The sequence below is a fragment of the Papilio xuthus genome, unplaced genomic scaffold (assembly GCF_000836235.2).
Source record: "Papilio xuthus unplaced genomic scaffold, Pxut_1.1 DF827542.1, whole genome shotgun sequence".
NCBI classification, from domain to species: domain Eukaryota; kingdom Metazoa; phylum Arthropoda; class Insecta; order Lepidoptera; family Papilionidae; genus Papilio; species Papilio xuthus.
The window spans coordinates 2,662,211-2,778,481 of record NW_013531107.1 but is presented as its reverse complement, the minus strand read 5'-3'; the positions used below and the strand labels follow the sequence as shown (position 1 = coordinate 2,778,481).

The following is a 116,271-nucleotide window of genomic DNA, read 5'->3' as shown; positions in this document are numbered from 1 at the left end:
GGTATATGTAGCATGTAATATGTCTTACATCTTTCACCCTTATAATTTAAGCCTGACATTAACGTGGGTTTAAGAGATAAGGAGGCTTTGCCCCTCGGGCTGATATTTAAAGCGCGGTAGGTAGTTATAAACTATTTGTGACGTAACTTCTTATAGTACAAAGAACATTTTAGTGGTAAATATTACATTTCGGCGACTTATTAATTAGTAAAAACTGTTTTCTATTTCTTTCCCTTAATTAATTGAATATTAATAGTAAATACAGCTATATTTTTTATATAATATTAACGAACTAAATTTGCGATTTTATTTAAAACAAACAAATTATACGATTGAGATGTAAGCTTTCCTTAAATTACTGGAGGTAGCTTACTATAAGCCCCATAGTGAACAAAATAGTTCTATTATGAAGCCTATGATTAACAGAATATTACTGTTTTACTTCTAAAGCAAATCTATTTTCTTAGTACTTATAACTTGTCTCTAATTCAGAGATTTTCTATTTATTTTTCTTGTTCTACCTTGTACTTGTGATACTACCCGTTTCACAATTTTACTGGTTTTATTGAATCCTCTGCAACTTTTCTTTTTTACTTGTTGACCCTCAACTTTATTTGCCGCCATCCTAACTCCCGCCGCATATTTCGTGGACCCCAAGGGGTACGCTTTGGGAATCACTGCCCTAATTGGATGAGCAAGTATTTCAAAAATACCGAAGTTTTAGAGGTAGACAGAGTTTATAGAATCCCATTTAGCACGATCGTACTGGCGGATAGTGATACATGTGAGGCAATACGGTAGCTCGGCGCAATGGACCAACAAATTATCGTCGTCCCGGGAACACGTAATATCTGTACGAACGTCCGCATCCAATGTGATCTCTCACTGATATAAATCTATTTTACGTAGTTCTATCAAAATATTTTCTGTCATTCATAGCTTTTATCCCTTCTTCCGGATACAATAAGTTGACGAGTGTTGCATTTCTTCAAATAAGAGCCGACCTTCTTAATATTACTTTGACACACGTCTTAATAATTTACTTAACCCTTAGTAGCCTGATTTACATACGAAAGTGATTTATTTTTAATATTACTGTGTTTGCTTGATAAAATAAAACAATAATGAAATTTGTTTTTTTTTTTTTAATTTCGTTGGAAAGAATATAATGCAACAGTAAAATAGGTACAGCCAACCTATAAAAAAACTAATAGTAATGTGAACATTCGGTTTAAAAGATTGGTATCAAAATTGAAACTCTAGGCTAATAAGGGTTAATCAAAGTAATCTAATAGGAATACTTAATATTTGATTTCTATGTGCTAATAATTCGAACAAATTAAAGTTTTGAATTTACAATAATTCACATAGAGTTGAACCTAGGTAAGATGTCTACGTATAAAACCACCGTCGTAATTTTCAAATTAGTAAAAACGAATCAAAAATGTACGAATATGAAATTCAGAGAACTTACTGAACCAGAAGCATACGGAGTTCAAAGAACATTCGTAACTGGATTTACTAACGAATCTTTGCCAACTCTCTCCCTCGCTACCGCTGCTACGCCGCGACCGAGGTTCTGATAAAATCACATATATCTTATGTTATTTTTTTTTATAAATTTATGCTTTCACAGATTTACTATGCCTTAAAAAGATATTACAGAAATTAATGTTTAATCCATTCACGTATATTATTAAGTTGAACTTATAGTTCTTATCATATTTTTATACGAGCAGGCCTACGACTAAATCCGCGAAATTATAAAGAACTAGTATTAATATAGGTAGTGTAATATTTTTAATCAGTTTAGTAGTTTCGGTACCTATTCAATGCAAACAAAGTTGTGTTTCATCTTTCTATTCATAAAATGCGCCTTATATTTTATTAATAACGAGTCTGTTGTATAAATCTTACGTCTTACTAATATTATAAATACGAATGTTTAGATGGATGGATTTTGTTTTGAAGGTATCACCAGAACGGCTGATGGGAACTCGATTAAATTTAGCATACGTTTAGAACATAGCCTGGAAGAATATATAGGCGACTTATTATGTTTGTTTTAATTCCTCGGGGACGGAGTCGCTGGAGACAGCTAATAAGAAATAAAAGAAACTGTGAAAATTCTTAAATTCTTAGAGTGTTTATAACATATTTATAAAACAAAGGTCGTCTGGAGAATAACACTCAAAAGAATATGAAAGCCGTTAGTAAAATTGTTATACCTAATTAATTAAAATTACCTCCCACGCATTTAAATAATTAACAGGTACCTTTGTGAAAATTTTAAATTAAAATTTTAGTCCGTTAATCAATTATGAAAAGTGTAATCTGCTTATTAGATAATGTTATCAACGAAACCAGCCATAAAAGAGAGATAGTAATATTCTGAACGTAGAAAGTCTAAAATAAATGTTTGAAAGTACCTATAAATATTTTTAAGAAAATTTATGAAATTGATTTAAGTAAACGAAAATACAAAAGATAAAAATAAACAGAAAAGCTCGCACTTTTAGATTGTATCAAAGAATACCAAAATTATTTTATAATTATTGTTAAGATAGTACAAATAACAATGAATTGTTAATTAACAAAGTTTAGGCAGTAAATAAAGTTTGCTTTACACAATAATTTTAACAAACTACCCTTCGCTTTTATTATAACTTGAAATTTTTGCTATCTCAGTAAACGTTGAATTAAACGGAAATTTATTTTTAAAGAGTCTAATTTAATTGAAGGGAAAAATTTAATTATAAAAAAAAGAACGAAGTCTTATTTCTTCAAATTAATGTTTGTTATTTTGTTAAAATCTGGTATAGATGTAGAACACTGTTTGAGAGTACATGGGCCACTAAGTTTATTTTTAATTTCGCACCGCCGGAGTCGTGGGTAAAAGCTGGTAGATTTATGAATTTTATTACAACTAGACATACAACAAAAGCAATACCACTGACGTATTTATAAATCATTTACAGCCGTATAAAGTCGTTTTTATGATATGATTATTCATAACAAATCGCCTAAGTCATAGTAATAATGGGCCTTTGGACAAAAAAAGAAAAGCTTAAAAAGTCTATGCACACCTTCACGAATTTAACCTTATAATTCGTTCCAATTTTTATTAAGCAATTTCAATTAAAATTATAAAAAATTCGGTAGGTCTCGCATAATAATTAATGAAAATTCAAACGAAACTCTCTATCTATTTCAATAGGGGATCAGACCGTCTATTCACATTAACAATGTAAAGTAGGGAGCCTGTAAATCATATTTAATGCTGACATTTCACACTTATAGAAAATTTATCGACACTAATATGTAATGAATATTCTAGTATCGGAATCTCTCTATAAAGTATAAACTATAGTGTGAAAAAGATAACCTTACATTTAGGTAAAAGTCACTGCTAAAAAAATACATTGTAACATGTCTGATGCCCTGGTAACGTCAAATTAAATAAAAGTAAAAGTGACTGTTTACTTTGAATATAACCATAATCTTATCTTTATTTCACTTAGTAATTCTTACAAAGTATTAAAAGGATACAAAATACAGCAAAGCGCTGTTAATAATCAGGACATTTTGTAATTAATAAAAAACTATTCCGAGAATTCGCATGGACGCAGTAATTAAGCGCGTCCCACTGTTCTGTGTCGTTGCTCGCTATGATTATTGTTTCCGCCAGAGATCCAAAACGGGCGTGAAAAATGTAAATTAAAAAAGCATGGTTCATTATTTTCTGAAAACACAAAAGGCCGTGTAACGTTGCTTTCCTATTTATGCTACGTTGTAGGACAGTTCATTTTTGGGTACACGTGAAAATTAATTTTGCCACGGACTGCGTATATCAAAGAATTTACTTTGTTAAGTGCTGAAACAATTACTGCTTTTATATTTAAATAGACCTCGTACTAATGGTGCTATTTAAAAACCGAAAAGGTACCTGATCTCAGAAATGGACAAGTGTAACAAGCAACGTACTTTTGAAATAATACCTTTTTCAGAAAACATCGATCTGCGATAAAATTAGATATTACTTCGTCTTTAAATATATATAGCCGAATTCAATGGAAATAAGAAATTACTATAAACCTATCTAAACACTTTTACCTTTATAACGATGTAATCACAGACTTATTACAAACAGACACGTTTGTATCATCAATTCAAACACTGAAACATTTCAAAATAAATCCATAGACAATAAATAACATTGTCAGCCAGTGAAATGTGTAAAATTTCTCATTTCCATACATTGACCATAGCAGCAAACATTCATAGTACTTTACTGACATGCAGATTTTCATTAATTAAAGGCATGAAGTGGCAAACAATTTGGTCGATGCTGCCGGCCATCAAAGTCAGACATCGCATGAAGGAAACTCAATTAAAACTGTTTCATTGCTATTATTGGTTTTAAAACTCAGTCGGCTATTGTGTACCAGCGTCGCCTCGCGCGGGTCAGCGCAGTAACAATTCGTTAAGCCGAATCAATAGCTTCGTGTGCGTTGACGATAAATGCAACCTTTTACAGAACGCTATTATGAACGTCGGGTCTGCTTTTTTCTTTTTTTTTAACTTTCAGAAGCGATGAGGAATGGCGTCTGGAATTTTAAAGTTCAAAATACTCGCCAGTATACCGAAACTGTTTTGGCAAGTTGGTATAATCTCGTTAGATCAATTATTTCATTAGCATATAGTATAATTTACATTATTACTGAGAAGAAATTGACGCTGCGGTGCTATTTCTCTAGGACTGTTTTTTTTTTCAGTAAAATATTTTTTTACATAGGCGAAATACATATTTTCGCTGTCGGTTCAAACTACACAATTGAACTTTGAGTGATTAGAGGTAAATAACTGACATTTAAAATCATTTAGCTAATGGTTAGTTGAACAGTATCTTAGTATTAGCAGTATTTAAATGTAGTTTTCTCTCCTTAAACCTACATTAACGGGCTTACTTAGTAACTCCGGTATGATAAATGTATATTTCAAGTTTCTTATGTAATACAAGTCTATTGCTTTATGTCATACTAGTTAAATTCCTACAGGCGCTTTATACAACAAAACAAACAGCTCGACTATGTGATTAATAGTAATCCTTTGTCACTAAACCCCACTAAATTTAGATGTTTGAATAATATTATCTGGTACTTGGAACGAGAACGAGTGTACTTGTAAATTTCGTAATGTAATGTAAAATGTAACATTGGTATTATAATATTAATATGTGAAGGGAAAATTTCTTACCCTTTTTTAATGAAATTACGTGAAATTTGACACAGTTAATGTGGAGAAGTGCATAAAACTATTTTAAAAAATTTCTTTGGTTATGTATTATTACGGAATTTCGAACAATGTTTGAACATTTGTTATTTTTATTGTATGTATTGGTTGATACATAATCAATTCACATATCATCCTAAAAGAAACACAGTGGTGTTTTTTATCTATATATGTTCAATGCGTACGTTTTTCGTGTATTATATTTCAATTGAGTTCAAGCACCGTTCCGATTATTTGGAAAAATATTTAGATGTGGGTGTGTTTCTGAGTACGTTACTATTAGACCTTCTAAGAAGTTAGCCTCATAAATATCTCTGGGATCGGTCGAAGGAACTTTACCCTAAATATTAGGTTTCTTTTGTTAAAAGAAATATACCACACGATAATCTTTGGAAATATGAATACTAAAGTAAGCCTTAAATATGACAGTTTTGTTGTATGAAACATGAATTTATAATTCAATATGAAATCGTAATAATTTTTCGAAACAATCGAAATATTTATTGGTTGAAATAATTCAATTACATTTTGAACCGCGTATTTAATATTCGGAACACTTTCAATATTAATTAGCAGATATGGAACAGCTAACTGTGCACAATAATTATAATAAAAATATAAAGCTTGTTAACTATACAAAATTTTTGTTTATTTTAATATATGTCTCATGTAAGTAGAACTACGAAAATTAACAGTTTACTTGACTAGATTATTAATATTTAGCTTATCATCTTCTGAACAGTGTTACAGGCTGTGATATAGATGGCAAATAAAATGTAATCTCCAAAATTTTGCACAATGTACAATCAACGGCTATCAATATTTATCTTCCTCAAATTGAAAGAGAGTGAAGAGATACATTAAAACAAAGTTCAGTAATATTTAACATTAATTTAATTTTTACTACATTTATAAACAAAAAATTGATTAATTACTCTATGCTTAAACTAATTATAATCTTTGTACAATTCATACTATCTTCTCGGATGAACCTTCAGACAATAATTCCTGCTCCGCTGCTGCTTTAGAGGCTTGTATTCGCGGTCTAACGTATCTAAAGTATTTGTACACATGGTCCCCGAGGATTACAGATCCATACAATGTAATTCCTACGCAAACTAGAACTGCACCTCTATGTAATTTGTCATATAACAAATTTTTGGCGTATTTCTTCATTTTCCTGAAAATGTGAATTGAAAGTAAGTAACATATTTAAATGAAATAGAAACACTTTAATATTTAATCTAATACTGTAAGAATTAATACAGTGAACATCGTTTTACTATATACAAAACCGATAAAGATCTTCGCACGAAGCTCAACCTGTATCGCGAAGACATAGCTCACAGAATTTGTAAAAACTGCAATGAATTGAACTTAACATTGTACTTACTCTTTTATTTTATGAAATTATATAGAATGGTAAAAAATGGAAAACCACTAATGTTTGGTTATAGTGACATTGACAATGATAGAACTTTTGACAAATGACGAATGTAGTTTTGTTCGGAAACAAGCACACATAATGCAATTTTAAAATAAAAAAAGAATTTTATTCTTCATCGTTTTCAGCTTTATCTTTTTTATAATTTACTTATTTCCTCAAAAAATTTAATGATTCTCTATTATATTTAAAAAAAATCAAAAACTTATTTTGCCATATTTAGAAAATTTACAGCAAAGAGTATATAATTTATGATCTACAGTAAATGTCAAAATTTGTTAAACTTTGTCATTGTTAATAATTATAACCTTAACATATGTATAACAAGTTTTCAAAAATAATATAATTTTTCTACTCTAATTAAGTATGAATTGTTCTACAATTATAAGAAATGCGTATATTACTAGACTTTTATCTAATAGGACATTTTGTTCCAAAGTGCCTGTAGTTCCGGTAAAACCATTAGAAAGAAAAAATAACAAACAATTTAAAGTTGATACAAACACTATAGCACTTCTGGAAAGACTTTCTTTGGTTAAATGTGATACCGTTGAGGGTGTGGAAGTATTAGAAGATTCCATAACATTTGCCGACAAAATTCTTCATATAAATACTGACAATATAGAACCACTTTATTCAGTGCTCGAAAATGAGTAAGTACTTCTAACTATTTTAGATATTAATATATCGCTTGAGTGAATCGTAATTGTTGTAATTTTTTGTTCGTGATGTTTATATTCTATTAATGTTATAGGAATTTAAGTCTTCGTTCTGATGAAATAACACAAGGCAACTGTCAAAAGGATATACTCAAGAATGCAAGTTTAACAGAAGATGATTATTTTGTTGCACCACCAGGAAACATACCTTTGCATGAAGTTAATGATCAATATCAATCAATAAATAAAAATGAGAACTGAGTTAATAAAAGTTATTAATTTAAATAATTTCTTTAACATAGTTAAATCAAACAATAAAAGTATTACATATACTTACAAAGAAGCTAGTATAATACTATTACATAATATAAGAACAAGATGGTTACAGTTTATATATACAAAAACTAGTCAACATTTTCCTGTATATTTAAATGAACCTAAAGCCAAGACGGTTATAAAAAATCAACCCTGCGGTTTTATTCATCAAATTATGCCTCAATTCAACCAAGAACATGTTATTGAGTATAACCGTGACAATTTGAATACAAAAACTACATCAGAGTTATGTTTTAATATGACAGTACCAATACAAGATGTAATGCAATATTTTACGCAATGGCAGAGGTATAGAAAATATTGGTGGAGCTCTGTTAGTATATTGCTAGACTCATTATTAATAAATCAGATTATCTCTCTATAACACAGCTAAGATTAATGTTTACAATTGTTCTAATACCTCTCTTCTAAGCCCATTTTTTTCTTCATTTAAATGTGAAGTGAATGTGTGTGTGTGCTACTTCATAATGTTATTTTCAAATATTTCTATTATATTATTTAAGTCTAAATAAAGTAAGACTGAATATGTGCTTGCATCACTCTTTTTATTTCAATGTGGGTTATTATTAGAATATATTTTATGTACACTTATGAAATTGAAATATTCTTTCAGATAACTACAACACCAAGTCTATTTTCTATAAGTGATATAAAACATAAGGAGAATAATGCCAATGTTAATATATTAGCAAATTTTAATTGGGGTCCTAAAATTGTTGAAGCTGTCTCAATGAATACTGTAAGTAACACACAATTTGTTGCCTTTATTAATGCTGACTACGCCTCCATTCACACGGAATGAACAAAATACTTAATTAGTTGCATATGTTCTTCAACACTATGTTCTACATCTATACCGAATTTCAGCGAAATTCAAGCAGCAGTTCTGCAGGTACTTTCTAACAATCATCCATCCATTATCATGCCTACATCCAAACATTCAAATTTACAATATTAGTAATATTTATTAACTTTATTTATAAAATATTTATGGATTTTACTTTATTTATAGGATACTGAATTCTCTTATTTATCTTGTAAAATGTCATATGACGATGCACTATTCACAATTTTACTTGATGGATTAAACAACAGTACCAAAGAGAAATATTTAAGACTTCACAATAAAATGGCTCCGTACAAAATTGCATTAGCTATAGATTACAATGGTAAGTAAAGTTTTTTTTTTTAACAATTGTAACATTTTGACCCAGATTATGTCTGCAATAAATTTAATCACACCATAATTATATTGTCTAGCAAACTTACTAAAATAGGTCATATCCATGAACTTAATTAATTGCACATGTGTTTAAATGAGTAATCAGGAGCCATATCAATTGCAGATTGTAAACATTTTGATACTCTTAAAGAGCTTGCTGCACTAATCATGCATAAATTGGAGACAAACAATTTATCAACAATATGTCCAAATGTTGAACTGCCATTGGAGTCACAGGTAATTATCCTACAGAAGGTGGCAAATAAGCAAATAGTTCTTATTCTGATAATAGGCTGTCTCCCAAGACTTTGCGCGGTAATAAAAAAAAATTGTAGCCTATGTTTTTTTCTGGACTATGTTCTACATCTATGCCAAATATCAGTGAGATCCAAGCAGCGGTTCTGGGGATACCTCCAAACATCCATCTAAACATTCGCATTTATAATATTAGTAAGATAGGCACCAGCAATAGCATTGCAAAGAATTCCACTTAAAGCAAACAGGAGAAATGTTCCTTTCTTCTTGTCACTTGGAAAAAGAATCATTTAAATTAGACTGAATTGTGATTCCTTATAAAATACAGCTCCGACAAATTGAAGAAAAAAAATATTCGAATTCTGTCTTATATTTTGCAGCTTCGAGAAAATTTTAAGATTGGTGTGACATATACAGCGATAATAAGTGAAAATACACTTTCAAATGGTATTTTTCATTTATTGAATAGCAGTACTATGCTTAAGGTAATGTATATTTAAATAAATTCCAGCTCGATACCTTCACACATTCCTGAGAAACAGGATCTTGACAGACAACAAAGTGAACCTATAAGGGTTCCTTTTGAGAAACAGAACCCTAAAACACTTTTATCCTAGTCAACAGAACTCCTGATAATCTTTTTAGTTTTCAACTTAACTTTTTTTGCAGGAACAAATACATTTGGCAGATTTTGAAACTTATGCCACATTGCTGTGTGGTAAATAAAAGAACTTACTCTGCACGTTCAGTATTATATTAAAAATGTAGAATTACAGTTTGATAAAAAAGTTGTTGAAGTAAAATGTTTTTTAATTATCCTTATCTATTGCTCCATTGACTTTAAAGTTCACTATGTGTTAATCATTATCATCAGGAATTCAACTGGGATGTCTGAATAATGGATACCATTACTTCCAGATTTAATTTATTAAAGAATACTTATTGTAAGAAGTTACATTAAAATCTTAATTATGAAAAAAAAAATATTGATCTATATATCAAATACAAACAATTTACAAAAGATTACGAATTTCATTGCTACATTACTGTCACTGAAATCTTTAGTCATATTTATCTTAACTTGTAACACAATTATGTCCAAAATAATCGAATATTGCTGTTTTTGTACGACTCATTTGATGCTAATCGTCTCAAATATTGACTACAACAGGCAGCATTGAAATGGCTTCAGAATAATGCTACGCATTGTCAGTTTCATATTTGTTTACATAAAACTGAAATGCCACAAGAATATGGCATGTCCACAAAGTCTCGTGGTCATGCCAAATATATTACAACTATGCTAATTTTGGTTTTTTTACCTACAAAAAGAAATGCCTAAAAAAATCATGTTTAATACATTTAAACATGATTTTTTCTCGAAAAAAATATATCAATCAGATATTTATAACTAATATAATTCATGTAAATAACCAAATTAATGCATGCCGACTATAAAACTTTTTATGATATTTTAATATATTTTCCTTAAGTATCATTAAAACAAATGGGTATTTAATGAATTGTCAAATTTAACCACAAACAACTGTTTTTAATAATGCAATCACAAATTACCCACACAATAGTTGTACAGCTAAGATCTTAGGTTTTATTCTCGATTTAACATACATCAAATTAAAACATTGGATCTGTCGACTTGCATCTAGGCTGGCAACTGAAGCTTCTTTCCTTTTAATACTGAAAACAAAAATTATACTTTTATATTTAATGTGACAACAAAAGACATACTAATATACCAGTTTGTTCTGTCTTAAAATATTGAAGCATAGAAAATGAAATATGGTTAAACAGTGGCAGTCCAATAAGTTGCAACAATCTCCCTTCTTGCACTCTCTCTCAAATAAAATTAACAAGCAGTTGGATCACAGCTGTCTGTCAAAGTGCCACGAAATCCTTGTCCGACTGTAGTGTCTTTGTCTTTAGTTTATTTTTTATAATTGTTTTCATGTTTCACAATACAATGTAATAAATGTTATCTATGATATTAATTTTTGATGTTAATGTAATCAAAAGATTGTTTTTTGTTATTTTTGATACATAACAATTTATAAATTAAAAAAATGTAGCGTTTAAATGTGAAACATTATTTCCATTAGATTTTATTATGCATAATGATATAGCTGTTGTCATAATAAAAAATAGCAAAGCATATAAGTATTTATTGATTAGATAAAAAATGTAAATGAACTGCTTACTATCTGTAATGTAAATTGTATGTAAAAATATTAGTTTTTAATTCAAGCAACTTTTTTTGTTTTTATCTATTTATTATAATTAACCTTAAGTTATGATGTGATATGATGTATATATTTTCTTTTTAATTCTAGGGGGTCTAGTATGAACATTCCCAATACAGAATTTATAATGTGATATATCAGAATATTACCTTTTGTAATGTACAAGTAGAAGAAATCACAGTATAGAACTGTCTGTATGACTCCTGCTACAATAGCAATCAGTTCATAGTGGTCCTCAACGATGTAGCGGTAAATCTGCAAATTGTTTTTAGATATTGTTTTAATTTGTTTACTATTTCTTTTATTTCGTCATTAGTATATTTAATATGTTCAGTAAAACTGCTTACCCAGTTCAAGAGATAAAGCCCTCTGTAAGAGCCAAGCGCGAAAAGATAGTGAGATGTAATACTTTCAGCCTCTCCTGTTTTTGATACCAAAAATAATTGTGGCAAAATCGCAACAGACTCCAAGTAAATAGAAAATGTCCACAAAACCTGTAAAATGAGTAAAATAAAATTTACGATCATGTAAACGAACCGTATCTTTACGTCAATTACATGTACATTAGGCACACCACTATCAACGTAATATAGTTATACCAACCTCAAGTACTGTAAATTCTCGGTTGATCAGCAATGCAAGAATAACAGAGGGTATAAGCAAGAATTCAATCCTGAATGTATCGTGATTGTGGTCATAGGTAGCTTTAAATTTCACATACATCAAATAAACCGTAGCGTAAGAAGCCACGATGAAAACTATTTTCATTATAGTGTTATAGGCAGACACGAACGTCGTTAACAAATCCAGATATCGCGATGTATAAACTATAGCAAATAATATTTGCGATTTTCCCGATATTCCTGAAAAATACACACAGAAACATAATCACAATCATTCCCCTCATAAAACACAAACGTAGGAGCATGCCGGTTTGTAGATAATCACCTGCACAAGATCTCGTTTTCCATATTTTTAATAACAATATTATAATGGCTAGAAGGTGGGATAAATCAGCGAGTAAGCGGAAAATATTCATGATTTACTATTTTATGGAAAACTTATGTTAAATGCCGCGTATACTAAACGCCTATAACAATCTTTTCATTCAACCAAAAATGACGTGGCTGAATGACACAGAAATTAAATGTTTCCAGTTTATAAAATTAATTTATAAATGTCTATGATTCTATGATGATCCTATTTTTACAAAATAAAACAATATTTCTAATGATCGATAATATGCTATTATAATGGGAAGGCTTTATTGAAGATTAAGATAAACGAGTAATTAAAATATTTCCAGTAAAATAAAAATAGACAACAGCTCTTGTCCTTATTTTTCGAAAAAAAGATTTTTGTCAGCTGATTGATGTTATGACAGTGACATTTAATTTCATTGGATGTATGCAGTGAAGTTAAATGTAGATTTGAATAAATGTAATTTTTTGAGAAGTTAGTGATACTTATTTGCAATGAACAAATAACAAATTTTTGCGATGGTTAATATATTAAAACTTATTAATCGTCTTAGAATAAATTATAATAAAGGATCCAGATATAATAGGTTATAATTGTAAATTGAAAATTATTAAATTTATCACATAAAATGCAACAGACAAATTTCAAAATGTATTATTTTCAGTATACATCGAATGAGCAGCACTGACAGTGGCAATAATAAACTAGACCGCAGAAAAATCAGAAACTTCAGTATTGTTGCTCATGTTGATCATGGCAAAAGTACATTAGCTGATAGATTGTTAGAAATAACTGGTGTAATTAAACCAAGCAATGAAAATGCACAAGTTTTGGATCAGCTACAGGTATAAGGACACTTACAACATTTATGTCTTTCATCTAAATATTGTAAAGTTATCTTAAATTATTTTATTTCCAGGTTGAAAAAGAAAGAGGAATCACAGTCAAAGCTGTCACCGCATCTCTAAACTATACATACAACAATGAATCCTATCTCTTAAATCTTATTGATACTCCTGGCCATGTTGATTTTTCAAATGAGGTAAAATTCAAATATTATTTTATCAAATACAAATAATACAATAAACATACTAATAATAGTTTTTGTAAAATAACAATCTTTAAAAAATTCTTAAAACCTAATATATTTGAAGTTTAAAATATTAGTGTTTATAATTTCCAGGTTGTCAGGAGTGTATCGGCATGTCAAGGTGTAGTTCTGTTAGTTGATGCCAATGAAGGTATACAAGCTCAGACTGTTGCAGTACATTCATTGGCCAAAAGGAACAATTTAACTATAATACCAACCTTAAATAAAGTTGATTTACCAAGAGCTGACCCTGATAAAGTCAAATCACAGTTAAATTCTCTCTTTAATATTGACCCTAGTTTAGTTTTAAGTGTTTCTGCAAAAAAAGGTTGGGGTGTTAAAGAGTTATTAGAAGCTATAATTACCCGAATACCTCCTCCAGATGTGGATCCAAATGCCCATTTTAAAGCACATATTATTGATACATGGCATGATAAATATAGAGGTGTGTTATGTTTGGCGTATATTCACGCTGGCAGTGTGGAAATGGGACAAGCAGTGAAATGGCAATCAAGTACGAAACAGCATGCAGTGAAGTATCTGGCTATGTTAAGACCAACTGAAGAACCAATTAGTAAAGCTATTGCAGGACAAGTTGTAATGGTAGGTAAGTAAATAAATATAATTATCTTTTAAAATCATAGTACAGTGTCATTCAAATTTATAGCAGCTTGAAATGAATAGTCAGTATGAGATAAAATCTAAAAAAAACAAAGCTTGCATCTTATGTTAATCATAACAACTTAAAAGTTGTAAACCGTATTTTTATATAGCACCTAAATCTTCACAGATCTATACTTAATATTAAAGTTGATATTCCCGTTTTTTTGTGAAAAAAATATTAATTAATAATTTTTAAAACAAATTTTCAGGTCTTGGTACAAAAGGCGGAGGTAGCGTGGGAGACCATCTACTATCAGTTGAAGTACAGGAAAGTACATCAAGCAGTCCATTACAAGCAATCAAACATATGGTATATGCTGGTATATTTCCCTCTGACCAATCGCAACATGTATTTCTCAGCGATGCTATCAAAAAGTTGGCTTTGAATGACTCTGCCGTCAGTGTAAACGTTGATTCAAGGTACACGTTATTTTTATAATGAAAAATTACTATTTATTCATCTTTAATTTTTTTATGTTTATATTTAGTGTTTATATTTTATTATTAAAAAACATTATTTGTAGCTTATGTGTTCTACTACACTATGTTCTAAATATATGTCAAATTTCATTAAGATCTGTTTAGCCGTTCTGGAGATACCTTTCAAACAAACATCCATACATCTAAACATACGTATTTATAATATTAGTAAAAATAACTGTTTTTTAATGGTCCTAGAGATCATGGAACATTTACTTGTTTTATTTTAGTCCAGCCTTAGGTCAAGGTTGGCGAGTAGGTTTTCTAGGACTACTGCATCTTGATGTCTTCACACAGCGGCTGCTGCAAGAACACAAAGCTGAGGCAATCCTCACTGCACCTTCTGTACCATATAAAATTAAGTATGAACATTTTTAATTACAAAATAGCATCTAAGTTAAAGATAAATTTTGCCTATTTACATACATATTGATGTAAAAGTTCACACAAAGCAATGCTGTGTAAAGATAATAACTTCAAATTGCTGGAAATGGTAAATAAAGGAATAATAAATTAATGGTGTCTTTTCTTAAATTTGGTGAACTTTTACAAATTTATTTTCATGATTACAGGCTAAAAGGCGCAAGAATCATCAAACAGTACAAAACTGATGAGATCATTATAACAAATCCATTACAATTACCGGAACCGCAACACATTGAAGAATATTATGAGCCTTTGGTTATAGGTATGTTGTGCAATTTTCTTTTCAATACCTATATTTTTACAAAATATTACTGCTTAAAATCTACTAATATTTCTTGGACCATTCCAACTAAGGTCTATGCTTGTGCTAGGCCATGGTTTACAACAATAGTCGAATGGCTGGATTCGAACCCCCGTTCTCGTGATCGGAATTCCGCACCCTTAACCATTAGACTATTGGCGCTTTAAAACTATGTTTTTATAATAAGGTAAAATATTTAATTCTCTATTCTTAAGCTGCTTTATTTATTTCTAGGCACAATAATAACTCCAGTGGAGTACATAGGCGCGGTGACAACGCTCTGTATGGACAGACGTGGTGTGCCTCTGCCCTCAAAGGCACTGGATGATCAAATGACATTGATGCAATTTGTACTGCCTTTATCCGAAGTTGTGATTGACTTCCATGATACATTGAAGAGTATTACATCAGGTTTTGCTAGCTTCGACTATCAAGATCATGGATTCCATGCAAGTGCGTTAGTTAGGGTGAGTTCTATTTTTTTGGACTTCAAAAAGGTTTTTATATAAACCTTTTCAAATATCTTGCTAGCTCAATGTCAGCTGCGTCGTGCGATCCCTCTCCGCGCGACTCTACGCCCTGTTACTGAGAAAATTGTGTTCTGCGCAGCGAATTGTACGAAGTTCAGAGTTGTCAAGTTATCTGACAACCACAATACCTTAATTCTATGTTTTTTTTGCTTTCGACATAGGTCTTGTTCATAATCATGATTATAATAAAAATTAGTACTTCATAAAAAAAAATACTGAAATCTAAAAATACTTTTCTATACTTATTAAAATTTTATATTTTATCACAGTTGGATATTCTTCTAAATGGCACTTTAGTAGAGGAATTGTCAAGTATTGTCCACACATCCCGCCTTCAGTATAGCGCCAGAAGATTGACTGAGAAACTAAAGGAAATGATACCACGGCAGATGGTGCAGGTAAGTTTTATCGTAACTTTATGTTTTTGTTTACAATGATGTATATAAAATGAGTATATAACTTCATTTTTCAGATCGCAATCCAAGCAATCGCTTCAGGGAAAGTTTACGCTCGAGAGACAATTAAAGCATACCGAAAAGATGTCACCGCTAAACTGGTAAAGTTTATAATTTTCATAACAATAATATCATATTAGAATCGCTAAAGTTCATATTTATTAGCAAATATATTCGTTTACCTGTTTAAATATCCGTTAGTTACTAGTTGTTAATTAACTTACCGTCGGTTTCTGAGACTAAAATCTCAATTTAATCATATTGTTAACCCTTTTTTGGCAAAGATAATGACTGGGATGACGATATTATTTATACCAAGGTCTCAAAAACCAACCAGTAACATTGTTTGTATTCTTCAGAGATATATTGAGTACATTTATCTTTATATAACAGTATGGTGGCGACGTGACTCGTAGGAAGAAGCTTCTCAAACAACAGGCTGAAGGGAAAAAGAAAATGCGAAGTGTTGCCAATATAAAAGTGCCGCGAAATACTTTTATTGATGTATTAAAGAGATAAATATATGTCTGTAGTTTTACTTATTCGAAAATAAAACTTTACCAATACTTCTCATTTAAGGAAAACATGAAATTTTAAATTGCATTAAAAAATTACATACGAGTGAACTCTGTTAGTGATTTTTTTTTATCTCATAAGGTGGCAAACGAGCGAGCGGCCACCTGAAATCGCTGATATAGCGAAGTGACCGTTGCCCCTAGTCATACGCAATTGCATATGCGTTGCCTATCTTTAATCGACGGAGGAGAGGATGCACAGAAAGAAAATATATTCCCTTTCCATGCATTCTCTTATCCGGAAAGTCCACTTCCACTTCCCATCCTTTCCTTATAAGAAAAAAGGTACGAAGGGAAAGAGAACTAAATTAGGCCTCCGGGACGCACACTCGTCAGACGAAACGCGGAATTGCTTCCACTTCACGCCTGTCTTCTGTGTGGTCGTGGTATTTATTTACCACGATCTTAATGTAGGTTTCTATTGTCGAAATGTATTAAAACAAATTGTTGCCTCGCTCATTCTCTTTGAATGGACTGCGAAAATTTGTTTAGTAAAAGTGTTTCGGCTGTAGAAACTCGCAGTAAGAAGATAAGTCATACGAATTACACGCAGATAAGATATAAGAATAAACAAAACTTTCATATGAAATAAAAACAATAAAGTATTTAATCATTACAGATTATATGAAAAGTTGAATGCATGGTTATAAAATATTTGAAGCAATATAGATATCTATTACTTATAGACAGCTTATATTAAACAATAGGATATGTGTAAATAGTGAAATATAAATGGAATAATGCACGTTGCAAAATTATCATAGTCGCCATATTTTATCTATGTAAGAGAACACAAAAAAGTTTGGTATGTGTTACAAAGTTTTTAACAAAATTTGTTTTGTTTTACAAATACAAATGTACATGTATGTTTATAAAAAATCAATTATAAATTGGTTTCTACTGAGAAAATATTTCAATAAAAACATATTATCATGTCTCAAGTTCTCTTGGAAAAAAATTAGAAAACATATGCTTTTGAATGGGCACTTCCGGAAGTGAATACACACGGATACATAGTCAAAGTTTTCGTAAATATTTGATAAATAAAAGATGTCAGAAGTCAACCAGCACTGGGCTAGACTGAGGTGAACTCCGATCCCCTTGGTGACATATGACCCAACTATTATGATTGATTGACTTCTTTTGGAACATTAATCAGGAATTACAAATCTGTTGTAGATTTTTATACCATTAAAACTATAATTCTCTTTTACAAAACAAAATCTCGACAGAATATCAAATTATATTTAAAAAAAAAATATTAAAATTCCTTGCCTTTTTTACATGTTACTTGTTTCTTTCATACTAAGTAAATAGGCATATTTTGAAATACAAAATTCTACAATAAAACTGAATTTTTTTAACAACCAAATTAATTTCTCTAATTTGATATTTGTAGATGAGATATAATTTCTTAAATAAATTTAATTACATTTTCTTTCAGAATAACAATCATTATATTTTTTTTTCTACAAAAGAATAGTAATATTTTTTTATATAAAGAGCATTATTAAATTTCTTCTAATACGTAAGTCTACAACTGTTTTGGAAAATTGAACAATAATAAAATAGTAACAGCTGTACCTACAATTTTTAAGTCGCTAGACTAATATTAAACTCAATAGTTAAGATTTTATTAGAAAAATGCGTATCAGAATTTTTAAACGAATACGTACTGAGAATCTACGTATCTATTAGTATAATACCAAATTTTTTAACTATACAAACACTATAAAATATCTCTGATCGTATTAACCAATCAACAATTATATACAAAATGTATGAAATATAACAAAACATATGATTTCATATAACAAGCTAATATGTCGAGGAATTATTTTTAAGCACTTTAAGATTTTTTTTTTGGTGAACAAAGTGTGCAAATATTTAGGTAAGCATTTTAAATTAAAACATTTCTCAATTATTTTATCAAACTATGCCATTTTCTTCTTAAAAACAAAGCCAATAATAATATATTAATAATTTTCAAATATTTTACTTCTCAGTCAATTTATGTTAAAACATAACTTTCACAAAATTTGTTTCTAAACCAAATTCCATATATTGAATTTTTATTTAATTCACGCAGGTCGCTATAATGATGTCATTATGAATTGATTTATCTTTGGTACATAAAAAGAATATGAATGATATATAATTCTGAACATTAATAGAAAATAAACATTGATAAGAAATGTGTATACAAATAATTAAACAAAAAAGAAAATAAAGTCACATACCTAAATCTATTTTGTGATTGAAGCTTTGATATCTAACAAGTTTTCATATTAAATGGACCACTTTTAATAGCCTAGATTCTAGACCTTAGAATCTAGATGTGTAATATGGTCAAAAAGGCCATATAAGATTGTATTACAAATAAAAAAGCATTAAATTTTTATTTGAATATTTGTGATAAACAATAAGTGGAGCAAGTGATGTGAAAGTTAACATTTGACCATTTGTATCAAAATAGAAATTAGTTACAAAATTCTCAAGTGATTATATAACCACCATATTTCAATATTAACCGCTATACAAAATTATAAATCATTATCACATTTATCTGTCCTCAGAAGTTTCCAGAAATTGGGCATAGACATCTCTGTTGCATTCACCCTTTTCATTGAATTTGTATTTGTAGTATGATCCATCAGCACAAATTACTGTAATAAATATTTTTACTACACATAATTTGTACACACTCACAATATCACAATAATAGTATATTCACTAATAGAAATTGCAACAATTGTAATAAAAACAAACATATAAAGAAAGAGACACAATGGAAAAAGTCTTTGGTATGTCAAGATTGCACAGAAATACAAATACCTCTAATTCACAGCTAAATACTGTGTGCCATTGAGTTTCATTGATAAGAATTATACTAATAGTTATAAATAATATAACTTACCAATAATAGAACTCTTGTCAACCCCAAAAGCACAAATACAAGGCGGGCCATTTGGTATTGTAAATTTGCAGAAACTCCAATTGCTTGAGAAGTATTTTGGCAAGAAATTAACAGTTGCCAAAGTTGATTGTTTATTTAATTTGTCCTCTTCCAAACTGAATATATGCACAGTGCCATGATCAGATGTTACACAAAGATTTGTACTTGAATGATTGAAATTGATACAATATATTGTTGCCTGCAAAAGAAAACATGACAAATTATATTTCTAAACTGTTTGTTCACAACACTCCAAATGTAGTATGGAAATCTTAACCCATTCCATGTTATCAATAGCAAAAAACATAGAACAGAATGTGATGACACTTTGCTATACCTGATTTGGAAGATAACATTGCATTATATTTCATTAGATGTCTTGTATTGGAGTTAAAAATTGGAAATTCTTATAATGAAATATTAAGTTACAACATTATATATTACCTGATGTGCACCTCGCCTTAGCTCTGCTAATTTCTGTCCGCTGCTTGTATCAAATACTCTAATGAGAGTGCCCTTTGTGGATGCTGTGGCCAATCTTGTCCCACCCACATTCAGTGCTAAGCAGCTAAGTGGAGCTTCATGGGCACTTATAAGATGACCTTCTGGAGTATCACTTGATCCTGCTTGGTTACTTAACTCTACAAGCTGTTGGTAAAACATTCAACATTTTTAAAGATTTGCCACTTGAGGCTGTTAAGTATTAAGTTTGTAGAAACATGACCATGTGTTGGACATGGACATTTACAGTTGTATTTAGTATCTTACTACTTAATTGATAGCAAAAATACCATGAAGATTGATAGCCATATTAAAAATGTAGGCTAATCACAGTAAAGTAAAAAATCAACTTAATAAACCATTTAAATGTATACCTGAACATGTCCAGTTTTTCTGCTAGGGTAAGCAAGCAAAGCATTATTACTGTTCGGACATACAACACACAGTCCACGGGAATTCTGACATGTTTCAAAAACATGAAGCAGTAGTGGTTGTGCAGTAAAAGTATACACCTTTATCAAGTTCTCTGGAAAAATAAAATCAAATAATAATACAGTAAAATGTGTCGTAATTAAGAAAACTTTTTAAAGTTACTTTCTTACCTAACACCACAACTATCCTATCTCTTCTTAATTTAACTGCCTTAACAGGACTGTTGAAATCAAGCGATATCGCGGAATCTTTCTTTAAATCGTCCCATATTATAACTCTGTTCGGGGGATATAATGGGGTTTTACCTCCGCCGACAAGAGCCATATAGTTACACCGATATAGCATTTCTACGTAAGATAAGCCACCTTCCGCAAAATTCTGGCGTTCTTTCTCCTTAAGTGGGTCACTGTTAAACACTCTAAAGCCATTCTCCGTTCCACAAGCGAAGCAACCTGAAGAAATTACAAAACGAACAATTGGCGAAATAACATTAACTTGCAACATGATAGCGCTTGGCCTCTTTAACTTATTACTAGCTATACCTTGATCCTGATTAAATCCCACGTATAACAACCCATTAGAAAACATGTTATCGTCCGACAAATTCATTTTAAAACGAAATCTCAAAAAAATTTAATCAAACAACAATGGACTTTTAGTAATCATCCATGACCCTACTTTGCGGCTGTTTGACACAAAACTCACAAAAATAATGTTGACAACTCTGTTGACATTTATTTTCACCAACAATTATTGGCACAGATGAAACGTCAAATAATTCGGGAACTTGTGTATAATTGTTTGTGGCTGCCTTTTATTTTTTATCTGTTTTTAATGTCAATGTCATCGATTCAATTGTCAGTTTGTCAGCAGTTGTCAGAAGAAGTGTTGAAAATTAAAAAATAAATCGAAAATAAACAAGTTTTGTTCAAGTAAACTACCTGAAATTTCATAATGCTCAAACCCAAAGCTTTGACACAAGTGCTTAGTCAAGCAAATACAGGAGGAGTAGAAAATACACTGTAAAACATTTAATAAAATTCTAATTGGTTTCTGAAATGTTTGCATTGTCTTCATTATCCTGTATTTGTAGGTTGCTGAACCATCAGGGAGCTCTTCTGGCTTATTCAGGATATAATGATAAAGATGCCAGGGTCACAGCTGCAATTGCTAGCAATGTTTGGTCAGCATACGAAAAGCAAGGCAGGAATGTTTTTAAAGAAGATAAACTGCATCTCATTTTAGTTGATTGTCAAAATGGTAAAATTGCAATTACACAAGTAGCAAATTTATTGTTATGTTTGTATGCAAAAGATGCCGTAGGTTTTGGTATATTGAAAGAAAAAATAAATGCCATTGCACAATATCTGGAAGGACCTCTTAAGCAAGTAGCAAGTTCTTAACCTTCTAAAATCTATTTTATGTAAACTATAATGTTAGTTATAATGTAAATAAGAAAATTTTGTACATGATTGTCAAATTTATGATTGTTTTATAAATTCAATTTTACAATTAAGTTTTAACCATAAGCCTCATATGTGTATTTAATAAAATTGATAACATGAATACTATTGTTTTTTTTAACTCTTAGCTTTAGTATATTGAACCATTTCATTTTATGCCAGAAACACAAATTATGATTGATAGTGAGTTATTCTAATACATGGCTATTCTCAATTATACAGCTAGTGCTGTACACATTAAATTATTTTATGTGATAGATAAGTACTGTTTACTAGGTCACAGAAACTAAAAATGTTAATAAAAAGAAGTATATTTATTTTAACACAGTACAGTGAGTACATAAAATAATGACTACTTCATTTTCTTTTGTTTAATTAAATAATTCCTAAATGCTACTTGTTTTTCTTTAAAGGACCTTTTAACTTTGCCTTTAGCTTTATGCTTAACCATTTGATAAGCTTTTGTCTTTCTCTTTTCTCTATTAGTTTTGGAGCAGTTGGCATTCTTCCTTCTGTCTTTGTAACCATATTTATCTCTTTCTTCTCTTCCTTTGTGAACAGATTCTAGTCTGGCATTTTTGTCATGTTTCCTTTTTTTATGAATGTTTTCGATAGCTGATAACTGTACAAGTTCTGTTGATTCCTCTGGTTCTTCAACAGCACTTTTATTTCTTTTAACACCACTCACACATTTCTTTATTTGAGCAGCTTCAATGCGTTTGAAATCTTCGTCAGTAAAAATTGTATCCATTGCAATATTTCTTGCGGTTTCAATTTTTTCACTAATATCTTGCTTGGTATCTTTTCTCTTAGCTTTCAATATTTTTCTGTCTTCAGTACTATCGTTAATGTTACCTTTAGAATTCTGTTCATTATTTACTGAATCATCATTAACACTGCCATCTTCTCCATCTGTAGAATTACTTTTAGTTTCATCTCCATCATCACTACCATCTTCATCACTATCTGAAATATCTATCTCGGAATCTGATGAAGCAATATCAACCCATTCATCATCTGAATCTCCTCCTTTCTTTTTGGGCTTCTTTTTATTTTCAACGGGTTTTACTTCTTTCTTCTCTAATAAGACCTCTGAACCTGGTATGTAACTTTTAATGTCCATTTCACCATACTGTTTGGATTTTAGTTCTGCAAGTGCTTCTGTTGGTCTTCCTCTATCTTTCTTGTGGAGCAAATTTGGCATATTCTGCCGGTATAGTTGAATTAATGACCTAGCAGCCATCATAACAGATTTTTCTTTGTACATTTTATATTGTACTAAATCTCTGAGTAGATCTTCTCCAACTGCAAGTGGGCACCTGGCACATATTTCACGAACTGCATTTAAACCTACTGCCATGACATCAGTAGAGTTTCTTTCAGTTATAAAATTATTTGCAATTGCTTTCATCACTGGTTCTAAGACTTCAGGAGGCACAAGTTCATGTGAAGCTTGGGCAGCAAACTGCAAGATCCTCGTTACTTCTCTTTGGTGAGGCATTATAAGTCGAGCAATAAATGGATAATAATTGAACAAAAACAAGTTATGCAAGCCTATTAACCTGGAAATAACATCTAGTGACATTAGTTTCACTTCAAACCTTTCATTAGATGACTCCAGTTGTTTAAATAATTTTTCGGCAAAACCTTGTGGGTTATTTATAAGATGTAATGCTGAAAAGTTGAATATTGGAGCTTTTTCCTTCTTCCTTTTCATTTTCTTTGCAATTTTTTTAACTTTATCAACCATTTTCTCCCTTTTCCTTGTCTTCTTATTGAATTTGTTGGATATCATTGTATCTCGAGGATCAATTTCATCTTCACTGTCTGAATTTTCTTGTTTCTCTTCTTCATCTCTACTTAAGAAAAATTTCAAAGAAGCAACCATGACTTTAGTTATTTTCGAGAAACATCCAATATCAGCAATTATATTCACTGTTTTATGGTCATTCCAGATGTTTTTATGATACAATTCAATTAATATATCTACAGCTAATTTAGCAGTCTTAGCATTAGAGTCCCAAAGCATAGAAAATATAAAATTTTGCAGTGTTGAATTTAGTTTCATGTCCTTATGTTTCATATTCATGTTCTTTATGTCTGTGATGATATGAGTTTTCAGATATTCTCTAAGATTTTTGTCTTGGCATTTTATTAATGTAAAAAACAGCTCAAGCAAATCATACGCTGTAACAAAGTTTTTGTTTCTCAACAATATCAAGCATTTACACAATGATAATCGCATATCACTGTGTAAAATAGTATTATGGGTTTTCAAAATATCTACTATCTTCTGGGGAAAAGTTTTCATATCATTTAAATAACATTGTGTAACTTGCGCTAAAAACATGGCCTGCTCATCAAGTTTCTTGTTGTATTGTGTGGGATTGAGATTGAATATTTCCAACGTAGTTTCAAAATGAGCAAGTTGCTGACGAAATTCATCTTTGTAGGATTCCGGATCTCTTTTGATTAGATTTTGTAGCTGAGTCAAATTGTTTGGTAACTGATTGTTATGTCGCACCATTTTTATGCCATAAATCCGTATAGGCTTTTAGATACCTTCTTGTTATTTAAAGAAATAAATGTTTTTAGCAGCACGTGAAAAAAACATAACCTCAATTTAGTTTTCACGCCACTTTGTTGACGTTGACATAAGCATGACAATATGATGTCAAAATGTTTTTTTTAAATAATTTATGGTTCTTGATTCTTGTGTTTCAAAATACAGTCAAAACATACATCTAAAATACATTTTTAGATGAATTCAAATTAAGCTTCATTAACATATAAATAACTGGGTTAAGGGCATGTAAATAATGATATTGTACATTTTTATTTTATAATTTATACAAAAGTCTCTTACTTCGAAATATATCTTACATTCATTCTTTTTCAACTCTTAAATTACTTCTTCAATACTTTGTTCTGGTGAATCTGTAGATTCAGTGTCCTCTTGTGGTTTTTGTTGCAATAATTTGAGTTTTTGTTCCAACCCTAAAAATATTGATTTTTAATCGTAAACATAAATTATTTATAATTTTCTTGTTTGATTTAGGTACATGGAGAATTGATTCAAAAATTAACGTAATCGTACTATTCCTAACAAACCCAACTTACGTTCAACATCATGGTGATTTGGAGCGTGTTGTATTAATAATTTGAGTATTTTTTCTTCTGACAGCAATCCGGGTCGTCCACTTATCGCGTGGATAAGCTGCTGGCCACTGGCAACTCCTTGGAAGATATATGCAAATAAATATAATTGATTATTTACAGTACATATATTTCAGACTATATAGACTAGATAGGTATTAGTTAATAAAAGATAACTGGCTTTTTAAATATAATATGAAACATAATTTATATGGTTATTTTAATTTACCTGCATTAATATCTCCCGCTTCTAATAGCTTTTTCACCTCAATAAAGCGCTTCAAAAATGAGCTTTGCTCCTGCAGGGCCAATGTTTGTGATCCTAAAAGTAAATTTACAATTGTAATTTTTTGATAATAAATGTGGTAAAGTAGTAGTATAAAAAATAACTATTCTTATTAATACGTTTTTTCATTAATTTCTAAGTTACCTATTTCAGCATCTGACGACTTAGCGATGCAGCGAGAAGCTTCTTTTAGAGCTTCCAGTGCTTTTTCATAGTTCTATAAAATTAATATTTTATGATTATGTGTAACATGAAGAAATTTTGCTAAAATAATGATATTCTATTCTTACATCATAATCTTCTATCTCCATCTGCGCGCACTCTGCGTAAAAAGCGGCGAGTTTGGCATATGCCTTGGCGCGTGTGTAGAAGTGCAGCACGTGGCGAGTGAGGTCGGGGCGCGCGCGCCACGCTGCTCGCCGCCGCAGGAAATCGGCCGCCATCAGCTGCGCCACTCGGTCGCGCGACGCTGCCGCAAACGTCGCGATACGATCCGCGTCGCCCGACCGCAGCAGCCAGCGCATCGCACCTGCCTTACAGTTTAAAATACCATTGAGAACCTCACGCCCGTGATCTATGAGGGTAGACAGAAATAACTGTCTTCTATTTTTTACATTTCTGGCAATCGCACTCTCTCTCGATATACATAACTGAATTGATTGCCACTAATTTAGATTTTCCTCAGCTTTAGTCAGTTTTTTAAGAACAAATGATCAAATCTTCTCTTTTTTTTAAATCAAAATTAGTACTAGTGAGATTAGAAAAACCATTATTGGTTGCCCTCTTCTGTTTAAAAAATAATGTACCTTATCCCCGGCATGTGCGAGTCGTTTAGCAGCCTGGTGGTAGAGTCCGCGTGCGCCGAGCACGTCAGCCAGCCGCCGCAGCAGCGCCACGCGCCCGTCAGTACCGGCCGGCGCCGCTAGACGCTCGCTCAACTCCTCCGACAACGGGGCGCTGGAATCTTCTACTATGTCCAACGCCTCTTCATACTGTTACATATTTATTATTCACCCACCAGCCAGAGCTTCGCTCGGATAGACGAAGAAAATGTAGCCTAAATTAATCGCCGAAAGCTACTTTTTTCAGTACTTTTTCAGTCTACAGCAGCAGCAAACAATCAAATCTTTTCTTTTCGTAGTATAGGATTCGTATAAGTAGTTCATTAGTATAGATTTAATATGAGAATTTTTTTGTTGTAAAATATTAGCAGATTTTTTTGTAAATTTACTATTATTTCTTTTACCATTTCAACTAAGCTCTATGCTAGGATATGGTTTTACGACAATAGTCGAATGGATTCGAACCCCCGACCTCGTAATCGGAAATCCGTACGGATTGACCATTAGGCTATTGACCCTTAGAATTCCACAGTTAGTGACTTCTAAGTAATCATCAAATAACGGCAGAAAACTACAATTGGAATCTATGCAGACATTAGAACGTTTAATATTAATTAAATGATAAAACATCACCTTGCCAGCAGTAGCGAGCAGTGCAGCGGCATGTGAATGGTGGTTAGTAGTACGTAGATGAGCGGCTAACGTTTGGGCCAATTCGGGGTCGACGCGTTCTCCGAGCGTCTCTACAGCTGTCACCAGCGCGTTAGTGTCGCCGCAGCTCAACGCGAGCTTTAATGCCATGTGCGGTTTGCCTGAAAAAAAATTATCAAATATCACATTTTAATTCTGAAAAATACCTGTAAAGCAATGAAAATATGTATTTAATTAAACATAGACATCATTAGTCCTATGTCTTCTTCCCGATAGTGGTCTACATCTATACCAATTTTCATCCAGATTCATGCTGGAGTTACAATCCAACAAATATCCAAACATACGCATTTAAAATATTAAAGTATGATTAAGGTTAACAATTAATATTAGACATTTTTACTGTAGTACACATTTTATAATCTTACCTGCTTTTTGATACAAGGCGATAGCTTGATCGTTTTGGCCCGCGTTTTCTAGTATGGATGCAGCATATACAGAGTGCCTCGTAGATACAGATCCCGCCCTGTACACCAAATTCCAAGCGTTCGCTTCCGCTGCTACTCGGATTGCCGACGATATCACTCCACATTTTATATACATCTATAATATTAAAGTATTTAAAACAAAATTAGTAGACATATTAAATATAAGTAATTTAAACATTTAATAATCTGTTAAATATTGATGAAAAAGTACCTTAACAGCAGCATCAGGTTCCTTACTATTCATCTCTAAGTATCGCGCCATTTGATAGAGCGAAGAAGAATTTTTCTGACATAATTTTTCCGCTTCTTCAATTCTATCCATGTTGCAGAGTAATCTTGTTTGTTCTCCAAAGTCGTTGGCGCGGGCGTAAGCTTCCAAAGCCCCGTCTACATCCCCAATACTCTCAAGATAATGACCCCACCAAGTTATAAGTTTTGGATCATTAGAACTACGTACATATTGCTCAAGTACGGACGCCTGTCCTTGAGCAATTAACATTCTCGGAACATGAGGAACTAGAGTTCCTGCACTTTCGAACAATTTTAAAGCAGGTCCAGTTTCTCCATTAGCCCATAAGACTTTGGCCAATTTATGTTGTGCGCTTTTTACAAGAAGTACATTCTCACTATTATTATCACCATTTATAATTTCATTGAGTCCGCCCTCTTTAGCGGACTTCAATCGTGTTATAAGATCTGGTCTTTGAGATTCTTTAAATAGCTCTTCGGCCTCCTCGATCATTCCTAGATTAACAGCCAAAACTCCTACTTTACAAGTGTCGTCCATGCTATCGTTGTTCATGGCTTGTCGCAGCATCAAAGCACCTTTAATGTTGCCCATCTTACTCAAACATATTGCACCAACATCTGCACGTTTAAGTGAAACACAAACCTTGGCCAGGCTATCCCATATTAAAGCACTTTTACTACCAGTCGATATATTCGTTCCAACCACAACGGCTTTCTCTAGATTACCCGTCGTCATGTAATAAAGAAAATTAAGAACATTTCGATGTTTACTTTGATCCTGATCATCCTCATCGAATCCTTGAATAAGTATTTTCTTAATGTTTTGTTGCGTTAGTATAACAACAAATGGCGTATAGATAGAACAAAGTACGAAATCGGATAAATAATATTCTTCTGATGATGAACACCAATTCTTATATTCGTAAAGTTGACCTTCTTGACAAAAGAACAAGTGAATGCTATCAACATCTGCAGACCTCATGTGGACTCCGACAAGTCTTGGATCGTTGTTATCCCACAATATAGTTATGGGAACGCATTGATATGGGGGAACTGAGTTCTTTGATATTAAAGTATTTGTAATTACGTCATTAGCTACATCCCACAGATAGAGTCTAGGATCAGGTGCTAAACCGGAGTTTGCGATACTTAGACAAATATATTGTCCTGATGAATTCACAGATGCTCTCATGATTTCACCAAAATCTTCCATCATTTGATAACAATTTTTCGGAGGATAAGGCGTTTTAAGTCCTTTCTTTGTTATTTCAGCGAGTTTTAAAGTACCATCCATAGAAGATATAACAATAAATTTGTTTGTATTTGTGATTCCAATGGGCTCACCTTCAGTTTCAGAGCTCGGTAGGACACCTAACTTAGTGCCAGTCATGTTGTAAGTTTCGACATGTGGATTGACAACACCAACAAGTATATCATTGTACATTATAAGGACATCTGTTTTCCATGAAAATGTACGTAAGAGGGAAAATTTTAACTCATTTTCTTTATTTGACATCCATATCTGTAAAACAAGCAAAAATAACATTAGTATTTTTAAAGTGTACTAAGAAATAATCTTTATATGTATAATACTTCTGTGAGTGTGTATGTCACTGAACTTCTCTCAAATGACTGGACCGATTTTGATGAAATTTTTTGTGTGTGTTCAAAGGGATCTGGGAATGGTTTAGATTCACAATTTTGTCCGCTGGACAATGTTTTTTTAATTAATTTTTAATTTATTAGTAGTTGTTGATTTTGGAATGTTTTACATTGGATCCGACAGACGGCGCTACCATCGTAGTGTCAAATTTTAAATAATATTCGAATTTTCAAATTAAAGACGTGTAGACAGGACAACGTCTGTCGGGTCCGCTAGTTATAGATGTAAAACAATGACAAAAATGACAAAATGTAGAACATTTTCCCTTTTATAAGAACTATGGGAACAAAATTATAGGTATTGTGTATTGGTGTTGAACTTGATAGAATGGTTGATTGGAATTACTATGGGAACTTGCATAGGTTAATAAAAAAATATGTTAAAAAAAATTGTATTCATTTACCTGAACTTCATTTCCATCTCCTAGTGCAACATAATTTTCTTTAAATGCAAGTGCCTTGATCGTAATTGTTGAATTAATAGTTGATGTAGCATTTTGTTTATCTATAACAGCCACTTCATTGGCTGATTTTTGCACCATCTGAATGTTATGTGAGAATCCCCAACACACATGTTGCTCACGGAGTATGAATGCATTTGTTATACAATTAACATGCAACAATGGATTCATCAAACCTTCTGAACCCCAACTTACTTCCTTTACCGTTCCTTTCACTGATGTGCTACTTATAAGCTTCCAAGTGTTTCTTGGATCTCGTCTCCAGAGGTACAAGTAACCTTGGGAGGTTCCACAACATAATGTATCACTCAAGTTACAATAACTTATGCTTGTGAATACATCCCCTTGAACTGTTTCTTCATTTTCATTTGGCAGTACATCATTATCTCCATTTTCACTGTCCCAAATTCTTATCAAGTTATCCCCAGTTATAACGGCAACGCAAAAGTTTCCTGCCAGGACTATACATTGACCATTTCTAGCTGTCATTCTAACATGAGTATCTGTAGTCAGGGAACCATCATTTGATGTAATAAATCTTGTTAAGCTTAATGCTCCAGCTGACTCCCATGCAATGAGAAGATACATGCTACCAATAATGTCCATGAATACAACATTACCTGGTGCATTAAGAACCTCCGAGCAAGCACCTGCATGATCAATATACAATATAATACCATTGTCTTGAGCAGCATAACATGCATGATTATCAGGCTGAACTCCTTCCCTCACCCTAGCTGTTGTCCGTGGTCTCCAAGCGGCCAATGCATCTAATGCATTCTCATCACCAGCAACCGCTGCTCTAGCTAAACCCCTAATTGATGATTCTGTATTGGAATGAGGAGAACAAAATCGGATGTGGGTTATGACATCTCCAAGTTGGTGATGAAATGCAGTTAATGGTGCACCAGACCCAGACTGCCATCCAGAGAGGGAACCTGCAGCATCAGATGCAATCAACCGTCCGCCACCGGGACTAAAATTGACTGTAGTTAAAGCAGTATTATGGGGCGCTTCTAGCCGCGCCCAAGAATATTCAAGCCATATGTATAGTTCTCCCCCATCCCAACCAACAACTAAAAGTTTCCTTATCGGATGCCATGCTAATGCTGTTACTTGATTAGATAAAAGTGTTGGCCAGTCGCAACCTTCTAAAGCATTTCCCTGTAAAAGAAACGAATTAGATATTCAGTTAGAGATTATTAATATATCGAAATATATGATGGTAAAGATTGAAGAGCATACATACATTTTCGTGAAATATAGTCACAAATCCACCTTTTTCTTGATTATATGAACCAACTGCTAATAGTGGAAGTGAAGGGTGCCATGAACCAATTGTTGAAACAACGTTTCCATCAGCAAATTTTAACTTTGTATCAATGTACAAAGTCATATCGTATATATACGAAAACGGCGTAAATTAACTAAATTACAAAGTTATAACGATTACCAAATCAGATAACGTTTAGTTCCTACAAATTCATTAAAAAGTTTTGAATTTTCCATTTATTTTTTAAAGGTGGTGTTTACGTCTTGTTTGCTTGTTACTATGGTAACGAGATCAAGATTTGTACAAAGAATATAAAGTGATAGATCGTTATTAATAACTTATATCATGATACTACTTATGTATCATTATAATTATTTTATGACAGTTTTCAAATTACCATTAGCAATTTATATAGATTTTGATTTAAGTCAGTTAAATTATTTTTGTCGGTCAAATATTTGCCTAAAATCTCTGCTCAACTGAACTGACATACTATCGGTCACCTCTGTATGTGCTTTTTAGTTTGCTGTCAACTTCAAACTATTAATTGTCAAACTTACACCCAGATTTTGGGCATAGTGCCTTGTTTTTCTTGAATTTTTTAATAGGACACAATTTTTTCCATCTTTTAAACTTATTTCAGGTATTTTCTTTCAAGCAATTTTTGCATTAATAGTGTTAAATATTTGCATTTACTAAATAATTCATCAATATAAGATGTGGTATCTAAGTTCTTCAAGTGATCCTAGAATTATTTACATTTTACCAGATAAAGAAATTGTTGTTGGGAGAAGTGTTGATACTGAATGTTGTAATTTCGCCATACCAGATGACTCTTCTATTAGTAGGAAGCATGCATCTTTGTCAGTTTCCGGTTATGACTTGATTTTGCAAGATTTAGGCTCTAAGTATGGGACCTTTATAAATAACTTTACAGAAAAGTTAGAGAGTGGAACAAAACACAAAATAAACATTGGAGATAATATTAAATTTGGAAAGTTAAGTAGTGAATGGAAAACACATTTCATAAATTTGACATCATGTACTTCAACATTAAAAGGAGAATGTGTTAAAAAGTTAAAAGAGAATCTTAATAAGTTGGGAGGTACATTGAAGAATGACTGGGATAGTTCTTGTGGATATTTAACAATGCCTGCTATCACTTTAACCATAAAAGTGGTTCTTGCATTAGTACAAGGATCATATATAGTCAATACTGAATTTTGGAATAAATGTGTGGAAGCAACTGCTAAGTTGATTACATTACCTGATCCAAAAAACTATATGCCACAAATTATTGAGTCCATACTTAACAAAGAAACAGTTTCCTTTTTACCTGATGAGAAGAGAAAAACATTGTTTGCCGGCAAAACATTTATTTTTTTCTCAAGGAGACAACTTGATATGTATAAAAATGTTCTTATAAATAGTTCAGCATCTGCTCTTTTATTAAGTGAAACAAAATTGACAAAGTCAATGCTCTGTGAAGGAAACAAAATTGTTATACAATATAACCTAATATCAACAAGTCAAGAATCACAAGTTCAGCGTAATCAAATTAATGACCTTGTAAACTATTTAAAAAGTAAAGGTAAAAGGGTTATAGCAGATGCAGAAATAGGTTTGGCAATTTTATATTGTTCTTCAAGTAAATATTGTAATCCAGACTTCAATTTCCCAACTGAAGTGATTAAGAAGACATCCAGTGAAAGTGTTACACCCGCAAATATATTGGCTCATGAATCAGAAGACCCTCTACCTTCTGGTTGCAAACAGGAAAAAGTAGTAATAGATGAAAGTTTAAATTCTAAAATAGATATTTCCACAAGTAATGATGATTTTAGTATTTCCAAAAGAAAAAGAGTTGAAGAGGATATGGATATGGCAAATCCTAATAAGAAAGTGGCCATTGATAAAGATACAAAACATAGTGAAACATCTAATTCAGCAAAGAGAACGTATGAAGACAGCGATGGTATGGATTCAAATCCAGTGAAGAAAATAGCTATAGAAACTCTTAATGAAGATAATGACTTTTTTAATTTCACTGCATCAACATCAACTCGAATTGAATCTAGTGAAAGTAAAAAATTAAATTTAATGAAGCCATTAAAGAGGAAACAAGATTTTGTAGATGATGAAGATGACAATTTATTTAATTTTGTTGAAGACAATCCTAAACCTACAAAAATCTTAAGAGATACATTGGAAACTGAAAGGACTATTTGGAGTAAGCACAATAACTTAAAGGAGGAAAATAATATTAACTCTGTTTGTGAAAAATTTGAAATATCTGCTTTAAGAGGTATTAAACTAGATGAGTTAATGCAGAGTAATTTAAAAATGGAATATAAAGCAAAGGTAAAGTCCGAAGATGATAGTGGTTTAGATGAAAAGCTTAATAATCTTGATTTAGGATCAACTACCATAATTTTGAGATCAGACTTAATTGTGAAGAAAGAGCCTGTACAACTGAATTCTGATGAGATCAAAGTTAAAAATTTCAAGAAGTTTAAAAAGGTATGGCCAATCAAGATGCAGATTAGTATTATATCAAAATCATCTGCAGCATCTCATGATGGATCTGATAAAAATAACATATTAAGCAATATTGCCCTGTAAAATAAATGTGTATGTTGTTTCTAAAATATGTATGATTGTATTTTATATTATGTTAAAATAATTATTGTTGATTTTATAATGACAATAAAAACTTAATGAGAAAAAAGGATTTTTATTTTTCATAGTTAATAGTTCACAATAGTTTAATCTTCTTCACTGATTTCAGCTTCAGAATTACCTTCTTCACTCTCATTTTCATCTTCCATTCTGTCTTCATCTTCTATATTATTTTCCTCTTTATTAATTCTAAAAGTAAAACATTATCTAACAATTTTTTTAAAAAAAAAAGCAAATAAAAAGACCCCTTACAAAATTCCTTATGTTGATGCACAACTTAGACATCCACAAAACTAAATTTGTAGCCTGTCTTTAATGCACAGAAAATGTATTACCTTTTCTTATTCTTTCCTACAAATCTAATTCCCCTTCCCATCCCTTTACAAAAGAAGGGTGAAAAGTGACCTTTTAAGAATTAAGTTTTTTTCACTCACCTATCTCCTTTTTTGGGTTTCTTTACATGCACAGTACCGTCAGGTTCTACTCTAACTGTGCTGCCTGGAATAGTACTTAGCTCATCTTCCACAGTAGTAAAGTGCTTGGGTTTCTTATGTGCTAGCTTAGGAATTCCAACAGTATTTATTGATCCTGTTCAAAAAATATATAACATTAACAAAGAATCTTTATCACAATAAAGGTCTTAAAACTTTAACATAATGAAAATAATGGTCAATAATACAAATATATACTAATATTAGCTATCACCCGCAACTATGAGCGGAGTTAAAAATACTTAATTAGTAGCCTATGTGTTCTTCTAGGTTATGTTCTATCTATGCCAAATTTCTATGCAGCCTTTTTAATATACATTAAACAAACATCAGTCCATCAATCTAAACATACACATTTATAATATTAGTAAGGTGTTAATCAGTGTAGTACTTACTTAGTGTAAGATACAAAGGCAATGACAATGATAATGGCAGTTTTAGAGATATAGCCCTTATATTGGCCTCTCCACCTGGATATCTGTCTTTCAACTGACTTATTAATGACAGAATATTCTCTTTCAAATCATTTTGTGCCATGCTTGTATGACCAACTAAAATAGTTGAAGTGTGACCTTCGTTCAAACGAAGCATTGTAGTCCTCAATCCTACGGTAACATCTTTTTTGATATTCCCTTTCTCATTCACTTTGACTGGTATCAACATATTGTGCTTTTTGAAAAACATTTTGCCCAACAAATGTGAGGCATGATTTAACACCCTTGTGTCAACCATAATGAAGTCATGTTGTGTTAATAGTCTCCGTTTTAATTCAAATTGATCATATTCCACCTTCAATTGCCTTAAAGGCAAAACCGTTTTGACCTTAAAAAAATTAATAAACAGTATTCTTTTTAAAATTGATGTTAAAAATAAGACATAGAGTAAGCCTACAGTTTGTAAAGAAAATGCTTACCTCAGTTACTCCTGCTTCCTGAAGAATATCTTTCCAATGATCTATTGTTGGTTCATGATCAATTCTCTTTCCTTTTTTTAAATCGGGAGTAATAAGACAAATTTCTCTAGTAGATGCAGCTGTACTGTGTGGCAGCACACTACAAAATTAAAATAAAATTAACAATATAGATGTTATGTGTACAACTTTCACAGGGGAAGCATCATTGAAATATTACTTACAACTTGACATTTCCTCTACTGCGAGGTATTTTAATACAACGTATTTCTGCAAAAATGGAGGTTTCAGTACCGAAAATTGTATTTTTTTTGTTATGGTGTATGGTTAGTTTTTGTAGAGCATTGAGGCAGGAATTAACAAGATCTTCCTTAACTGCTTTTGATGGCATCACATATTTAACTTTCTTTGCCTTTACCACTTCTTCTGTGTCTTTAGGTACTTTATGATCACCAATATTGTCCAAAATCTTCTTATCTTCTTTTACATTAATTTTTTCTTCAGCATTTTTATGTAGTTTACCTAAACTTCCATTCTCCTTTACCTTGGTTATTTTCTTAGCATTTACCTTTACTTTACGTAACTTATTAACACTAACATCTTCAGAAATCTTATTATTTTTCTTTGCTTTAATAATTTCTTTGGAGTCTTTTTGTAGTTTCTCTACATTTACATTTTTCAAAATATTGGTAATTTTCTTTTTCGCATTAACATTGCTTATCTTTTTATTCGGTTTGAGTTTAATACTTTTCTCTTTGCGTTTTTCTAAATTAGGTTTGACGGAAACCATGGTATAAGGAAATATTTTTAATAAAACAATTAACCCTTGTTTACTCGTTAGTTTTAAAATATTTTAGGTTATAAGTAAGGTTAAGACATGACACATGAGCACATGACATTTGTCGAATTGACAGCAACACACGTGCTCGGCCGGCTTAGTGCTTCCAAGACTGTTAAAGTCAAAATAAAATCGATTTATTGAAAATGAAAATTTGATTTTGCTTGCTTTTTTTCATTTACATCATTTAATAAAATTTATTCAGATGAGTAATAAATATCTATATCTACTGTAATAAGGGGTATAAAAAAGTAGTAGAATATTTATGTGCGTAAAGGCCAGGCATAGTATGATCATAGTTAACAGTAGCAATTACAGAGGTGCGATATTGTATTGCTTTAGACTTTTGGCAGCGGTCCAGCCGCCTCTCGTCGGCATCTAACGTGTAATCGAGTGCGATCTTTCGGTAGGCTGATTATTCTTTTTCTAATAATGCCTAAACTTCAATCGAGGGGGAGGGGCACATAGAAAAAGAATATTTCACCTTTTTATGTCTCTTCCGACAAATTCACTTCCCCTTCCCAACCTTTCCCTATAAGAGCAGGGTGGAAAGGGAAAGAGGACGGCACGCAGACGAAACGCGAAGTTGCTTCCACTTAACGCCTGCCTTCTATGTGGTCGTGGTATTGCACCAGGCGAGCCGACCAATTCGTGCAATACATGTTGTGCTGGCATCTACCACTGTTAAAATGTGTAGACAGATTAAATGGCTACAGTCAAAATTTATGTTCGAAATAATCACGTAATATAAAATCAGAGATGCAAGCAGCAACAATTTATAGTCGACTTCTTCTTTTATTCAACAGATTACACCGGCCTCTGTATTGCTCGATGAACAAGAACAAAATATATTATTAAAGACGCGGTAATCATTCTATCCCGGTAACTTACGTGAGAATTAACCCGACAAACTTACTACCTACGTGTTGGTGTAAGATCTTCATGCACATAGTTTTAATTATGAGTTTTAAATATAGCTGCAGTGCTTATTTTTTGTAATGAACACGTTGATAGCAATCACTCTAGGTATGCTTTATGTATCTTTTTTTTGGTTCAAAATGTCGGAATAAATATTTCTTTTCAGTATTAAATAAAACCATAAATTCTCTAACCAAGTGGACGCCTGTTACTTTATTTAATTTACTGTTTGCACAAACGAAAGCAGTAAAAAACTAAACAAATTGCACTACTTCGATGCAGCTTCCAAGCCGAGCTATCTTCTAAATAATTACATTATCTACTTTATATCTTTAACCGTAACAATCAAAACTTTTTTTTAGATTATTTATTTTCCTATTCACTATACATAATGGCATTATGGACTACGCTTTGGTTATTTATCCTAATCATTGAATTGCGGAATTGGAAAAAAAATTGTTACTCTTATTTACTTCTATGTATACTAAGCCTATGTCACAGTTTTGCTACATTTTATTTAATTATTTGTAAAATATTACATTCATGTCTGATAAAATTACAAAGTTATAGATATGGCCGTGTTCGTTTGTTAACACAAATATTTGGACGTGATTAGGATCAGGATTTAGATTTAGCTTACTTATAACATTATATAATAAAATCCCAGTATATACATAGTAAACAGTTATTATGAATATTTAATCTTCAATTGCATATTTTGCCACCTCGTCGAATCGCATTACTATCGCAGCGGGTACAATAAGCTACGCTCCAATGAGTGCAGAATAATTATTCTCTTTGTCGCCTTATGACCTACTGCATTTTAAAAATATGAATCATTTGATCCTAAGCGTAGATTTAGCAAATTAATTCTACAAATATTTCTTAGTGACCAATTAAAAACCTTGAGAGCGACAGTATGTTACTCAAGGTGGGTTTTCATTGATAACCATATTCAATGACAATTTGAAACTACAATGAGATAATATTGCTGATCAAAAACGCGATATTTTTATTGCTAATAGAGTAGATATGGAGTCAGCAGGTTTATATAATCATAAGTAAATCTTTAAAAATCGTAAAAACAATAATATTTTTTAACGGGAATTTTGTTGTCAAAAACCTATCGTAAGTCAGACAATATAATGTGTCTACCATAAGTATGTTGGCAACAAGTTCTAGAAGTCAAAATTGTAAAGGAAAACACCAAATGCAAGGGAGTGTTTTGGAATTATTTTGTCAACAGTCTATTATGTCACCCTGTATAAAACAAACTGAGAGGCACCTTTTACATCAATGAGTAAGAGAAAAGATTTTATGAAAAAACGTAATGAAAAAACGATTTTACGAATCGTAATTCCTAACGATATAAAGTTAAGTGCAAATTCAAACTGCGATGTAAAACCAAGCAGCTATCGGGTACATAAAGTTTTCAACGATTCCATGTTAAATAAATGTATAAGAAAGTTTACACACAGTAACAAGGCTTAGACGGATTTCGTTTGTGATTCTCTGAAAAGTTGTAACACTAAAACCATTTTAGCCAACGGGGACTTTCGCATTTTGTTTTATGTCGCCTAGAGGATACACCTGTCTGTGAAATATGTATACCAGAGGAGTCGTGGTCGAATATTGAACCTACATTTTATGCATTAAATTTATTACTTACTTGCAAGTTTACGATTCAATTTGATTAATAATAAAGGAAAGTACCAATGTACATACATAATTGTCTACCAAACGAAATTTTTGTTCTCTGTATAAATAATGCAGATAATAAATATTTACTCACCGTACGTAATAAGTGTAATATAACATAAAGTCATCTCTTTATACAGGTGACCTGGTACACTTCAGTGAAACTACACGAGTCGTTTGACATCACACCATGAATAAAACAGACAAGGTGAGAGATATTGTGTTTCTGTCTTACTAAAACTGTCATCTTATAATGTAAAGGTGTAATTAAATATTATTTTATGTGGCTCTCGATATACCTGCAAACAATTATCGAAAATGACTAAAGCATAACTTAACTGATATATAAACACGGCTAAACACTCACGTATATTCGTCCGGTGGCGGCACCGACTAGTTTTGAGCCCATCGGGGGCCCTTCACCAGGATGAGTGGTATTATTTCACGGACGCGGCCCGTCGATCACTGAGCGCCCAGTGTGTATGTGCCCAGTGTGTGTGTGTATAATGTCTCACGAAAGTTTGAATATTTTAAAGCATAACTATTTAGTTTTTGGCGTATTTTCTTTATGGAAGTAGAAATCATTGCGAGTTATTTATTCTATTTAAACTGGAGTCTGTCATTCTTTATTTATTTTAAACGAGATACAAGATATAACAATGTCATTTCATCTGAAGAAACAAGTACCTAAATCTCCGGTAGCCACGTTACAACGTTTTGCGCCGTAATCCAAACAATGGTCCTCATGCAAAATGCAAACGTTAACCCGTCCGACTCGAATTACCTACTCGAAGAACGGAACTGCGGTCTCTTCTAGTCACTAAGTAAACATTCTAACTTACGAATATATTTCCAACACTGTATTTGTTACATCATTATTACATTTACAAATCGGTTTTTCATATGGACATATAAAACATCTATCATCATTTTTTGTCTTTTGACAAAGCAGAAAATATATAATATTTAATTAAAAAATGTTCTTTGTTTAATTTTTATACGCTATAATTACTAATTATGTATCGTTAAACTTTTTAAATCTGTAGTAATACAGTTCTAAAAGATTAACGAATCTTAGTTCTAAAGCTCATGAATTTAGGTTAGTTTTTATACAAAATTAATTAGCTAAAAAATCTAGTACAACCGACCAGTTAATACTTAAAACTTTCTTTAAGGCCGTATTTTTTATACAAATTGTAGAAGCGGCAAGTGGCAACGACGCCGAAGGATTCTCTCGTTTAAATATTTACATTCCAACAATAAGAGAAAACAAGGCTACGCCGGTTTCTCGGCGCTGAGAAATGTGTACGTCTTAAGGTAATGAGGAGTGCCATGTTCTATTATACTTTTTGTTTGTTGAACAGAGAAATGTCAATATCGCGTGCCTTCATAGATTACCTTAGCCTGACATAATGAAGGGAAAAGAACAATAGACGTTGTATTCATTGACCCAGAGGCTTGGTTTAGTGACATCAGTGATGACATATTTTATATAAGACTTTTTAAACTTTCGTATCTTTCTCATCCTGCTGAAATACTCACAGTAGATTCGAAATATAATTTAGTAAGGAATAGATGTATATTTATATAAATATAACTTATAAATAGAGTGTTTCATCCAAGAACTTGAAGTCTATCGATCATTTTGTACTGTTAAATTACCCCAACCTGTGTTCCTGGAGGCCATTTATCTCTTTACTTTTGTGTTCCAGATTGTGTATCTAATTTTTAAATATCAACTGAGGATACCAATAATTTTTTAATGAAAATAACATTTAAGATAATAGTTCGTTTTGATTCTTTCACAAAATAAAAACAGGTTATAAAGTCTTAAGCTGTGCTTGTTATCTCGTTTCATATTTACCATTTTTACTTAGGTATCTACTACATATTTGTCGTATTAATCCAGAGTTAATTCGACGTATTTATGCATTTACGAAGGGACCCGACGTGTAAAGGGTCAACAAGAAGTGCTGCGGTATAAATTCTCGTCTAAGCTTCTTTGAAGGCGTCTCTACGTAACCTTGATAAATGTATACAATAGGCTTATTTTTTAACACAAAACATTTCAGTAAAAATTAAAACGAAACTTTATTGTTAACCTTAAATATTGTTATTTTTATTACACTTACGTTAAACTTCATGAAGATTGCAAGTAGCGTTTTGTTTGAAATTACTTATATAGACATTTTCTACTTTGTTTTCAGAAACAAGAACTGTTATTTATACAACAATAAAAACATAACAGTAATTTATATTACGGAGAAAACGGTTCATTAATTGATACTGTGGACAAACTTTTCAAATAAAAGGTCAGGGAATATTTGTTATGTTGGCAATGTGCCGAATAAAAACTCCTGTCACGTAGTTTCTCGTAGTAAGTAGTTACTGACTACGTTGCAACGTTAATGAGAAGGCTCGTTGACTCCCGACGTCTTCATAACTGTTTAAACAGAACGCTTACGCCCTCAACATTTCATTTGGATGTTTCTCAGTTATTAGATGCGCATATTTTTTCCACTCAAATTGCTATAATAAAGAAACTGTTTTATGTAGATTCAAATGCGTTGGTGTCATTAAGGTCAAATGGGAATTTCTCATCAATTTTACTTAACTTGATGGTAACAAATGAAGCTTGAATTTCTGCACAAATTACGTGAAATATCAAAGTTCACTTTTGTTAGTATGGTAAGGATATACAAGGGCGAAGGTTATTTTAGGATGTTATAAGGGCGTCACCACGTAATGATTAGATTAGGTCGAGTGGTGGGGTGCTTGTAGTTTTTTTTTCTTCGAAGGAAAATGATTAAGTTATGGTTAAATTTTTAAATGAAACCATGTTTTTGTAAATATTACCATGAGTATGTATAAAATTGAGATAAGGTCAGTTGAAAATACCCCGTAAAATTTTTTCGCGCTGGTAATTTTCCATCCACGGGTATCTGAGAGACGGGGAGCTTAAACTTCGTAGACGATTCAACTCAAAAAAAGTAAAACTCGGCAAAGCCTACAAATTACCGCCTTGCCGTACTTGAATTGCCTGTTTATCGACGTTGCGAAACTCCGCCACCAAAGAATTGTAGAAAGGAAAAATATCGTTAATTCAAACATTTTTGGCTTTCCGCCAGACAGGAATATCAACATGCCGAATCTTAAGGAGATTTATGTTTTTCATTGCTTTATCGGCCTATATGTTTCTCTGTTTCTCGCTTAAAATATATATTTGAAAATTATAACGAACGATTAAGCAAGCTATGATGATATATCGGTTTGATAAAACTGTTAAGGTCCACCTTCATATTGTTTAAAAATATGAACTAGCTTTTTATAAACGTTATATGGTGGAAATAATGTTATTGGCAATCAAATGCTGTTTACAAACTTGATAATAGAGTTAGTACACATTAGTTAGTTTTGAACATAGGTAGCAATAATTAAGGACCGGGTTGAGTTTAATTACGTTATCTTGCAATGGAAAAAAATATATAATCTAGTTAACAACAGTGAGCGAAGCTAGCCCTATAGTATCGCTCAGCAAGTATTACTATTTCAGATTTTTGTCTTAGCTTAATAATGTATTTCTTCTTTTTTTAAATAAAATTGAAGATATTATTAATCAGAATTTTAGTGTATTCCTAACACTATGTTATTATTTTATATATTACTAGCTGTCGCCCGCGACTCCGTTCGCGCGGGTTTAAAAATAGATGTTGGCCGATTCTCAGACCTACTCAATATTCTCACAAAATTTCATGAGAATCGGACAAGCCGTTTCGGGGGAGTATGGGAACGAAAATTGTGACACGAGAATTTTATATTTAATGACATTGTAGAAAGATTTGTGAGTTCTTTTAAGGCATCGCTTTTTCCTAATATCATTATTAATCATGGTGGTATATAGATTTCAAACGAAACTACACTAGTACTTTAGTTATATAAACATTATACAGTTTGTAAATGAGGTTGAACATAATTTACACGATTATTATGCCATATCACTAAATCCGTTTGTGTTGCGGTCAATTCACGCTCATAATTAATTAATAGATTCAAATATATTATATTATTTGAATTTTCATAGACAATACAAGGGAAGCATATTGAAGAATATATTTGTATTTTGTCAACTAATCATTTGAGAAAAATATATTTAAAATAAGTACGTTTAAAACTTAAGTTGTCTTATTTACAAGTATTTAAATACTTTACTATGAGTTATTATTAGTATTTACAGTAATTAGATAATAAAATATTTTATACAAAAAAACATTTAAAAGTTCTAAAAAATATATTAAAAAAGAAAAGACAGCGAATAATTTAGAAAATCTTGGATAAGTAGTGTTTTCAATCATCTTAAGGAGAGCGAAGCATGGATTATAAGTAGATCAATTTATTTTAACTCCCAAACTGAGTTCTTCGTTTAAAATTTATTATAACGTTTATTGAAAACGTTCTCAGTCGGTGAATACTGCAGCGGGCAGTGTGAAAGCGCCGCTATGAATCAAATAGCAGATAACAAATGGCACAACTTGGCATGCGCTACACTGATGAGTCGCCCTTACAACTCTATTGAATAATAAATTTAACAAATCTGCGATCATTTTGATTTTCAACCGAGAAAATATATTTGATATTCTTTTTGGAACAAAGAAAACGACAGATGCGATTCAATTACAAGCTATGAAAAGATTCACTAAAGATTAAGTTTTTATTAAAGTCATTTATCTTTCAAAAACTGGTAATGTACTAATTCCAATATTATTAAATATTTTTTGGTAAAGTATTTCTTAAAAATTTTTGAATTACAGCACTTAGGTAATCTGCAATTAATTTAACAAAGTTATATGCCATGTTTAAAAAAACACCCTCTACGTGAAATGCCACTTGTGACGTACACAGTTAAATTATATATGCAATGCACATAAAGTCGAAGACTACCGCAAATAAACGTTATTACCAGAAGTTTTGTTTTCAATTTGTCGCAATAAAGTACTCTGTGGAGAACAGGTGAACTTATATATTAGTTTTACTTTGCTAGAGAGAGTAATGATCAAAGTTCCGACCCTATAAAAAGACCAACTCTGACAACGGACGGATATAGCCCCCAGATACGGTACACTTTTATAGACTTGCTATCCCAGATTACACTTCAGCCGCATAGGGGTGACAGCACGAAAAGGTGTTTAATATGAAAATAGATAGTGATATTTTTATCCTAATATTAGCCTACGGGTGATCGATACTGGCTCTGACCTTTGACTAAAATAGAACTTATGTTAAGTAAAATAAGATTATGACATTTTATGAATGAATTTTCTCATTATGTAGGTGAAACAGTTATGGACACATTCAAATAACGATGTAAGTTATTTTTATTTACGATACTCTACATATTTTAAAATACGTTTAGGTTACAATGGAATTGACGTATACATAGAAACCTATATACATTCGTGCAATAAACATTACCCTTTGAGTCAGCCGGGTTTTATACGTTTGCATAAAAAACATGGTATTTCGTTGAGAGCTTTCTGTTTTAAATCGATATATAATTGAATGTTTTTTGCTATAAAATAAACAAAAGGTCATTTAATTCTCCTTCTTTTGTTTAGTCCCTTGTTTTTTCAATAACCAGATAAGATTTTTGATGAAACCCTAAGATTTTTGTATGTGATGATTAGATTTAGTGGTCGTGACCTATATTATCTACCTCAATTGTAAAACTGGCGTAAGAAGTAAATATCACTTCACGCCCTTATTCCGTGTTCTCTAGTCGCTTTTTATTTAATGAATAACTAAAATACAATTCAGCAATATTATAAATGCTAATGGCCACTTTTTTGGATACTCCTAATTTGAATAAACAAAGAAAATGGCGGGTGTTTATAACTAGTGCGGCGTTCCGTTGAAGCAGCCGACTCGAGAGTCTCCACTGAAAAGAACTCGGTGAATAAATAATGTGCACATTTCCGTAGCCAACGGATATGGCAGCCAACGCAGTTGTTTTATGTGAAATAGCTGATATTATAAATACTGATGAAACTTATACATTGTTAAACTATTCGCTTAACTATATAGTTACATTTTTAATTTAATACTTATTATTTCTAATACTGGTTAATCTTACACACAATTCTATAGTTTTTATCTATTACTTAATGTAATCTTGATCAGGTAATTTTTTCGAAGTCGACGGAATAATCTTAAGACGTGCTCTTTTTTATAAGATTTCATAAAAGGAAAACTTTTTTTATGAATTTAGTACAGGTATTTAAGTATCATTACATTTTTCTGTATTGTAATTGCTGTAATTTCATAGTTTTTTTTTTACATCATAAGGTGGCAAACGAGAGAGCGGCCACCTGAAATCGCTGAAATAGCGAAGTAACCGTTGCCCATAGACATACGCAATTGCATATGCGTTGCCTACCTTTAATTGACGGAGGAGGGGATGCACAGAAAGAAAATATTTTCCCTTCCCATGCATCCTTTCATCCAGAAAGTCCACTTTCCATCCTTTCCTTATAAGAAAAAGGGTAGGAAGGGAAGGAGAACTAAATTAGGCCTCCGGGACGCACACTCATCAGACGAAACTCGGAATTACTTCCACTTCACGCCTGTCTTCTATATAGTAATATAACTAAATATTTACTTGAAATCATATTTTCAATGTTTCGACAACTTTTGTTGAAGGATATTGTGTAATTTTGTAAAACTAGGGTTATAGTTTGCTGGTATTTGTTTACCCCAAGTGAATGTATTCGTGTACAGAGGCTGTCGCCCGGCGGTATACGGCACGGCCTACATCTCCATGGAAATAGTTTGCTTTAAAAAACTTCCTTTTATAAGTTCACTCTTGAATATTTTCATTAGCCTCGCAGCAAACCCGTCAGTATACAAGCCACGGAAGAAATGAATAAAATATTTTTTCCCCATGATTATTATTTATTACATTTATTTGAATTATTCGTGACAATTATTTTATTACAATTATTATTTCACTAAATATTATATTGAGCGTACATGTTCTCTCAATTCCTAAATCAGACAAGCTAGCCAGGCTCTCGACAATACGTGCTTGCCGAAGCTGATACCTCCGTAGTTTACAATACACATAAAAATGCTTAAATTAAATTACAATTATGTTTTCAAAATTATTTCTAAATACAAATGCAAACTCAGTGACTCACTTAAGCTTATGTCCATTTATGTCTAAAGATTTATTTAAATACAACATAGATAATATAAGCAAAATACTAAATGTAGAGTTTACCTTCACAGAGGTTTGATAAAACCATAAACAAATGGTGACGTCATATCTACTTTACCAAGTGTGTTGCAAACTAGTAGGCGCTTTGATTAAATTAAAAAATGGGCTTTATAACTATTATCTACGGGTTATCTAATATCTAAAAATATTATAAATTACTTAAAAGTATTGACTATTCAGTCGGTTTCCTTAAACTCTAGAATGGGTAACTCTATGTATGTAACTTATACAAACACGTGCATTAATATTATCATATTGGTATGATATTTACATGCATTTTGGTATACTAAATATGCGACCATATTGTGTAACTCCTTTGTATTTAATACAAAAACTTTGATATTTAATACTTATTATTTTTCTTAGTACAAAATAACCGTGTGCGAATTAAAAAAAAACTTTAGAACTTTGAAACATCAAACATTAACCACCTATAAACTTTTAATAAGATTTTCAAAATTAGAGTAACTATATTAAATTTAGAAAGGTTAGATTAAATTTCCTAGTTCTGAGTTTTTTATATAAATAATACGTATAGAATATATAAAGTCATAAAAAATTAAAAGAAGAAGTATGCAACAAACTTCATTACAAGTATTATTTAGTATGGAAATATCATAAATACTACGAGGCATAATATTTCGTCGGTGACCAGAGAAGCGAAAAATGGAAAAATGTATCCTTTAATTTGATTTGAGGTTTGTGTCACAGATCAATTTATATTTTCACGTTTGTGGTGTAAGAAATTTCTGATATTTTTTTGTACTCTGTACTAGCGATAACAAAAGTAAAAAAAAAACTGAAACCATTACTAAAATACGAGCTTTAAATTAAAACTATAATTTTTTATCTGTATAATTATTTAATTTTTGTATGAATTTAATATTGATATTCATTTAGAATATTGGTTTACGAAGTTACAATTAACATTGGTTAAGATTAATTTGAAAATTTACCAAGTTTAAAGACACAATCCTCTTTGTATTTTAAATTGGGTAATGACAGGAATAGGCTGATGGCTTTTATAAATCATTATAAATGATGTTGATGGACAAAAAACTCATATTTAAAGTTTTTTTAATATGTGATCCAATCAACATAATATCCAATTGTTTTTTAACGGTTTGATGTAGTTTGTTAATTGTTTATGATTAGAGCAAATCACATTGGAATATCCTAGAGCACCTTGTTTAGAACAGTATAGTACAATATATATTTTATATTTAAAAAACCTACTATATAATAATGTGTATTACATGATATTAAATAAATAAGCGAAGTTTGTATACCATAAAGATATGACCTTGAATTAAAATAAATTTCATCAAATTAAATCTTTCGTAGGTGTAGAAAATTACGTAGTTTGAATACACCAACTTTATCAAATAGTCCTTACAAACACAGTTTACACACAGACAGTAATAATATTATACACATTTAGACTATTAAAAAAGCTTCAAACACATTTCGCGACCTAAACATATTTACTGAATACAAACATCTAAACGATTTTCAAGTTTATTAAAGTTACAAAATGCATAAATACACTTTACACGCTACATTAACTCTGTTATGTATTAACTGTGCAATCCAATAACTTTACAAACTCGATACACTACGCAGTTAACAACTTTGTGCACTCTTTGTGACTCTATTATATTGTTTACTGTAGTCTCAATCAAATGGTTAGATTAGATTCATTTTCAAACATAATTAACATGTTAGCTAATTTTAAAGAAATAAACATATGAAAATAAATTCATCAATTTAAGGTAGGAAAATTACATTTGAATCAATACAATTTTGTGCTTTCTGTTTCCATGATACATTAAAATACTGTACAATACGCGTGTGACATTTGTCGTACTCAAATCTATATATTTACTTGTGTAATTAACTTACAAACTCCCAAAAAATGTATCAAAATTCTACATTTAGTCATGTTACCGTATCGTTGTCTCACAATCTTGAACTCTAGCCTATGTCCGTGAAATTTTTATTATATTCCAATTGACGCAATGTGAAAGACTTTGGTCCTAACTAACTTTCCTCTATTTCAAAACGCTGCGTCCTTTATTCAAAATAAAATTATTAAAACGTAAGCTGGGTTCTTTACAAAAATACAAAAACAATCGGTTATGTATTTCGCCGTCGAAGAAACCGTTTTTTTAAACCTATTGTTAATTACGTCCCTCTCAAAGTCTATAGAACGGTAAAGGCACGGTCATGATGTGTATTGCACTTATCATATCGGTTAACGTGTCCACAAAGACAGAGAGAAGAAATTTCTTCTAAAGGGTTACAAAACACACTCTAAACTACAATGTCGAGTCGAGGAAAGCGTTTAAAGGCACATACTTTTAGAAACAATAGTGAAGTGGCGCTAAAGTCGTAGCGCACCACGTGATAGGTGAGGTTAGATGAGTCGAAGTTAGAGCGACCGCTAGAAGCGTTGCCTACGATGATAGAACCAATTACACTGACGTCCCCGGCCGCGGAGGCGCCGTCTTAATAATTCTTATACCGAGTTTTAAATCACACACTTTAGACGTTTTCACACATCAAAATACATAGAAATCGAAGCTCTTATTATGTAAAGTTACTTGCACCTTGTCGCCGTTTTAGATCAGACACTAACACGCATTTGTTTATTTAGTCTCACTCGCTGTCGCAAACACCGTTGACCATTGGGTGCGTTCCGTTAGTCTTTTCGTGGAGGCGACAGGAGGAGGGCTGGGGTGAGAAAAGACGCTGCTGCGTGTCGCAGGGCAGCGCAAGGCAGGCGCCGCGGCAAAGATGGCTCGCGGCGTGCAGAAAAGTGGGCGCGCGGGGCGGCGGCGGCGGCGGTGGGGTCGCGGGCAGTGCCGCGGCGGGCGGGCGCTAGACGTGCGTGCAAGCGCCCGCCGCCACGGGTCAGCCGGCCAGAGCGTCCTCCGGCTCGGGCGACCAACAGTTGTCGGACAGCCAGCATCCCACCACCACCGTTACGAACCCGATCAGTAGCGCCAGCACTATATACACCTCCGCGTTGCCTAAATCATCATTTATTAAACAATCAACATATTTTATATTGGTATAAACATGTTAGATCATGTATTGCCCGTTGCGCAAAGCTGCTCAAGCCATTGTGGTAAGTTTTTGTGTAGTATTAGTTTTGACTTTGTCTACGCTGTGTGCTACTAACCATTGGGTCATTCCATAAGTTTCTAAAATGTACTTAAAGAGCGTAAAACTTTAAGAATTCAGTATTCAATCTGATAATTTACAATTTATATGTCAAAATAATAATGTTATGTTAATATTAGAAATGAAGTTTAAGAGTACATAAGGTCTGTAATGTCCTGTCTAGGAGTGCGATACTCAACGCGTTACAACCTGAACATTCAAATTCGATTAACCTTAGAATATTCTACGTATATTTACTTCTGAAGCAATTTCAGCGTTGGATATGAGACCTGACTGTATAAAGTTAATGGCTCCAATGTAATGGCAAGCCGCATGTAAGAAGTTGTTAATAGCTCTCTGATGCGTTCAACCAAGCGTCGCTTTATCATCAAAGCTCTACTCTGATAGTAAGTCATACTTTAATTATATCAGGAGAAGACTTTAATATCCGTATTAAACTTAGGAGATAGTTTTTTTATGTTTCAAATGACAGTTCATTACAGCACTGTACTATTATTTTAACATATTTACTATAATATGTATATTAACAAGTAACTGTTAACAAATGTACTTTCTATCAAGCTTCATTTGATTACAAATTTAATCTCTTTTTCATTAATTCAAAGCAGAAACAAATAGTGTTTTGTTTGTAGTTCCAACCATTTTTAGAATACAGAAATCGAAGTAATTAATTTAATATTAAAATAACTATTACAATTACTTCTGCGTTAAATTAGTTTAATAATCAGTGTTGGAATACAAAAGACGTGGCGAAAAGTCAATTAGCTGTTGACATCGTTCAAAGCAAATGTGCACGTGGTTCACTTTGTCCCAAAGGAGCCTTTGAGTTGTTAGTAAAGCTTATATCCTGGTAATTTACGTTATAATAATTTTAATACGCGTCGTATCATATGGTATCTTGTGGCCATTAAAGGAAGGAAACTAGAGCTTTTTAGAGACATAACATGCAATTAGAAATATGGCCTCAAGCAAAGTCTTTAAATTGCTCGTTAAAATTTTATTTGGTTCAAAACTGTAATCTAAATCCACTTTAGGTTTAGACCCCATAAATATTTAGATGATAATCATGTTAAAGGTGGTATATAGAATTTATTTATTCCATTTTCGAATACAGATGATTAATAATTTGTCGAATGAATAAAGGGGAACAAGGGCGCGGTATGTATTATGTTAATTCCTTACCGAGCTGTTTCCGTATCCCGAGCGGTTGTCGGCTGCGCCACAGCGAATTGATGAGCGTCGGGTCGCCACGGGTCCGCCAGTCGCGATACCCACGCCCTCTGGAATACTGACTGAATCTGTGTACAAACATGCTAATGAGTCTACTGCCGGATACTAACTAAACTGTGTCACTGAATACCATGATCACCGTACTTTGCCTTTGATAGAAGTATCGGATTAACATACTTTGAAATTCCTATTTCAGTACAAAGCTTATTAAGGCTTTTAAGTTCAAATTTTGACCTTTACAAATTAATTTCAGTATTTGAAAGACATTTTAAACTTTTAAAAAATCAAATTCCATAGTCTAACTTCTGAATTTGATCTTAAAAGTTCGATAGCGTTTTTCAAATGGGTGAATTTGGTTTGTAAATGATCGAATTTGAATTAAAAACCCATATTCTTGAACGCTGAAGCTCACAAACCTTACATAGTATACTGGGTCGAAGCTAATAAGCGAAATTGAATTGTTAGCTCATTCCGTCCTCAGGACATTTCAAAACTCGTGCATGGCGCCTACTCCTACAAGAGGTGTTACATGCGAATGCAAATTTACTAGTGATGCTTCCACGATATATCGATAAAATGCACGCACCGCGGAGTACAAGTCAAATTACATACATATTTAATAAACAAATTATCATTCAAAATTACCATATCATTATTACTACATATGCAATAAGTATGCAATAAATGGACAAAGGAAAGGGAGTTTGTTCAATATAGATAATAATTTAAAACAATTCAATTTCGCAAACATATTTATACATTGATATATTATTTTAACAGCGCATATAACCAGTATTAGGATTACAATGGTATTGCTTTTCTCCATCCAGAAATACTTACACAATAGCTTTCTGCGGTTATAAAATATTTATTTAATTTGTTTCAGATATACAGAAAAATCGATAAATTACAAAATCCGTTGTGTAATGTAGGTTATACTTACATCTCTTAACTATGTGTTTGATACGTGCAAGTAACATCGGTTTCATGCAGCAGTTCTATGCCTACTTTATTACTTTACCGATCGGTAATACACGACGGTTTAGCAAATACGATGTCTGCGTTCGATACCTAAAATATTTATAAAAAATAGGCTTTTTACTGCATACTGATCGTTTATATAACAAGTTACTTACGTAATCTCGACGCACCCGTTTTGTTGCGGATCGTAAAATATGAAATACATAATATGTCTTAGTAATACATATGTTAAAAGGAAATAATAGCAATTAAATGAACACAAAATAACATGTCACAGACTAAAAAATTAACAGTAAGATTTTTTTTTAAATGCAAATTTAAACTTAAGGGTAACTTTGCCAATGTCTCAAAAGGACGTAAACATGTATGTGTTTGTGGAAACAGGAGTTTTTGGATGTAGTGCAAGGTCATAAGGAAACTTTTAATGCATTATTAAATTAAGACTTTTGATTGTCTAATTTTATAAAGTCCAAAATTTCTTTGTTTATAATGTTAGGGAGAAAAACCTACACTGTGCCGGTGTACTGGTATAACACTAGCCTTGCTAAAATGTCGACGTTTATGTCCCCTCACTATTCATTCTGACACTGGACTTTGTATCGAAAGCACGTCGTTCGCGCCAAATGATTCTAACTAGTACTGTCTAAAAGTAAAAACTGATCGTTACTGTCATGGACATTTGCATTGAGATTTCTCATATCCTTCTATTTATCCGTTTTCTTCAAACAAAATATATTATGCAACTGAATAATTTTGACATTAACTTTTGAATATACACCTTTAATGCTGACAATTTATGTTATTACCATAAACAAATTGTCAAACATACATACATTTTTTCTTCAAATAGATAATAAAGTAATATCAAACCTTAAAGGTGAATTTACTGACTTTTACTAGTTGTAAATAAAATGTATTGTGTATGTTTAAATATCGCAATTTCGTATTTATGCCTTGTATTGGACTGTAGATGTAATGATGAGTGGGCAACATAAGTTATGACGTATCGAGTCGCATTTGTCTACAACACACATTAGGAAGGAAGCCAAACACATTTATATCATGTAGTTTGCCACGTGCTCAGTGAAATACAGATTCGAACAACGGAAGAGGAAATCGATAATAGGTATGCGTCGAATGGGATTTCAATACTGTAATTGGATAGTGATTGGATTGGATTATCCTTAGAATGCCGGAAATGCTGAGTGAAATACTAATGCAGAAAAAAATAGCTAAATAAATAAATTATTAATTTGATATTTTAGATTTTATTTTAGTTTTATTAGTAACTATTTAAGATGTTTAATTTAATGATTAGTTTATTTGCGGCATTTTAAAGACAGTATTAGCAGTAGAGACAAGACAGAGGCGGTTGTAGAGTAGGTACTGTAAGGTCCGTACTTGCGGACGCCGCCGATGCCAGCTGGCGGGGGCGGCGCGGTGGAGTGCGGGACCCCCGGCGGCACCTGCGCGCCGCCCTGCACGCCGCCCTGCACACTGCCTTGCGGCGCGCATACACAACACCCTGTAACCATAAACAACTTCTAACACTCTAAATCAAACATTTTGAAGTGATTAGTATCTAAGAGAGATACCACACAATCAGCGCAGAAACGGAGCACCACTTCCAGTTTACATACAAAAAAAAAAAGGATTTTGGAAACACTCTTTATGTAAATACAAATCAATTTCAATGAGAATAATTCTTGTCTTATCTTTGAAGTATCTTGGTTTCTTTTGATTGAAATAGTGGGAATGAAATAAATGTGTACTTAACATTTACATATGCTTAAGCATACATTTATATTCATTGCTTAAATTAATAGGTTGTGTTACAAAGGCTGACAGAAACGTTTGAAAAGTATCTTTTGATACAAGACGCTCCGTAAATATTCGATGCGGGCTTACATTGAAGTTGATACGTATTTTACGATGTTTCTTTAACGACTACAGTGTAAGGCTATTATTGATTTTGACTTCTTTATAGTTCTGTATAAGTTAATTTATTAAAAGTGTACATGAATTGATGGTTCTTTTAATATGAGGGCACTAAAAATTAAACTTCTCACTTGTAAACTCAAATTAACAGTAGAATAAGAATAAATTAGTGTCTTGTAGCAAAAACTTATTGGGGAAAGATCTAAGTTCGGAGAATTCTATGAGACGAAATCAGAAATGAAAGAAAATATACAATTATTAAAACATATAAATCAAAACGAAATATAGATTAAATAACCTAAATTAAAAATGCTCCAAAATGCTGTCCACTTTGCAGCTTCTAACGATAATGAGAAAATAATTTTATAAAACATAAAACTCAATTGGCTTTTATGTTTTATAAAATTATGCTTGTGTTCTGCAATCACAGAAACCAATGATTGGCATTAATGCTGGTAACATTGGAGCGTTGTAATCATATTCATCTGATTGGGGTATAAAAAAAAGAAATGACGCGTGACATAACAAACCCAAGGTATTACTGTTTCATTATCAAACATAGATAAAACTTTTTCTATGCTTTTGCAATCTTATGAATAGTCTTACTTTAACAGTAATGGAATACTGAAATGCATACAAAACGCTGTAAGGATTGACGTTCTTGATAGTAAAATGAATTCCTATGACTGCTATTGTTCCCGTTATAAAGTAGGTTTCAGCGAACGTCTGTCTCATCCATTATGACTTACTATTAAATTGTTTTATTAATTCCATGACCTATATTTGATTCAATCATAGACCGTGTTAATATTCAATCGCAAATTAGTCGGTTATACGTTCCTGGGGTTTAAAGACTATTGTATAAGTAGTTTGTTAAGTCATCAAAAATTGATCATTCAAATCAGTTTTGGAGTCAACTTGTTCTACACGATCGCGTAGTCTATATATCATACCATCGTCTATTTTCCCTTAAATTATAAGAAAATCAAAAGGTGGGTCATTTCTTTAACTATAATCTGTAAACATTTATCAAATTGGAGTATGTATGTAAAATCGAAAAAATCGGTCTGTTCAGAAAGCCCCTTTTCTTCTGACTAATCACCAAAACTTTGAGTTTTAACGGGACTTTGACGAGAAGGAAGCTGATGCTTTCGAGTAAATATTGAAGACTTTTTCTAATTCTGCGCTGACCAAGGAGCGACTAATAGTACCATATGTAATTACAAGTCCTTAATTGCTACAATTTTGATTAAAAATGTAAGTTAAATATCCTTATGTTACGCTCATAATGCCAGTGAACTCGTGTGTAAATAGATTTAGAGAGTCCCTGAGGATAACATATGAGGACGTTAAGAGCTTGCATTATAATTATATTTAATTCTGTAGTAACGCGTAGCTATCATACATTACGCAGATAGTTATAATGCCCATAGCGGTTATATGCAAGCTGGGAACAGCTTTTGAATTCTTAATAAATCTTGGAAGAGCCGAAATTGTATAACGTGCCCAAACTAACCTCCGTTTGGCTTCGATTAGATATTCATATTGTTTGATCAACGTTTCTCTCGCCTTAGTGGGATGTCGAATATTGCAAGGCATCATTTCGAACTAAACTGTATCAAATTGCAATGTAGTGTCAATCTGAATTTATAGCAACCTGAAGTAAAATTTAGAAATGGGTTTATTTCTCAATACCAGAAAAATACGACTTTGAATATTAAAATATGTGTCGGTAATTCTTAAATAAAATATGTACGAGATATGTACAAAAAGGCTACTGATACTGTAAATTCATTAATTTTAATTTTTAACTAAAAAGATGGAAAAATTCAAGATATTGTTAAATTAGAGAGTTAGTTTAGGTTCAAGAAAAGATCTCACAAAAGGGAAGATCAACTTGAGTTTCTAAAGTTTTGTTTTTACTTTAACTTGTGATGCCACATAAAAGTCCACCTCAATTCTGCATAACTTTTAGCGTTGAGAATTTAAATGCGTGTCGTTAAAAAGGAACGAAGTCATTTGAATACAGTAAATTGCTGAAATACGGTAATGCATTCTCTCTCCCTCGGCGAATAAAGGCTGAGAATTTTATCGCATTGATAACTCACAAAAAGCAACGCCAGTGCAGAGCAGCAAACATCAGTGAATGAATTTGAGAGTCACTGCAGAATACAAAAGACTTGGCACTGCTTTACTTGTGGCCAATTCCATTGGTTTTTTGTTACCATTTCTACATATCTGTCAATGTGCGATTAAAAACTTTTATTGGTTTTCAGCAAAACTACTGACATATTTTTTTCTTTATACTATATCAATTTGTGTTTTTTATATTTCACATGTACATATAAAGGTGGCAATATTCTTGTTACCTCAAGCTTAGCGTGTTTGCCGATTACGGCACGCATTTCCAGAGAAGATTGACTTTTAAAATTTTTCAACACAAACTCAGTCTAACACTTATATTAGTCAAAGTTTTCGCAACGTTTATTTCTACAAGACAACTCGCTTAAGCAAAATATATGATCATCGCAGTATGGTCATCTTTCTATTACATATTTAAATTGTACTCTCCGGTTTAAATAATAGACTTTGTTAAACAAAGCATGTCCTCACTAGAATTGAGTTGATTGAATATTTACATAATCAATAAACGTCTATCCCGTCCTTTCTCCAGTACAGGAGCAAGCAAAACACATAGGTCGGTTCTTAGCAACTAAATAAGTGCCCTAGGTGGTCATAATGAACAGGCCAACATCTGGAGTTATAAGATGACCTAACATATGATGTCATGGTGTTCTGGTCGTACCTGCGAGTGCTGCGAGAGCTGCCAACGAAAGGAGGGCCGAGCGGCTCGGCGCCATGTCAGCAGGGCATACCGCGCGCTGCGGCCCGCGTCATCGCCGCGCCATGCCCGCCGCCGCCAGCACGCTCAGCACACCCTCACCCTAGCCTAGCCTGCAACAATACAGTATTTTAAAATATAAAACTTAGCTGCGCCTTAACTTACTAATTTGCTTCACAGACCGACGAATACTTCGTAATCAATTTATTATATTTCCATAAACCTTTTTAAAATTTTAAATGTACGATATGTTTGAGATAGATCTTCAGATAACTTATATACAAAACTTATTAGAATTGGACGTTAAAGTTTGCCTTCAAAGAACAAGGAAATTAATTTAACATGGGGTCGTGTTTCTGAAACAGCAAACACTAAATTCCGTTTTAATTATAACGAGTTTCCTTGTTTGAATGCAAATTTAATTTCGTTTGTCGAGTTGTAAAGAAATCTATACTTTTAACATATCCACTAACAAAATATATATAATTCTAAATATTTTTTTATATACAAGTTTCAATTTGATTTGATGATTTGCAAAATATGGTCTTTTACATTTATAAACCCGGGATATTATTTTATGAGTATTCCGTTGCTCATTTTTATGGTGCAAAAACAAGTGCTCATTAAAAACAAGAAAGGTTTTTTCATTACCTATAAATGCGAGTGCTAAAATGTGAATTTACTATCTGATTCATTCGAACATTTTACGAAGTTATCAATTTATTTTATAACAAATCAACAGGCAGGTTAAATAAAGCGATATTTATTCGCTTCCAGTTAATTTGTCAGTTGTGATCGATGGCCGCTATCTAATAAATTTGTCGAGGTGTTGGTTGAACGCTCTATTGCCTATCGTGGTTGGTTTCACTGACAAGGGTCATGCCCGTAACACGCGTCAAATGGCCATTCCAAAGTTTACCTATCTGTGATTCTATTCCAAATAGTGAGATAGTTGTACATTCATTTTATTCGTGTTTGCATATTCAAGGACATGAAAGTTTTTTTTTATTGAACTGTTATGTGTAATTTGTTACGATATTTTTCCGTTTTTGTGCCAAGATTCTTATTTAAAAATATCTTACTTAACGTGACCTAAGTTATATAAAATGTTTATCGTCTGTCTCGAGATTGGTAAAGATTCCTTATTTAGTGGGAGAAAAAGTACCAAAATGTTTTCATTATCCTAATTTTATTAACGGTTTTATATTTTTACGTCTTAGGAAACAAATTACCAACATTCTTTAGTTCTCGAATCTATCTGAAGAAGAGTTAGGTATAAATCTAGTAGTATGGACAGTTTATTAATGGGTTTTCAGAATAAAAAATAGTCCAAAAAACCCGCATAAAATTCCAAAGTTTAAACGAATATCTGTAGAAAAGTACGTTTCTCATTTAATTTGATCTCAAATTGAATGTTTAATTAGGATCATTAGCGTGGGATACGATGCGACTCTTCGTCCGTATTTAGAGAACTTTCACGATTTTTTATTAAAGCAAATAAAAAAAAGATTGGCAGAGTAATACGAGACAGATAGATTTTATTTTAATGGTTTCTGTATGAATGTCGTTCTATAAAAATCTGTGCTCATTTTTAAAAAGCAAAGCTTTAATAATCCTTAACCTACTTGTGATACAGATTTTTATTTAAAAGCATCAAATTAAAAAAAAAAGATTTAATTTATCATGGAAATTTTAATTTAACATTTTTAATCTATAATATGATAAGATATAATATAAATATAGATACATAAAATTTTATCATCCAAACATTTGTCATATAGAAGCTATTTTAATTTATTGTGATATATTTTTTTTATCGCATAATACCTTTTTACATTGGAAGGGTTATATTTTACCTTCCTATTAGTTGACTGGTTTTTATAATTGAAAATGCCCGTTTCATTGTAGCTTTCTTTAAGCAAGAAGCATCTTAATTCAGACAATCAGGTTTGACAATTTCTTATATTAAATACACACAACACTTTTTTCACATAAATATTTTCATACTTCTGGGTCAGATTTGAACATTACAATTTGAAGCGGTTACTTGTTATTCGAGAGATAAGGAACGTCGCGTTAGATCATGTAATAAAAGCAGGGAGCTATGAGAGACGGGGAGCGAGGTACACAATACGTGACACGCACTTGCGACCTCATAACCATCGCCTTCAATTTATGGATGACGTTTTTCTCGCGTTCTATGTAAAGAATAGAAGCTTCTATTACACTTTGCTTTTATGACAAGTGTTAAAATAACGATACTCGACATATTGTAGTTTTATTTTTATTGTAGAGATTTGAAATTAAAATAAAAGTATGTGGTAAGAAGTGGAGAAAAATTGACGCGAGATTTAATATGCTTATAATAATATTTGTTCAGTAAAATTTTGTCATGTAATTCAAATTAATTTCGAAATTTAATTGATTATTTATAATTAGTTAATAGCCCTGACCGCTGGTTGCTTTAGTCATTGGATTCCGTAGCCGGTGATGCTCTATTTTTAATATAAAAGATTTTATTATTCTGTTTTCATTTAAAATGTACTATATTTAAAATAAAAAGAATAAATGAATATATGTAGTCATTACGAGTTATGTATTAACATCAAAAAGATAATCAATTTAGTTAATATAATAGTTAAATTAGCATTTCTTTATCAAAAACCAATAGTATAGTGTTACATTGTCTTGAACTTTCAGATTTAGCGAGACATTGCAAATTGAACGCCAAACTTGCTTATTACGTAGTTCAGAGTTCAGTGAAGTTTGATAACAAAAACAAATCCCGAAAGATATAAAATAATAGATAAAAAGTGTAATGGAGTACTGACGATATTCTTGGAACAAAATATTTTTTATAACTTTATTAATTTTGCTCTATTGAATAATAACTTTAGCAATAGATGAACATAGTGAAGTTTAATGTATTGATAGTTTTTATGTAAGTATATAAGAATTAAAAAAAAAACTTAATAAGTACCCTATTTGTTCTTCCAAACGATGTCCTACATCTATGCCAAATTTCAGCGAGTTCCATGCAGCCGTTCCGGAGATACCTTCAAACAAACATCCATCCATCTAATATTAATAAGAAGTATAGATATATTGAGAGCAAAATTCAGTAATTAATTTTGCGTAAAACAAAGTTCATCGAATAAAGGAGCTAATATTTGAGGGTGGTTTATGGTCAAAGTCTTGTAGAGCACAAAAGCTAAGTCGAAAGTGCGTTGAGATCGATAAATCTCGTGGTATACAAATGTCTTGAAATAGGGATCAGACATCTCGACTAGGATATTATCCTATTGCAACTAAGATATGTTTTCTTTCCTTTTGTCATTATACTATACGTTTATTAATTACGGGACATCCTGTGTACTCTGTTATTCTATGCGAATTACTTATAATTTTTTTTTACAATTTATGAACATTAATTGTAAGAAAATCTACAACATCAAGCTACTGGCAAAGGAATTTTATATATATGTTCGATAATGATTTATAATTAAATCATGAATTTCCGATGGACCCTTATTTCTGCAAGGATAATTTATTCCATGCTGACCATTATCGAACAAGGCGTAAGCCAAGTTAATACCCTCCTTACAATTAGTACAGTAAATTGATAATAGAATATAAATTGTATTTTGTAAGGGTTTAAAATATATTTAGGATATTTTAATTTTTAAAGAATTATCATATTTCATTTTAATTGCTAGTCTACGCTTTATTAAAAAAAATAGATCTTTTGAATTGTCTATGGTTCTGTAAACATAAATAAAGATTAATTTTCTATGTTTATGTTCTCGCAGCGTTTCTAACATTATGATAATATTTTTATAGTTATATTCTAAGTACCAACTGTAAGGAAAATACGAACACTTATCGTAATTTATGTAGATGGGAGTGCCTCTTACAATAATAGAGCCTCGTAATACGATATAAATTCCAATAATATCTATAAATCAGCCTTAAGAAACGGATCTGTTAAATTGTTATACTTCATACAATATTTATAATAGTAGCGGTCATCATTATTACACAAGATTTTGATATCTCTTTTAATCGTAACCAATGGTTTGTAACTAGAAATCAGACTTCAAGCTACACGTATAATAATACAACAATAATATGATACAGGGCTAAAATCATTTAGTTTTCTTGAAACATGGTTGTACCATGCATATATCTGAGAAGAATTTCAAAGATATATCTGAAGTCAACCAATCACCAATGGTCCAGTGTGGTTGACTATGGCCTAGTCACACCTATTAGGGTAGGCTCCGATCCCCTTGGTAGAGGCATATAGGTATAGTGAGCTGATGATGGTTATACCAAGACGTAGATAGTATCGTAGTTTTTTTTTGAGTAATATGACTAAGCAATAGGGAAAGAATCAACGTATTATATTATTTAAAATATCACAAAGTAGAATAATGTTGTATTTACATGACGCCATTACGAGTGAGTCAGCGCAAAAGGTTTTGTCTGTGAGTTTTCACAAGTGTTCTGATGTGGAATATACGAAAAAGAAAAATGGCTCGGAGAAAATGTTAAACAAAAATGTAGAATATCAGATGTATAACAATGCTGTCTGGCGGATGTTCTGTTTTGTTATAGAATTCTTGCTTTTATATCATCTCGATTGGTTTTGATTTCAAAGATTGATTCCCGACGCGAAGTTCAATTTGTACTCTATAAATTATAATATATTAGGGTTTTCCTTCTAGGAATTTTAATAAAGAAAATAGCGTCCCTATGTACTTATCAAATAAATAAATAATACAAATTTAGTATTTATAATTATTTTATACAAATTTATGAACTCTATTAATTAAATGTATCGACAAAAACGTTAGACACGTAATGTTCATTAGTGGTAGGAATACGTTAAGTTTATTTTATCTTTTAAAATAGTGTTGGTAGGATTTGTGCTATATTAAAAAATTAATTAACACTTCTTGTTGGCTGTAAGCTCTTTCATTTTTAACTGGGACTATTAAATCTATATCAACACCAGTAATCATACCTGTGGCAGTTTTTTACAAAGGCTCTGAAAAAAAAAATACTGTACAAAATGTTTTGCCCACGTCAACACATTTTTTCCATTTTTGCCGATAATTGTGTTTAAGAAAAAGCATTGTATTAAATTTAAAAGGAAAAAAGATATTGCAAAAATCAAAATTAGGCATTTTATTACATCTTATTTCATATACTTACAGAATAAGAAGAGGGGGCGGTATTTTAAATCCCAAAAACATATAGAACAACCATTTTTAGTATTTGTAGCTAAAACCGATTCGTTACAAGTACACTTGATCAACTGTTTGCAATTATATTTTGCATTTCGCAGAGAAGCCGAGAGCTGCACGGCTATTTGCTAAACAAACACGAAATTAAAGTTTCATGCCGAAGCCGGGCGTTACTGGCGGAGGCGGAGCGGCGAAGCGCGCAGGCGACGGGCGTCGGCGCCACCTGTCGCTGAGACGGGCGGGGCAAGGACTACGCGTCCGTCGTCGACGGCAGCTTGCTAGTGACTGCGGGCGCTGGGGCTGAGCCGGCCCGGGCACGTGGGCCGCCGGGCGCCGGCCGCCGCCCAGGTGCACCTGTACCCGAGTGGGAGCTTCCCTGCCCCCTGCACACCCGCAAAATACCCGAGATCGTCCTGCGTCCTCCCCTTGCGCCCCTCGCGCCGCCGCCCCCTGCCAGCTGCCAGCGCCCCGCGGCCACCCGTCCGCCGTCCCGCGCGTTTCACTCCAGCCAGCGTTCGTTGCCGCCGACGCACACTTCTTCCTCTTTGCACACTTTTGCGTCCCGTCTGCCAACTTCTTATATTATACTCAAAAGCCACTGGTATATTATATTATTCCCTTCAGGTGTAAATCAAAGCAATTATTAATGCAATGTAAAAATGAATGTTCAAGACTGAAAATGTAAACTTTAAAATGGAGAATGATTTTGAATAATGTAAACATATGCACGTAATGAGCGTGCAGCACGGCTGGGTGTTTGTGGGCGGTGCTTACCATATGTATGTATGTCGCGCATAATCGTAAAAGCGGAGTAACTGCTACAACAACTTGAAATATTTTAGTGCTACGAGTGCTACTAAATTTGCTACGGCTACGATAATTCTTATAATTGCATATTTAATTTATGACATATATAGAAACCATATAAAACAGTTAGATGTACATTTATATTGTTTAATTCTGAGTTGTTGTAAGTATGTAATTGTATTTTTTAGAAGTATCTATAGTAGTTTAATGTAACATATTTATTTTTATTTTATTTAAAGAGATAATTATTTCATTTGCATTTCTCTGTGAAGTAGGCATGGCTACAAGGCGGTGGTGACGGTTAAAATTAAGCCGAAACATTAAGGTTTATAAAACATCGAACGATAACCCCACGTGAGTGGAATAAGGCCAGGGAGAAGATGAACTTTGACATTAGATTGTACTTTAAATTAACAACACATTAATATTACTGAATTAGTACTTCGATTTATTTTTGGGGTAAATTTTCCCCCTATAAATATTGAATGCTTAAGTTGTTTTCGAATCACGCTTTGAATAAAAATTACTTAAGCGGCGAACAAAGCGCGAGGAAGCGGCGAAAGCGTCCCACGCTCGCAGTTTTCGTTGTGAGACGTACGCCCAAGAAAACATTAGCTAAAGCCCGGGGCTGTATGAAATTAGCTGCTTAATGGGAAAATCCCCTCGCGGCTGCTCGCTGTTGGTCAAATATGAAAGAGATGTATGTTCAACATTTATTATTTTGATATTGAGTTTTTGTTTAATATGTTTTTAAAAGTAATTTTTGTAATAAAATTTTCCCGGAATATGAGACGAACGAACAAGACATTTAAAGGATATGGAATATTCAATATAAAACAAACGGTATACTCTGTTAGTAAAAATGGTTTGATAATTAAGGGAAAGAACAGAAGGAGGGGATGGGAAGAGTATTGATCTTCCGGACACCCCAATCAGCAGTCGTAACGCAAAAGTTCAAATACTTTTACCTCACGTAGGATGCAATGCCTGTTGCAACTATGTACCGTTCAACTTTAACATGAAAATGTAAAAGAATGATTACATTCGTTTGTTGATTTAATAAGGGATATAAGAAAAACAGTTGAAAATATGAATAATTCAAAACACATGGGGATAGTTTAAGAATGTTTTAAATCAGTTCAGAGGTTTTGGAGCCTGTCTAATGAAAATAAACAAAGAAACAAACAAATCTTTTGTCTCTATGATATTAGTATACATACATACATACTATATATATAGTATAGGTAAATATTAAAGTTTTTTGAATCATCTCAATATTGCAAGGAAAGTTTTCGATTGTTTGTTTATTGCGCATTATAAAACGCTCAACAATCCAGCTTATGTTGGACTTATTTGTTGAATTTTATGTGACCTGACTTCAAACGCGACTGTACGATTATGCCAGCTCATTTTATAAACCAAGAGGACACTATGAGATTGAGATGTCCTGCATGGACAAAATATAAAAATCTTTAAGACTAGTAATTCGACTTTTAAGCTAATGTTGGCAATAAAAGGCCATCAGGGATTAACCTGAGCTTTTTTTTTTATTCACGTTCCTAACCAAGCAAAGACAAAACTGTTTCCTAGTAAGAAAATAAGTAACTAACTAATGTAACATTTAAAAACATTAAAAATACTTAACACAAACATATTTTGTCTCTACGTATTTTAGTACATCGGGACCAATAAATTTCGACCGTAAAACCATATGCAAGGTAGACAGAACCTTGCTTCTAGTCATTGCGAGCGTTGGGTAAATTAAATTTATGAAAAGGAGCAACATAAATCGAATATTAAATGCGAAAGTCTATTTTGCCTCATAAATAAATCGAATCGCTCTATTCAAAGCAGTTTGTAGAATGGATTATTTTAAAAATGGAATAGTGTAACAAAGCAGTGTGCATTTATTATTAAACTAAATCCGCTCTGGGGTTATTGGTTGTGCGAGTCAGCGTTCATCCGGGTTTGACCTACGACCGATATACTGTGCTATAAAACTTATCGTCTGAAGATGCCTTTATAATAAATTGCTTTATTTATTCTTTGACAACAGTAAACAAGAAACGTATCTGCTTTCTAATCTAATTCGATTCACAGTTTTGGTGATTGTATGTTTTAGTTCTGTCAAACAAATAAATACAGGTACAGAAATATGACGTCTTTATTCCGAAAGATAAAAAAAAAATTGTTGTGATAAAACTGATCATTGTTCAAGAACAATTAAAATTATTTATTACACCTTCAATGGAGAACCAGAAATAAGAATAAAAACAAAAAAAACCGGATTGTTGAAGTTATCAGTTTAAAAATAACCGACGTTGAATTGTATTTCTACAGCCGACTGTCCTTCTCAGTCTACAATATGAATTTTAATTAATTAAAACTTTCGAACAAAATTAAAATTTTAATATGAATGAAATTTTATTAATACCTATATTCAATGACCTAGTTTGATCACTCGAGCACGTGAAGCATGCAAGAGGAATTAAAGTCATTCAAATTGAAATTATAGATTATCAGAAATATACTTTGACAGTGATTGAGAATCGCAGCCACATAGACTGTTTAATTAAGTTATGCGCTTGATTAAAAAAATATTCTCTCGTAAATTAGGGATTGGTTAAAATCATTAATTAGTTTTATAACTTAAACCCACATATTTTATTGTCTAACTTTTATAGTACTTATAATTTAAATAAATAAATATATATGTTAGTATAAAAACTCTTTAAAGCAAACGTCAACGTTTATGTTTATAGCATAAAACAAGCTTTATTTGTTTAAACCCAAACGCCTATGCCTACGTTAGTTCGCAAGTCGTTGATGAGAAGCGGGTCATGATGTTTGATAACTGATTTAAAAGTTTTATTAATTTGTTATTAAAGTTAGTTATTATTTTTTTTAATACGTATTTTTCATTATATTTTGCGTTTTTTATATTTTAATACCGTTATTTCTAAATATAATGATTATAATTGCTTTTTTACTATTTGGAAAAACCATACATCTGACATAATTTTATTCTGTGAAGTGATAAACGATATAATTTGTCGGCGTAGCAATTTCGTAGCATTTGTAGCAGTAAGAATATTTCTAGTTAGTCCTCCTAAAAACCTAGGCAAAACCCATTGTTATGCTTATTTTTAAAGCATTAAATGAAACTGGATGGAGGAGGATTTGGATTATTTCCATTTGGATATTTATATATTATAATATTCAACAAAGATCACTAACGTAGCCCTAATAAAGGTCGTAGCAATTGTAGGACTAACGTATTTGACTTTGAAGAAAGGTCCGTTTAAAACATTTTGTTGTATTTATTATAACAAGGAGGATAAGAGAGCTTGGTTAGAATTGTTTTGGCAGTAGAAAATAACGGTAACAATGAAAAGAAGAAGTTTTACAAAAAGCAAGAAGCGTTTGTTGCTACAATTGCTACCTACATACGACTAACACCATTTACTAAATCACAGAAAAGACTGTTTTCTTAAATTTAACATCATTAGAGGGATATTTATAAATGTTGGAAATAACTAAATTTTATTATTGTTGTGCTACGAGTCTTACGAATTTGCTATGCCTATGACAAAAAATATTAATTTTGACACCAAATACACACAATATGTCTGTAGTTTAAACCGTCAGTTTTAATTTATTACAGAATCCTCGTTTTAGATTATTTGATACAAAGTAGAACATGTAAATGGCAATCTATTTCTCCTGAACATTTAATTTATTTGAGATAGGATTGCGTGGATTCATTTTAAAATGTTTCTTTGCATGTTCACATACGAAACGATGAGTTGATATTAGAATAAACGGTACTATACAAATGTGAAATAAATTAAAATTCGACATAATATACTTTTATCCAATCAGTGTTTCATTTATACAAGAAAAATGTCATGATATGTGAATTTCCAGTTCTACAACTTTACACTTAAAAACCCTGGGGGTTTTAAATTAATGAATACATCTGATCTACAGCTAAAATGAATAGGTTTAATTATAGAGTTGACGCGAGTGACGAGCTTTCACATTGAAAGCTCTTTCATTTCTGACAAGCGCAAATATCCTCTATTTATAATAGAAATAGTTGGACATTTTATCAGTCATATAATACATAGTCGCGTTCAAAATCATATAACGTAAAAGAACACCTTTCATCAAATAAAGAAACTACTCACCAGAAGTATTGCTTACACTTTATACTATGACTAGCTGTCGCCCGCGACTCCGTTCGCACGGGATTAAAAAAAAAGAACTGTTGGTCGCAGCGTAATGTTATATAGCCTAAAGACTTCTTCCATAAATGGTCTATGTAACAAAACGTATTTTTCAAATCGGAACAGAAGTTCCTGAGATTAGCGCGTTTAAAGAAACAAAGAAACTTTTCCGCTTTATAATATTTGTATAGATTTTGAAGAATTTCAAAATCTTGGATAATTTTTGAACTGGCATGTCTTTTGTCATCAGAAATTTAGACTGTTTGATTTTGTGGTTAAAAAAAATTACGTGTGACTAAAAAGGAAGTAGGTCGCATTTCTAGTTTTAAGTAAAATGCGGTTTATTGGAAGTATCGCGGCGTCTATCAGATGGCGTATAAGAAAACCCGACGCTGTGACGGGCTTTTCTCAGTATCCAATCTCTTTGGTGTCGCAATTTTATGTTTTGTTCTTTGTACTCGTTAAGCTGGTAACCGTCCAATTAGCTAGATAAATAGAAAAAATAACAGAAGAACTTTGTAAATAACAAAAGAGAAAACGGATTCGATAGAAAATATTACGAATACTATATTGTAAGTTGTTTTTACCTATCTTATGAAACTAAGTCGTTACTTTTAAACCTAACGAGTTGGCCAGAATGACTATTAAGACAAAACTTCAGGATCCAATCTTTTAATAAAATAAGTAACTTAAAGTTTTAAATGTAATATTGGATCTTACTAAGTAAACCTGTAAATAGATAGATGTTTCAAAACATACAGACGTATTTACACCTTTGCTATAAAGAAATAAGGTAGGTTTTCACTTGCGCAGTTCGACTATATCGACCTTTACTAGCTTTATTAAATTTGCTTATGGTTTATGTCGTAATAAACATGAAATTTAAATTCCATTTATTAAATATGAAGGTATTAATCTTCCTTATTCGATCAACACATAATGTAAAGATATAAAATACATGTTATGTAATTTATATGTTATGTATATTGTTACAATAATCTCCATCAAATACCGAAAGCGTGTCCTTCGAGAAGTAAAAGGTTAAGTACAAGATAGATTTTATTTAGCACAACTCTTTCGATACGTTATAAACTTACATAATCCCTTTTTAGTTATTAAGACAGTTATTATCAATACAATTATCACATAAATATTACTAATATTACATACGCGAATGTTTGTATGGATGAATGTTTGTTACATGGTATCTCCAGAACGGCAGCATTGATCTCGCTGAAATTTGGCATAGATGTAGAACGTAATCTCAAAGAACACATAGCCTACTTATTAACTTTTTATAACTCCGTGCGAACGGAGTCGCGGGCAATAGCTAGTAAATTTCTTTTAATATTTAATATTATTAACTAGTTGTTTCAAAGAAAAAAAGAAAACTTTTGGAACGGTTTTCTTATAAGTTTGTGAAGTATATTTAAAGTGTTCTCAAAAAACTGACTGCACGTAAGATGTGAACAACACTCGTGAGTGCTCGGTTACGTCGAGGAGAATCTTTGAAGATCACTTGCCTGCGAGACGCCGCACACAACTCAATTCTTTACAGTGTTTTAATACACTTATATTAAACTTTGAAAATAAATTATATTAAATATACAAATAAATAATATTGAAACTAAATGATTTTACTTACCTTGTATCATCATCAGCTTACTATAAGTTCTCAATGAGGGGCACGAAACTATTTTATGGGTGACTAGGCCATAATCAATCACGCTGTCCTAGTGCGGGTTGGTTGACTTCACACATTTGAATCTCTTCCCAGATATTTGCAGGTAAAAAAAAGGTTGCATCACGATTTTCTTAACACGTTTTTTTATACATTCAATTAAAAAGTTTCTATTTTAAGAAACCTTAAAGATATTTGTTATTATTAATTTAAGAAAATATTGATAAAAATAAACAATTTTTTAATTTTCATATCTGTGCTTATATTGATCGTTTCCATAACATGGGTTCGTTATCATTTAGCATTAATTTATATGACGTATGTACGTAAATTGAATGACGTACTCGCTCATTACCAATGCTAATGACCGTTCTCGTTAGAGAGTTTTCGATTTATGGATAGCAGTGGGCTAGGAAATAAAGTTTGCACTTTGAAAAAAATCCTGGCTTAACTTTAAAATTCTATTTACTGTTTAACATATTTTTTTTGAATCAGAAAGTTAAAACTTGAACTTATATTACTATGAAATCAATAAAATTACGAGTTATTAAAATATTTAAAGTCAAAGTTCACAGAATACGAGGACAAATTTTACAAAGAGAACGGCAATCTTCATCGTATCACAAACTATTTATTTTGACTCAAATTTTCGTATAAAACACATAGCCTAAATATTGAAAAATTAAAAATCCAAGGTAGTTAACCTTTGCTATTTTTTAATTGTTTGCTACTTTTGGTGCAATTTTAATAATTTCAATAAAAGCAATATTTTTGACAATAAAATATATTTTCAAAGCTCAATAAGGTCTTATACACGGCACTAAAATTGTCATCAATTTGTAGACTCAACTTCCGTCCCAATATTCGTTGTGTGAGTAGCGTGCCGTACACCAATCGATTTCGCTACACGAAAAAACGTTTTGTATCTCTCACGAGCGCTTTGTGAAATTTCCTATTTACCTTTATTGCAATTTTTGTGAGTGCAGTAACTGAACCGCCAACTGTGTTATAAAATAGGAATTCGTTCACATTTTATCAAGTTATCTGGACCAATAAAGTTAGCTTGAAATTTGTTACTTTTAATTGATGTCGATGATTTAATCGTTTTAATAAAATACATCTTCAAATTCTCTTTACATTGCTTCGTCACTTTCTTTCCCTTTGACTCTTTCTCTTTTTATCTGTCTCTGACACTAAATCTCAGTGGTTTGTTTTGCAATAAATAAGTATTTGTAAAAACTGTAAATCAGACATGAAAAATATATCAGTAAGTTGTAACCATGTATTATGTTCTCCAGAGATATCCGACCGATATATAATACGTCAAATACTTTCGCGTCTTACGAATGTATAAAAGGAATATCTTAAGATCAAAAGAACAAACATTTCTTTTCTTTTTTTAAACATATGTACTAAATACAAACGTTTCCTCTTGAGGGAACTAGTTTGTCTCAGTAGTCTATTTGAAGTACATCTTCAGAAGGGAAGTACTCGTACATGTTTTGTATTCCAAATTTTTAATATTAACTTTAGATGCCATCATCAACCTGCCCTTAATCCTACGGAGGGTCGTCACAGTATGTACTACTCCTCCTTACTTAAGTAAACTAACGTTTGGTGCCATATCTACGCATATAAGTTACATTCCGTTTCACATATGTCTTCTGTGTATTAATATTACACCGATCTATCTAGCCTTTTCGTACAAAAGATGTCATGCAAGGTCTACTAACTAGTCAAATATTTTTCTAAATGAACGTTAACGTATGAAATTAAATTTTAGGAAAAATCTAGTTGCAATATTAAAATGGATTAATTAATCCGTATATTTTAGTAATGGCTCTCACGAAACACTCGCGGTGGCGTCAGTGCGGCAAAATACGTTTGGTGCACGACGCATGCAGTCATTAGTATAACTAAAAAATACGTTAAACGTTTTAATATTTATGCGAATGTACGCTACACTTACATAAATATGTAAATGGGATCGCAAAAATAATGTATTATAAATCTACACGAATATTATAAATACATGAAGATTTATTATCTGTATGTTTGTAATACATAAACTCAAATATTACTACGACATTGTTTACGTAGATGTATAGATGTAGAAAAAAAATAGGCTAATTTAGTTCAAAAACAACTGTATATCAAAAACAAGATAAATACAACTTATTTTTCGAATTGATTTGAAGTAATAGCAGTACATAAATAAGATTTCAAACCCAAGAAAAGTAAAATGGAACTTTGCTAGATCTAAATTTATTTTGACACAACCTCGTTATTAATACAGTTTGGACTCGCCCTTTTCTCGTATCGTTGAAAATAAAAGATAATATTGTAAAAGGAATAAAAAGGATAACGATGGGGTGGATTTAGTGATATTTATATTTTGAAAGGTAAGTTTACAATACAATATTTTAAAATATCTCATAAAGAAATCGATCAAAGATTGTGGTTATATATGTATAATATATCATACTAAGATTATAAATGCGATTGTTTGGACGGATGGTTGGATGGATGTTTGTTTGAAGTTTAATAACGGCTGAACTGTTCTCAATGAGATTGGGTATACATATAGAACATAGTATGGAAGATCACATTGGCTTCTTATGTTTTTTAATTCTTACTATGATTTTTTTAATCCCGCGCGGACGGAGTCGCGGCCGACATCTATAAGTTTTAAAAGCTTAGCAGGAATTCAATGGTGTTAAAGTAAATAAAATTTATAATCTTATGAATCTTCGTAAATAATACTATGAAAATATAATACGATTGTCATTGTGGTTTAAATACAAGAAGTGAACGTCTGTTACTACAATACTCCAGTTTTACCTTTATTGTAACATTTTTTACCTTTATTCTCAATACAATGGTATAAGGGGGATAGAAAAAAATATGAAAAGAATACAGAAGTAGAAATTAAGCATCGCTACAGACTATAATTGCTCACATGAGTGCACAGAGGACAATGCGCCACATAAAATTGCTTCGTGATCGCATTTTTAAAATGAATTTTAACATTATACATTGCGTTATCTGGTACACTTTTAATACGTGTACATAAAATTGTTAAACAATACGCTTACATTTAATTTTTATATTTACGAAATAGTTGTTGAAAAATTATTTTTGATTTAAGATTTTTTTTTAAATTTCATTTGGAAATTATATGAATAATACTTTTTCATAATTTAATGATTAAAACTCTTATAGTAGATAATTGAGTGGTCAATATCCTAATGGTAAAGTGTAAGGATTTCCGATCACGATGTCGGGGGTTCGAATCCCGCCATACGACTGTTACCGTATACCATGCCCTAGCAAAAGCGTAGAACTTAGTTGGAATAGTAAAAGAAAAATTAGTAAATTAACAAAAATCTACTAATATTTATTTCATTTAAAAAAAAACTGAACAAAGTAACACCGCAATATAGAAAATCCCGTAAAGAAGACAATATAAAAAACTTGTGGCGACTTTGAAGAAAAATCTCTCAAAGAATTCTAGTAGTTCCGTAGCAAAAGAACACTTCTGAAACTGTAGGTTATATAGTGGACTGGAAAATAAAAGGTTACACTTATAAATTGTCTTTGTCTTTTATGAATATAAAAACTAAAATCTTTGTGGCTTTTACTATTATTTTGTCAATATGTTTAACCGATATCCATAGACACTTCGAAACGTAAACTTTTTTGTAAGTGTATAAAATTATTATACTAAGATTATGTTTTTTATTTTTAATTCCCTATAAAATTATAACTTTTTGAAATAAAAGTTTTCGTTACACAACAAATCTAAATAAATTTAACAAAACCAATTTAATTAAAACAGCTTAGAAGTTGCTATTTTTATGTAATGATAACATCGCTCAGTATTAAACTGATTCGTGTCATGTGATAATGAAGGGTGTACATTTTAATTTAAAGGATTATCTTGGCTTTTAGTAACGTCCCTTTAGAAACAGTTCGTTATGGTAATGAGAAACATGAAAGAGGATCACTAATGACAGATATACGGAGTCTAACGCATGAGAAATGAAATTACGCTCGCGTGCATTTTTCGAGGATGTTTTAAAACCTTACTTTGTACTTTTTACTTTAATGTGATTAAATTATTAAGAACAAACATATGAGAATCATCTTATTTTATGTATATGTTAAGAACAAAATGAATACCTTATGAGGTGATATTACTATACATCCCTACTCAGAGGCTCGGAGCCTACCCTTAAAGTCAGCGGTTAGTAGATTTGACTATAGTCGCTGACCCAGTGGGGTTTAGTTGACGTAACTTTGAACTTCTTTTCAAATATGTGCAAGTTATGTCATTATGTTTTCCTCCATCGTAAGAAAGTAAAAAACACATTGGTACAGGGCGGGATTCGAACCCAGAACCTGCAGATTACAAGTCAAGTACTTAACTCCAGAGCCATCAAGCTCAGACGATATTACGACAGATATAATTGTAATATTTTGCTCAGACATTGTAAAGCCGACTTGTGATATTTTGTAATATCATTTGCACGTGTCCTTGTTGTTTCGCGTTTCCAGATTAACGGATATAATAACGTAGACTGCAAACAAATGTTAATGTGTATAAAATGTGGTAGTAATATTCAAAGCTCTGGTATTATAACGGTCTAGCGCGCAGCGAGTGGCCCGGCCTGAGACCTCAATGTTATGAGCGGATTAATTAAAGAGTTAACTAAAGCATGCTGTAGGAAAAAATGTTATGAGATATAAAAATTTCGCCGCAATTCAAACTGACAGACTGTTGTGGTTAATTGCGGTGAAAAATTTTATAGGAACTTTAGGACTTAAAGCTTTAATGAATAAGTTGTGATGCGTGTTTTCATACAATTTATATACTACTACTAGCCAATTATAACGTGGTGCCTTCTTCTGTGAACGTCAACATCTCTAAAGTAATCGAGCAGTATAGGTACATTGTCAGTCCTTAAGCAAAGAGTACTCTTTAAACAATATTACGCTGTTTAGTCATTTTATTGTTCACAAAGAACCGAATAATATGCCGCATTTTAGATCTGTATTTCATTTATGTTGTTTCTGTGGTTTCGTAGCATCAAATTCGAATCCATGAAAAGGATGTGTATAAATAAAATTCAATGTTATGCGCACACATTCCACAACCCAATTAGCATCACGAGTTTCGTACTAGACAACTTTTAACAACCTCGTCATTTATTTGACGTTCTTCGTATCTGTTACCAAAAACTCCCTTTAAAACATAGATGACGATATGTTTTATACAGGGATTACAGTTCAGAAACCTACCGAATATTTGAATTTTAAAACTCTACTGCTACTTAACTAAATGACATACGACAGTGGATCTTTCGTCTGTTATTTCTTATGTACTCTTAGCCTCATTCATAGATATTAATCGTAATTTAAAAAGAAGTTTGGTTTAAATTTCTCACACCAAGACTACCACTTTGGGATTACTGAATTTCTCTGTTCTAATTATACTTCTAATTGCTATTTAGTTGTAGCTTATTACTATGTTCGTTTGGTAATTGCATTAATTCAAAAGATGTTAAACTAACTGTTAAATCTATATATAAAAGAAAGTCGTGTTAGTTACACTCTTTAGAACTCAAAAACGGCTTTACCAATATGGCTGAAAATTGGAGAGGGGGTAGCTTAGAGCCAGGAGACGGACATAGGATACTATTTATTCTTTTTTCTCGAATTTATGCCTTGAAGAACTGCTTTTTATTTAACTTACTAATATTATAAATGCGAATGTTTAGATGGATGTGATGTGGATAGATGGATGGGTGGGCTGGCTACACTAATTAAGTTTTTTATATATCCACGCGGACGGAGTCGCGGTGACAGGTAGTATTTTATTAAATTAAAAACTGAACGATTAATGACAGTAACTTAATATTATATTTTATTATGATTCCTTTGTAAAGTGCAATTTTGATTACTTTAATACATATTAAAATGTGTGTATTTTCGTATAATTTATCCCGGCGCCGCTGGCACGTCCCCAAAATTAATGGACTGTAGATCCACGGCATTTATATTCCAATTAATACGCACGAGGAAGGATCAATTTGCATTTGCACTATGAACTACATAAGATTTTCACTTGAAGAGATATGCAAAATTAATTAAAACATCGCTGATTATTTCAACTTGTTTAAAAGAAAGTAATATTCAATTGTTTTCTTTCAACTTAAAGATCCCTTTGGGCATTGTTTAATTATATTCCGTTTCTCAGATCGAATACAAAACCGCGATTAATTCATGTCATTATTATTCGTTGAAATTTGTTTTTTTTTTACATTTACCTTTACATTTACATTGAAAATACGATGAATAAATAAATATTTCCTAACCATATATCTCGACACTTATAATTAATATAAATTATTTGTGTACATTGATATCATCAATCGTACGTTATTTCAGTTTATTTATAGTGCTCCTTGCAATGGTTTAACGTGTACGATTCAGTCCGACGGGAAATCATTCTTTGTTGATTAAAATTCGCAAAACCAATTATTACTTTGTTATAATCGACCTATATTTCTACACGAACGCCTCGCCCCGGATTACAGTTACATAACAGAAAAAACCCCTATTTTTCCTGCCGTGTTGTCGCACCGACATTTTAATTATGTTCTAATAGTTAATATTTCAACGAAATCAATCGTCACGCTATTTAAAAAGTAAAACTAGCCAAAAATAAAAATGGATGGCTTTTTCCTTAAAAGGTATACTTGTTTTTGAAGAGTATTAATTTAGTAAGTCTTAGAGTGTGTTACATTATCAATTTATGGTTAACTTCTTTATAATTTTATAATATGAAAATAACTAAGTATAAAAATAAATTGTAAGCGCCTAGCTAAGTTGCGGTGGCAATGCTGTCGCAGCTGTTTCCCTTGTTTACTCTACTCACAATTTACATTTGAGCTTTATTTACAATTCGAAATTTTGTATGTGTTAACTTTCAAATGTATTATGATTTCTACAATTTTGTACTTTCCACTAATATGCACATCCTTTGACCTGTTTCCTCATAAAGTAATCGGTATAAAAATGCGAAAGGAATATAGAAATTCAATATGGGTTTTGATGCGCGAATGTTTATTTATTTGGTTCTACAACTTTTACCACAAATTAATAAATATTAATTAGGTAGTTTTGATATAAGTAACGAGCATTTGTTAAATCTGTATCTACACAATTATACGCGTAAACAAGATAAGAGAAATCCAGGACGCTGCGTTCAAAGAAAGTTTCTGAATGGCTTTGTGTATGTAATGCATTCTTTCTTTTCAAAAGAAAACAAAGTATAAGGACCTTCTAACAAAGAAAAGTATAAAAGTAACTAACTTCAAGTTTTAATTATTCTTAACGTCGTGTCAATGCACCTTGAGGGCGTCATTAGATAAAGCAAGTTTACTTCATACGGGCAAGTAGCGTGAAGTATTTTTGTTCACAGAATGACAGCAATTTGTGACAAGTTTTTTTTTAATAATTTCTTTTTTATAATTGTTATTTAAAATATCAAAGATTCTATTTTTTTAATACTAGCAGATTATTTGTTAGTTTACTAATATTTCCTGTACCATTCCTTCTAAGTTCTAGGCTAGTGATAGGATATGGTTTACGACAATAATCGAACGGCGATTAGAACCCATGACTACGTGACCGAAAACCCTTTAACCATTAGGCTATTGACGCTTCTCTGGTAATAGTATAGATATCGTAATATGGGGTGAATAGATACAAAATTATTTCAGACTTTCGTGGCGCAAATTCTGTGACATTATTAAACACCTATGCAATGTCACAGAATTTGCGTTACATAATGTATACCACATACATTATGTATACTTATCGCTTGTTTGAGTTAACAGATTTAATGAAATTCCACAACAAGTTATGTATAAGAATATTTACTGTTTTAGCAGCTTCGATTGGAGATAATACGAAGTATATTACTTAGTTCACATCTTATCTTACTAATATTATAAATGTGAATGTTGGATTGATGGATGGACATTTGTTTGAAGGTATCTCCAGAACGATTGTATAGATCTCGCTGAAATTTGGCATAGCTATAGAACACAGTCTGGAGGAACTCATACGATACTAATAAAGTTCTTTTTTAACACCACGCGGACGGATTCGCGGGCGACAGCTTTTTTCAGAGAAATATTTTTAATCATTTTACATTATAATTTTCGTTAACTTTTTTTTTAATAAAGATTTTTTTTTTCATTTCAAATATATTTTTAATCGTTTGTGATAAAAATGTTATGATGGATGTGAAACGCTACGAATCGCAGCCACGTTCAGGAATACATACTAAGCAAGCGATGTACGTGACAATTCTTATAAGATCCAGTAAAGTCGGTTAATATGTTGCTATTACGTTTCAATGTTTAGTAGAGATTTAATTTTATTTTTAAATGTCTCTAAAGAGGATTTTTAACTGATAGCTATTGTTTTTATTACGTTTGAATTTCACACAATAATTCAGAAACATATAACTAGCGAATAACATTTTTTAATATTATATTGTACTTTGTAATTTTGATTTGATAAATGCATTTTTGAGAATTGAGAGAGAGAGAGAGAGTATTATTTATAATAAAAATATATCCAAACTAAGAACAATCCACAAAGACAAGTGTATCGAAAGGAATGTCGCATCAGAATTCTTGTTGTTTGTTCCACGCTCTTCACGACATCCGGAAATTGAATAAGGCTTTCAGTAGAAGTTAATCCGTTCCTTTTCTTGTGGTAAATCCGGTTATTACTTTCCACGAATGTTCGTGAGCGAACTTTTTATTTTTTCTATATATTTTCATGAAAAAAATATAAGTTAGTGTAAATCTACTTTAAAATTACGAAATTGCACTTTAGTTCTTTACTAAACCCACTTTAAAAATATTATTGTTTATTAAGACTGAGTTTATTGGTTAATTTTTAGCATTCGACTTAAAATGCAGCTTAATACTTATAAAAATATAAAAATTTAAAGGCTATATTATATTATACTAATGCATTTTCTTGCCTTATTTTAAACAATACAAAATTTCAAAGGACTTTATCCAATTCCCTGAATGAAGATTAAAGAGAAAAAACTTAATTTGAACTCTATGGTTAAGCTATTTTCTAGTAAGCCACATTCCAACGTGGTCCAAACAACTCCTTTCCTTTATTTATTATATGAACTGGGTTACACAATAAATATTTTTATTTATTTGCCACAATAGGTACTCCAGTGCCGTAGCTTCGTATTTTTCTAGATGTAGACTGCGATTTAAAAGTCCCGACAGAGCGTAATGGAGTGCCTGCTGGAAGTTTAAAATGTTGAATTATTTCCAATTTGCCCAAACAGTAGTTTTACTAGTTACGTTATAACTAATCTGTGTCATTTTTATTGTTATTATGGTTTTTATACTAATAATAATACAAAGGTTGTCAACGTAATAGTAGGTAAAGATTTTTTATTAAATAATTATCACTATTTAAAAACTAATAAAACATTTATATTGAAGCATCTCTGCTGATTTCTAGTTCATTAGGATACTAGCTGTCGCCCGCGATTCCGTCTGCGCAGAAATAAAAAAAACTTAATAAGAAGCCTATGTGTTTTTCCGGACTATGTTGTGCATCTATGCCGTTCCTTAGATACCTTCCAACAAACATTCATCCGTCCACCTTAACTTTCATTTATAATATTACTTATTAAATATGATCAACCATGCATAAATTAATTACAATAATAATTACATTAAACAACAAAAATTAATTAACGTTATACGTAACACTCTTAGATCTTTGCTAATTGCTTGTATAAGCTTCACAGTATAGCTCTAATTAATTCGAAATTGGTTTACGCTGTAGTAGGTCAACTTGAATGCGTAGACATAATACGGTATTCATTGCGAACAAATTGTGTGTCAGAATGGCGGAACAATGTTCTGTGTAGTCATGGGCGGGGAGATAGTGGCTATTGCATGAAATTCGTGCAGTTAGTAAAGGCGAACTGTGACCCAATTAACTGCATACATTGCATACATGCCATGATACTCCTTCCATTCCTAACGTTAAATATCATCAACGTATTCGCTACTGAAACACACTTTCTTATCCCTATTGACACAGTTAGTGATTCAAAATCATAGTTACTAATCGTCAGTTTCTGAGACCATATTTTTCTGTCTGTTTTATCAAAGACAATTAGAAGGATGACGATATGTTTTAAATAGGCATTTTGGTCTCAGAAACCAATGTAAATAATGTCGGTGACAATTGTATATTTAGATATTGCATTATGTTTGTTTTGTGAATATATTTATTTACAGTTAATGAAACATTTCAATCCTTACTTTCAATGTTCTTACGTTAAAATATAAACATCGTACGAAATAGACCTTTAAATTGTTAAAACAGTGTAAATTTTAAGTAAATGTATGTCAGGCAGCCGGTTGAATTGATTTTTTTTTATTAACAAGTTGTATACAAAAATCTCCAATAACAGCACGTAGCTAGCATTGTTTATAGCTTTTTATACTTACATTATTAAACAAAAGTTTTTTTTCGCAACTCATCTTCAAATTTAAGGCTGGAAGTAGTTTTTTGTGTGCGCAGCACTAAGTAAAATCGAGCCGTCGAGACGCTTTTGTTTTCTTTCATAGCAGAAGCACTTAGCCGGGGTTTAAATTTCACCTTAATGTTTTTTCCTTATACATGTGTTGATTTTATACAAAGTTTTAACACGATGTTCCGTTTTAACACGTTTCTGCATTAATTAAATTTCGTTGCATTCCTTGTATACCAAGTTTAATAAGATTATTGTAAATTATTTCAGTTTTTCCCCTGTCCATCTTTTTATAAGTATTTTATGAATAAAATGAAAATATTAATTTTACCGATTCTATCGAAACCATCAGTCAACGTAAATATATTTCACAAGCTTTCAATAAAATAAGAAAATGTAAGCTCGGAAATTTTAATAAAGATTGAAGTGGTTTAAAATGCTGAAAGATAAAATCAATATCTTTTAGCAACCAGAAGCTTTTATAGTTCTATATTGCATAGCGAAATATAACGTTTAAAATAAGCTTTATAAATTAACATTGAGACATCCGTAGAAGGTCCCTTCAATAATCGGAAATACAGTAACTTTCGTACCACAAGCTTTTCAAATTTAAATGGTAATAACGTGTATTTAATTAAAATAAATTGCTGTGGTGTTATTAAGTATTACCTTAGAAATTTTATAATACACTAAGAATAGTTAAGACCCCGAAGATTCCCAGACCCCCAAACTAGCAGCCCGGAGGCCTCCAAATCATTACACTGTATCTGCGCCTGTAGCCTCTAGTTATACATAAAATCTGTCGTATTGAGCTTAATTACATGGTAATTAAATCACACGATCATGTTTGTTGCTTAGATAGTAATCTTTGTGATAGAGTACAAGTAATACGAGTTTGACATCAAAACCTTTATAAAACATATCGTTATCCCTGTCATTCTCTTTGACAAAAACAGAGATAACAATATATTTTAATTGGCGATTTCTTTATTTTAACATTTCCTGTATAAACGAGTTAAAACTTATTTTAAAATATTTTTCATTAACGTTTTTGCGACCAGTGTTTTAATTTATTACGAAAATGTGCAATTCGAACAAAGAGTCCGAAAAATATTAAAAACCAGCCAAGTAAATTCGGGCTTTAATATTCATTTTTGGTGCTGACTTAAAATGTATAAAACCATAGAGTTTTTGTGCCTTTTGTAGTGATTTAAATATAAAAACATTTAAATGTATTGCTAGTTATAGAGCGGACATTACGATAAAATATTTTAATCACGATTGCAAGTAATCGTCTGTACTGAAATCTGCTACAAGTGTCAGATCAGACCACTTATACACTACCAACTAGTACTGCTTATTGGGGACAGTCATGGTACTTTAAATATATTTATTTTTTCAAAGTAATTTTGATAAAGTATAATAAAATTATGCTTATAAATAGATGTTATAATTAAAATACTTGAGACGATTGGTTTTAGCAAATATTTTCAAGCATAAAAGCCTTGGGTTTGAGTACAATGTTAAGGTCTAGATAAATAAAATTTTATAAAATCCCTCAGTTACAGTTGAACTCTTTAATAGCTGTTAAAACTCTTACATTTCATGCTCATAACAAATGCTCAAGTTAGAAAACAAATCTCTGCTCGTATAATATACACAAACTTTACAAAACCGCTAACTGTTCGTCTAAATCAATTGGACGCGAGCCAAACCAACTGGACACGCTGAGGTTTCACACGGTTTAATTAAATTAAACATGAAGCACTCCCTGTGTAACAGATAAAAAATTCTTTCAAAATTAAACCATGACAGAGTTCGAATCTTACTAATAATATTAATGCCAATGTTTAAATGGATGTTTGTTTGAAGGTAGCAGAACGGCATAAATCTTGTTGAAATTTGGCATAGATGTAGAACATATTCTGGAAGAACACAGGCTACTTATTAAGTTATCTTTTAATTCCGCGAGGACCGTCGCGGGCGACAGCTAGTATAATGTAAAGTGGAATCACTGTAAAACATGTGTTAAACAATTTTAGATTTTATTGCATTTAAAAAGACAGTTAATAATATTTGATTTTAAAAATAATTTACTACGTGAATTTTTTCAACATAATATGCAAGTACTAAACTGGTAACAATTCGTAACTGATTACAACTAACAATAAACTCGGCCTTCAATCTTAAATAAACAATGTATCAAGATGGAAATATAACAAAGATAAAACACATCTAATTTTGTTTTCTTGACTTGAATATTTGATTGGCGTAAAACAAATCTCCCGTCTTAGTAACGCGTGTTAAATAAAAGCTTACAAATGTTTTTGAAGCAACGATATTGGTTTCCTTTACGACAAGACGACAACAACCGGATTTGTCCAACGATCTGGAATAAATCCTTTACGTAAAATCTTTCCTTTCCCGCTCACCCTTTTTCTGTCTATCTATAATCCAAAGTTGTAAATTTTTCGTAAGTATGAAACATTGTTTTTGGCTTTATTCGTAACTTATAAGCCTGAAGAAACACAAATAGTTAATACCGTTTTGAAATAATATTATCTTAGAATTGTTTATACAAATAATAGGCTCTCTTTCTCCCATTTTACCTATCAAAAGTTATAATCTAGATTCTAGACCATGCTACATTTCATTATGTATACTTGTTAAATTATGTGACTGCACTACATTACAAATACACATTAAATTATACATAATGCAATTTTCACAAGTATTCTACATGTAAAGCCATTGTTGTATCTTTGAACTTGAATAAAAGATGTCACTTATTAAAATTCAGTGTACAGTGTGAACCTGGAGACATTTCGTTCAACGTTTTATGGGATTAGGTCTCCAGCTTGCGCCAAACGAGTTTGGTTGTGTTCTAGGCTGCACGTGTTAGTGGGAAGACTCTTAGTTGTATAAAACATCACTTCTAACTTAATTTTCCTTAGCTTAAGAGTTTGCATTCTAAGCGGAATTTTAATGACATCGGAAGTTTATCTTAACACTGCATTCTGTAACAAAATTTTGCTTAAGTATTACGACTTAAACTAAAATGGGCGTTATCTATTAAAAGAATGATATCTTGCAATTTTATATCATTTGATTCGAATTTAATCGATCTTACGTTTGGAATAACAATCAGAAAACTTGCTAGCCTTAGCCTTCAGATCGATTTTAAAGTTTGATTATAAGTTTCTGACGTTAATGTTTTTATCTCATTATTTTTTTAATGTTTAATTTAATTAAAAATGTAGATTAATTACCTCATTAAGATCAAACGATAATGAGTAATGCACGATTTAAAAATGATGTTGAAATGCACCCCGCTCTGCACTTTCTAATTAAGGTCTTGTTAATCTCGTCGTGTTAATGATGAACGTCGAATTGAATAGTGAGGTTGAACATGGGGAGGTTACGTATTGAATACACGGTAGTATGCGGTGGAAAAACTTTTTGCAGCGATAAAAAATAAGCGCTCGTTTCCCTGACTAGGGTTGACGTAGACATAGACTTTACTGTTTGAGCGACATCTGCGTGGACGCTATATGGCTTGCGTTCCCTACGTAACCTACGCGTCGTATTAAAAAAGATAGCATTGCAAATCGTTTACTAGTATCGGTTATTTGACTGAGAAACATCCGAATTTTATGTGAAATTTTTTCTCAGAACAAATCTTTTAAAGCTGTAGGACTTTACTAAAATTATTCCTGTCGTCTTGGAACGTCCTTTGCCATCTTTCAAAATTATTGTTTATGTTTACTTATTTTAAACAAATAAATATTACTTTACTTTATTTAAAAAAAATAAATTAAGTACTGGCTTGTAGATTACAGAGCTTATTTTAATATACTTATATTTTTTACAGATTGCAATTAAATTTAACTCGTTATTCCTAACTAAAATTTAAAATCCAAAGATAAAATGTGTCTTTCATTTCAAAAGATCAACTTTTGCACATTTAACTTTGTTAAAAACGGCAGTCTTGTTTTAATTTTCTTTAGCGTCGTATTTTCATTTCATTTGTAGAATATTTAAATGCCCATCGTAACTTCTAGGCGCCTTTCTGATTTAACTAAATCCTTCTGTTATGTGTGTATAGTTTTATTTTTTGTACTCAAAATAAAGAAAACTCATTCAAACATGGTTTGAGTACCATGCTATATTTCTTTTGTACGAAAACACAAAAGCGGCGAATAATAAAATTATATCGTCAACTACATTTTTTAAATCTTTTTTTAAACATGCATTTTGGCTTGTTGGTACACGAGCAAAAACTATTTTCATAAACTCGTGTTTGTTATGAAATAGCACAGAATTTACGAAATATTTTGCATAAACATTTTTATACGAATCAAATATACATTCCTGGCAGATGTGCGGAGAGTGCTATTGCTCGGTTTTTGAATCATTCTGAATGAATCTTTTCCAACGAAGTGTACTTGTTTTATTGATATTGGGGAGTTGATATACTTTACGTAAATTTTGCTTTTTTTATTATTAGAAGGGTAAAAACCAAACATTCAATAAATTGTTTTACTTTAGTCTGTTAATATGTATGTGCGTTCTATTGTGTCCGACTGTAGCCTATACAGTTTGGTCATTTCAATATCTTGAGATGTTAATTGATTCGTATTTTAGGTTACTTTATTTTTAGAGTTCCGTACCTCGAAAGGAAAAAACGGAAGCCTTAAAGGATCACTTTGTTGTCTGTCCGCCTATCTGTCAAGACTCTTTTTTAACTTGATTTACATTTTTACCTTTATTATAAATTTTATTTTTAGGCACTTTTCAATTAAATTGATTATTTTAAAACTATGCATTTTATCAACTAAACAAGAATAAAAAGTATTCCTTCAGTGTAAAAGCTTTGATTGAAGCCATTGTTACAAACATCGGCTTTCGGCTTTCATTATATCGCGGTGTGAAACGATAAAAAACAACGGTTGCAATGCTTTATGTTTATTTAAAAGCTGTACACTTGACCAGTTTTTAATTTTCAGTTTTTTCACTCTTTGCTTACTGTTGCGTATATATTTTTAATTAATTTTCAAATAGATAAAGCTTTTGTTTACTTTCAATTTCGAACGAATTTGAAGATTATTAATATAAAGTAATAGACAAATACTGTTCCGAAGCTCTTTTATAGTCAATAAAACTGTTCGCTTTGTAACCATAAACAATATTTTTCTTTGCGGAAGAATTAAGCAATTTTATTCGACTCGAAGATTAAATGTCTGTGATTATTTTCCGTCTGTTTTTCCCCTCAATCAAAATGTCAATGTCACAAATAATTATAGCAGTTGATGATTTATAACCTGTAAACCTAACCTAGCCTGACCAAAGCACAAAAATGGCCCTTTATAATGATAATTCCCTCAGTGTTGTTTACAATACAATATATTTCGAAAATTGACTATGGATTTTATTTACATGAAAAGCTCGATCTTTAAGTATATATCATACCACATATAAAATACCATACCATACCAAATATAAAATGAATAATTTTATCATTATTTTAATAGTTTTCTGAATGTCATATGTTTATGTCATCTTCAAAGTAAAACGTCATGTTTGTGAGAAACGGATGAAATCTTCAACAAAGGTGTCATGTCTCCGCTCTACAAAGTATTTCACAGTTGAAAATGTACGTGCGCTTGAAATTACATCCGGAAATCCAATATAAAAGTGTAGTGAAAGTTAATTTCTTGTTTCTCCGTAAGAAATCTTGTTTCACAAAATCGTAATAGGTTACAAATAAATTTTAAGTTACAAAATTAAGTGCCTATCTATAAATATAAGCGACATTTCCGAAATCATATTTTTGTTTCAGTTCTTCTTATTCCAAAAGGAAGGAAAGGGATGGCAATACATTTTAAGAATAAGTAAAACTTTAATTTGTTCTCTTAATTTAAGAGCAATAAAGTGGACAGTTATGAAAAGTTATAATATTTTAATTATTCAAATACGTATTGTAAAAACATCAATCGTGCTTGTACTACGTATACGATGTTCAGTGATTTTTTACATGTAGTCAATATCTAAATCTAGTGATTTTTTTTCTTTGAATGTCTCACATTACGTAAACGGCTTTGGTTAAGCGTTCTGCCGATAACGTGACTACATTTTTCTACTCTTTGGTTTGAAAAATATATCTTGAAGATATCAGAGTTCAGGATAAAAGTGGAAAAAATCTAATCTCGTATTTTATAAGCTAAAACAGTGTAAATTATAAAAGTGGTTTTTATATTTGTTTGCATTATCAATGGTAAAAACAGAACTCGGTTTGGTCTTTTATATTTAATATGTTCGGTTAGTTAATTCGATAAACTGAGAATACTTCTAAATAGTAACACCGATCAGTTAAGGATGAATTTTAAAAATAGATTTCACTTGTTACTCTAGTACCGACTTGAATTCTATAGTTCGTAGAGGATGCGCCAATTCCGTAGCATCTGCGGGCGATTTCTATCGATGTCACAATTTTCAAGAACTTTCCAAGAACTACTTTCAGGAATTTTAAAAACGTATTCTTATGTTTATTTAAATATTATTTATATTTGGAATGTTTTTATGATTTAAGTTAAGTATCTGTATGTAATATAAAAAAAAATTAATTCCGCGAACCTGATGGCTTTTCACAATACAAAAAACTTGTTTAGATTTTTTATTTCAATGTACCAATATATCAAGAAAAATTCGACGATAACCGTAAACCTAATATGCACCGAACTCCCCATTCTTCCTCCTTTTCTTAAACTACCCCTATATTTAAATAACCAATAAAAAATGGACCGTATTTCAACAATAAAAAATAAATATGATAAATAACTGATCAAACAAATGTAATTACTCTCAGAAATTTTAATAAGATTTCACTAATATTTATATAGATAGTGTATTTTGTATAAATTTTTATTTTTTATATGAAATGTAATATATTAAGAATAAGGTTAATAAATGAATAAGTGCAAATAATAAGAATATAATAAATACGATGAGATGCTTTGCTTTATGTAACTTTATACAAAATGTCAGTTGAAACTTAATATTCCTACGCTTTCGAGCTTCCTATTTCCGGAACGCTACTTTAATGTCATATTTATGCTTTGACTTGTTACTTTGTAAGTAGCATCAGAAATAATAGTTTTGAATCCTTTTGTTGTCGCACTTATAAGAACTAAAGTTGTAATAGAATAAATGATATACAAATCTAAAAGATAAACTATTACTTATGCAGTAGATTTTGTTTTAAAAATTTTAAAAGCAAAAAGAATATAAACAATTGACCTTCTTTTATTCATTCACATGTCTTTGTTTACAAAACTTGATTGTATATGCTTTGAGAGAAGTCTAATAAAAATTGTATGTAGAATACTTATTCCTTGTAGATGAATAATTGTGTCAAGTTGTTTTACGAGCGAATGAATCTCAATCCATCCAAAACTTTATTGTTCCATTTTCATTTCCATTGTGTCATATCGATTTGTATTCAATTTGAATTGAAAATCAAATTTAGAGTGTTCATTTCAAACAATGCAATCAACTGTCTTAATTGGGATAACTAGTGAGCATCATTCAATTATTTTCATAATTAAGTTAATTAACAACGCACAAGTAATGTTCAAAAATCTTATTTAACTCTTGACATTGTATCGTTATACGAATACGTTTTGTTACTTTGGTACATTTTGCGGTTGTACCGACATAATGTCACTAAATATTTCTATTGCAAACAATTTTAATACTATTATCAATTGTTTTTTTTTCTAAAACTAATAAATAAAAGGGTAAACACTTACTTATTTATCCGCCGTCGCCACCAACTAGTTTCGAGCCCATCGGGGGCTCTTTGTCAGGGTGAGTGGCACTAGTATTGTTTCGCGGACGCGGCCCGTCGGTTACTGCGCGCCTGCGCTGCGCGAAGGGGTGGGGGGACACAGGGTGCGCTGGCGTCGTCGACGAGGTTGATTCCGAAACGTCACTTTATCATTATACGTCAAGTTTATATTATAATTTCGTCTAAATATTACTTTATGATAATGACTTACGTAAGTTTAAATAATTTGTTTTTTTTTATTATATTTCAGCCATAAAAAATACTCAAATGACTTATTAAGCCTAAAAAGTAACGAAGTTTTGTAGGACCAATTTGAAAAATTGTAGTTTATGTACTTAGGCTACAAATATATTATAATATACTTAAAAATTACAGCAAGCGGAAAAATGAAATTTACATTTTCCGTTTTAGAAAGAACTTATCTTGTTCCATTACCGCCGGCATTAGCTCAGTTGGTGACTGATGAATTAGGTCTTTGGAACGTCGCTCAAGGAATATCAGTGACACTATCAATTGTCAACGGAACTGAGATCTATATTCAAGTTTAGTCAACGACATTCAATGTGTACTTACTCGAATAGCGAATGCGAAGTACACACAGAGTGGGTTCATGTGGACACAGCAAATACAACAGTATTCAAGTTTTTAAATGTTGATTTTTGTAGTTTATTTATTCTCATTTTAGTGTACTCATGATAATTGTCATTAATTATTTAAATAAGTAGGTCTACATATTAAATATCATTGTGTCTTGTCTACGTTTTTTTAAAACGCATTAAAATCTTCAAATTATAAAATGCATTGCCATGTATCTGTTCATACCGCAACGCTTTTTAATAGCGCGTTTCGAACATAGGGCGAAGGAAAAAAGAGTGATTTTAAAGTGTTCATCAATCGAAAGCCGCCAAAAATGTGTACTCGTAAATGCGGCGTTAGTAAAGCGCCCGTGCGAATGCGCTCTTAATATTTATTGTAATGAAAAAACATACCCAATAACAAAATATCTTTAAGAAAATAATTAATCTAAATACCAAATAAATTGGTTGTACCGTTTGATCCTAACTCCGTCGACATTAAGCCATTAAAACTTGCAGATAGTCTAGAGACCTAAATATATCATTACCTTAGTTGTTATAAAGTGTACTTACTACAATGAGAATAATAAAGCAAATATGAAAGGGTTCTTGAAAGAAACGAGCTTCAACTTTCCACCCTAATTATCTTGTCATCATTTCTTACATTTTATAGATAGATTTCTTTCCTTTGCTTCTTAGATGAAATTTTATAATTTAATTACAAAGATATAATCCAAATCAAAATTATAAGAAATATCCCTAAACACATTTTTTAAATACATTCGACAACTTACTGTTGTCCCTGGATATGACTTAAAATGCCAATCGTTTCTTTTTCTTTTAAATTCAGGGACATTTATTTCCAGCAAATTGGATGTATTCCAACGATTTAAAGTTCCAGTGGCTAGTCAGTAAACTCCGTTGGGGCTTTTAAATTTCCATCTGTGACTTAAGAATGCAATCGAGAAGAACTGAATTTTGTATTGAATTAAATAAATAAAATGCTCAAGAGGTACCTACTATATTTTTTATTGTACAATAAAAACGTACGTCATTGAAAAGCTGATTACAATATGTTTGAATATGAGATTTCACACAAATAAAAAACTTATCTGCTACTAATCAAATGAATAACTACTTCTATAATAATTTGGATGGATGGATGTTTATTTGAGGTATCTCCGGAACGGCTGCATGTATCTCGCTGAAATTTGGCATAGTTTGGAAGAACACATAGGATACTAATAAAATTCTTTTTTAACACCGCGCGGACGGAGTCGCGTGCTAGTTTTAAATAAAAACCTTTTATTTTTAACTTTTGTGTGTATATAGAAACTCTGCAACTTTAGTAGGACTACGTTTGACGAGTAGCTAATTAGTTTGGTGGCGGCTTAGTTGTCTGTGTATTAAAAATCTTGTAAATAAACCTATCATTCAAATAAATCATTTTAAGTAGATAACTCATTACTTATCTACTAGGAGAATATACTGAATATTAGACCAACCATTGTTAGTTCCCCATATTCTCCCAATATATTTTTATTTAATAGGGACAACATATCATCGTTTTATAGTAACTTACAATAAATCCTACAACTTATGGATTATTCTTCATATGACTCCTTATTCCTAATAATGTTGGTTGTCAATTAGTCGGTCTAAAAGCAAATATCGATTATCTTTTGGTATTAAGATGAAAGTTGTAGGTTAAGTTCTAACAAGTTTGGCCGAACCAATGGATCCGGCCGAAACTTCCCAACAAAAGCTCTTGACTTGAAAGCTGCGAACATCCATTAGCAATCCCTTCGTGGATAATCTCAAACATTTAAGTGGCTATTTCATTGCGAACTAGCGACTTTTATCAGCTTCTCGTGAGGAGACTAACGTCGTCTTTCTACTGCAAACAGCATTTTATTTCGAATAAAATTTAAGAAAACTTAATAAAAATCTTTTTTTTTTTGGTAAAACATCAATCCAAAATCCTTCCAAGAATTTTAGAATCGCTTACAGACAGATGAGAAAAAAGACATTTGTTCCGTTTGCATGGTTAATCGATATCCTCCCATATTCCTGTATGGATTCCTATTATTGTTAATATTAGATAAATCAGCGATTAATACGAATTCCGTATGCTTACCGGGAACTCATATTTTGGTCACAATAGATATAAATCTAGCTAGATCTAGAACATATTTCTACCAAACAGTTACAAAGAGCCTGCGTTCCAACAATGTGTTCACATCACAAAGTATTTAACTATGTCATGAAACTGAACCGCGTTTCATGTTGCCATCGCCTTGCCGCAAACAGTCTGGATTAAAAAAAAAAACGAAACATTTTTGTCTAGATTTTACATGGGTAAAATTAATGTGATTTTTTTTTCGTCGTAATGTAAAATGTAACGAGTGTAAAAAATGTTTTCTGTTGAGAAGTAGTGTCTGAAAACTACTTACTTATAGAATTTCCATTTATTTGTAGAATTTCTGGATGAGAATTACGGCTGTGTAACTTCATAAAGATTATTTTAAGTAATGCTTGAACATTTTATACTTAATTTGTTTTTAAACCCAAAAACAATTTATGACCTTTTAATTTATGTACGATTTTTAAAACTAAAATAGATTATGGATAAATTAAAATAGCAATAGTAATTCCATATATTATATGTCAATATATCGGAGTATCACAAATATGTTGATAAAATTAAGACCAATATGAAATCATTACTATCATCATTTTGGACGCCACGCGCGGACCACAGCGCAACAAATATTTTTAAATAAAGGTATAGATCGTGACCAACCATTGAATGAACAACAACTCATTATCCTCAATTACGTTTAAACTGTTTGGTAAATTGGGCATGCACATGCAGGTTAATTACGTGGTAACACACATAAAACATACAGATAATAACCTCCTTCTTTTTGAAGTCGGCTAAAAAAAAGAAAAAGAAAGAATAATCTATTTTAAAATGAGTAATTTTTGTACAATTATTTCGATTGAAGTGGTACTGTATTGTAACACTGTTCCAATCCACCGAAGATGTTAAAGCGGGCTCTATCACTGTTGTGTTATAGTTTTATTATTTAAATAAAAATATATATATCCGATATTATATGGAAAAAGATTAAACTTTAATATTACAAGTTATAAGTTAGTAAGGGACTTCCGATTTGTAAGTCGCAGCTCTATTACGAGGAAGCCTGTGGAAGTTAAGTTTAAGTTAAATTAGTTTCACAGCTTCGCATGCAACATCTTCAGAATCTTAACTCTTATTTAGTAGCCTCTGTTACTTGTCTTTAATTAAATGCGTAAAGACATAAAAACAACTAAAAACATGTTATCAGCAACATGCAAAGAAAACAATGTTTAGAGTATTCGTGACAGAAAGTAAATATGTAACGATAATATACGTATATACGTAAAAGGCCATAAATTACCATTAAAAAGTTACTCGATCCATACGTCCCACATGATAGTATTAAATTTCTTACGCAGTCATCGAATTATTTAAAATATATCTATTGGGTATTACTTACTCGAAAATGATACGTAGACAAATAAAGATAACGTTATATGCTTGAAAATATTTATGATTATCATTGCAAGTATCTTAAATAAACATATAAAGATTTATGTTGACGGAACGTTTCGTAAGATATTACACTTTGCTAAATGTAAATCCAACTGCGACCCTTTACGCCAAGAAGATTCTTGTCAGTAATAAACGATTCTACTAAACTTTTCAAATAAATTTCAAACCAGCAAAAACTGAACTCAAGTTCTGCATATAACATTTGAATATAAATTTAACTTTATTGAGTGTTAAAACAATATTTTTACCAAACAAATGACGTTTTTTAAAAGATCATTTAATAATTATTTTCTTTTCATTACAAAAGATCCGTTATTATTTTTTAACTAAACACCTAATTAAAAATACATTGTTGTCAATCTTTTTTTACAAAGCGAATAAGTAAAATATTATCTTGGCAATTACAATCTTCTTACTATTACAAATATCTAATGCGAATGTTTGAGTGTATGGGTGGATGGATAAATATTTGTTAGAAAATATCTAGAACGGCTGCATGAATCTCACTGAAATTTTCATAGATGTAGAACATAATCTGTGAAATGAGCTACTAATTAGGTCTTTTTCAAAATTCCGCGCGGTCGGATGACAGCTAGTTTAAATCTAAAATTAAATATTTTGTAATTTTGAAGACTCGTAAACTGTCAAATTAACACAATCAAATGACAGATAAAGTAACAGAGTAAATAACTGCACAGATTGCGTGCATTTTGGACAGCGGTAAAGTTTTGTCCGAGCTCTGCGAGTAATGCATTGCTTGGATTTTGTCCAAGCGTTGTTAGCAACCAATTACGTTGTCTGTTGTTTTTGTTTTGTTCACAATTCTGCTGTAGCTGCTAAAATTATTGCGTCATATACCGAAAGGGATTTTGATTAGTTTGGACAAATTACTTGAAAGTACAGAGACAAAACAAAAGAACGTTTAAACGAATTTTCCTTTTAATTATATTAGATTTTCAACTAATAGGTACAAAATGAGTTGAAACCAGGTTAATACCTACCGGTGCAAAACAAATAATGTCAAGTAAAAAGAATATTCGTATGCTATCCATAATTTCAATATGTTTTCAAACCACGACTATTTAACTAAATTAAATTTAATCAGTTCCAACACATAAAGTAGATACAACTAAAATAACTTCTACTGAATGGCACAAGCTTCAACGGAGTTGTTGTCTAATAAATTGATTATACGTACGACATACTATGTACCTAAGTATAATGTTTTCTTTGTTATTAACTAGCTGTCGCCAGCGACTCTGTCCGCGCGGAATTAAAAAAAAATCTTAATAAGTAACCTATGTGTTCTTCCAGACTATGTTCTGTAAGTATGTCAAATATCATCGAGATTCGTGAAGTCGTTCTGAAGATATCTTCATATAAACATCTATCTATCCATCCATCTAAACATTCGCAGATATAATATTAGTGTGATGAAAATAAATGAAATAATGTTGAAAACTATATAATAATGAACCTTTCTTATAAAAACTTTAAATATAATTATACTTAATGTTTTTCGATCAAATTTAAAATAATAATAATCTTTATATGTAAATACTTAAAGATATGAAAGTGTGAATACAATGGTATCTATTGTGTTACGAATACACTGCATATAAATCAAAAAATAAAGTTATTGTAGTTCTATGAAAAGATTCGACGACTCGAAACCATCAATGCAACGCTGTAGGATAAAGCTACGGACTAAAACAATAACCCTTTACTTTAACGTAGTCGTAACAACACGAAACTGACGGATATTTCCTACAACAAAAGGAAATATTATTTAATTAAAAGAATAGAGATGTACAGTTATTAAGGCGTATTTTAAGCTTACCAAAGGAAACACAATGGTATTCAAGCTTATTCAGATTGATATTAGATAGAAAATCGTACAAAGTTTAGAAATAATAACAAATCATTTGTTGTAAGTGCATTTTCTAAATGATTTTCAGTTTGTTGTGAAGTCAGCAAGAAATGCTCGTTGTGCTATAGCCAAGCTTGCTCTACTTCCATCCCAATGAACATTCGAGTCACATATATTTTTTATCCTCTTATCCATCATAACTTTGGAAATTAGAGAATAACAGAATACTACACTTTCTAATTTCAGAATCATAGAAATAAAAAAAGAGTGTAAATTGTAGTAATGAATTTCGTATGTGATTTGATTGTTTTTTTTTTGTTTCAAGAGTTTCATAATTACCAGATAGCAAATCGCTTATATAGGTAATCGATTTGCTAAACTTTATCGTATAGACGATATACCTAGATTGGGAAAATTACAAAGAATTACCCAGTATCACAATAAAATTACAATTTACAACTCGCCAACTATAACTGCTTGTTTTAGTAGCGACACTGGCGCCATCACTGACTTAATAAAAATAGCTTTAGTAAGATTGTGAGATTGTGTATTGAAAATGTAAAAAAGTTACTATTCTAATGAAAATCATACTAACATATAGTTCGCCAATGTAATGCTAATTTTAGTTTTTTTTTGTTTAAGAACGAAAAGTATGTGACCTAACTTTCACTGACTTTTGGCTGAACGTCATCTGTTCTCTGGCCTTTTCTCTTATGTACTTTCATATTTACGAAATTTTTGACATTTCGTAAGTCATTGTTAAATTAGTAAGAATTTGAAAAGATTATATTACCCTGAATGATACAATTGAAATGACTTTACAAGTGGGACAGACTGTAGTGTAGGCATAAGTCATAAATTACATATGTAATGCGGCTGCAGTAAGCCAAAATAGTCGAAAAATATAACAATGGCCACACGAGGTGAAAGAGGTGTTAGCAGAGTTCTAGAAAAGTTACAAGCATCAGTAAATGCAGGTCAATATTATGAAGCACATCAGATGTACAGAACTTTGTACTTCAGGTAAACTTTAAAAACTTAACCTACATCATACGAATGTCAGTATCTTGAATATGATCAATATTTTTATTATATTTCAGGTATTTAACTCAGAAGAAATATGAACATCTGTTTAAATTGCTGTACGAAGGATCACTTTTACTTCTGCAGCGCGATCAACAGGGCAGTGGCGCGGATTTAGCTATTCTACTAATAGATGTTCTAAATAAATCTGAAACAAAGCCTAGTGAAGAGTGGATTGAAAAGATAGCAAAATTATTTGAATTAATGCATTCGGCTATCCCAGAAAGAGATACATACTTAACAAATGCTGTTAAATGGTCTATGGATAGTAGCAAGAAAGGACATCCTCTACTGCACCAGGTAATTTTAATTCACTACTAATTAACAACATGTTCAAATATAAACAAATATTATAAGTGTCTTAATTGTATTAAATAATTGTTTTACACTGTCATTTAATTATTGTTATGTTTACTGAGATAATTTATAGAACCATTAAGGTGTTACCTGCTACGGTCATGGAGTAAAGTTTTTTCAAAGTACAATTTCTGATTACAGAAAATTGCAGAAGTGTACTGGAAAGAGAAAAGATATCCTTCAGCGCATAAACATTTCTTACATTCAAGTAATGGAACGGTATATGCTAATATGTTGATAGAATTACAATCAACAAGAGGACTTAAGTCAGAAATTGATCTGTTTATAGCACAAACAGTGTTGCAATTTCTTTGCTTAAAAAACATCCAAATGGCAAGAGAAACCTTCAAAAAATATACCAGTTTACATCCTAGTATAAGAAATGATGTAGGTCCGCCATACTCATTTCCTTTACTAAACTTTTTGTGGTTTTTACTACAGTCAATTGAACAGTAAGTATTCAACAATATTATAATCCTTTTTAATATCTCTTATTATAAAGTTGGTGTAAACAGTTCAATTTTTACTTCAAATTATTTTGCTACAGTGAAAATCTTCAAATGACTACAACAAAAATCTAATAATTTCATAAAAATGCTTGAATTAGAATAAACTATGCATTAATTTCTATTCTATGTAAGTAATGTGTTTAATGTCATTTAAATACAATTTTTTTTTTGCAGGAAAAACACAGTTCAATTTCAAATCTTAAGAAAATGCTATGACATAAGTTTAAAAAGAGATTCCAATTATTCTGATTATTTGGAGAACATAGGACGAGTCTGGTTTGGTATAGACAATCGAAAGAACAATAATAATCAAAACTCAATGTTTGGTGGACTACTAAAGTCAATTATTGGAGATCTTGACAGTTCTGATGATGAAGGTGAGAATCAATCTTCTAAGCCGACAGCTCCAGAATTGGATTAAAATTAAGTCAAGATTTTAGCTTTCGGTGTTGTCCATTAAATTAAACTGCAAGTAAACTGTAAAAATAGTGTATTACTGAAACACTTTTTTATTATAAATATACATCGACGAAAATTCGACTAACATATTTTTTAACGTATATTAGTCATGTTGTTAAATAAATGAAATGCATAGTGGCAACATTTGCTAAAGTCAACTATGGTTGCCGAGAGGCTTGCTTTCTTTTGTGATCCTTTATGAAAGATATTTTCAGGCCTGAATTATATGTTGTCATATTGTAATACTTTTCTCATTTTTTCATTTCAAAAGTTCATAAACATCTTGAAATATTTTCTAGTTAGGATTGTCAGAGTAACATTTTGAATGTGTGAAATTTGTCGCAATGAAATCAATACTTGTTTCGTAACAATGTTCATTGGATGGAAGGCACATCCATTTTTTGTAAGATATTGGTGGTAATATAACAGTAGTACAAATTTCTGTTAACACATTCAATGCCACTTTGATTTTTTCATACTAAAGTGAACTCAACAAGTGCCACTGAATGTGTTAAATAAATAACTTAAATGTGTATTATTATTTATATATTATCTATATATATATCATGTGTTCACAATTAACGCTATTCTAGTTTTGTACATAAAAATAATTCATGGAATAATTACATTATGATGTACATTTTTGTTAAGAATAGAAGTAATTTGGTTAAACATTTGTCTAATTTATATAAGAGAATTGAAATGACTATATGTCTTCAACACAGTCAATTGCTTGTTAATAATGTATTATTTTTAATGGAATTAAATGGTTTTTAGGGTTTATTAGCTTTGAAGATATTAAATATATTTGGATGAATTATTAAATTATAATTTTGTTTATGTAGTTCTAAATGTCACCTATCTGTCTATCAACATTTTTATATACATCTATGCTAAATTTGTGTATAAATGTAACAATTTTTGTGAAAATAATAAAAATATCAAATGTAACTTAAATTATCTAACTTTTTTTATTCCTAGAAGCTATTATCCAAGTACTATCCGAATGATTCAAAAATATTTTGAGTTATGTACTTTTCATACTTTTTGGTTACTAGCTGTTGCCCGCGACTCCGTCCGCGCGTAATTAAAATAAAAACCTATTAAGAAGCCTGTGTTCTACATCTATGCTAAATTTCAGTGAGTTAAGCAATTTCAAAGATACCTTCTAACCAACATTCATACTTCTAAACATACGCATTTATAATGTTAGTACGATTGTGTAAGCAATTTGTCTCATTAGTCACTTTAATTTAAGGGGCCTTTCTGCCTTTTTCGGTTTATAAATCCCACTGGCTTATGCATATGAAAAGTGTTTAATAATAGACAACATGGTTGGCATTTGGAGTTCAGATGTTTTGTTAATCTGTTTGGGAAATAAAATACCAATAATCTTTAATTTTTTTTATTAAATTAGTTAAAATAACATTAATAAATTGAAGCAATTTTTCACCTAATCAACTTCATCCTTATCCCCAGCTCTATCTTTCCCACAATTTTATTTATTTAAATGCTCTTTGAATGCTTAGTTTGAAAAATGTTATATTTAAAAATCACAAATCATCTACAATTAAAGAAGTAATTTCCCGTGAAAATTTTGATATAGTTACTTTACTCTTTTTAAGAGATAATTTCAATTTTCTTTCCTTTAAATCTAATGCTTGTTTTACAATAAACCTGTTAAATTCATGTACATGTGGATGTTCTAAAAATTCTTCTATATCCATCCATTTACAATCTTTGATTTCATCATCAGACTTTGTGATAACATCAGATGTAGCTTTGAGTGATACAACTATGTATATATCAGAGTTACCAAACATCATTTTATGTGTGTGTCTCAAAGTTACCATGGATTCGAAAACTGCATCAATACCAGTTTCTTCTTTTACCTCTCTAACAGCAGTATCTTTGATATCTTCCCCTGAAATATATCACAAGTTTCAATCATCTATTTTTTATGTTAAATAATCTCGTTCTTGACTACAATTCCATGGGAATTTTTTTTTCTATCCAATTTTTTTTTTGTATGAAAGTATATACAGAATAAGGCATAAATATTTCTTTTACTAAACCATCAAGATATTTAATTAACTTTTTAAAATATGTTAAAAACTTTTTTCATGTTTCATGTATATCTGTACAATAATTCTAATACAGTTTTATTAATCCACTACACATTTTATGTTATTTGACAATGTTTCAATATACCTTTTTCTACATATCCACCAGGCAGCTTCCAATGTGGATAGTCATAAAGTTGTTCCATAACAACTAATATTTGATTGTTATTATTAAACACTAAGCCGCCCACACCAATACTTGTGTGACATATTGGTGGCAAATTTGATGTGCTGTCTTTTGGTAACCATTTGAACAATGTTACAAAACTCTCCCCTGAATGATGAAAATTAAAACCTTCCTGGAAATTAAAACATTAGCCTTCTTTTTAATACATCAAGTTACATACATGAACATGGTGGTCAATACAATATTTGTCTGTTAGTAATTTTACAAAAGTTTTGAGATGAAGTGTGAAACCCATCCAAAGAATGTCATTATTGATCACAAATAATGAATGATATAATACTATTTTTTTTAATCGAAATAAATTCTCACATTTGCTAGTATTGGAATCCAAGCTGCATCCTTTATATTAATTTTGAACCATATGCATCTTCTTCCTTCACTATCCCATTTCTGCAATGATTCTAAACAGAAATTAAAAATTATTTTACTCTGGTAGCCTTGAAACATAAATACTGACTGGACAGATTTAATATTCCAGGAAGGAAATTTCCGATTATAAAAATATTTATACAACTTACCTGTTAGTTTACTTTGAAAATCAGTAATGTCACATTGTTCCTTTTGAGAATCAACAGTTATGCCATTGTATCTATCTAAAACACCTTCAAAAGTTTTTGAAGCCATCTTCTGCAGTCAGCCAACAATTTTACGGGCTCTTTTTTAAAATATTGAAGCAACAATATAAATATACTACAATAGTAATGTTTTGTCAAAAGTCAAGGTTCATTGGTTATGTACGCAGTTATTTTACTTATCGCAATAATTATTTTATGTTACACAATTATTTTGGATGTCGTAATTCCATAAAACATTTAGGAGTTTAAGGAAAATTTTTACAAGTATCTTAAAAGGTTAAGTCTACCGAACGTTGAAAAAATTGCACATATTTAATTACGTTTTAGCACATGTATGTTACGTATAACATTGAAATTGATCTATCTCATTTTAACAAACTTTACTATCATTTTGATTTGGTAATTTTATCAAGTTCACGTACGGATACTGTGATCTGTCAGATGTCAAATGATATGTCAACAAATTCTGTTCAGCACGGAGCTGGCGTTGAACGTCAGCTGTCTGAAACTGTCAGTCTACAGTCTATATAACAACATATACTTATCAGTACTCATGGTCCAGTGATGATCCATAAAAACATTCTACTCATTCGACTTTTGCGATTCCAGCACACTCTAAGCTCTGTCTTATAAACCATAGCTACTCTTCTAAGCTTTTTTTTTATTGTTAAGGCTTGTATTTCCAGTCTTGAAAGCCCTTTAAGTGCAATACTGACATCTTTACCTGTCTTTATTGAAATCAGTGAATATTTATCGGACCCCAGAGTTTATGGAGAGAAAAGCTATGTGTCCAAAACCCAAAACGAAACGAATAATCTTCAAAATTGAAATGTCAAAAAATATCAAAATGACAGTTTTGTTCTTCTGTTTATAATATCTTTATAATGTTATATATTCTGTTTCGCTTTTATTTATTATAACTTTACTTTTTTATGTTGATATCACATACGAAATAATTATTGTACAGTTAAAGTGATGTAGTTTTAGTTTATTCAACATGCCTGTAAATAAACTACTATGTAAATTGTCCTTTACATATAGAGATGTGATAAGAAAATCTCTCATACCATTTAGGTAATATCTAGAAACGATCATCATGAGATGTTTTTATTTTTTTAATTACATTTTTAAGAATAATTTACTCAATAATGATTCATTTTATTTTCAGAAAATTTAGTAACCATAGCAAACTTCAAACAGGATATCTTTTTGTAGGTAAAACAGATAGGTTTAATGGAATAACAGTAAATACTGCATTAGAAAATTGTGAAAGAACAAACTTAACAAAAAATCTTGAAGGTAAAAAAACTTAAACAACAATTTATTTGGTATTTTAATGGTAAACAACTTTATTTAATAAAATGATTCCAGCTTCTATACAGAAATGGTCTTCAGAGGGAAAGAGATGCATTTGGTTTAAAGTTAACATAAAAGATTCCTTCTATGTTCCAGTACTAGCAGAGGTAAGTGAATGTTTTTATGTTAATAAAGTTTAAAAATTATACTTATATTTTATATATCTTTGTTATTTTTAACCAAGATTTGGTGTCCATAGAAAGGATTTAATTTCCATCATGCCAGAGATGACTTTGTGATGATGTACAAATGGCTACCCATAGACTCTGCACCTAATCTACCTCCGGCGTGTCACACCAATTTGGGAGTGGGTGCTTTGGTGTTTAACAGCAGGAATCAGCTTTTGGCCATATCAGAAAAACACTATGAATACCCTCATTGGAAGCTTCCAGGTGGCTATGTGGAACAAGGTGAGTATTTTCTATTATAAAGATTGAGCAACATATTATTGTTTTGAAACTTAACGGAATGGTCATAACTATATTTGCGCTAACTATATCACTATGTTACCTCAGTTTTATTTGAGGTTAAGCATAAACTGTAATTCCTAACTGTTATAAATGTGAATATTTGGATGGATGTTTGTAAAACAGCTGCATGGATCTCACTGAAATTTGGCATAAATGTAGAACATAGAAAGTATTATACTAATTACGTTTTTTTATATTTTAACACAGCTAATATTAAAATATCACAGCATTTTATGTCACAATGTTATCTAAAACAGTTGACTTTCAATATGGCCGCCATGTATGAAATTTGATGTTCTTCTGTTTACATAATTCAATTTTTTATTGTTCATTTGTTTACAGGTGAAGATATAAAAGATGCAGCAGTTAGAGAAGTAAAAGAGGAGACGGGAGTTGACTGCACATTTGTCTCCTTGCTCACATTTCGACACCAGCATAATATGATGTACAATAACTCTGATATATACATGCTACTTATGATGAAAGCACTCACAGAAGACATAGTTTTATCGCACAGAGAAGTCAAAGAGTGTAAATGGATGTTTATAGATGAATATTTAAATCATCCGCATGTCCACCAATTCAATCGTATTATTGTAGAAAAAGCGAATGAATATAGAAAGAAAAATTTGAGGTTGGATTTAGAAAGGAAAACTGTAAAATGGTCGCAATACACAAGGGAGATGACATATTTGACTATAAATGATTATGATTATAAATAAATATATTTCTTTAAATAAAACTAAGTACAATTATGTTTTGTTTTTATACAATTGTTAAATGAAATATATTTTGTATGTTATGTTTTTAATGTCTTTTTATTTTGAAATTAAGAACTCTTGTTTCACTGAATTTTTGTGAGTTATGGGTATAAATATGCATGTTTTTGATACATATATTATATATGAGACACTTCCTGCCATCTTTTAACGGAAATAAACTTAGATGAAAGGTAGCACACATGTTCAGAAATTACTTCGCCAGATTTTCGCAGTTCCAGATGGCGATTCATAAAATGGATTATACGAGTGCAGTTCTAATCATATTTTCCCAAAAGTACACGTATATTATGGCTCTTTTCTATGTTTCCTACTTTCAAAAAATATCTTGCCTATTAAACATTCAAATTATTTAGAACCAGACCTAATAGGGTCCACAAAGTTGTAAAATTATTCAAAGAATTGATTGTTTTATGAGATATAAAGAACGATACATCAAATTAAAAGATGTTTTATCATGTAGGTACGTAGTCTAACACGATAACTAATTAAACCGGAAATACCATCATAGGGTTTAATAATAAAAGAGCTAATTAATCAAAATCATTTAAATATATTGAAATAAAATTAAATTACTAATAACGACAAAATCTACGTTGAAATACTATCGACGAGAACCAAGAAAAACGGACATTACATAATGGCAAATGAGCAATACCAATGGTACTGCAGATGCGTTGCCGCCCTTTAAAATAAATTCGCCCTTCTTGAAGAATCCTGTGTAAGTTTCTGATCTATGGAATAAAAAAATTAATGAAAGAAATTAAAGAGCCCAAAAAACCGTTAAAAGTATGAATTGTTTTGCGATATTGCAAAGTGTCAATAGAGGGATTTAAGGTTAATATTTACAATTTTATGAGAAAAATACAGAGATTTCGGTAGACGTAGATTTGATACAAAGTTGTTGCGCTTGAGTATTGCATGTTAACTGCAATGTTCTATCACGCCACAGGCAACGGAAGTTCCTATTTACGAGCAAAAATTAAAGTAGTAATATAAATTCTATGCACCAATAACATTTTAATAGATATCACCATTTCTTTGTCATACTATAACGAAACACATTAAATATTATATATTTTAAAAAGAATAACAGTTATTCATTAATGTTTTAAACTGGTTTTTGGTGTTACATATTGTAATTAATGTATTACAAAACTAGTTGTTGCAATCATGTTCCCAATTTAACATTTTTATTCATCTTATGTGACGTTTTACAAAAAAAAACTTGCGAAACTTGTTTCCACTTGGACACCATGCATGTTGTGTTGTCGTTTTTGATCTTCGAATCTTTCTGAAACACAAAGTTAATAGTTTAATAATAAATGTAAACACAAAACACCTAAAGACTAGAAGACGTGAGACTAGACGGATCGAATTACTAAAAGGATTTTAGAAAGGCACGCCTTTAGAATTTCTCTTTTATATGACAACACAATAGAGGATACAATAAACTAAAGTTGGATGACTCCTGATATTATTAGATATTTAAACAAAGTTCTTATCATTTGAACAAAAGTATTAAAGTGAAACAATACTCACCTCTGCTTGAGGTTCTCGGTTATTAAGTGTTACGTACAATGAGAAACTTAGAAACAACAGCTTTAAAGTTACGGCCACTGACACCACTATTATAAACGCATACGTCATTATGACTATATTAAAATCGTCTTGTAATTTTAAAAGTTTTTCACGAACACTTTTACCACACTATCAGTTGAATGCAAGAACTACACTAGTTCGACTTACAGTAACAGCCTAACTGGCTGTGTTGTTTTTTTTTATCGAAACAGACTTCTCGGCCACCGAAAGCAATACAATGTGTTAGAACGGACACGTCTCAAATTTCAGACTTAAAGATTACTTTTTACACTGATTTTGAATCTTGCGTCGCATCATATACCTAAAATAACTTTGAATATTATCTAATAGATAATACGGAACACGATAAAAATATTATAGTATCATCTTTACTAATATTATAAAGTGGAAAAATTTGATTATTTGCTTGGATTGAATAGGCTTCGAAATTACTGAACCGATTTAAAAATTCTTTCACTAGTGGGAACTATCCTATTTTTTAATAGTTTTTTTTAAATTCCGTACGGACAAAGTCGCTGACAATTGCTAGTAAAATGTAATAATAAATGTAAATGTAGTCTTAAATTAAAATTCATAGAATTTTTTTTGAGAATTTTTGGATGAGGTTCATAGGCAAGAGGATGTTGGAAAATAAAGCGAAAGTGAATATGCTAGAACATAGACCAACAAGTTTCTCTCTCTCAAAATCTATGTTTGCGGAGGTCAACTGGAGGATAGTGGCTTTGTTTTTCAATACCAATGAAGAATCTTAGGAGTCTACGTCTTGCAGTTGTCTCCGTAAACATCGTTTTGATGACAATTGTGATAATGACGTAGTTATATTAAAGTCAAATAGATGATATTAACTCTGCAGGTTTGGTATTAATTCGGAACTGTACGCTGTTAGAAAACTATTATCTTCAACCACATGTCTGCCACGGTCCAAATTGTGACATAGTTTGTGCCACCATACGTCGTTTATTTTTATTGACATTTTTATACTACGTATAAAATCTGTACTATATGTACTTAGTCACGATATCATCTTATCATTTTTTATCGAATCACAGCGATATAATGTATGTTAATATAACTATTGTTAGTGATGAATGTAAGCAAAGTTACTCATAATTTTTTTTCAACAATATGAACATTAGTAAGTCAAAAAAGTGTGTTGTCCTTAACTTTATTCGATCGTTAAAATTGTTCGTTTATTTTAATTTTGCCGTGTCTTGTACTTTCTTAATTCTTGCCTTGTTAGTGAATTCGATTGCGTTCAACAGCGCCGGCGGCCGCGGCCCCGTAATGACATTCGTTCATTGTCTGCAAGGCGACTTGTGTATGCCACATTAAAGCAGTTTCCCCGTCACTAAATATTAGAACAAGTGATCACTACTTCGTTATTTATTTACCTCGACGGTTTACATCATTAAAGATTTCAAACCGAAAATAATAATTTATTAAGATTACGGAGAAAATTTGCTTTGAACTAACTCTGTAGCTGGTGGCTAAACCAAATTCCTGGTCTATAACTTTAAAATGATAATCAAACGCACAACCACTAAACCGATGTAGAGTCCCTTTATCCATTGGTTTAGGGGACCAAAATCTCTATATAAAACATATCGACAGAAAAGACAGATAACAGTATGTTTTAAACGGGTATTTTGGTCTCCAAAACTCACGGTAATTTTTATTTTTTCGGATAATTAATGAAAGCAACCCGCTAATATAAAATCTATTACAGTGAAAGCCTACTCTATTATTTTATTTAATTAATAAATCTGTTATTTTTATAACAGCTATTACGTATTAAGAATGGCGATCTTGAAGCAATCGATACACATGACTATATTAACAAGCGTGAATTAAGATTGTGATTGAATGGTAAAGGTACCGTAATTAACAATACAGATATGCATAAATATACTGCAAGTTATCAAAGCTAAGGAACGATAAAATTATATTGTGATATAATTTAAAGCATATTCTAGTTTCTCAGTTTTCTTGCAGCACGCATTCGTCTGCTTGTGAATAAAAAGTATCAAAAATTGTATTATACGTTTTTGTTATAAAATGTGTTGTTCTTTGGTTATACAAAATGTGTTTTTCATTTCGGCAATAGTGATCTTAATACTCAATTTAGTTTTCATTGGTTTGTCTGTTATTTTCACTTTGAAGAATAAAGAAATGGTGCGTATATTCAGTTCTTAACATATAATACTTCTATGTATATTTATTCGCAAGCTCCAAGAGATTTTTAGCACTATTTACGTTACTATTAATACGTTATTACTTACGTTAATAACTATTATTAATTTTATAAAAATGAACTAAACTAAAGAAGTTTTTAGAATTTTGTGGTATATGTAATAATACATATACACTAATGATAATTATACTGTACTAATGGGATTGTGATAGCCCAAATTACTTTCTGTTTATTAGATTTAATAAGTATCAACGTAACAAATTATTCTTATCCTCAGGTCAAAGACTAGTGAAAATAATAAATGATACCCATAACATCAATGGGTACGCAAAGATTATTGATTTTCATTTGATGCGATTTTGGTACATCTGTACCATAAATTCTACAGCTTCTGAACACAATATTTTATCCTCATCATCAGTCTCTGCTTGATGTAGTTATTCCCCAAAGTCAATGTATTCTGCAATAATATAGAATATAGTTATATTATTTGTTTATAGGAAAAGGCCAGTCCTCGAGAATCCCTGTCTCCGTCGACCCTCCAATGGAGGGATGGACCTCGTGCCGGCAGTGTACCACAAGTCTTAATGTACCAGGCGCTGGTACGAGTTAGTGTTGGATCCAGACAAAATTAAATTTGCTTACTCATTACTTTTCAATTGGATGATAACTGTCAATAAAACCTGTGATGTGTTACATTTCAAATTTTTTGGTACTTATTTTATAATTTATAATATTGTATAAATCTTATAAATAAATCCGAATTCGTACAAAAAGTCTACCGCATTTTTCAATTATCTTATCTTTTCTATGCGTATATGCCAGTTGCTTTTTTTATGAAATTAATAGATATAAAGTTGATAAATAATGATTAGATTTTATTATTTATGACCGTCCTTTGCCGGACAGTACAATGCTTCTTTTTTGTAAATCTAGAATTTTAAAATTCCTATATTTAAGATACTTAAATCACAAGTTCCAGCTAAGCCATTTGCGTCATAGTCGTGATAAAATGGATTTACATTTATTTAGTTCACTTATAAATTCAGAAAGAATTCAACTAAATCATTCTACGCCAACGCAGGAGTTGATAACAGAGAGGGATGAAAATGTAAGAAACAATTTATATTTGCAATATAAAGGGTTGTTGAAACAAAAGTAATTTTTTGATTCGAAATGCGGATAAAGATTTGTTTCGTAAAAGGGTTAAGTACTGAAATAAAGCGAAAGAGGCGAAGGCCTTGACATTGCTTTTACGCCACTTGTTGCTTATCGTCGGTGTCAGCCAAACAGCAACAGGTCTCCGAGCAACACAACAACAATTGAATTAGAACATGCACGAATATGTGACATATTGTGACGTCTTCTTTTGAATCGATAAATGGTTGGTAGCATTAGTAAAAAAGAAAAAAATATTTTATAAAGTATATATTTTTCTTATCTCAATTTTCTATCAATAAAATATTATCTATCTGTTATTATTTTGTAATCAAGTGAATTTGCGGTTGTAAAACTGTAGGCGCAAACATCAACGTAATAAATACTGCGTACCTAAACAGTTGGAACACCCCTATTGCTTTACAATACAAAACCAAAGAGTAAATACAAATGTTTATGTATCTGTATACAACACCGGCAAGTGTAGCGCCCAAAGTAAACCAAAAGCAAATAATTGGCTCATATCCCAAGTTGTCTACTACCTCCAATGTTATGCACTATAATGAACACTATAGTGTATAGCGATTGCTATCTTCTCTGATTTGAATAAAAGCAATGACACACACCAAAATTTTTATCTAATTAATACATATTTATCGTACACGTTGCTACGGTCGGCCTTGAAATAAAAGATCAATAATGTCGATAGACAACAATGCCTTAAATAAAAATTAAGAAAGCAATTTCTATGTCTCCTATATTGATTTGTACTATAATAGTAATTGATATTTTCTTATATTATATTATATTATATTACAGAATGTAAGTGTTATGATTTGTTAATATTAAACCTTAATTTTTAAAATTATAATGTAAGTAATCAATGATAGGGACCGTGTGAGAAGTAATGCGGGATGCATTTTCATATGAATCGTTGTAAGCACTAAGCACTAAGCGGCGCGTCAGTAACTCTGCCGCGTCAGACGTCAGTCGCCAGCCTCACTCACTCCAGTTCAGGTCCAGTCTATCAAAAGCAATCGGACAGTCGCCGCGAGAACACGCGCCGCGCCCCCGCGCACATTCGTACACGTACACAATAACACCCATTTAACTTGCGAATCACTTTCGTTGCGCTATCCCGTAACTATGATAACACTGTGAATTATTTGTTTTGGGTTCTTCTCTTCGGTTGCTGTACCCACATTTCCAAGGAGCCCAAGGTAAGTTTTGCTTCTTCCACGGAAACAAAAAAGGATCTATACGTGTCAATTTTGAATGTTAAGTGAAAGGCAAATTCTTTGTTAAACTACGTGTATTGCTTGACAAAACTTTTGTTACAGTTCGAAAGTTGTTTATTTAATACCATAGACAATGTTAACTAATCTTATAAGAATAGTAATAAAATGCGCGTTTAGCGAAAGTGAATTTTGCATCTATGCATAACATTGAAAAAAACATGACGAATTTAAAATTTAAAGCGATGCTTGCATAATAAATTTCTTTATTATTATTGCAAAGGTCAATCTGAAGTGTTTCTTATTTTTAATTCTACAAAAGTTATGATAACATATAATACTAACATGTATATGAAAACAAAAGCAGTAAGCGACTTATTATTTTTGTTACTAGATTACTGTTTTTAATATTCTTATATTATATGATATTTTTATTTAAAAATTTTACAATGTTTTCGCGAAAATACATAGTAGATAATTATTAAGTTCAGTGCGCGTTAATTTATTATGCGATAATATTATTATCTACACGTTCAAATCTTGCCATAAATCAAGTGGGTAATAAATATGCATGGAAATTTTTGACACATATTTTTTTTAATTACTAGTATGTTTGCAATGATAGAAAATAGGTGCCAAGTGGTCGTATTGCCTTTGCCTTAAATCCAGATCTCGCGATGAATTGCAAGATGATGTAAAATTTACTACACTAAAGGTTTTCTTGTATTTTTCATATTATTACTAAATATGACACGATTGCGATTTTATACTTTCCAACAGTAAAATTTTCATATCAATGTGATAGTGTAGATATTTATTGCCTTTTTTATGAAAAAAACAACAAATATCTATATTTAAATAAACTGCGATAGTTGGAAGAACGAAAAAAAGGTCATATAAAGAGTGCTCGTTAAAAACAAGTAATGATTAGAATTGAGTAAGTTATCCGAAGGAGTCAAGAAGTTTTATTTTGCAATACTAAAGCCTACAGCAATCTAAATACGTAGAAACAAATTTAAATATTGTGTGAAGTATAAATGTAGGAGTTACAAGAAAATTAAGGAATGACTTCTAACCTCAAGTGTCATGACCACTATCACTAACAACAAAAACGTACCAGTTGCTTTATACAAAAAAGTTATAGCTTGGGATCTTATTTGGATTGGTTTACTTTCTTTATATTAATTGATAATACCTTTATTTTAAATCGTAATTTACTAGCGCAGGATCACAAATTATTTTTATTCAAAAAAGTATAAAAATATATAATATACCTTACCTTATTCAATATTTTCAAGCTGTCAAGAATCGTTGATTACTCCCGTGTTCATGTTATAAGACTAATCTAAGACATAGTTTACTTTTGGGTTGCACTTTTTATTGGATGCAGACCCCGGTCCAATATTTGGTGATCCCGGTACTTGTCTATGCCATCTTTCGGTCATCTCGCCACTTAATATGTTTCTTATCTTTTTGTTGTGGATTACGAAATAAATATAATTCTGATGTTCGTCAACTTATCGAGAAATTATAGTATTGAGAAACATTGCTCGAACGTGTTCAATGTAATTAAACGATATTTAATTTTTTTCATACAAGCACGTACAGTTTACATAAATGTTATTTTATAACGTTTTACACAACTGATCGATGTTTGAGTTACGTACAAGTGAAGAATTCTGTAAACTAGTATCAAAGAATTGTCTTTTGACTTTCCATATTAATAATAAGTTCGTATACATTCACTGATTTACAAATATGATTTGATTTACAAATCCTGATTGAATCTTAACCATTGTTACTTTTCTTTTTCTCGCTTTCTTAATTTAATTTCTCTTTTTGTATTTTATATTATGAAGAAATCGCTCAGATATTTTATTTTTGTCGCAAATTCTAAATTTTATAATAATATATTCATCATTATGATTAAACAATTTAACTAATCAATAGTAAAAAAGGGTCTTGACAGACAAACGGACGGACAGCAAAGCCTATCCTATAAGGGTTCCGTTTTTTTCCTATGAGGTACGGAACTCTAAAAATAAACAAAACACTCTTTTATTCGCGTAAAGTTTTAGTTCGGAGTATCCCTATATGTTTTCTTCTGTTCGATACATTATATTGTTACTAAATCATAGTTGCAGTGTTAATAATATTTTATAACGATGTTAAACTTATTTTGAACTTGACTTACGATGTTGTTATTTCAATGAACCGTCCGCTCTTATCAAGACGTCTTTATTTGTTATAATAATTTAAGATTGCAACTACATTGCACTTGATTAAATACAATGACGTTCATAAATTATTTATAGAATTTTATTAAACACAGACTCCGTCAGCGAGTAAATAAAAAAGAACCCTAGGTTATTCGAGCATCTATCAGCCAGTTACCAGGGAAATTCCCATTAATATCGGCTCAGTTGTTTCGGAGAAAACCCGGTACAAACATGGATTTACGGACAGACTGACAAACAGACAGAAAAAAAGACACAATTATACAGTCATTCCAATTTTATTAATTGTTTAGATTACAGTTAAAACTACGTGAATATTTAACGACAACAACAACACAACTCACGTAGGTTTGTGACAGTATTTACGTAATTAATATAGTAATTAAGATTATTTTTAAATTTGATAACATATTTATCGTTTTCTTTTTAAACAGTAAAAATGTAAACCTTAGATTTTGGGTTTTGTAATGTCTATCAATACTGCATACTAGCACTGCTCTACACACTACTAATATTTAAAAATATTAAGTACGTCGATGTCCTTTGTAAACTTTCATCGTATGACTATGACTTAACTCTTTCTTCAAAACTATACAGAATATTTAACAAAGAGAAATAGAAGAGAAACATTCGAAAATAAATTTTAGGCATCGGTTTACTTTATCTAATAGAGATATTCGTTCAGCTGTTTATCAGTTTTAGCACATGTTAATAGAGTTTGTTAATCAATCAAATGTATTCATAGCGATAACAATAATCGAATGAAAGGAAATATCTGAAAATACAAATTGAACTTCAAGACCTCCAAAATGTTCAAGTTCATTTTGTTTGGGCTAGAGAGCACATCAAGTACCAACATACCGGGGCAAACATCTGTAAGCTAATATACTGTCACCTCTACTTTTTTATAACCGAAATCTTCAACTCCGACTTTGCTCGCTTGGAATTAAAAAAAACTAGTAATAAGTATACCCTAAGTCACCCGGGGAGAGCGTTCAAATACCGTTCCAATCGGTTCAGTAGTTTAGGAGTATATTCAATGCAAACAAACAATCAAATCTTTCTTTTATAATATTAGTCGAGAATAAGTTCTGTCACGTGTTGTTAACCCCGGTTACAATACCAATATGGCTAGTTCGAAAGCTTTTTACTTAGAGTGAACAGAAATTAAAAGTATTCGATGTTATGTGGTATTATATCAAAATATGTTAAACATCGATAGACAATTAGCGTTAAAATTATCACAAATATTTTAAGGCTTATTACATTTGTGTTTATTTATAGTGCCAGTTATAGAGTGCAATTATTCGCCTATGATAGAGATAAATTATACAAATAATAGTTGTTCTGCGAACGGCTGTGCTTCACTTATCGACCAGGTTTTCCAAGAATACTAACACAAACAGAAGCTCTCAACATCCTGTTGTCAAATTAATTGAATCCGTTTCACAGTATGGGGAATGAATTAATCTAATACTATTGAGTTCCCAACTCGCTAGATATTAAACAAGCTATAGTTATTGATACACATTGGTACACTTATCTTCAGATTTTCCGATTCACACGAAGCGAGAGTCTAAGGGATTACGAAATTCATCTTGTTTATAAGAGATTTCTCTCTAAAACGAGTATATCGCTATAAAGAGGTTTTTTGCTTTGACAGTTTCGACTGTAGTAGGGCAAAATAATTGAAATCGTAATCATAGTACCTTCTTCAACGTATACATGTTGTATACATTGTAAAAGTAAAGAGGTAAGCGGCAATAGATAAATTAGAAATAATTTTTTTTTTAATTCCGCGCAGTCCGAGTCGGCCGACAGATAGTATTGTTTATAAAATATTGTAACGATAATTAGTATGCAGTATTATTTGTTCGACTTATTAGATGAAATTTCCGTGAAATCGAAATTAAATATTCTGTAAAAGGATATCATAAAGAGACAAAATATCCCTGTATAGCCTTTTAGTGTGAAATGCAATAACACTGTCCCATTCACTTTGTTCGTGAGCAAAAGTAATATGAGCTGGTTGTTAGTATTTCTAGGGATAGCTTGAATTATCTTTACCAGAGAAAAATGCATTATCTTTGAAAACATTTTGCTGACATTTTTGTAGGCATAAATTATGTAGTTCACTAGTTAATCGTGAACAGAGTTTGTAATTAATGCATCACAAATTGCATATCGAATAAATTTAATAACAAAATGACAAAGAATGAAGAACACGAATCTGATGAGTTCAACGAATTCGGCCAAGCTGTATTGTTTATAAGACACGCAATACATGAATACTAGTGAAAAACATTTTTATATATTTGAGGGAAAACACATTCAATAGATCTTGTACAAGCGACTTCAGCAATGTTTTCTCGGTAACAACAGACGTGGCGTTTTCGAAAAAAAACCAAAAGGAAAAATTTCTGAGTAACTTTAAGTGTGAATTTATTGAACTGAATTATATAATTAATATCAAATAACTTAAATCCTTGAAAGAGGATAGCACATATACAGAATTAATAAAACGGTTAGATTGTTTACATAATAACTTATATAAATAAAACTTAAACTGCATTTAAGGTTCATCAAATTGCTATAATACCTGTTGTAAGCGGCTTTGCTTTCATACCTGAAATACATACTGAAGGCTGTTGCAAAGGCTTTGCAATAACGTTTCAATTTCGGAATCGTGTTATAAAAGGACATAGCTTTTACAGAAGTCTTTGGCCATAAATGTTTACAAAACTATTAAGGATTTTTTTGCACTTACTTTCATGAAATATTATGCTGTAGTTTAAATTTAATTTCCACGTTTAAGTTGAACACATTCATTCAAAAATCACCGAATCTTAATAAAATATATACAAGTTTATAGTAAAATCCATTAAAAAAAAGTTACGGTGCTTCAGGCATTGTTCACACCTTTGCTGCAAAAGCTAATTAAATAGACAAAGTAAATACCTTTCGGTGTCCATTGCACGAAAAGTTTATATGCGGAATTTGTTGGAAATTTAATTTATATTTCAGATTTTAATTCTGAAACTATCACACTTCAAATTATACTTGGAAAATGAACAATTAAGAATTGATATTTAATAAATATTCTACGACATGTAACAATTTGATTTAAATTTTGAACTATAACAAATAATTCAAAATCTAATTACCCTGTTGTACGTTAACCTTAATGAAAGGGGTATATATCTCCGAGGGAAACCTCTATACGGTAAAAACAACTACTTACGGCGAAAGATCGAAATGACCATGAAATGAAGAAGGCAACATTATGGAAAACGTTTCACATAATCTATATAATATTTACTCAGCTGATAAATTATTGCTGTAAAACACCCTTGAAAAAACAGACTTACGTGCAAATAGATTTAAAGACGACTCTTATCCATAATTGTTTTAAAGAACACGTACATATACTGTTAGTTATGTTTATTATTTTTACATTAGTTCGGCTACTACGCCTAGCTAAAACTCTATTTTAAACCACTACTTGTAAATAAACTCCATACATTCTTAATAAATTATATTATTAGTAGTTTATAATGCAGTAGTTTCTAACCATTGTTACCTTTGGGGTAAAAAAACATGAAAAATCTGGACTTTGTTTTTTTTCTTGTCTGCTGTTTGAGGGTAAACTTCATGATAATTATTTAAAAGAATTGTTTAGTTTGTTTTATCATGTTCTAGTCTACATTACGTAATCAATACTATACCAGTACAACAATGTGTTAATTTTAATTGGGGTAACGGCGCTAAGCATGGTGAAAGTATTTGGGCTCGGTTATGCGACTGAAGGCCGCTACATTTGGTTCATTGACGATAGTGTGTGTTCTGCTCACACAACTTTATGACGTGCAAAAATGTAATAGAAATTAAAAAGCATGATTGCACTTTAATGACGCGAACTGCGGTACTCTATAGTACCGGGTACTCTAATGAACTTTGAAGAAAGTATGAAAGAAAGGATGAATCTAGTAGGTATGTATTTATAATGAAGTGTCACGTGGAACGCTGTACTCATATTAAATTATGTTTTTATGGTGTTAAAACGTTAGTATAAGTTTATGTTTTTTTTTGTATTATAAGGTGGCAAACTCACCAGCGACTGCTGTCCATAGACATCATCAAGAAGTTTAAGATAAGGGCTATTTGACCATTCCGTACGTTCCGGAGTCAGCGTGTTAAATTAAACTCCAACTACCGTTACATTATTAACTTGCACGTGTAATATGTTAATGTCAAATAACGCAGCGATGGCCATCATTAAATGTCAACTAAATGTCAATATTTGGTCACTATCATAAACTCGTTAGCCCAGTTTTTGACATCCGAATTAAAAATGTAGAAAAAATGCAAAATAATCTATTTTTACATAACATGCTTCGTATTTTAGAAATATATTATAAATAGTTCGCAGCTTTAAATGCTTTTCGTATTTTCCGGGCTGAAAGTTTTTGTACTTTGGAGTTTTGATATTGGACATTACTTTTTCTTATAAGAGTGATAATAAATAAATATTAAAATGTACAAAAAGGTTTTATCATTTCTAACGATTACTATCGTACACTGCGGCTGTTTTTTTTTCATAGTTTGTTCTAGGCCACTTTGAAAACGGTACAGACTTTCACTAATAATCAAGTTGGATATTACTTTCTGTTTCTATACGTACTAATTAAAATTATTTTATAAAAAAAATCTTGGACAATTTATTTATTATCTTCAGAACCTTCTTAGTGTTAGCCTAATTAGATAATTTATTGTTAAAACTTCTTGGAAATTTATTACAGTAACCTTTTGGTATCCTAAATTTTTACAGTAACATTATTACTGGGATATTTTGTGTTTAAAAATATGTCGTTGAATCAATGTCACGCATTATGAAAATATTAAAACAGGTGTTAGGCACAAAGTATTGTGACGTCTTATTAAAACAAAGAATATTTAATGATGAGCGTGTGCTTTGGAACAACAGGGTGTTCAATTTTACGGACAATTATTAAAAACTTTAAATAAGTATCCTAATACCACGCAACTAGATATTACAAAGAAACTGCCTCGTTCCACTGATTCTTGGACTTTTATATGTAAGTAAGTTCACGTGAAAATATGTACAGAACGTTTCTAAACATCAAAAACGTTTTAAAATTTTAAATAACAAATTCGCCATCTTTTTCGACTGTTTCTTGAAGTTGACACTATCGATATAAAATGACAAATAGTTCTAACATTTTTTATATTATAACTGGATGTTACGTAAACATTAAGTGGTCGTAATATTATTTCACGTGAATTGCACCATTCAAAGGATACATTGGCCTAGATTCGATAGAAAAAAAAACAGACACGAAAAAAAAAACAGAGATCAATGCTATTATCTAAAACATTGTGATCTTAGACTCAAAATGTGCTAAACTAACAATTAAGTACATATGTGAATGTGACGTATACAAAATTATGAACAAAAGATGCAAAGATGTTAAAATGATAACACGTAAACCAAGTATTCTGAACATATACGTATCTATTCTATAATATCATAAATAATTTATCATTTATCCGAATTGTTTTCCGATATGTTTTCCACGTGTAAAGGCATTCATGTGAAGCAATTATTGAAAATCATGTCAAGTACGTCAATTATAACAACGGTTGAAGACGGGGCCCGCTCTGTAATCCCATAGACAAGTGTTTTTCTTCCTTCATGAAAGGTATCATGTAAAATTACGGGAGTCTCTTATTATTGGGGTAGACGATTTGAAAAATTTTACGATAATAATAGTTATTATAATGATTATGCCCACAATTTGTAGATCGTAATGTTGTGGAAAAGGTTTTTGAGTTGTAGAATCCTATCTACATATACGTATGAGGTCTAAGGTTTCGGCAGATATTCTATGAAATTTAAGAAAAACGGAAAATATATCTTAAAAGGCTGAGTTACCTAAGAAGGCTGTAGTTTCAACCTTCCTTGTGTAGTACCTAGGTTTTAGACCTTAAAGAACTAAATATGTATCTAGACACCGGTCTTTACTTTTGCAATTTATTTCCCGCACCTCGCCTTAATATTATTCGAGAATTACAACTATTAAATTGTAACTAAGCTAGTAGTAACTAAGGAGATTGGACTACTAATTGAACAAAATTTTATAACACAATTTTCGTTGAAAGATAAGAACAAGAAGTGAATAGGATAGGAATTTGAATTTCTTGACCTTACTCATTAGACGAAACGTAGAAATATGTTATTTATCTGGCAGACTGCGTTAAGTGTTCTGCCATAGACATGTCACCTCATGGTCGGTGGTCACCGATTAAACTTTTTATTACTTATATTTTAATCATTATTAATATTTTGAAATTTCACTTTCATATCTCTAAAGTTCGTTGTTCCACCTTTATGTTAGTCAAATAACAATATAAATGCTACACCTAAACGCATCCCTTAGATATCCTAAACCAAAAGTTTTAGGTTGTATAAAAGAATCTAGATCGATCAATAACTAAATAATCTATGTCTGAGTCTGTATGCGTAGTTACCTGCTGTTTAATATGCGAGACGCGGTGTCGCAACATCCACGTAACCATTCCACCTTAGAATTGTTTCCTTCCTTCATATTCATTTAAAGAATATTAGCGATGCATAATTTTGTAATGTATTATAATTAAATGAAATAAATTAATAACTTGAATTAGTTTTATTATTATTTATTTACTAATCGTGTACTTAAATAGTTTTTTTGTTTGCGCAAACATGTTGAACTTTTTTTTATTTAGTTGTTTCTACAATAATATAATATTATTAATTAATTTGCCTAATATAGGTTTAGAAGATATCTCCGGAACTCAATTGATGTTGATAAAATTTGGTAGAGATGTAGAACATAGTCTGGAAGAACACATAGACTTTTTTTTTACAAAAAATATTAACAGATTTTTTTGTTAGTTTACTAATATTTCTTTTACCATTCCAACTAAGCTCTAGGCTTGTGCTAGGATATGGTTTACGACAATAGTCGAACGGCGGGATTCGAACCCCCGACCGCGACTACTAATTAAGTTTTTGTAATTCCGCTCGGACGGAGTCGCGGGCGAGAGCTAGTCGCGTAATAATTTTT

The 116,271-nt window shown here is 31.3% G+C and overlaps 15 protein-coding genes and 2 long non-coding RNA genes across 19 annotated transcripts in view; 9 read left to right on the top strand and 8 right to left on the bottom strand.

Moving 5' to 3' along the window:
- Positions 1-7,029: 7,029 nt before the first annotated feature.
- LOC106119079 (glutamyl-tRNA(Gln) amidotransferase subunit C, mitochondrial) lies at positions 7,030-7,679 on the top strand. 2 transcript variants are annotated; one of them, XM_013313939.1, is made up of 3 exons: positions 7,061-7,100; positions 7,176-7,389; positions 7,491-7,679. In XM_013313939.1, coding segments are annotated over exons 1-3 (381 nt in total). In that variant the 5' UTR covers positions 7,061-7,099; the 3' UTR covers positions 7,657-7,679. The 2 variants fall into 2 exon arrangements, with proteins under 2 accessions (XP_013169392.1, XP_013169393.1); XM_013313938.1 differs by having other exon boundaries at positions 7,030-7,389.
- On the top strand, positions 7,645-10,315 carry DNApol-gamma35 (DNA polymerase subunit gamma-2, mitochondrial). The gene is made up of 6 exons (XM_013313936.1): positions 7,645-8,044; positions 8,345-8,470; positions 8,744-8,900; positions 9,078-9,190; positions 9,589-9,693; positions 9,878-10,315. The coding sequence occupies exons 1-6, from the start codon at positions 7,646-7,648 to the stop codon at positions 9,932-9,934; spliced, it is 957 nt and encodes a 318-aa protein (XP_013169390.1). The 5' UTR covers position 7,645; the 3' UTR covers positions 9,935-10,315.
- A 405-nt stretch (positions 10,316-10,720) lies between these two features.
- Positions 10,721-12,547, bottom strand: KdelR (ER lumen protein-retaining receptor). The gene is given in 5 exon segments (NM_001312462.1): positions 10,721-10,906; positions 11,616-11,721; positions 11,814-11,960; positions 12,070-12,329; positions 12,415-12,547. Coding segments are annotated over 5 exon segments (639 nt in total). The 5' UTR covers positions 12,506-12,547; the 3' UTR covers positions 10,721-10,871.
- Positions 12,548-12,861: 314 nt separating this feature from the next.
- On the top strand, positions 12,862-16,916 carry waw (Translation factor waclaw). Of its 2 annotated transcripts, none has more exons than XM_013313555.1 (11): positions 12,862-12,968; positions 13,112-13,292; positions 13,367-13,489; positions 13,631-14,144; positions 14,410-14,620; positions 14,911-15,042; positions 15,253-15,368; positions 15,642-15,874; positions 16,207-16,335; positions 16,410-16,493; positions 16,786-16,916. In XM_013313555.1, the coding sequence occupies exons 2-11, from the start codon at positions 13,122-13,124 to the stop codon at positions 16,909-16,911; spliced, it is 1,839 nt and encodes a 612-aa protein (XP_013169009.1). In that variant the 5' UTR covers positions 12,862-12,968; positions 13,112-13,121; the 3' UTR covers positions 16,912-16,916. The 2 variants fall into 2 exon arrangements, with proteins under 2 accessions (XP_013169009.1, XP_013169008.1); XM_013313554.1 differs by having other exon boundaries at positions 12,862-13,033.
- Positions 16,917-18,466: 1,550 nt separating this feature from the next.
- LOC106118816 (WD repeat domain phosphoinositide-interacting protein 3) lies at positions 18,467-21,564 on the bottom strand. Its single transcript, XM_013313562.1, has 6 exons — positions 21,399-21,564; positions 21,027-21,308; positions 20,799-20,950; positions 20,368-20,571; positions 19,885-20,122; positions 18,467-19,633 (listed from the first exon to the last, which is right to left on the bottom strand). Exons 1-6 carry the CDS (start codon positions 21,463-21,465, stop codon positions 19,530-19,532), a joined length of 1,047 nt encoding a protein of 348 aa, XP_013169016.1. The 5' UTR covers positions 21,466-21,564; the 3' UTR covers positions 18,467-19,529.
- A 134-nt stretch (positions 21,565-21,698) lies between these two features.
- On the top strand, positions 21,699-22,401 carry Lamtor2 (Late endosomal/lysosomal adaptor, MAPK and MTOR activator 2). The gene is made up of 2 exons (XM_013313854.1): positions 21,699-21,878; positions 21,950-22,401. The coding sequence occupies exons 1-2, from the start codon at positions 21,811-21,813 to the stop codon at positions 22,257-22,259; spliced, it is 378 nt and encodes a 125-aa protein (XP_013169308.1). The 5' UTR covers positions 21,699-21,810; the 3' UTR covers positions 22,260-22,401.
- A 254-nt stretch (positions 22,402-22,655) lies between these two features.
- Positions 22,656-25,040, bottom strand: Mys45A (SDA1 domain containing protein Mys45A). Its single transcript, XM_013313853.1, has one exon. The coding sequence runs from the start codon at positions 24,844-24,846 to the stop codon at positions 22,672-22,674; it is 2,175 nt and encodes a 724-aa protein (XP_013169307.1). The 5' UTR covers positions 24,847-25,040; the 3' UTR covers positions 22,656-22,671.
- Positions 25,041-25,139: 99 nt separating this feature from the next.
- rempA (intraflagellar transport protein rempA) lies at positions 25,140-31,651 on the bottom strand. The gene is made up of 11 exons (XM_013313852.1): positions 31,364-31,651; positions 30,058-31,278; positions 27,954-29,513; positions 27,683-27,857; positions 27,237-27,415; positions 26,568-26,753; positions 26,052-26,294; positions 25,906-25,978; positions 25,705-25,797; positions 25,440-25,556; positions 25,140-25,316 (listed from the first exon to the last, which is right to left on the bottom strand). The coding sequence occupies exons 1-11, from the start codon at positions 31,508-31,510 to the stop codon at positions 25,222-25,224; spliced, it is 4,089 nt and encodes a 1,362-aa protein (XP_013169306.1). The 5' UTR covers positions 31,511-31,651; the 3' UTR covers positions 25,140-25,221.
- Positions 31,652-31,934: 283 nt separating this feature from the next.
- On the top strand, positions 31,935-34,029 carry nbs. The gene has a single exon (XM_013313553.1). It carries the CDS (start codon positions 32,105-32,107, stop codon positions 34,007-34,009), a length of 1,905 nt encoding a protein of 634 aa, XP_013169007.1. The 5' UTR covers positions 31,935-32,104; the 3' UTR covers positions 34,010-34,029.
- A 72-nt stretch (positions 34,030-34,101) lies between these two features.
- On the bottom strand, positions 34,102-36,358 carry LOC106119161 (ribosomal L1 domain-containing protein CG13096). Its single transcript, XM_013314058.1, has 5 exons — positions 35,692-36,358; positions 35,471-35,609; positions 34,953-35,379; positions 34,501-34,654; positions 34,102-34,255 (listed from the first exon to the last, which is right to left on the bottom strand). Exons 1-5 carry the CDS (start codon positions 36,255-36,257, stop codon positions 34,153-34,155), a joined length of 1,389 nt encoding a protein of 462 aa, XP_013169512.1. The 5' UTR covers positions 36,258-36,358; the 3' UTR covers positions 34,102-34,152.
- Positions 36,359-49,104: 12,746 nt separating this feature from the next.
- On the bottom strand, positions 49,105-61,847 carry LOC106119162 (uncharacterized). The gene is made up of 5 exons (XM_013314059.1): positions 61,586-61,847; positions 56,333-56,481; positions 52,990-53,113; positions 50,560-50,675; positions 49,105-49,223 (listed from the first exon to the last, which is right to left on the bottom strand). Exons 2-5 carry the CDS (start codon positions 56,385-56,387, stop codon positions 49,105-49,107), a joined length of 414 nt encoding a protein of 137 aa, XP_013169513.1. The 5' UTR covers positions 56,388-56,481; positions 61,586-61,847.
- Positions 61,848-93,513: 31,666 nt separating this feature from the next.
- On the top strand, positions 93,514-96,093 carry LOC106119023 (Golgi to ER traffic protein 4 homolog). The gene is made up of 4 exons (XM_013313855.1): positions 93,514-93,846; positions 93,924-94,206; positions 94,405-94,715; positions 94,947-96,093. Exons 1-4 carry the CDS (start codon positions 93,734-93,736, stop codon positions 95,191-95,193), a joined length of 954 nt encoding a protein of 317 aa, XP_013169309.1. The 5' UTR covers positions 93,514-93,733; the 3' UTR covers positions 95,194-96,093.
- A 527-nt stretch (positions 96,094-96,620) lies between these two features.
- LOC106119025 (nudix hydrolase 8-like) lies at positions 96,621-98,555 on the bottom strand. The gene is made up of 4 exons (XM_013313857.1): positions 98,060-98,555; positions 97,851-97,942; positions 97,443-97,653; positions 96,621-97,155 (listed from the first exon to the last, which is right to left on the bottom strand). Exons 1-4 carry the CDS (start codon positions 98,163-98,165, stop codon positions 96,785-96,787), a joined length of 780 nt encoding a protein of 259 aa, XP_013169311.1. The 5' UTR covers positions 98,166-98,555; the 3' UTR covers positions 96,621-96,784.
- Positions 98,556-99,008: 453 nt separating this feature from the next.
- On the top strand, positions 99,009-100,679 carry LOC106119024 (nudix hydrolase 8-like). Its single transcript, XM_013313856.1, has 5 exons — positions 99,009-99,190; positions 99,285-99,415; positions 99,488-99,579; positions 99,672-99,882; positions 100,285-100,679. Exons 1-5 carry the CDS (start codon positions 99,114-99,116, stop codon positions 100,662-100,664), a joined length of 891 nt encoding a protein of 296 aa, XP_013169310.1. The 5' UTR covers positions 99,009-99,113; the 3' UTR covers positions 100,665-100,679.
- A 1,244-nt stretch (positions 100,680-101,923) lies between these two features.
- On the bottom strand, positions 101,924-103,104 carry LOC106119026 (uncharacterized). Its single transcript, XR_001227946.1, has 2 exons — positions 102,264-103,104; positions 101,924-102,015 (listed from the first exon to the last, which is right to left on the bottom strand). It is a non-coding gene; the product is annotated as an uncharacterized LOC106119026 (long non-coding RNA).
- Positions 103,105-104,283: 1,179 nt separating this feature from the next.
- Positions 104,284-105,293, top strand: LOC106119027 (uncharacterized). The gene is made up of 2 exons (XR_001227947.1): positions 104,284-104,495; positions 105,015-105,293. It is a non-coding gene; the product is annotated as an uncharacterized LOC106119027 (long non-coding RNA).
- A 1,357-nt stretch (positions 105,294-106,650) lies between these two features.
- Positions 106,651-116,271, top strand: part of dimm (class A basic helix-loop-helix protein 15-like) — a 16,290-nt gene continuing 6,669 nt past the window's right edge. Inside the window, exon 1 of the mRNA XM_013314016.1 lies at positions 106,651-106,892. The gene's annotated coding sequence lies outside the window, so the exon portion shown is untranslated. The remainder of the gene's footprint in view (positions 106,893-116,271) is intronic.

What these genes read in the sequence shown, in the direction of transcription:
- LOC106119079 (XM_013313938.1), top strand. Translation starts at nt 7,103, where the DNA reads ATGAATTGTTCTACAATTATAAGAAATGCGTATATTACTAGACTTTTA. An exon ending in TATTCAGTGCTCGAAAATGA is followed by an intron (nt 7,390 to 7,490) that starts GTAAGTACTTCT and finishes TTAATGTTATAG; the next exon opens with GAATTTAAGTCTTCGTTCTG.
- DNApol-gamma35 (XM_013313936.1), top strand. Translation starts at nt 7,646, where the DNA reads ATGAGAACTGAGTTAATAAAAGTTATTAATTTAAATAATTTCTTTAAC. An exon ending in GAAAATATTGGTGGAGCTCT is followed by an intron (nt 8,045 to 8,344) that starts GTTAGTATATTG and finishes ATATTCTTTCAG; the next exon opens with ATAACTACAACACCAAGTCT. An exon ending in ATTAGCTATAGATTACAATG is followed by an intron (nt 8,901 to 9,077) that starts GTAAGTAAAGTT and finishes TATCAATTGCAG; the next exon opens with ATTGTAAACATTTTGATACT.
- waw (XM_013313554.1), top strand. Translation starts at nt 12,966, where the DNA reads ATGGTTAATATATTAAAACTTATTAATCGTCTTAGAATAAATTATAAT. An exon ending in AGGACAAGTTGTAATGGTAG is followed by an intron (nt 14,145 to 14,409) that starts GTAAGTAAATAA and finishes ACAAATTTTCAG; the next exon opens with GTCTTGGTACAAAAGGCGGA. An exon ending in TTATGAGCCTTTGGTTATAG is followed by an intron (nt 15,369 to 15,641) that starts GTATGTTGTGCA and finishes ATTTATTTCTAG; the next exon opens with GCACAATAATAACTCCAGTG.
- LOC106118816 (XM_013313562.1), bottom strand. Translation starts at nt 21,465, where the DNA reads ATGAATTTGTCGGACGATAACATGTTTTCTAATGGGTTGTTATACGTG. An exon ending in GGGATTTAATCAGGATCAAG is followed by an intron (nt 21,309 to 21,398) that starts GTATAGCTAGTA and finishes TAATTTCTTCAG; the next exon opens with GTTGCTTCGCTTGTGGAACG. An exon ending in GAAAAACTGGACATGTTCAG is followed by an intron (nt 20,572 to 20,798) that starts GTATACATTTAA and finishes TTTTACCAACAG; the next exon opens with CTTGTAGAGTTAAGTAACCA.
- Lamtor2 (XM_013313854.1), top strand. Translation starts at nt 21,811, where the DNA reads ATGCTCAAACCCAAAGCTTTGACACAAGTGCTTAGTCAAGCAAATACA. An exon ending in GGAGGAGTAGAAAATACACT is followed by an intron (nt 21,879 to 21,949) that starts GTAAAACATTTA and finishes CTGTATTTGTAG; the next exon opens with GTTGCTGAACCATCAGGGAG.
- Mys45A (XM_013313853.1), bottom strand. Translation starts at nt 24,846, where the DNA reads ATGGTGCGACATAACAATCAGTTACCAAACAATTTGACTCAGCTACAA.
- rempA (XM_013313852.1), bottom strand. Translation starts at nt 31,510, where the DNA reads ATGACTTTGTACATTGATACAAAGTTAAAATTTGCTGATGGAAACGTT. An exon ending in TGACTATATTTCACGAAAAT is followed by an intron (nt 31,279 to 31,363) that starts GTATGTATGCTC and finishes TTTCTTTTACAG; the next exon opens with GGAAATGCTTTAGAAGGTTG. An exon ending in TCGCACATGCCGGGGATAAG is followed by an intron (nt 26,295 to 26,567) that starts GTACATTATTTT and finishes TTAAACTGTAAG; the next exon opens with GCAGGTGCGATGCGCTGGCT.
- nbs (XM_013313553.1), top strand. Translation starts at nt 32,105, where the DNA reads ATGTGGTATCTAAGTTCTTCAAGTGATCCTAGAATTATTTACATTTTA.
- LOC106119161 (XM_013314058.1), bottom strand. Translation starts at nt 36,257, where the DNA reads ATGGTTTCCGTCAAACCTAATTTAGAAAAACGCAAAGAGAAAAGTATT. An exon ending in GCCTTTGTATCTTACACTAA is followed by an intron (nt 34,655 to 34,952) that starts GTAAGTACTACA and finishes TTTTTTGAACAG; the next exon opens with GATCAATAAATACTGTTGGA. An exon ending in AAACCCAAAAAAGGAGATAG is followed by an intron (nt 34,256 to 34,500) that starts GTGAGTGAAAAA and finishes TTTTACTTTTAG; the next exon opens with AATTAATAAAGAGGAAAATA.
- LOC106119162 (XM_013314059.1), bottom strand. Translation starts at nt 56,387, where the DNA reads ATGGCGCCGAGCCGCTCGGCCCTCCTTTCGTTGGCAGCTCTCGCAGCA. An exon ending in AGCTCTCGCAGCACTCGCAG is followed by an intron (nt 53,114 to 56,332) that starts GTACGACCAGAA and finishes TTATGGTTACAG; the next exon opens with GGTGTTGTGTATGCGCGCCG. An exon ending in GGCATCGGCGGCGTCCGCAA is followed by an intron (nt 50,676 to 52,989) that starts GTACGGACCTTA and finishes GTTTGTACACAG; the next exon opens with ATTCAGTCAGTATTCCAGAG.
- LOC106119023 (XM_013313855.1), top strand. Translation starts at nt 93,734, where the DNA reads ATGGCCACACGAGGTGAAAGAGGTGTTAGCAGAGTTCTAGAAAAGTTA. An exon ending in TACAGAACTTTGTACTTCAG is followed by an intron (nt 93,847 to 93,923) that starts GTAAACTTTAAA and finishes ATTATATTTCAG; the next exon opens with GTATTTAACTCAGAAGAAAT. An exon ending in TTACTACAGTCAATTGAACA is followed by an intron (nt 94,716 to 94,946) that starts GTAAGTATTCAA and finishes TTTTTTTTGCAG; the next exon opens with GAAAAACACAGTTCAATTTC.
- LOC106119025 (XM_013313857.1), bottom strand. Translation starts at nt 98,165, where the DNA reads ATGGCTTCAAAAACTTTTGAAGGTGTTTTAGATAGATACAATGGCATA. An exon ending in TTTTCAAAGTAAACTAACAG is followed by an intron (nt 97,943 to 98,059) that starts GTAAGTTGTATA and finishes ATTTCTGTTTAG; the next exon opens with AATCATTGCAGAAATGGGAT. An exon ending in GGATTCCAATACTAGCAAAT is followed by an intron (nt 97,654 to 97,850) that starts GTGAGAATTTAT and finishes TTTAATTTCCAG; the next exon opens with GAAGGTTTTAATTTTCATCA.
- LOC106119024 (XM_013313856.1), top strand. Translation starts at nt 99,114, where the DNA reads ATGCCTGTAAATAAACTACTATGTAAATTGTCCTTTACATATAGAGAT. An exon ending in CTTAACAAAAAATCTTGAAG is followed by an intron (nt 99,416 to 99,487) that starts GTAAAAAAACTT and finishes AAATGATTCCAG; the next exon opens with CTTCTATACAGAAATGGTCT. An exon ending in ATGTTCCAGTACTAGCAGAG is followed by an intron (nt 99,580 to 99,671) that starts GTAAGTGAATGT and finishes TGGTGTCCATAG; the next exon opens with AAAGGATTTAATTTCCATCA.